Here is a 144179-nt window from a genome sequence, read left to right on the forward strand (position 1 = left end):
TCTCCTTCAGGCAAAGCTACATTAACTTTTTTGGATGCAATAAATCTGCTGACCTTGAACTTCTAAAAAATCTCCAAATAAATATGCATGGGGAAGCTGAGAAATATTGCTACCAGTTGAGATTTAATGCTTGCAATTAACCTAGGATTATCTTATAGCCTGTGTCCTACTTTGCAGTGCATTGGAGCTTTCAATTTTTTATTTCATTTTAAATTCAAAGGCATATTTTCATTTCATAACCATATTTTACAAAATTGTATAAAAACTCATTGCACTCATTGATATGTTTGCTACAGTTTGCAGATAGAACTTGCCTTCCATATGGGATAGAAAAGGAGTTATGAGCATCTATCAATAGAGTCCCTAAGCGATTACATCATGTTGCCATGGCTCTAAAAAACTCGGTTCCAAACTAACTCGCATTTTGATCGAAATGGCCACGCTATCTATCGCATCGCTGCTATCTATCGCATCGCTGCTTTCTTTCCTCTGAGACGAAAAGAAGTCGATTAAAAAAGGAGAAAATCACTTTCACTCTGATCATGTGGAGGTGTTCAATTACCAGCAAAGAGTTTTACGACGAGAAGTCCACGCATGTATGAAAAAGGTTTATAAAGTCACAGTGGGTTAATGTTACGATTTATCAACGAAGGAAGCATACTGTGTTGTTTTGATCCGAAAATGTCGTTGTATTTAGTTCAGGTGGTCTAGGCATAAACGAACAATTCTGCGTATCTGTTGGTTTGTTCACAAAATTACCCCAAACAGTTTGAGTTTAGCCAATTCAAACATCTTTCTAATGATCTATTGTAATTTATCTTTTATACCTTTAATATTGAAAACTTCAGAATTACTTGGATGACCAACAAAAAATAAAATCGACCAAATGCGAATGTCTGAGAAGAGCCTTTAAATGTAGCCATGCAGCTGCACTTTTTATTCACGGCATCCACAATCTTAGCCGAACAGACGTCAAATGCCAGTGGAGAAAAAGGAAGGTCACAACTACGCTGTCAAATCAAGTGGTTTCAGAGCTATTTCCTCAACCAAAAAGGTACTGTGCTCTGTCGAGAAACCCTACGCAAGCCGATCGCTTCGCACTGTATGAGGATCTAAAAGAATAAAGAAAGTTTACAGGACTCTGCTGGCTGCTCAGCCCTGAGCCACCTGTTGCTACCGAGCTGCCCATGCCTTCCATCGAAGAAATTATTGCATTTTCTCTGACGAGTTTCTTCGAGCAAAAGGGAGTCAAGAACAGCTGGATTGCTTGATTCGTCATTCCAACTAGATGTACATCTACATAAAATTGCAAGGATAAGCTAGTTAACTGTGGACAAAGAGAGAATCCTGTTTGGCATTTGGCCAGAAGAGGCTGACTTACTGCCAGTAACTTTGGCTCTGTCCTCAAAGCTACAAAAGTCACTCCTTCACTAGTAAAACGTCTCCTTGGGGAGTATGATTTATCAAGAGCCAAAGCAGTCCAGTGGAGAGTTATCAATGAAAAAGAAGCCATTACAGAGTTCACTTTAAAAACAGGGAAAATTGTTCAGGATACTGTTTGATTCATCTGGGATTCTTGGGGCTTCACCTGATGGCATTGTCGACGACGAAACTGCCCTGGAGGCAAAGTGTCCATATACTGAACGAAACCTAACAATAGCAGAGGCTTTGAATTCAACATCATTCTGCCTTGAAAAAATTGAAGGTGGGCAGGGTTCCACCTTGAGGAAAGACCATGTGTCCTGGGATCAATCCATGGACAAATGTCTTTGTCTCGCAAAAAGTTTTGTTTTTTCATTGTCTAGACTACAAAAGATGTAGCAGTTATAAAATAACTGGCAGCTACATACCCTGGAGTATTTGTTGGGCATTTTATCTTCTCATCTACGAATGGAGCAAACAGAAACTACTCTATCAGATGTAATAACATTCATAAAATAGTAAACATGACCCACAAACTAAGGCGAAGGGAAATATCAAGCGAATTAGCTCAAAATCGACATAATTTATTATTACAATTTAATAATTTGTTAGTTACAACCGTTTTATTAAAAGGACTCTTATGAATATTTTTACCGACCTTATCGGACGAATCCATCGTTTGTGTTCGTTTGTTGCCTTTTCAGGACTTAGAAATGTAAAGAACTGGCAAGTTTTGGCAGCTCTCCGACGCATGGTTACACATCGGAGCAAAGCAGTAGACCATTTATGACCTTTTCACCCTTTTTGTTACACAAAAGCGTCTAATGTGGCAGCTTAATTAATTGTCGACTCAGAGATCTTTTTCTTGAGTGATTTTAAACAAAAGAGCAAGAATTTAAGTGCTTTGGCCTTCCAACGAAGAAAAGCGTGACCTACGCACTGTTTATCATCTGCATTGTTTAGAACTGCGTTTTTTAGCGCCATGGCAACGCGATGTCACACTTTAGGACTCTATTGTAAGCCGAATTAGGATAAACACATGCATGCTATTAAATAATATGCTATAAACCTGCAAATTTATTAGTTATATAGCGATAATCTATTAAATGTTGCAGAAATATATTCAAGAACATGTGACATAAATGAACCATACTTATAATACAAGCAGAAACAAAAATTAACAATTTTGAAATGAAAATATTTGCATCATTTGCTCGGCCAGTTCTGTTCTGATTGTTGCAGTCGATGGAACAAACATCTGGCTGTTCAATACCTTCCACAATGTTTTCCGACCTCAACTCTTATTTAGCACTGCTGAAGTAGTCAATATTGATATCCAAACTAATTTTTAGCAAAGCAAAACTTTTATGCGTTGCGTTTCAAACCAACAAGGATAAGCTTTAAGCTGGGCGCTAAGCACAACTTTTAGCCTAAAACTAGTCGTTCGTGTACAATTGTCAATGCTTTCCGCTTTTCACATACGTCGAAGTATCAAGACTGCGTTAAACAAGGAACTACTATTAGCCTGAAACAGTTATTAAGTATTTCTATGATGTTGCTTTCAAAGTTTTAATGAAAAAAAGAAAAGTTTTGAAGTTGGAAAACGGACCTCAATATGAACAGAAACACTGAAATAATTAGTAGTTATTGATGTAACCAAGTCATTAATAGTATGATTTTGTGGACACTTCAACTGATCAATTGCTATAATGGGTTAGCGAATATAAAGAATGTCAAATGGTGGCGGTCAAATAGAAGTGGCGTTCAAATAGAAATGGCTTTCAATGAAAGGGTGGGACTATTTTTCAACTCTTCTATTGTGGCAGCCAAATAGAGGCGGCGTTCAAATAAAGGTGGCGTTCAATTAGAGGTTTTACGGTATGCCAACAAAACACAGGATGCTAGTGTTAAAAATCACTAGAAGGCACAGTGAGATTCGTGGTATTCAAAGTTTTAATGGATATATTCAGCTACAACAGTAACCTTGTTATACAAAAACACTTCTACAAAAAGGGTGCAAGTACTTGGAGATTATGCAAAGCAACACCAACCATGAAGCCAAAGTACGTCACAAAGCCATTACCGAATACAAGAAACGCATTCGGCAGGTCCTACGAAGCCAGCTGAATGACAGGAATCAAGTCATGACAATAAACACCTACGCACTGCCAGTAATAAGATACCCAGCAGGCATAATAAAGTAGACTGAAGAGGCCATCAAGGTAACAGATATAGCAACTCGTAAGCTGCTAACCATACGTGGAACATTCTACCCAAAATCTGATACTACTAGATTGTATCTTGATAGGAAAGATGGAGGTAGGGAACTCAAAAGTGTACAACAAACAGTGAAAGAGGAAGAACAAAGCATTAAAGCCTATGCAGCTTTCATGGCCACCTCAGATCAGTTGCTAGCTGAATTTCAATCGGCTGCTCTGACAATGGAGCTTCACATTGATGATGAGGAACTTGACTGGCACATGATACCTCTTCATGGTGCTCACCACCGACAAATATCTAAGGTTGGGGATCTCCACCAGACATATATGTGGCTGAACAAAGGAAACCTAATGGCCAATACAGAGTCGCTACTCATGGTAGCCCAGGAGCAAGTGCTTCCAACAAGGCAACTCTAAACAAAAATCTATCACACTAGAATTGACCCTAGATGCAGACTGTGCAAAAATGCACCTGATACCATCCAACACAGGCATGGGCAAACTACGGCCCGGGGGACACATGCGGCCCGTTAAACTTTTTAATCCGGCCCGCCGAACTTGAAGAAATTAAATAAATAAACTTTGTTAAACCATAACTGTCACGAACAACTTTTATCGTATTTACTAGGTAAATCAAACACGCTGATTCCGATTTTTTACTCAAAATAAAGATTAGTTTACTTACTTTCAGAGTAGTGAAGGCTTTTTTTACAGCGTTTTAATATCGGTCTCGAAAACAACACGATCGCCATAACAAGCTCCGCCCATAAATAGGTGACGTAACCTAGCTTTTTAGGAACAGAAGTTACGTAGGGATGTTTAGACCGATTTAGAATAATAGAGATGGGTGTTTTAAAATCCATTAATATCTAAATTCAGCGTTAAAAATAATATCAGTCTGTTCTGAAAGGTAGATAAGCTATTTAGCATTGCATATTTTAAAAAACGCGATAACAACGCTAGCTTGTGATAAAACCGCGCTTTTTGAGCTCATTTTTCTTGGCGTTCGACCCATTTAAACGTCATGTAACAATGCTACAAGCAATTTTAAATAGTTTATATAACTTTCATAAAAAAATGAAATTATTTTACAGGCTGGATTTAGATGATAATGGGTTTTAAGACACCCATCTCTATTATTCTAAATCGGACTTGTAATTCTAAATGGGCGGAGCTTGTAATCCCGATTGTGTTGTTTTCGAAATGAATATTGAAACGCTATAAAAAAGCCTAAATGACTTTGAAGGTTAATCTTTATTTTGAGTACAAAATCGGAATCAGCGTGTCTGATTTACCTAGTAAATACGATAAAAGTTGTTCGTGACAGTTATGGTTTAATGCTTTATTTTCCCTGCAATTCTAATGTGTTCCCACTAGATGGCGCACTCTAGATACATTGACTTTGTTGAGGTTCCGCATATTACGGTACTCCACGTTTGCTTTTTGACCCCTCAGTCCTTCTGTAAAGATGAGCGGACCTAAGAAAAGGAAAGTGGACAGAGAATGTCGAGTCTTCAATAAGGAGTGGACAACTAAATATTTTTTCACTGAACACCGATCGTCTGCTGTATGCCTGATATGTCAGGAAACTGTGGCGGTTTTTAAAGAATATAATATTAGCCGTCACTTTACTACAAAGCATGCTAACTATGCTAGCAAGCTATCAACGAAAGAACGGGAAGCTACTGCTCAGAAGTTGGCGGCTAATTTACAGGCTCAACAAAACTTTTTTCACCGCCAAACTGCCATTCAGGAGTCAAGTACCAAGGCCAGTTTTATGCTTTCATTCAAACTGGCAAAGGCCAGCAAGCCTCTGTCTGAAGGCGAGTTTTTAAAAGAATGTATGGTGGAGACAGCAAGTGTCTTGTGCCCAGAGAGCAAAGACAAATTTAAAAAAATCAGTTTATCGCGCAGGACAGTGATTCGTCGTGTGGAACTAATAGATGAAGATATCACCAGCAACTTAAATAAAAAGGCGAAGTCATTCACGTTATATTCATTAGCACTGGATGAAAGCAACGATGTCAAAGACACTGCTCAGCTCCTCATTTTTATCCGAGGGATTAACAACACTTTTGAAATAACGGAGGAGTTTTTGACAATGGAGTCTCTGAAAGGACAAACATGGGGAGAAGACTTGTATGACCGGGTGTCTGCTGTCATCGAAAATATGAAGCTCCCTTGGAGTAAACTTATCAACGTCACCACAGATGGATCTCCGAATTTAACGGGGAAAAACGTTGGCCTGCTGAGGAGAATCCAGAATAAAGTCAAAGATGAAAATCTTGACCAGGATGTTATTTTTCTCCACTGCATCATCCACCAGGAATCTCTATGTAAATCGGTATTACAACTGAATCATGTTGTGAATCTTGTCGTGAAACTCGTCAACTTTATTCGCGCAAGGGGACTTCAGCACCGTCAGTTCATTACGTTTCTGGAGGAAACTGATGCGGATTACCAAGACCTGCTTTATCACTCCCGAGTCCGCTGGTTAAGTTTGGGCAAAGTGTTTCAACGAGTGTGGGAGCTCAAAGAGGAGATTGGTGCATTTTTGGAGTTACAGGGAAGGGCTGACGAATTTCCTGAGCTGAGCAACAAGAGCTGGCTGTGTGACTTTGCGTTTGCTGCGGATGTATTTTCACACATGAATGAGCTCAACATGAAACTACAGGGGAAGGATCAGTTTGTGCAGGACATGTACACAAATGTGAAAGCCTTCAAATCCAAGCTGGTTTTATTCTCCAGGCAAATTTTAAAATTCGTTCACACATTTTCCCACACTAGCCACGCTGAAAGAGGCCAGCGCAAAAGTGAAGAAATACAGCGAGTCACTAGATGTGCTGCACGGAGAATTCTGCCGTCGGTTTTCTGATTTTGAAAAAATCGACAAGTCACTTCAGTTGGTGGCCTGTCCCCTGTCACAAGACCCCGAAACAGCTCCAGAGAAGCTGCAGCTCAAACTGATCGACCTTCAGTCCGACCCAGTCTTAAAAGAGAAGTTCAACTCTCTGAAACTGAATGACTTTTATGCTTCACTCAATGAAGCCGCATTTCCAAATCTCCGGAGGACAGCGCAGAAGATGCTGGCGTTGTTCGGCTCGACCTTCGTGTGTGAACAGACGTTCAGCATCATGAACATCAACAAGGCCAGCCACAGGTCCCAATTAACAGACCAACACCTCAGATCCATCCGAAGAATTGCTACAACTAAACTCACTCCAGACTTTGATGCGCTGGCTAAAAAGGGGGACCAACAGCACTGTTCCCACTGAAAGTAAAAGTTTCTCCTTTGTATTATGTAAAAAATGCTTTGAAAATAATTAGTTCAGTAAGCCTTATATGTTACATGTCATTTCTGTTAAGGAGCGCACAAAAGTGGTGTGCAAATGAACGCACATTCTCAAAACAAACAATGTGCACCAGATCAAATATAACGCGCTCCGCAGTGGTGCGTTATCGATGTTCCGTCCTTGCGCTGATCGTTGTTGACTTTTGGCACTGGAGACACAAACTGAATAGAAGGAGCAGGATAAGTACATCTGAATCTCTTACTGTTTTTGAAATAAATACAGTCAGGAGGAGAGTGATGATGATATCCAGAAAGTAACAGAACTTGCAGTGCTTTAAAATAGAAATTGTTAGTAATAAAAAAATTATTTTTTATTCATTTAATTTTCAGTGTTTTAAGACTCATTTCAATAAATAGCTAAATACTGTGGGGCTTTAAAGACAGATCTTTTGTTGTAATGCTTTTGTTCATTTTCATTTGAAACTAAAGCACATGTTTTCTCCATATCCCATGATATATATTTTTTTCTCCTGTGAGGTGGGGTTACCAAAACACTCCATCCATCTGCTCCTGGTCCGGCCCCTCTGTCAAAATTTAGAACCCATTGTGGCCCACGAATCAAAAAGTTTGCCCACCCCTGATCCAACAAATAATTAGTGGACGCAAGCAGCTAGCAGGGAACGCATACACTGAGCGGCATAATTATTTTGCAGGTGTTGTGTATAGAAGTCTATGTGATAAGTATGGCCTTAATAAACCATAACACAGGTGGGAAGCTCCTGGTAAAGCCAAGGAAAATGACCGTGCTAAGATCCTCTGGGACTTCTACATCCGGACTGACAAGCATGTCCTAGCAAACCAACCAGATATAGTGGTGGTGGACAAGGAGAACAAGAGGGCTACTATAATAGATATCTTGCAATACCTAATGACTACAATATAGCCAGCAAAGAAAAACTAGAGAAATATCTCCTTCTTGGAGAAGAGATTGAAAAATGCGAGAACGTAAGAACAACTGTAATTCCAGTAGTCATTGGGGCACTGGGCGCAATGACACCTGCGGATAAAATGTGGCTTGCCCATATACCAACAGTAATCAACGCAAGTGAGTTGCAGAAAAGTGCACTACTGGGAACAGCTAAGATCTTGAGGCGAGTGCTCAAACTCCAAGGTCTCTAGTAGGAGACCCGATTTAGAGCAGATATTACCACCGATACGGGTTAACCGGGGTGAGGAAACCATTTATATATGTATATAATTATATTTCAAATTCCAAATTCAAAACAAAAATTTGGCTGATGGACGGATGAATTATCGATGGGTTAAGAGAAAGGAGGTTTAGTTATCTAATAAGTAATTTTCAACATTGGTTTAGCATGCGTTTGTACATGAACAAGTACTTAGGAGTTAGACGAGCTTTACTATAACAAGAGCATGTCTGTCCACCTGCCTGAAGCCATGCTTAGAAGCAAGAAAAGCAATGCATCACACAAGAATTGAACTCATCAAGCTTAGCAGCCAGGGACACTACCAACAAGGTGGTCTTGTGCGCACTCCAAACAAGGTGATCTTGTGCGAACAATCAACTTAGCAGCCATGGTGGTCTTAGCAGCCATAGGGGTCTTAGCAGCCATAGTGGTCTTAGCAGTCATAGTGGTTTTAGCAGCCATAGTGGTCTTAGCAGCCATAGTGGTCTTAGCAGCCATAGGGGTCTTAGCAACCATAGTGGTCTTAGCAGCCATAGTGGTCTTAGCAGCCATAGTGGTCTTAGCAGCCATGGTGGTCTTAGCTGCCATAGTGGTCTTAGCAGCCATAGGGGTCTTAGCAGCCATGGTGGTCTTAGCAACCATAGTGGTCTTAGCAGCCATAGTGGTCTTAGCAGCCATAGTGGTCTTAGCAGCCATAGTGGTCTTAGCAGCCATAGTGGTCTTAGCAGCCATAGGGGTCTTAGCAACCATAGTGGTCTTAGCAGCCATAGTGGTCTTAGCAGCCATAGTGGTCTTAGCAGCCATGGTGGTCTTAGCTGCCATAGTGGTCTTAGCAGCCATAGGGGTCTTAGCAGCCATGGTGGTCTTAGCAACCATAGTGGTCTTAGTAGCCATAGTGGTCTTAGCAGCCATAGTGGTCTTAGCAGCCATAGTGGTCTTAGCAGCCATAGTGGTCTTAGCAGCCATAGGGGTCTTAGCAACCATAGTGGTTTTAGCAGCCATAGTGGTCTTAGCAGCCATAGTGGTCTTAGCAACCATGGTGGTCTTAGCTGCCATAGTGGTCTTAGCAGCCATAGGGGTCTTAGCAGCCATGGTGGTCTTAGCAACCATAGTGGTCTTAGCAGCCATAGTGGTCTTAGCAGCCATAGTGGTCTTAGCAGCCATAGTGGTCTTAGCAGCCATAGTGGTCTTAGCAGCCATAGGGGTCTTAGCAACCATAGTGGTCTTAGCAGCCATAATGGTCTTAGCAACCATGGTGGTCTTAGCAGCCATAGTGGTCTTAGCAGCCATAGTGGTCTTAGCAGCCATAGTGGTCTTAGCAGCCATGGTGGTCTTAGCAGCCATAGTGGTCTTAGCAGCCATAGTGGTCTTAGCAGCCATAGTGGTCTTAGCAGCCATAGTGGTCTTAATAGCCATAGTGGTCTTAGCAGCCATAGTGGTCTTAATAGCCAAGTCTTGTGCGCACAATCAACTGCGCACAAGACCACTTTGCAGCATCATGAAATAATTCTACAGATACGCAATACACATGAGATTCTCTCATGACACCCCCAGAGTACTAGCAGTTACAATGAAAGACTGAAAACAGCCGATTGTTATTGTTCACAGAAAATTTAAACTTAGATTCATAGCTAAGTATGTCTCTTTGTTTTTCTAGATTTGCTGGATTTATCAGCTTCGAAGTGAGAGTTAATTTCATGCATTGTTTTGGATGGTAGAAAAATCTTTAATGTTCAAGAGTGGGTGTCTTTGACAATGTTTAAATGCATGAAGACTGCTGAAAATTAAAAATCCTTCAAAATATTTCAGTTTCACGACCGAGTTTGCTAGGCTATTCATTTTTCTGACGCACATTGTGAAAAAGTACCGAAAGGTCTTGAAAAACATTTGTGATTGATCACAAGCTGCAGTTGTAAAAATATTTTATAGAAGCTTTAAAAAGGCTGAGAAATAGGCTCATTTTTAGAATAACCATTTCGTCATAATACAGGCTACATAATACATAATACAGGCTATTTTGTCATCAAGTAAAGTTTAATTTTATTTTTGCGTTTAACATTTGAGCTAATACTCAGCAATCAGTAAAAGGAACATGTATGAAAAATGGCATGCAGGTGTCATTGATTGCATGAAACTCAGAGACTGCAATAGCTGCTCCAACAGATGGGGTGTACTGTATTATTCAGAGTGCACCAAACAAAGGTGAACAATTACATTAGAACAAGTTTTTTTTAGTGTTTTATGAAAACAATTTGCTTAACTGTTTTGACATTATTGCTGCTGCTCAATAGACAATTATTGAACAATTCTTCACTTAATGCATCTGTTGAAGCTAATCAATTGGACATTCGACCAACCAATAGCCTGCGCAGCTACAATAGTTTATCGTAAGACGCTATGAAGTATTAGTATTTAATGTGAGTATGTCGTTTCCATAAGAAGGGACTTAGTGCAGAAATACTTTATTTGAATGTTCAGTTGTTTTGAAAAAAGGTCTTGTATAATGATCAAACATTGGTAGCTAGTCTTTTTAGAAATGCTGTAGAAGACTAACAAAATTTATACACCATAAAATTGGGCATTCCGCAATGCTTTGTGTCTGAATATTCAACGTTATATTTTAACGTATTTGGTAAGACGTGTAAAAGTGTGTAGACAAATATTAACTGAATGAAAAATTTACAACCTGGTCACGAAACTACCAATGGACCATCAGTTTTAACAAAATATAATTTATCGAGTTGTCTGCACTTTTTCAGCTTTAAGAATACACAAGAAGATAACTCTTAATCTTATGTTTTATCCTGCAGTTGATTGTGATCATCAAACCTCAACTTAATTAATTTTTTATTTTAAACAATAAGCAAGAAAAAATAACAAAAATTGCCTCTATTTGCATACCTGATATTACATATGGTTTATAAAATAAATTTATATTTACACTCACATATATGCATATACATGTACATGTATTATTTCATTCGTATATTTGTGTAGCACCATATAATTGTATTGTCTTTACCCAAAGGAGTTTTAATAGTATAGGCATTCTGTTTTGTCGATGAATTTAATAACAGTGTCCCATTTCAAAGTGTTAGGATGTATCTGTTGTCGAGGAGTATTATAGTCTGAGCATTGGTAGAGGTAGTGTATACTAATTTCGTCTTCCAACAAACATGGGCATGTAGGTGTATAGGTTGCTCCAATGGCATATTGGAATAGTTGCAGCTTGCTATGACCAGTTAGCAGATCACACAGTGCAGCAAGTGCTTTCCTTTCTGTCTCTAGAGGTATTGGGTTATTGAATAAATGGTCTACTGAGAGAATTGCAATTAGGCCTACTGAGCAATTCCCATTAATTAGTTGCATCTTCCATCGTCTCAGCCATTCTGATTTTGTAAGATTGTTAATGTTTGTTTTACTGAGTTTTTTAGAGTCAATATTATCAACTTCTACATTTCTGGAGATTATCTGCCTGATATCAGCTTTCAATGCTTTTATCAGTGAGCTGTGAGGAGAAGCGGTAATGATGTGCAACATATCTAATTTAATCAGACACCACATTATTTGTAGCCTTTCTCTTGTCATTTGAATAATTATCGGGAGTACACCCAGGCCTGCCAGCCCAAGAGTGGGGCAATGCTTGAGATTTGGTATTGGGGCAATTGATGTATCAATGATAGTATATATAAAATTGTAGAAATTGGGGCAAAAATCTCACGCATTTCTCACTCATTTTCATTTTTTCTTTGGTGTGATTGCGTGAGTCTCACGCCCAATGTGTGAGAGTTGGCTGGCCTGGTCATCAGTAATAACGTGTAATGATTTTAAAGATGGCTTTAAATGACTTCCAAGAGGAGTTTGAGGTGAGGATGCAGTGAGACTTTTTCAGTCAAGATCCAAAGAAAACATGTGTGTAGAGCCTTGGGAACAATTGCATGAGTGAGAATATTTCCGTTTGACAGCTTATTCCTAAACACAGAAACGGCTTAAACATGTTATTTTTGTATTCAACGACTTAACACTGGTGCCAATCTGTTTCTTTAACCTCAACTTGCTAAAAAATGTTTTGAGTGAGCATTTAATGACTACGTCACAAATCTTTCTAACAAAACTAATGCCCTATCATTAAAAAATTCATCTCTGCTTATTATTTGAAATATTCAGTTTATTTAAAAGTGGTTGTATCAATGAATTATGACTAAATACCGCGTTGACTTGAAAAATAGTGATTCTATTTAGGATATAAGCTGTATAATACTTGCATACCATACTTAGGTTTTATCTGTTGTAGCATTTACAACGCAAATAATTTTGGTTTTCTATTTGCCAAATAATCGATCAAATACATGTATATTTCTAACGAGTCTTTACCAAAGACTCTTTAGTGCCTGTTTATGTCTATGTAGAACGAGAAACAGAAAAATTTATACATGTACTGTATTTGGTTTCTGCTTGGTTCAACGACAGTTGTAGTTGTCCTCTCGTGTCTTAGTTGCCCTCCAACATTTATTGCTACGCCCATATCGGGAACTCGCATTTACAGATTATGTTTACGTTGTTAAGAAATTGGTTTATTTGCTGCGAGCCACTTCTGCAATATATCCCACCGCACCAACCGGTCGCTCAGTGCTACAATTCGTTAATGAATTGCAGTCATAACAATTGAACGTATAACAAGCTGGTTGCTTTCATAGCCGTGCAACATGGGTGGTACTATGTCCAATATGTGGGAAACTTGGACAAATCGTGAAAACCAACCTAATTACGCGATGCCGCCAACCTTTGACCCGTTGTTAGGTTTTGAAAATGGTAGAAAGCCAAGAGGTGAGTGCATGAAATTCACATGCATATGCTCTCTAAGCATATTTTTAAAACAATAATTATGTAATAGTAAATGTTTAAAACGTGAGGTCAAACAGAATCGCAGTGTCTATAGACAAAGTTATTGAACTACAAATGTAAACACGATACAAATTTGTTACAGAAATGGTTGCTACTCATGAAGAAATGGAAGCTGCAAATGTACCCCACAGATATCGAGATTATTGTGCGCACCTTTACATAGACATTCTCAAATGCCGTAAGCAAAATGCTCCTTGGTTTAGAGCCTGTAACCATGAGAAGCACGCCTACGACAAATGCGAATACGAAGAGTAAGTTTTACGGCGTCTTCAAGCTTGTCAGCGTTTTCATACTCTCAAAAAATTTTTGGTCATGATTCACTGAAAGCACTCATCAAATTGCGGGTAATAACTTTGTTACTGTGTCCTCCAACTCCAGTAAGGATAGGATCAGATATTTTGTGAGCATGGACTCATTCAATACCTATAAACCAGACGATCTTTTAGTAAACTATGCATCGTATAATTGCAAACAGATACATCAAATTAAATGTTTGCTAAATTTTTGTTATTCCATACCTAGTTCATAGCTTTTGTCTCTATAATGAACTACAATCATGTGCAAAAGAAAGGGCCCACCTCTGATTCTCATTGTCAATATACATTATGTACATGTAGACCAAATTTCAAATGCTCATAAAATTGTGCCAACTTGTTGAAATCTACCTAAATTATATATCAATAGACTCAGCATTTACCCAGCTTTCTTTTGATGTGAGTAATTCCAGTGTAAATGGATGAGCAAGTACTAATTAGCTTCCTTTAATCCTACTTTATTTTCGCTAATCTCGTCAAACAATAGCCAATTTTTAATTGGCTCTAGCTTCTGATTGAAGTGAGATATTCACTCACTTTGAAGTTTGTCTGACACTTCAACTCATTCGTGAGATGATATTAAAATTTTAGCATTCTGTAAAATTTAGAATTTGTGTATATAAGGCAGCGAAAACGGGACTTCAGGCATTCGCAATTTTGTCATCGACTAAGCATCATGACCAAGCATCTGACTACTGAGGAAAAAGCTGTCATTGTTCACCTCCACAAGAGTAACAAATCACAGAGAGAGATTGTTAAAGAGACAGGGCACTCCAGGAAAAGGGTCAGGACAACCATTGCTAACTGGAAGGAAAATGGGAGCCTTGCTGAGAAGCCAAGATCGGGGAGACCAAGAAAGTCTACTGAGAGAAGTGAGAGAACCCTTGTCCGCATGTCCTTACACGAGACCGTCACCTCACCAACCAACAACTGACTAAGGAATGGAAAAATTCTGCTGGTGTTCAGGTTCATCCATCTACTGTGAGACGGATATTGATCAAGTATGGGCTGAGAGGCTGCAAGGCCAGACGCAAACCCCTGCTCACGGAAAATCACCGAAAGAAGAGACTCGAATGGGCTAAAGAACACAGATACTGGACCCGTGCTCAGTGGCAAAGAGTGATGTTCAGTGATGAATCAACCTTTATTATACAAAATCATGCTGGAAACAACTTTGTTCGGAGAAGGGTAGGTGAAGAATGGAAACCACAATGCATCGTACCAACAATAAAACATTCGACTTCCGTAATGGTATGGGGATGCATGGCTGCGTCAGGTGTCGGAAGGTTGGAGGTTGTTTCTGGCATGATGAATGCTGCGAAATATGTTGAGGTGTTAAAGAAAAAGATGCTGCCTAGTGCAGAAAAGCTATTTCTTGAAAGAAGGCTGCCTTGGTATTTCCAAGACGACAATGCCCCATGCCATCAAGCAAGAATTGTGAAGAGTTGGATCACAGATAACAACGTCAAAACGATACTTTGGCCAGCCCAATCACCTGATCTCAACTCAATAGAAAACTTGTGGCAGAGGATTGGCTTAATAGTGAGCAAAGACAAGCACCATGTCGTTACCAAAGAAGAACTGCTCAAACTTGTAAACAGCATGCCTAAACGCTGTCAGATGGTCATTCACAACAAAGGATGGCCAACAAAGTACTAATGACCTTCCAAAATCAACCCCAACGACCCTTTTCAGGGCCACCAACACTTCCAAGAGAGTGAATTGTTCGACAAAAAGAGTTTCCCAATGATACTTTGTGTAATACTGATGAAATTAAATTATGCCATATTAGGCATTTTCGGAAGTTGCAATGGAAATTCCATCCCAGACATTACATTTTGCAGGATAGATCAAAAATGACATCAGGTTCTGATTCTCCAGAAGCTGCTGATTCCAAACATATATACATTATTATACTTGGAGCGAACACCTTTGCTTCAGCACAGGTTTACTGTCTGAAATACACAATAATTTAGGGTGGGCCCTTTCTTTTGCACATCACTGTAGATCTATTCTTTTGTGACTCTTTTTAGCTTAAATTATGCTTCAATTTAATCATGCTGAAATGAAATGGTAGGACTACAGAAGACTAATGAGTTGTCAATAGTATAAGCTAACAACATTCAGGCAAAGTGCTTATTCATTAGGTGTAAACTATTGCTCCAATCAATAAGGGAAATACCTTATTAATCTAAGAACACGACCCTTACAAACTTATCTAGCTTGTAGTGTTTTAACCTGCTTCAACCTGATTATCATGCATTTTACAAATAGTAGTACATAGTGTATATAATATATTAAAACATCAAGCCACTAATATTCATGATATGATGATGTTAGCTAAAAGGATAGCATACAAATATCTTTTACCAAATGAACTAAAGTTCATAGCATAATGGAACCTGCAGCTTCAACGGGACCACATCTCAGGGTTGAAAAGAACCTACAGTCTCTGTAGTTCTGTAGATTGGTCTTCTAGAAAGCCTCTGTAGATTGGTCTTCTAGAAAGCCTCTGTAGATTGGTTTTGTGTTTGCCAAAACGTTTGTTTGCCCAATAACATTACAACGTTACCATTCTAATGTCATTGGGCTCATGAGTTTCATCAAAAGATGGTTATTTGTTGCCAGTAATCAGCATATACAGTCACATTCAGTTCTGCAGTATGTAATTCTAGTTTTTGCTAATTTTTAATTCTGGTTTTATCTGTAGTGGAGCAGCCTTGATCAACTCTTCCTATCACAAATCACGCTGAAGGTTTCATTCTGAATCTATTTCAAAAATAAAAGAAATAAATGATTTTATAAGTAGTGTTTTTAAATTACCCCCGATTACCACATTTCAAAACATGTTGAAATTATCTCTTATTGAATGGAAACAGCGTAATTACAGTATTTCTATGCTTCGAATGGCTTCAAATTGCCTGCTACCGACGATTTCGTGCCCTACCGTTTCAACGATTCGAATTGGCACTAAATCGATTTTTCCAAGATTGGTTATGTATCCCATAAAACCAAATTGTGAAAAGTAGACTTGTTTTAGGGTCATGGTTACTTTTTAATTTATATGTAGTCAATTACCTAAAACAGTAATTATTTCGTCCTCATACTCAGCATGTAAATGGTAATGTAAAGACAAAAAGCCAAGCTGTAGTGAGTAGCGGTAGAAAGTTTTTTACCTTCACTGGGGAGAGCTAGCCGAGTATTATCTTTGGATCCATCAGTATTGATCCAACTTAATTCAAAGCATGGAAACGCATTGAATGAGCAATCGTTGTGGCCTACAATTGTCCGTAAATTTGAAACTTCTCTACACACAATTTTCCATGAAATGCAATCGACATTGTAATTACTCTATTGATTCGAGAATCTAATCAGAACTAAGAAAACTTAGCATTCATCAAACATAGGTGTTAAATAGCAAGGGTTGTCATGGTATCCTACAAACATTAACTATTCTCAAAGATCTCATGCCGCTGTTTTATTGGCTGACCTATTGGCAGTGAAGCCTTTTCGACACAATTTTTGTGCTCCTTAATACAAGTTTGCGAAACAAAAACACGATAGATTCTTTGTGGAGAATAACCTCATATCCATATTTATCCATGTATTCATTAACCTCATACATATCATAGCCATACTTAAAAAAATTTAAAAGTAGGCCAACAATTACACAACAGTTTTACTGTATCTGTGTCATCAGTCATTCACTCCATAAACAAAACTTTTGTTTTGTTGGATATATCTACACATATATATATGTATGTATACTAGATGAATGTCCGATGTTGCGCGGGTAATAAAAAAGTCTTTGGACAGAAAATTTATTTGTTTTTCACATATAACAACATTTGCTATTTTAACTTTCAAACTTCATATTATGAGAAAAGTGTTTTGTGTAGTTGACATAAATTAGGAGAGAAAATAAAAACAACTGTAAAGGTTTTCAAACTTTGTCAAACAACTGTAACCTTCAAACTTCATATCATGAGGAAAATGTTTTGTGCAGTTCAAATAAATTAAAAAAACAAAACAACTATAAAAGGGTGTAAATGTGAAATAATTAGCAAGTAATAGCTAAATTAAATCTGTTTTGCTACGAGTACAATAAAAGATGATCCGGTAATGATACAATTAATGTGGACTGAGAAAACAAAATAAAAATCCTGAATATGTTGAATTAATAATAAAAATTCTTACACAGAAGTGGGTGTGTATAAAAAATGTTCTTGTTCCACCAGAAGCTATCTATCAAAACTTTGAATACGATGATACTGGTACCTCTCGATACTGGTACAAATGTAAAAATGAGATATCGTACTGTCTTGATCTGACCGAATGGAGAAAGAATGACGAGGCTCTTCCTACGGAGATAATACAATTGTTCGTGTGAAAAGAATTGGCCTTGACCACGATTTTAGCAAATGAACTTTACGAAAAACCGAAAATGGAAGTTCAAGAAAATACGAAAAAGCATCAAGTTTTATAGAGTTAATAGAATTCATAGTTTCGAATAATACGTCATTTAACGTGTGCATACTCTATACGGTATATATGATAACATCTTTGATCAATACGTCGTGTATACCTTAGTGGTAGAGCGCGTGGATTTACAACTTGCGGTTGCAATCTTCGTGAATTCAAATCAATCAGAATGTGAAATTTTAATTTGAAGATTTTAATAGCGATAACTGGACTTACCAAAGGACAGACAGATGACCAACATTGAGAAATATATATATATAGATATATACTCATGCTACAGACAGTACTGTTTCGGCTATTGAAGCCTCATCAGTGCGGCTCAGAGCCGGCAAGGGAGACAAGACCCATTGCCAATGAAAGTTGACTTCCTGTCATGAAACAACTAAGTTGTCTCACAGACTTTAAGAAAGTTAATCTGCTGACACCAGAGTGCTCAAATCACAAATGTGATGAGCTTTGCATCAAGGCTAATAGTGTCACACATCTCACAGAGTGCTCAACCAAACCGAAGTCAGGGAACAAATATATATAATCTTTTTTGCTGTATCATTTAAAATAAAACTGGAATTTTTGAGCAAAATATGGTTCAACTACAATTTATAGTTTTAATCCCCTTTTAATGTATAAAGTGTATAATTGTTAAGTGTTGTAGTTGGCTCATTTCCAAGGTCAAAATGCTTCTGAAAGTATGATATGCTAGGCACTCAGCTCAACATCTATTATAGCTATTATCTATTATTATATTATTGTATCTTTAAGAAATTTAGCAACAGATCATCTCTAATTAAATTCGATATTCAAAACATACAAGTTGTGGTGGTCTGTGGTTTTAAGACAATACATGACACTTTACTTACAGTTGGGTGTTGAGAATGAAGGAATACGAACGGGAGAAGCGGCTCATACGGAAACGCAACGCTGCTTTGAAGGAAATGTTATAATGTAATGACTGCATTTTAAACTTATGTTATTCTATCAAAAGTATAATGTAGAGTTAACATACTTTTATTGGCTATTCGAATGCGACACTTGGAGCAATTTTTGCTGTCTTGCAAGTTTGCACATATTTGCTGTTTTGGAATGCATCTGCTGTCATGTTATGCGAATGTGTGATGTCATAACCACAGTTCGATAAGTGTGATGTGAGATATTTTACGATTTTGACTAAAAAATACATTTAATAACAAACTTTCATCATTCCATTATTCAAATTCTGGGATTTGATGCATAAATAATTAAACATAGGCAATCTTCCATGCAAATACATGTACATATCTTGAATTCCTCAAAACGAGTTGGAATCTTTGGTTCACAACTTCTCAGCATCCTGCTAAGGTGGCTGGTGATGTTGCAGTCTAAATATTATTGCGATGCAGTGCTCCTTGTTACTAGTTTTTTAGTTACTAGATTTAACTTACCTGCCAGCCCAGTAGTGATTTGTGCAGCAGCATAGCCTGCCGCGGTCTAAAGACAATCGATATGAGCTTTATCAATAACTAGGTGAATGACCAGCGTTGCCCGGGTTATAAAAGTCTGTGCACAGAAAATTTATTTTTATTTAACATATAACAACATTTACCATTCAAACTTCATATCATGAGAAAAGTGTTTTGCGCAGTTTAAAAAAATTAAGAGAAAAGATAAAACAACTGTAAAGGTTTTTAAACTTTGTCAAAAACTGTAACTTTCAAACTTCATATCATAAAGAAAATGTTTTGTGCAAGTCAAATAAATTAAAAAAAATAAAACAACTATAAAAGGGTTTAGATGTAAATCTGAAATAATTAGCAAGTAATAGCTAAATTATTAAGTCTGTTTTGCTACGATTACAATAAAATATGATTCAGTAATGATACAATTAATAAGAACTGAAAAAACAAAGTAAAATTCCTGAATATGTTGAATTAATAATAACAATCCGTGCATAGAAGTGTGCGCGTATAAAAAAGGTTACTGTTCCAGCAGATATCCATCAAAACTTTGAATACGACGATACTGGTACAAATGTAAAAATGAGACATCGGACTGTCTTTGTCTGACTGAACGGAGAGAGAATGTTGAGGCTATTCCTACTGGAAATAATACAATTATCCGAGCGAGAAGTATTAGCCTTGACAGCAATTTCGCAATTGAACCTTACGAAAAACTGGAAATAGAAGTTCACGAAAAAGCATCATGTTTGATAGTTTCAATTATTACGTGAATTTACATTATTTAGTGCATAAAATAGGGAAAAGGGTGTATACAAAGTATATAGTAAGGGCTTTGAATCGTGAGAGCTTACGCGGACTGGTGGTTGGCCGATTGGATTGTAAACCTGCGGTTGCAATAATCGTGAGTTCAAATCCAGCAAGATGCAAGATTTTAATAGCTATAGCCAGACAGACAAAGACAGACGATAAACTTTGAAAAATATATATATATAACCTTGACATATACAGGCTGAACTCTCAGATGCTTCATCACTCATCATTGCATGCAGCAGTATTGGTGCGGATGTAAATTTTTATCAAATATCTGTTGGAATGTTTTCAAACCTCATAATTGAGGCAAGGCAGCCTTGGTCTGCTATATGATAAGTCACAGTGCAAATGTGAAAAAAACCTCTTCATAGCTGTAATCTCTTTCCTACTTCTATAATGCAAGAAATAGAATTTTCAAAGAAATGATGTGAGCAAAACACTACCTAGCCAACAATCAAATATGAGAGCAGAGACAAATACCATAAAAATAGAATTTATTAACGAAAGGTAACAGCTAAATAGGTAACAACAGATAGCGCAAGGTTTTTGTACAGAATAGTTTTTTATAAATTTTTTGTTAAAAATCCTACACATCTTGCTTGCGATCGCACATTCATACTAGTAAAAACTTCACAGTACAATCACTCATTACCCGAACATATTTTTTGTTTAGGTGACAAAAGCTCAAACATGATTTGTTATACAAAATGACAATTATTAGACAAAATCAAGTAATCTAAAATCAAGCTTGCACATTGCTAATTTTAGCATACTTGGCAAACTGATAAGAATTCATGACCTTGACATAGTAGTGCGCAAATATTAAAACTAGAACGAACAAGGGTGACTCAGTTAAACACAAAGACCATGAGTGCCCATAATTGGCTGGCATTAAATACCTGTACAATTGCCAGTAAGGCATCAACACACAAAATCAACTGACAAGAATGTTTAAGTAGGATACAATGGAAACGCCCATATTTACATATTGCTACATGACTGTACATTTCACGGTGAAGGAAGTTTTCTATGAGACAGACATATATAAGATAGCTTCAGTGCTCAACATCTTCCAGTTTTAGCATGTTAGCGTGCTTGGGTAAAGGAACTTGCTGTTGACTAGCCAGCTCTGCTCCACAAAACCATTTTGTGATGTGGTCAGCGCCCGCACGCTCAGAGCTCATCCCCGCCATTTGCTGAGACTGCTGCTGCTGGAGAAAGGCCAACTGTTGCATTGATTGGAGGGACGAGTCGGTGCCTGTGGAATATACCAGAAGGTTAACAGTCTAAGTCATCACTTCCTTCACTTACAATGTAGTAATATTCTAAACAGATCATATCATGCTGTCCTAGAAAAATACATTTCCACAGAGATTTATTACCAAAGATATAAAATCTTTTATGACCAATATAAACACAATAATCATATCATGCGACATATGTTATATTCTTTCAACAAAAGCAAGTTAAAAGGAATCAATTGAAAAACTAACTTAGTTCAATAAGAGGGCGATTCTGAGAAGAGCTACTATGCTGGAAGAGCTGGTTGCATGGCATTGCTTGCTGAAATCCAATTACTCCAGTGCTAATAGGAGGAAAGACAGGGCCTGACTGAGCGAGGTGCTGCAGAGTAATTGGCTGAGAAAATTGTGGAGGCGCTACTGCCTGCCCAATTTGCGCCTGCCTCTGCTCCTCCACGAGGCGTCGCATCTGCTCAGCTACTGATGTCTGACTGCTATCTACAACACACGTGACTTCTAGGTTATTCACGCAACACTATCACTAGTGTTACACGCTACAAAGTTTTGAACTTCGAAGTTGTGGTTTTGATCGTAGGATTCATGAGGATGAATTTACATGATACGCAGGAGTGGTCGCACAACTCCCAATTGTTTGTAGCTGATGAGTTTACATGCTACGAAGAAATTGTCGTACAACTCGGCATCTTCTATATTAATCTGTTGCGCTATTATCTACAACGGGGCGCATATTTTGTATCGCGACTGACACTCCTAAAATACGTCTAAGGTCAAATGTCAATGCGTGTAAGAAATTTTTCTTTTAAATTCGGAGTTAATATTTTTTATTTCGAACATAATATATTTAAAACATGTGCATTAAAAACAGAGCTGCGTAGGGATGCTGTAAGGACATCACTAATGAAGACGATGAAAATCCAACCTTTGATCGCAAAGATTTGTGCAATAATATGAATATTGATGTTTACATCATACGCAGTACTTCGTTGTTGATACGATGTTTTCAAAAATACCCCCTTTGAAACGGAGGTTTGAATGGCTTCGAAAATTTAAAGATTCAACGTTTTAAACCATTTACATGCTACGAAGATGAAAAACACAACAAAACTTGGTAGCATGTAACATTAGTGTTTGTCTGCTACATATCTCATACAACCAATTCACAAGGTATATCACATAATCAAATGCAAAACTAATGATAGTGGTAGCCCCAATGATTCAAATATCACTGCTGAAAGTAATTACGCTAATTTAAAATTCATTATTTAAAAATGAACGTGGAACAGAAATTAGTAGATCATTATTAGCTATTTAATATTAAAGTGCAAACAAAAGTATCAAATTTGCAAAACAAAACATTCATGCGAACAAGTTAAAAGTATGGCACTTTTAGCATTTATTTTAAAAGGATTTGACAGCTTAATTCTATTTGTAAATCACTTAATATAAATATGACTGCGCAAGAGAATGAGACTTGCACCTGGTGTAAAGCTACCTTCAGCAAATCATGCCTGTGTGAGACCTGGTGTAAACCGGGCTCAGCAAACCGAACCAGTCTTAAGCCTAAGATAAACCACCCGCAACAATGGTAGTAATTTCTAAAGCAAACCCACTACAGCCAGCTGTGGGGAGTTGCTTACTTTTAACAATGGGTCTCAGTGGTTGTGGTGAAGCCTGCTTGTTTAGACCAGTAGGGTAAGGCTGGTTAAAAGGACCTGCCTCACCCTGCTTCTGTCTCTCTTCCACCTTGTCATTCACCCTTTTGCGAATGACAGAGGTCGGTGTGAAGGCCATAGCGGCTGTGGCAGCTGTCTGCAGAGGCTACATAAACAAACAGAAAAGCGGTTAAGTATATGCACTCCTTAGCGAACCCTTAGTGGCCCATAATATGCGCTGACACATAGAAAGTAGCACAGTTTTAGTTGAAACTATGTATAATGGTTGATAACATGCAAATGTCATTTTACGCTGCCTATTCATATCACTAACAGCACCAAACAGTGACAGTTACAGCAAATACTTCCCTAGCCAAGTAAATACCGACCTTGACAGAAGCCCCAGCAGACATTTGTTCAAACTGTTGATTGACAGAGGTGATATTATGCGTATAAACAGACTGCTGCTGTGACATAAGAGGAACTTGCGTTGGTCCTGCTATAGGATGAATTGGAGCAGGCGCTACTATATGTACAGGTGGCTGGGCTCCGAACACTGCATAACAGAAGGGTACAAGCATGAGCACCTGGGACTGGTGCAACACAAGGGTACAAATATGAGCACTTGGGACTGGTGCAACACAAGGGTATGACACTTAATGACACTATAAAAACAGTAGCAGAACTTTCAAACAGCTCCCATTGAACAAAGCACAGGTGTATAATAGGCTTGATAAACGCTAGTGTTACACGCTACGAATTTTTGAGCTTTGAAGTTGAGGTTTTTTTTCGTAGGAATGAGGAGGACGTATTTTCATGATATGCATGAATGGTTGCACAACTCCAAATTGTTCCTAGCTGACGAATTTACGTGCTACGAAGAAAGTGTCGCAGAACTCGGCGTTTTCTATATTAGCCTGTTGCGCTTTTATCTACAACGAGGCGCATATTTTATATCGCGGCTGACACTCCTAAAATGCGTCTAAGGTCAAATGTCAAAGCGTGTGGGAAATTTTTCTTTCAATTTCAGAGTTAATATTTTTTATTTCGGAGATTATCTTTTTAAAAGACGTGCGTTAAAACATAGCTGTGTAGGGATGATGAAAGGACATCATTAATGAAGACGATAAAAATCCAACCTCCGATCGCAAAGATTTGTGCAATAATACGAATATTGATGTTTACATGATGCGCAGTACTTCGTTGTTGATACGATGTTTCCAAACATACTCCCTTGAAACGGAGGTTTGAATTGCTTCGAAGAATTAAATATGCGACGGTTGAAACCATTTACATGCTACGAAGATGAAAAATATGACAAAAAATTTGTAGCACGTAACACTAGTGAAATATTTAGTGTAAAATATATAATGCGTGACGAGAGGCAAGCATACATATCCATTTAGGAGGTTTGTTTATATCTACCAAATAGAAAGAGAAACATTTATAGCTGTTTTAAAGAGATTTTCAGCCAGATGATAGTCAACCTCTCTTCTCACTGCTCTTTATATCAGTAAAGAAATGCCAATTAAATATTTCCAATATAATCAAACCAAGTGCTAGCTAACAATTGGTTATAAATAAATAATTGAAACGAATCAAAATTCAAATTTCCAAGCTTGAATATACCATTGACATCATGTTAAGGGAACCCATCAAACTAGGCTTCCTATCGTATATATTGTGAGAACAATAGCCATGACTGATGAAATAAATTACAATAAGCCTCCTAGTAGGCTGTAGAGCTCAACATAAAATCATGACTAACTTATAGGAGATGAGAGTTTCTGGCCGTGTCCGTGATGCATGGTTTGCTGAAGTATGGGATTGACAGGTGCCTGGTAAACAGCTGGAGGCCGCATTGCTGCCATAGTTGTAGGAATGGCCGCCATAGGCATATCGACTGGCCCACCATTGCCAAACGCAGAATGAAGCACAGCTGTGCTGCTGTACACTGAATTATTCATACTGGCTGCGGCGACAGCAACAGGCGAGTTACTCCTCATCTGGTGAAATGCCACCATCCTAGGAGCTGTCAGGACTGAATGAGGAGCCACTGACTGTCGTGGGAAGGCTGTCTGGATGAGAGGAGAATTATCATCTACGTCCTTCATGGTCGTTAACTGCAGATAATGAGAAAGACAAAATAAAAACCATAGTCCCCTTGCTAAGAACATCAGTATCCTTGAGGGAATTCTTTTTTATATATATTCATAGCAGCAAAGGAAAATTGTATATCAGAAAGTGTCATAAAATCATTCTCAATTTCAACATACAGTGCAAGATAGCATGACAGTAGCGGGAATTATTGAAAGCTATACAGCTATAGTTGCCAGTTCCAACATGTCTTCTCAACCTACCTACATCGACAAAACGGTCCATGTGCATAGACAACAACTATTGTCATCAACGCTGTACAAAGCCTAACAATGCCACTGATAGAGCAAGGCTTCAAATGCTTTTTACCCTTTGAATTTAAAGCCTAGTACAGGTATTGTGTCAAAATCTATGAGCAAAATACAATAATTTAGTTCCTGGTGAAGTATGACTCACTTAATGACTCGTTAACAGTAGATATATATATAACTATAAGTAGACATTGAAATCTATCTTTTTAGTCCGAGCGATATGTGGTGCAGCTCTTTGTATTTGCCCTTGACCTCCAAAAAAGATCATGGCAGACAACACAAATAATGGAACTAAATTAATGGTTCATCTGTAAAAAGACATTTGCATCTGTGATGTTGATTAGCTCCGAGTACAAAGCCGCAAACATCTGCCAATAGAAGTGTGTTATGTGTTATGCATGCGTGTGCTATAATAGCAAATTATATGTACAGTGGACCTATGCCATACAACCTCTGCCATTCGTTCTGCTGATGGGATTGTAAGGCATAAGTATTGTATGGAGGGGTATAGGAACCTACAGCAATTATTTAATAAAAATCCTCCCGGTACAAACATCAAAATTTTAAATACGTACTGTACATATTGGTAATAAAATAGTATAGTAAGCTTTGTAACTATAGTTACATATTTAGTGGTTATGATCTGCAATAAAATGTAACATTACCATGTACAGTTCTTTAGAGTTGCCCCGATTTTAGTATCAGAATCGGTATCGGTGCCGATATGGGTGTTAGCTATCTGAATCGGTGCCGATATGGGTGTTAAGTATCTGAATCGGTGCCGATATGGGTGTTAAGTATCTGAATCGGTATCGGTGCCGCTGTTTTTTAAAAAAATCTGAAACTTCACATAGTTTTTACAGAACAGCTATTTAGCAGAAAACAATATTTTAGCCTGCTACACTAATCAAAATCATCAGCGGCAAGTTCCTTACTTTTACCTTAATTTTTTAATGCTGTATGATGGGGAAAATGATTCAGTGAACAATAATGGTCGAAAAGTGATTCGCTAAAATTGCCACGGATTCCTAAATGCGTATAGGAGGTCCACGTTTATGATTATTTCAGTGTAAAAAAATTGAGCAGGACTATGTTCTCTCAATCTAAGGAATACTAAAATATTAACTTTTATACCTTATATTGAAAGTCGTTGTGCTGAATACGCTAGAGTCATGGGGATGCCGATACACTATATACCGATGAATTGAAGCTGATACGATATGCTATTTGTGAAAAATCCCTCCTACAACACCTGAAAGAAATACGATGCTCATTCTCTTAGTTCAACATTTTTTGTTTCTTCGTTGACATCCTTCATTTAGTAAAGGCTTGATTTTGTGTGAATGAAACGATACCGAATTTATTGTACATTTTAGTGTTTAATATAATATTTACTATGAACTTTAATTCCTTATAAATAATTATATAACTTTAACCGTGGGATTGATAATGATGCTAAAGGGAGAAGTAAGAAAACTAGATAGGGCTTGGATTAGATAATTACCATAGGTTTTTATACACAATACTAACAGACAATAATATTGGGTATTGGATGTGCAATACTAACGGACAATTACATAGACCACTAGCTGTGCCACCCGGCGTTGCCCATGTAATAGACGAGTCTTTGGACAGAAAATTGATTTGTATTTAACATATAACAACATTTGCCATTATAACTTTCAAAGTACATATTATGAGAGAAGTATGTCGTGTAGTTGAAATAAATTAAGAGAAAAATAAAAACAACTGTAAAGATTTTAAAACTTTGTCAAACAACTGTACCTTTCAAGCTAGTAGCCTGGCATATTGCCAATGGAAAACTCCACTTGGCTAGTTAATAAGGTTAGGCTTCCAATGACGGTAAACCATGACTTTGAGTCTGCATTGTTGTCCAGCTCAGCTGTTCTAATAATAGCTAGAGCCGGATTTCCAAAAGATATATGACATACAGATGGACTTTGAGAAATATATATATCGATAAGCCAGTGCTTGAGAAACACTTTTTCTTGTATACAATGAACTTTTCAGGATAGATAATATTTTTACTAGTGTATAAGAAAACATGACTGCCATTTCTATGTCAATTGTGGAGTTTTGGCTAAAATTTCTCTCCTAGATTAGAGAAAAATGAAATGATATATCTGTGTATAGAGTAAATGTATTGCGATTTTTCTCACATTTTTCTCGGCGAATGACAAGATTATATAGGCGATCATTTACCACAAGTCATTAAAATATTGTTGCACTTTGTTCAGGTAAATAAGGGTATTAGGAGAGCAGGTACAAGCGCAATAAATTTGCATTTAGTCAGTTAATAAACTGTTTGTAATGAACTCTCAGCAATTAAACAAATATTAAAGGTGAAAACACTTTTTTTCACATATTACTCGGGAAAGTGACCACGTTTTCACAGTCGAATCTCGACGCACTCTTTGACTTTCACTACCAAACAGAGTTTCCTAATGGAATGAAGTTGGGCTCTTTCAAGGAGTTTGAGAGCTATCATACCTTATATCAGCAGCCCTAAGTATAAATGTACAATGATGCTAGTCCAGACCTAACTCTCCAGTTAAGTAACAAAGTTCGAGCCTTCACAAATAAGTTGACAAAAGCAACAGTGAAATGATGAAAAATGCGAACCTTTTCCTCAAACAGTTTTTTCAGCTGGTTGGGCGTCTCCTTGTTAGTTACTTCAGGCATTTTTGGTACAGGTTCATTCAGTTGGCCAGTGTCCTTTTATGAAAAAGACAAGTTACCAATTAGAGACAGCTAGTACCTCGGTAAAAGATGAGTGACAAAAAATGTATATCGAGTGTCACAAGAACAATCAATTTTTTCTCCTATTAACATTAAATTCAAAACATTCAGGTTGGGACTTATCAGTCCGCCTTTTAGGTGATGATAGATTCAACATCTGTTGCTGAACAACTTGTTGAGTGGAAGAACAATGAATACAAAAGTGTAAGACTATCTAATGTTTCAGGACGCGTTATGATTGGATGAACAAGTGGTAAAGTGAATTCATATGCTTTAATAACATAACTCTTGAGAGCTACAGTGGTCAAACATCCAAACAGACCCTCCTTGACATGTAGGAGAAAGAGAGCATCATGTAGCTTTACATGATGAATCAGTCGTTTACATGAGTTTTTTACAACCTCGTATTATTTTCATACCAGGCGATGGTTTGAATTGGATCATGTCTAAGGAGATAATGTATAAGGAGATAATGTTTAAGGAGATAATGTCTAAGGAGATAACGTCTAAGGAGATAACGACTAAGGAGATAATGTTTAAGGAGATAATGGCTAAGGAGATACTATCTAAGGGGATAATGTCTGAGGAGATAATGTCTAAGGAGATAATGTCTAAGGAGATAATGTTTAAGGAGATAATGTTTAAGGAGATTATGTTTAAGGAGATAATGTCTAAGGAGATAATGTTTAAGGAGATAATGTCTAAGGAGATAATGTTTAAGGAGATAATGTATAAGGGGATAATGTATAAGGAGATAATGTATAAGGAGATAATGTTTAAGGAGATAATGTTTAAGGAGATAATGGCTAAGGAGATACTATCTAAGGGGATAATGTCTAAGGAGATAATGTCTAAGGAGATAATGTCTAAGGAGATAATGTTTAAGGAGATAATGTTTAAGGAGATTATGTCTAAGGAGATAATGTATAAGGAGATAATGTTTAAGGAGATAATGTTTAAGGAGATAATGGCTAAGGAGATACTATCTAAGGAGATAATGTCTAAGGAGATAATGTCCAAGGAGATAATGTCCAAAGAGATAATGTCCAAGGAGATAATGTCCAAGGAGATAATTCCAAGGAGATAATGTTTAAGGAGATAATGTCTAAGGAGATAATGTTTAAGGAGATAATGTTTAAGGAGATAATGTTTAAGGAGACAATGTCTAAGGAGATAACGTCTAAGGAGATAATGTATAAGGAGATAACGACTAAGGAGATAACGACTAAGGAGATAACGACTAAGGAGATAATGTTTAAGGAGATAATGTATAAGGAGATAATGTATAAGGAGATAATGTATAAGGAGATAATGTTTAAGGAGATAATGTTTAAGGAGATAATGGCTAAGGAGATAATGTCTAAGGAGATAATGTCCAAGGAGATAATGTCCAAAGAGATAATGTCCAAGGAGATAATGTCCAAGGAGATAATGTCCAAGGAGATAATGTTCAAGGAGATAATGTTTAAGGAGATAATGTTTAAGGAGATAATGTTTAAGGAGACAATGTCTAAGGAGATAACGTCTAAGGAGATAATGTATAAGGAGATAACGACTAAGGAAATAACGACTAAGGAGATAACGACTAAGGAGATAATGTTTAAAGAGATAATGTATAAGGAGATAATGTATAAGGAGATAATGTTTAAGGAGATAATGTTTAAGGAGATAATGTTTAAGGAGATAATGTTCAAGGAGATAATGTTCAAGGAGATAATGTCTAAGGAGATAACGTCTAAGGAGATAACGACTAAGGAGATAATGTTTAAGGAGATAATGGCTAAGGAGATACTATCTAAGGGGATAATGTCTAAGGGGATAATGTCTAAGGAGATAATGTCTAAGGAGATAATGTCTAAGGAGATAATGTTTAAGGAGATAATGTTTAAGGAGATAATGGCTAAGGAGATACTATCTAAGGGGATAATGTCTAAGGGGATACTATCTAAGGAGATAATGTCCAAGGAGATAATGTCCAAGGAGATAATGTCCAAGGAGATAACGTCCAAGGAGATAACGTCCAAGGAGATAACGTCCAAGGAGATAACGTCCAAGGAGATAACGTCTAAGGAGATAACGTCTAAGGAGATAACGACTAAGGAGATAACGACTAAGGAGATAACGACTAAGGAGATAACGACTAAGGAGATAACGACTAAGGAGATAACGACTAAGGAGATAACGACTAAGGAGATAACGACTAAGGAGATAACGACTAAGGAGATAACGACTAAGGAGATAACGACTAAGGAGATAACGACTAAGGAGATAACGACTAAGGAGATAACGACTAAGGAGATAACGACTAAGGAGATAACGACTAAGGAGATAACGACTAAGGAGATAACGACTAAGGAGATAACGACTAAGGAGATAACGACTAAGGAGATAACGACTAAGGAGATAACGACTAAGGAGATAACGGCTAAGGAGATAACGGCTAAGGAGATAACGGCTAAGGAGATAACGGCTAAGGAGATAACGGCTAAGGAGATAACGGCTAAGGAGATAACGGCTAAGGAGATAACGGCTAAGGAGATAACGGCTAAGGAGATAACGGCTAAGGAGATAACGGCTAAGGAGATAACGGCTAAAGGAGATAACGGCCAAGGAGAATTGTTGGCACTTTGCTGATCGGTTGATTTATTTGAATTTTCAATGTTACAAATTACTACATTGTTGCTGATATTTAAGTATGCAATAATTTACCATTGGTGCTAGTTTAATATGAAACAAACCTAGCAAAATACCTTTGGCTCTATTGACAACAATCAAATTTTAATGTTGTTCAATAAGACAGATATGAAACCTAAAAAGGTAAACCTCATTAAAGATATTAGATGAGTGAGAACGTGTAGATAACTTCAGTCTTATTTATTCAGAGATGCTCCCATTGTCCCTTTGCAATAACTAATGTATTTTCAGTATGATAAAGACCATGTTCAATGAGCTAAAAAAACTAAAGGCAAGGTAACATAACATAAGGCAAGGTAACGTAACATAAGGCAAGGTATCATAACATGTACAACACTAATTTCTCCACCACTCTATGTTTCCGTGATAGGAAGTCAAGCAAGTTGCCGTAAAACCTGTATGCGAATGCCACCTCTTTTTGAATGTAAAATGAAAAATAGAGCGCCATTGTGGGAGTAGGGTTAAAAAATCGAGCGCCACTGTGGGAGTTGGGTTGAAAGATCGAGCACCCCACTTTAATTGAACGCCACTTCCATTTGACATTCTTGATTTTTATGGACCAATAATAGCGAGTGATCAGTAGAAGTTTCTAAATAACTGTACTAATAATGACTCAATTACATCAATAACAATTAATTCGTTTGCTGTTTCTGTTCGTATTGAAATCCGCTTTCCAACTTTAGGTCTTTACAGTCTTTTGTTAAAACTTTGAATGCAACATCATAAAAATAATTAGTAACTTTATCAGGCAAATAATAGTTCCTTTTTTAACCCGGTCTTGATACTTCGATGTATCTGAAAAAAGTTTCCGCATTTACGATGGAATCTGTGTTACTACGTATTTTGAGGCAACAATTTTTTAGGCTATTTTGATTACACGTGATTCGCTCTTTATTTGTGCCAGAAGTGTATACTAAAGTGCATTGCATAAGTTAGGCTCTGCTAAAAAATTGGTTGGACACTAATGTCGACTAGCTCAGCTGTGCAGAAAATGAGTTGAAGTCAGAAAACATTGTGGAAGTTATTGAACAACCACAAGAATACGGAGTGGTTCCAAAAAAAACAACAACAATCAGAACGCAATTGGCCGAGCAAATGATGCTAATACTTTGGTTCTGAAAATGTTAATTTTGATTTTAATATGTTAATTTTTGTTTCTGAATGTATTATAAAGATGGTTTCTTCATGTTACTTGTTCTTGAATATACAGTTGTAGCATTTGATAGATTATTATTATTATTATGTAACCTATAAATTTGCAGATTAATAGCGCATTATTTGATAGCATCATTGCGACAATATGAACTCGGCTTACAATGGGTCCACGCTTGTAACTCCTTCTTTTGCACATAAAAAGCCAGTTTTGGCTGCAAACTGTAGCTAACATATCAATAGTGCAATGAGCTTTTATGCAACCTTGTTACATATAGTTATAAAATGAAAACATGCCTTCAAATTTAGATTGAAATAAAATTGAAAGCTCCAACAAATTGCTATAACAAACAGGCTATAAGATCACCGTAGGTTAATAATTGCAAGCAATAGATATCAGCTGGTAGAGACAGGTATCAGCTTCCCAATGCATATGTATTTAGAGAGCTATGACCAGCTGGGGGTAAGTTAGCAGATTTCTTCTACCCAAAGGCTTAATGTCGCTCCGCATGAAGGAGAGTGCAGAATGTAGGCAACATTCGATTCGCCCATAAAAGGGTTAAATTTGTCTTCTCAATATTCTGACGAGGTGTTTGAAAAATACAACGCCAGCCTTTATTTAAACGCCACCTCCAATAAAGCCACACTCTAAGGAAAAGATTGACAAATATAACACCATGGCATTCAAATAAAGGTTTTATAGTAATTAGCCAATTACAAACCTTCAAAATTCCAACTAGTTTGTTGAAAGCTGACATGTCATGTCCAGCCTCATCTGCCTTAGCTTGATTCCGATGTTGCACAGCATTGTAGAGGTCGGGTTGCTCAGGTGTTACAGAGATCTTTGTTGGCTTTATATCTGCCTCCAGCTCCTCGAGGGTCTTGTACTCAGTGGGAAGACCTACATTCAAATTTGGACTAGTATTCCATGCCTGCAGTCCATGGTTTTCAATGCCTGCAGTCCATGGTTTTCAATGATGCAGTCCATGGTTTTCAATGGATGCAGATGGCATTAGAGGGCTGATAATCATAAGTGGCTAATCAAAAACTTGAGATTAGATACCTAGTTTGGTGGGAGTGTAAGTCACCTAGTTAGATACCTAGTTTGATGGGAGTGTAAGTCACCTAGTTAGATACCTAGTTTGGTGGGAGTGTAAGTCACCTAGTTAGATACCTAGTTTGATGGGAGTGTAAGTCACCTAGTTGGATACCTAGTTTGATGGGAGTGTAAGTCACCTAGTTGGATACCTAGTTTGATGGGAGTGTAAGTAACCTAGTTAGATACCTAATTTGATGGGAGTGTAAGTCACCTAGTTAGATACCTAGTTTGATGGGAGTGTAAGTCACCTAGTTAGATACCTAGTTTGATGGGAGTGCAAGTCACCTAGTTAGATACCTAGTTTGATGGAAGTTTAAGTCACCTAGTTGGATACCTAGTTTGATGGGAGTGTAAGTCACCTAGTTAGATACCTAGTTTGGTGGGAGTGTAAGTCACCTAGTTAAATACCTAGTTTGATGGGAGTGCAAGTCACCTAGTTAGATACCTAGTTTGATGGGAGTGTAAGTCACCTAGTTAAATACCTAATTTGATGGGAGTGTAAGTCACCTAAGTAGATACCTAGTTTGGTGGGAGTGTAAGTCACCTAGTTAGATACCTAGTTTGGTGGGAGTGTAAGTCACCTAGTTAGATACCTAGTTTGATGGGAGTGTAAGTCACCTAGTTAGATACCTAGTTTGATGGGAGTGTAAGTCACCTAGTTAGATACCTAGTTTGATGGGAGTGCAAGTCACCTAGTTAGATACCTAGTTTGATGGGAGTGTAAGTCACCTAGTTGGATACCTAGTTTGATGGGAGTGTAAGTGACCTAGTTAGATACCTAGTTTGGTGGGAGTGTAAGTCACCTAGTTAAATACCTAGTTTGATGGGAGTGCAAGTCACCTAGTTAGATACCTAGTTTGATGGGAGTGTAAGTCACCTAGTTAAATACCTAATTTGATGGGAGTGTAAGTCACCTAAGTAGATACCTAGTTTGGTGGGAGTGTAAGTCACCTAGTTAGATACCTAGTTTGGTGGGAGTGTAAGTCACCTAGTTAGATACCTAGTTTGATGGGAGTGTAAGTCACCTAGTTAGATACCTAATTTGATGGGAGTGTGAGTCACCTAAGTAGATACCTAGTTTGGTGGGAGTGTAAGTCACCTAGTTAGATACCTAGTTTGGTGGGAGTGTAAGTCACCTAGTTAGATACCTAGTTTGGTGGGAGTGTAAGTCACCTAGTTAGATACCTAGTTTGATGGGAGTGTAAGTCACCTAGTTAAATACCTAATTTGATGGGAGTGTAAGTCACCTAAGTAGATACCTAGTTTGGTGGGAGTGTAAGTCACCTAGTTAGATACCTAGTTTGGTGGGAGTGTAAGTCACCTAGTTAGATACCTAGTTTGATGGGAGTGTAAGTCACCTAGTTAGATACCTACATGTAGTTTGGTGGGAGTGTAAGTCACCGGGTAAGTAAACTTCAACCTGTCAAAGATCTTTGAACAATAACACTGCCAAACAAGCATCCACTTATATTGGGTATTAACACTCTGCCAGGCATAGAGACGTTTATGTCGTGTACATTTGCACTTTCCCACAGACAGAGCATCATGTATGTCACTCGCCTTAGCATTATTAAAAATCAGTACTTCTTGGACATCGAAGCATCTGACCGAGTCAAACAAACAACTATTTTGTGGAAAACATTTTTGACTGATAGAATTTTTACTCATCTCGATCGCGTTACTTTCAAAGTATTAAAAAAAGAATCGAGCAACTTGACAACTTAGGGCATAGTGATATTAATTTTGCCTGATTTAGTATTTTTTTAAATAAGTTTTTCATAGACGTCAAAACATGAGACCGAGCCAAACAAGGGACTATTTTGTCAAGCAGATATATGACCGTTGATATTCTTACCTATTTCAATTGTGTTACTATCAGTTTTGAGAAAAACTGAAACGCGTTGGAGCGTGAAAACAGATTTTGGCAAGCAAAATGGCTTCTCAAGGTATTAGTACTTCATATGCCGCTACTGAAGAGAATTCTAATTGCTCATCAAAACATTTTAGGGCTTCAGATCAGGTTGTGAACTAGCTTATGAAAGAAGTTGAAGCGAGTAGATCAGATTTACACCCTAGTAATCTCGATTCGAACTGCATTCATGATTATTATGATGATCGATATCCACAGACACGCTCTTCAAAATTATCATGGCAACCACAACAATTAGTAGGTGTAGCGGTAACACAACATCGCAGTAGTTAACAATCAATTATAATAATTTAAATACTGATATGCCTAAAGTTATTAATAATTTTTACAAGTGAACCTTAGCAAGATGCAGACAGGGCTGAGTAGCCACATATTCGACAACAATATAATCAACAACAAAACATTCGACAACAATATATTCGACAGCAATATATTCTACAACAATATATTCTACAGCAATATATTCGACAACAATATATTCAACAACAATATATTCGACACCAATATATTCGACAACAATATATTCTACAACAATATATTCTACAGCAATATATTCGACAACAATATATTCGACAACAATATATTCGACACCAATATATTCGACAACAATATATTCGACAACAATATATTCGACAACAATATAATTCGACAACGATATATTCAACAACAATATATTGGAAAATGTGGTGAAACCAACTGCATCCCTGAGAAGTCCATGCATATTTAAATGTTCTCTAGTCAATATTGGTATGATTTTGTAGAGAATTTCCCACTGAGCATTTTTTATCGTTAGTTTATGAAGATCAGACAAATGGTTTTTGAGTTATGTCCAAAATAGTGAGAGCAAAGAATTGACAATTATTTCAAAAAGCCTTTTTTCTGAAAACAAGTTGATTTATTTTGATGTAACCCAGTCATTATTCATATCATTTTGATGTAATCCAGCCATTATTCATATCATCTTGATGTAATCCAGCCATTATTCATATCATTTTGATGTAATCCAGCGATTATTCATATCATTTTGATGTAATCCAGCCATTATTCATATCATTTTGATGTAATCCAGCCATTATTCATATCATTTTGATGTAATCCAGCCATTATTCATATCATTTTGATGTAATCCAGCCATTATTCATATCATTTTGATGTAATCCAGCCATTATTCATATCATTTTGATGTAATCCAGCCATTATTCACATCATTTTGATGTAATCCAGCCATTATTCATATCAATTTGATGTAACCCAGCCATTATTCATATCATTTTGTAGATGATTTTGTACAGATCAGTGTTATGATTAGTTCCATGAGATCCAAGAAATGATATTTGAGTTATGACAAAAATAGTGAATGCAAAGTAAAACTAGGCACTACCACAATAACTAGACACTACCACACTAACTAGACACTACCACACTAACTAGACACTACCACCCTAACTAGACACTACCACATTAACTAGGCACTACCACACTAACTAGACACTACCACACTAACTAGACACTACCACACTAACTAGACACTACCACACTAACTAGACACTACCACACTAACTAGACACTACCACACTAACTAGACACTACCACCCTAACTAGACACTACCACATTAACTAGGCACTACCACACTAACTAGACACTACCACACTAACTAGACACTACCACACTAACTAGGCACTACCACACTAACTAGACACTACCACACTAACTAGACACTACACACTAACTAGACACTACCACATTAACTAGACGCTAACACACCAACTACACATTACCATACTAGCTAGACACTACCACCTCCATCAAAACAGTGAAAGGCAACCAATCAAATTAGCCCCCAGTCATTCACCTCAACTGTTTACAATGAACCTACTTGGCTTTGAGGTAGAAGGTGATGCGAGGAGCTTGCTTAGGACGTGAGGCAGCGCATTGGTTGGCTTTTCTTCATGTTTGGGTGGAGATGCCGACGATGTTACTGCGAAGAGGGCAGAATACATTACAGTACATCTTTGCTTTATAGCAACAAACATACCCTCAAACGGACAGATTGTTTAACAACTTACAGAATGAGGCGAGGTTGGAAGAGGCTAGGTGAGACACTAATAAAACTTCAAAGTAAATTAATAACCTTGATTGGATGAACACTTGGTGGACTGCTGCAGCAACTGCATAATCAAATTTCCACCAGAATTGGTCTCTGGTGACTCAACGCGTTCTACCGCATCTACAGGCAGGTCATCATCCAATTCTGTGGCTGAAAGTAAATCTTTCACAATAGCACCGAGGTGCGCTGGTGCCAGTTCATCATCCAGAGAAGCTGCAATACGCAAATTTTGCTAATTGATTGACAAAGATTGAAATATCTAAACATCTGAATGAGTGTTGCTTGTTTCTGAGCTTCCATTTGTTTAGTATGCATACGAGTGTTTCACATACGAGCGTTTCACATACAAGCGTTTTACACGCGAGCGTTTCACACGCGAGCGTTTCACACGCGAGCGTTTTACACGCGAGCGTTTCACACGCGAGCGTTTCACACGCGAGCGTTTCACACGCGAGCGTTTCACACGCGAGCGTTTTACACGCGAGCGTTTCACACGCGAGCGTTTCACACGCGAGCGTTTCACACGCGAGCGTTTCACATACGAGCGTTTCACACGCGAGCGTTTCACCCACGAGTGTTTCACACACGAGTGTTAGGCACATGAGTGTTTCACACACGAGTGTTTCACACACGAGTGTTTCACATACGAGTGTTTTACATATGAGTGTTTCACACACGAGTGTTTCACATACGAGTGTTTCACATTGAATTCTAAATCCTAAAATGGCAAAACATTTTTGACATTTTCTGGTAAACTACAAATTTACTTACCAATAATGCGATTAACTAATAAAACTGAAATGAAAAACGGAGATAGCAGTGTCTGATTTAAATCTTCCTTGGTTGTTCACCGCCGATTGACATCATAAGTAGGTATGCCCTACTTTTCACATCTAGAATGTTTGGCCATAACCCTTTCGCTGCCAAAGACACATTTATGCGTTTTCTGGGGTTGAGTGTCAAAGACATATTTATGCGACTTTCCCAGCAATTGCGTAGTAACATTATTTTCTTATTCCTTGACAACATAACCCACGATCTTTAAAACTTTTACGATATTGACAGTCAGTCCATAAATTTTTCTAAAAAATTAGCCTAAATTAACGAGGCAATTTCAAATTTTTGTTTGGGAATTTCTAATATGAAAACGAACATTTTTTCTTGCCGACGTCCGATTTATTTAGTATTATTATGGCTTTCACCAGTACATCGCGAGTTAAAAAATGAATAATTACTTATGCTGATGACATAGCTGATTCAGAATTTAGTGACTACACAGAAAATGAAAGTGACAGCTCTGATGATGAAATTAATAATAGTGTTGCACTAATAACAAACATTTCGGATGATGGTAACAGAAACTCGAGCTGGCAACCACAAGATGGAAAATACATTCAATACTCTAAAAATACCTCAATACTCTAAAAAAAAGGTATGCTTTTTAGCCTTGTAGAAAAACACCCTGTACAGTATTTCTATCAATTATTCTCTGAGGAAGCCTTTGAAATGATAGCCAACCACACAAACAATTATGCTCTGCAGTTTCTTGATGGCCCAATGGACTTTGGTTAACATTCACGATATAACAAATGGCAAGGCACCACTGCTGAAGAAATCACAGCTTATGTGGGCTTGCAAATCCTAATGGGTCTAATCTCAAAACCAAAAATTAAAGATGACTGGGCTTTTGGTGATTTTTTAGATGAATCTCCAGGTTGTCATTCAGTAATGCCAAGAAACAGATTTCAACTTCTGAACACATTCATACATTTCTCCGACAATGAAGAGCGAATAACTAAAGAGCAAGCAGAACATGATCCGTTATACAAGATATCTCTCTTAATTGCTTTGCTGAATCCTCATGCAAGACAGTCTTACATACCTCATCGTGAACTAAGCATAGATGAAACGATGAAAAAGTTCAAGGAGAGGACTTTCTTTCGAAAATATATGCCAAATAAGCCAATACGTTGGGGCATAAAAATATGGTTACTCTGCGAAAGTAAGACAGGATACTTACTGGACTATAAGGTTTACACTGGGAAGGAGCAAAACCCTGTGGACAAAAACAAAGGCCTTGGCCACAATGTTGCAATCGGATTGTTAGGAAATGATTTTTGAAATTGTGGGCAGCATGTTTACATGGATAATTTTTATTCAAGTTGAGATCTGTTTGATGCACTGCAACAGCTGAACACTGGGGCCTGTGGGACAGTAAGAACTACCAAAAAGCACATGCCAAGCTCCCTAAAACCAGCTAACCTAAAGTTGACAAAGGGTGACAATCCAGTATTTATGAGGAAAGATGATTTACTTGCATGCACATGGCAAGACACTGCCAGACTTAATTTTTTATCAAATATTGATGAAGCGGGGTGTAGTGAAAAAGGAAGACGACATCCGCATAGCCCCAAATGTTTCAGAATTATTCAAAAACCTAATGTAGCAATAAATTACAATGATTTAATGGGTGGTGTTGACGTATTCAACTAAAAATGCTTTACCCACCAATACCGGACCAAGTAAAGAAATGGTACCAAGCAATTTATCATCTCCTAAAAGAAGCTGCACTGGTAAATGCATTAATTCTTTACCAAATAGATAATCCGCATTCACTTCTGGATGCGGATTATCTAGAAAGCTTTTAGAAAGAAGGTCACAAAAGCTTTATGCAGCTTTTAGCCAACTAACTACTTCACGTTACCATCTAACTACTTCACGTTACCATCTCACTACTTCACGCTACCATCTCACTACTTCATGCTACCATCTAACTACTTCACGCTACCATCTCACTACTTCACGCTACCATCTAACTACTTCACGCTACCATCTAACTACTTCACGCTACCATCTAACTACTTCACGCTACCATCTCACTACTTCATGCTACCATCTAACTACTCCATGCTACCATCTAACTACTTCACGCTACCATCTAACTACTTCACGCTACCATCTAACTACTTCACGCTACCATCTAACTACTTCACGCTACCATCTAACTACTTCACGCTACCATCTAACTACTTCACGTTACCATCTCACTACTTCACGCTGCCATCTAACTACTTCACGCTACCATCTAACTACTTCACGCTACCATCTAACTACTTCACGCTACCATCTAACTACTTCACGCTACCATCTAACTACTTAACGCTACCATCTAACTACTTCACGCTACCATCTCACTACTTCACGCTACCATCTAACTACTTCACGCTACCATCTAACTACTTCACGCTTCCATCGAACTACTTCATGCTACCATCTCACTACTTCACGCTACCATCTGACTACTTCACGCTACCATCTCACTACTTCACGCTACCATCTAACTACTTCTCGCTTCCATCTCACTACTTCACGCTTCCATCTAACTACTTCACGTTACCATCTCACTACTTCATGCTACCATCAAACTACTTCACGCTACCATCTAACTACTTCACGCTACCATCTCACTACTTCATGCTACCATCTCACAGCTACCATCACGCTACGCTTTATGCAGCACGCTACCATCTAACATCTACCATCTAACCCGAATGCCTACAAAGGTTGTGGCAGTATAGATAATTCAATCACGTTCAACTTGCAAGCTCGCCTCACTGAGCACCACTTCATGACTAGACATGTCGAGAAAATTTTTAGACCAAAATGCTTTGTGTGTAGTTCTTCCCGTACTGGACCCAAGAGACGACAAACCAGCTTTGGATGTGGACAATGTAAAGATGGTAAAGGCGTAACCATTGCCCTATGCCCAGTGCCCCGATTCCAGAAATACCACACTCAAAAAGACTTTACTCGCTGACGTAGTGAAATAGCATTACGTTCATGTAAAGAGCTGTTTCCGTTGATATTCATTTTGTAACTAAGTTGTTTCAGTAACATATAAGTTGCAAAATTCATTTGTAAAGTGTGTAATCATTTACAGTTAAGTGCATTGAAAAGTGTCAAATTTTGAAAGTGTCCTTTGCTCAATATAGCTAAAAGTAACTTTAGCACTATCCAAAACAAAACTAAATTATTTTTTATTGCTTATACTTTGAAAATGCTAGCTAAATAAATTACACATGAAATAAACAAGCCTGTAACAAATTCAAATCATTGACATTTGACTTATGTACCAAACATCTGGTCGTATTTAAAATTATAGCTTCACATAGCTATAGCAAGCCATATAATATAGCTAAATAGCAATTTTTTGCTAGTTATGTCCGTAAACATGTTAGCAACATAAAATATGTAACAATCCTAAACTAAATGAGGCATAGAATTGAAAAAATTGTGAATATGTATCATGCTACAAAATCAGATATTTTCAGGAAAATGCCTGGCACCAGGCCAATACCTGAATTCGTACATGCTTGGCAGTGAAAGGGTTGAGAACGCCTACCCATATTACTCACCAGGTAAGAAACTCGTAGAAGAGTCAGAAAGTCCAAGATCATCTATAGAAGTGTTGGAACATGGAGGTTGTTTATTAAACCACTGGCTAAATCGACTAGAGGACGTATCAGCTGAACTCACGGCATTGACAATGGGCTGACGAAGGTGCTATGTTAATGAGAGAAACAGTTGAACATACTAACTAGTCAAGATACTATTTGATTATCACGGTTTACAAGTCCATAGGACATTCTTTGACACAAATGCAATACAGCTTTACTAGTATTATACACTGAGAAGAATGGATGAGACCATGGCTTACAATTAAAATAGTGGAACATCATTTTAGAAGGCAAAACTCAGGAATGGTAATAGGAAGAAACTAAAAAAAACAATTAAAGTTGTTGTAAATTTTATAGTATAAAGACTTTGCTAGGCGTGCTCAGTCAGCTCAACATTTGCCTTAATTGAGCACTGTCAAATCTCAGCAGACTAACGACAAGCATTATATTCCTTTGACAACGCTTAATGAGTTTAAAGAGATATTAATTCCATTTGTTTTTTTAATAAATAAAAATGCTGGATTTGTCTACAAATAACCAGAACTTGGTAATTGCCATATTTATATAAAAGCAAATTATTATAACTAAATTAATTAAAACACATTTGCTATTTTAATGCGTCTTCCTAGCTAGCGATTCCATTATAGTAATAGACGGTATGCTTGCTTTGTTTTACTTATTTTAATCAGAACACAGGTAGCAGCTTCATATACATGTATGTTCATATATGATTTACCACAATTATGTGCAATTATGCCGAATCTCACATATCTACTGTGAAACCTCTAATTGAACGCCATGGCGCTCTATTTTTCAACCTTTCCTCTATAATAGTGGCGGTCAATTAAAGGTGGCATTCAAATGGAAGCTGGTGTTGTATATTTCTAATGGCTCGTCAGAATTTTCTATCTATCTAAATATTCTAACTATGTATTGCTTGCAATCAACCCGTGATGATATTATTGCCAGTGTCCTGCTTTGCAATTTGTTCACTTATTTAATTTTCATTTCATTCTAAATTTGAAGACACATTTTTATCTTATATCTATATTTAACAGTGTTGCATAAAAGCTCATTGCACCCATTGATATGTTTCCGACAGTTTGCAGCCAAAACTAGCCTTTTATGTACAATAGAAGATGAGTTACGAGCAGATTACCGCGATGATGGTATTAAATAATACGCTATAAATCTGCAAGCTTATAGATTATATAACGATAATCTATCAAATGTTACAAATATATATTGATGAACAAGTGAAATAAAAGCGCCATACTTATATTACATGCAGAAACAAAATTAACGTCTTTAAAAGAAAAAATATTTGCATCATTTGCTCGAATAGCTGCGTTCTGAATGTTGCTTCCGATGGAATAAAAATTTCTGGTGGTTCATTACCTTCCACAATGTCTTCTGACTTTGACTTTTTTTGCATTGCTGAACTAGTTAATACTAGCTAACTAACAATTTTTAGCAGAGCAAATTTCAAGCAGTGCGTTTCGAACGGTAAAAGTTTTGCTCGCTAAACACAACCTTTACTCTAAAACTTGTCGTTTATCTACCATTGTAAATGTAAACCATTTTTATATACTGCACTTCCAAGTATCAAGACCGTGGTAAACAAGGAACTTCCATTAGCCTGAGACAGGTATTAATTATTTCTATAGTGTTGCTTTTAAACTTGTAACAAAAAAATGAAAAGCTTTGGAATTCAACAACAATAGAATTAATTGTTACTGATGTAAACAATTCATTATTAATACAATTTTGTGGAGACTTTTCTACTGATCACTTAATATTATGGGTTGGTAAAAATCAAATATTGTCAAAGTGGCGGTCAAATAGAGGTGGCATTCAATTAGAGAGTGGCGCTCCATTCTTTAATTCTCCTCTCACAGCAGCGGTCAAATAAGAGTGACGGTCAAATAAGGGTGACAGTCAAATAGGGGTGACGATCAAATAGAGGTGACGGTCAAATAGAGGTGACGGTCAAATAGAGGTGACGGTCAAATAGAAGGGATGCTCAAATAGAAGTGATGCTCAAATAGGGGTTTTACGGTATGTTTTATAAATGCCTATGTGTAGGGAATTCTGATTTGGTGGTTAGTACCATGATGAACAACTCCACACACTGTTCTCTCCACACACTGTTTATACCAGATGGTTACTTTTTCAGACAAAAAAGAGATGTTGTTAACAGCTTCTAAATACCATAATAGCATGCATCCAAAAATGGCTAGCATGCCACAAGGTACCGTTATAAAATAATTGATATAAAATCGCATGACAACACACCATATATTCAAAGTGCCTGAGACTTTGGACTGGTGTTCCTAAATGCTAAACCACCTTATTTTAAGATCAGATGACTATTCTGTTAAGTTCACTTTTGTTCTTTTAAATCTAACACAAATGTTAAGTCCTAAGTGGGTTGCCTTAGCATGAGAGGACAACTCACATCAGAAGAGCCACCCATTTCCTTCATCATGAATGCATCGAAATCAAAGATGTCCTCTGTCTTGCCTGCCTCTGTAATGGCAGCAGACTCGGAGTCATCAAAAGCTATTGGCTTGACCATTTGAACTTGCTCAACTTTAGTGACACCATCTTTCTGCTTCTCTGCATTCTATTACACAGAAAACAAAGAGCGAAAACGGCATAAGAGCTTGCACGGTGTCATTGCTATTTGATGCACCAACTTTACCTAGTACAGCATATACATGTATATTACACACTATAAGGCTTACAACCAGGGTGGTTGACAGACCCAAACTCGCATGCATGATACAATGTCCATTGCAAAGTATCATTCTTACGAAACAGTATAAGAAATCAACAAACGTCATTTACTAAAACAAAACCAATACAGAGCTTAAATGACTCTAGAAAAGATAGTTGCTTTTGATTAAAAACTAAGCATATCAAGAAACTGAGATAGAAGATAATACGATAAACATTAATATATTTTGCTGTTTCCATTATCAAGTTAGAAGAGTATGTAATTAGTAAAATGTATGTGAGGCGTCACAGAAAGAACACTACCTACCTAATATGACTACCTAATATGACTAATCTAAAATGACTACCTACATTCTTACAACATCAAACAAAGACTGACTTACTTTTGCCTCCCTTTTCTTCTTTCGCTCTTTTTCTCTTTTCTCTCTTTTTTCAATTTTCTCCTGGTGTCCTTCAAATCCCATCAGCTCAATTGTATCTGTCTGTGCAACCTCCTCGTCAAACCACTCGGGATTAGGATCTAAATAAGCAACTCTTCATTGGAAGTTGTTCTCTCTCATTGTGTTATAATTCTTAGTAAGACGCAGTCGATCAAACACTAGCAAATGCTAAAAAGTAGTGGTTCTCTTATCAAGTGTAATTCTCTCTTAAGTTGATAGTAAAACAATGCATAAATGAAACTATTCTTCCATAATATCTACCTTAAGCTACCAGGCTTCTGAAATTAACCTCAAAATTCTAAACACACAGATGTTCGCCACATTACAAATTCATTGCAGTCGACCTGGATATACATAAATTTATGTAAAATGCTCTCACCATTATATCGCTTATGGTAGCTGAAAGCTGTAGATCGCTGCTCCCTTGAGCGTCCATCTTCCTTTACTTCTCCATGACTGTTAACTATCCGACTTTCCTCTTCACTCTTCCGCTGTCGCCAATTGTTCAACTTGTCAGCGCCATTTGGATGTCGTATCGATTTCTCCCGACCGGATGTACCTACAAATACAGACAGAATTAGTTACTATTTTAGCAAACAACACAGGTGAAATGTTTTATTCCTCAATGGCCAAAGACATGATATTCTCGGAGTGAAGGTAAGTACCACTGGTACACCCTTCATTACAACTCATCACAAATACTAAAATTCTGGATAGCATCTGTCCCCCAACTACTTGTTGATGGATATGTATATGATATGTTGTCTTGAGACTGGTGACACGTATGCCCCCCAATTACTTGTTGATGGATATACATATTATATGTTGTCTTGAGACTGGTGACACTTATGCCCCTCAATTACTTGTTGATGGGTATACATATTATATGTTGTCTTGAGACCAGTGACACTTATGCCCCCCAATTACTTGTTGATGCGTATACATATAATATGTTGTCTTGAGACTGGTGACACTTATGCCCCCCAATGCTTGTTGATGGGTATACATATTATATGTTGTCTTGAGACTGGTGACACTTATGCCCCCAATACTTGTTGATGGGTATACCTATTATATGTTGTCTTGAGACCCGCGACACTTATGTCCCCCAATGCTTGTCGATGGGTATACATATTATATGTTGTCTTGAGACTGGTGACCCTTATGCCCCCCAATACTTGTTGATCGGTATACCATAATTATATGTTGTCTTGAGACTGGTGACCCTTATGCCCCCCAATACTTGTTGATGGGTATACCATAATTATATGTTGTCTTGAGACTGGTGACACTTATGCCCCCCAATACTTGTTGATGGGTATACATATAATATGTTGTCTTGAGAATGGTGAGATTCAATTAATTTTATGACTGTTGATAGTGAACTGATGCATGATGAATCCACTGATGACAAGCCGGTACATGGCCGAAGACAGCAATTAACACATGTTTGTTGGCATTGAGCTATTATGAATGTTGATATAGTCCAAACGTGACCGAGTAATAATACAGAATTACAACACATCACAAGAGGCACTGAAATCATCCATTCTTGTCATTAGAGATAGAATTTATCTAACATGAAAATAATGTGCCAGATTAAACTGACTGAGTATGCTGAGCTGGCAGGTGAAACTAACAAGAAAGCTGAGCTGGCAGGTGAAACTAACAAAAATGCTGAGCTGGCAGGTGAAACTAACAAGAATGTTGAGATGGCAGGTGAAACGAACAAGAATGCTGAGCTGGCAGGTGAAACTAACAAGAATGTTGAGATGGCAGGTGAAACGAACAAGAATGCTGAGCTGGGAGGTGAAACTGACGAGTATGCTGAGCTGGCAAGTGAAACTGACGAGTATGCTGAGCTGGCAGGTGAAACTAACAAGAATGCTGAGATGGCAGGTGAAACGAACAAGAATGCTGAGCTGGGAGGTGAAACTGACGAGTATGCTGAGCTGGCAAGTGAAACTGACGAGTATGCTGAGCTGGCAGGTGAAACTAACAAGAATGCTGAGATGGCAGGTGAAACTAACAAGAATGCCGAGCTGGCAGGTGAAACAGACAAGGATGCTGAGCTGGCAGATGAAACTGACGAGTATGCTGAGCTGGCAGGTGAAACCGACCAGTATGGTGAGCTGGCAGGTGAAACTGATGAGTATGCTGAGCTGGCAGGCGAAACTGACAAGAATGCTGAGCTGGCAGGAGAAACTGACGAGTATCCTGAGCTGGCAGGTGAAACTGACGAGTATGCTGGGCTGGCAGGTGAAACTGACCAGTATGGTGAGCTGGCAGGTGAAACTGATGAGTATGCTGAGCTGGCAGGTGAAACTGACAAGAATGCTGAGCTGGCAGGAGAAACTGACGAGTATGCTGAGCTGGCAGGCGAAACCGACCAGTATGCTGAGCTTTTACCTTTCTCGCTAGAGCCTCGGCTATCAGATCTCTCTAATGCTATTCGTCCACTGCCTATTTTGCGCTCCCCAGTTGGAACTGAACGAGGCCTGCAATCGCAAATAAACTGTTAGTAATTGAATGACCCTCAAGAGCCTTTTCGGTAGAACTTACATGTAGATATTGTGTAATTGACATTTGTTTAATCAAACCTATGGAATAATTGCCAATGTATCAAGGAACACTACGATGTGTTAAATGCAGTATAGTAAATAACTCTATATAGACAATATACGTATTTGCAATGGTTATATGTAGCTAGCAGATGACCTCAAGAATTATTGAGAACTGTTGAATATAACATTAGAACGAATAACAGCATCGATGTAGATGGTCAAAAAGCAAATATGATCAATGAAATTTAAACCTAGATTGTTATTTTAGCAAGCTAATAAGAACTGGCCGATAATATATTTTCAGCCAGAAGACTCACTCTTAGGGGTGAAGGACCTCTCAACAATCAAATAGTTCACTCTGATAAGCAGTATGGACAGTGACAAATTTTTACAACTAAAACCTGGTTTCCATATCGACTGCGAGACCGAGGCAGTAATCTTGGACAGCAAAACGCTTGCGACGCTAGGCGGCTTCGGTTCACATAAAGCTGCATAGCTAATAACAGCATAAAAAAGGTTCGCTCGCCACGCCGTTTCGATAATGGTGACCTTCACCTGTAAATTGCACTTCGAAAAAGTTTTGCCTGCGACTCCTCGCGAAATTTGAACAGCGCAAAACTCTTGCGTTGTTCATCGGCAACTACCGGTGGTACTCGGCGGTACCTGGCGTATAAGTTCACATTTCACCGCTGATAGCCTGCAGTGCTGTCGCCGGTGCTTTGCGGCGTATATGAAAGCCACACTCAATGGAGCAAATATTATTAAGAGAGAGAATAATAACTTGAAACTTTTTTATGTAAGGAGTTCTCAGATGGGAACGTTGGGTAGATTTACATTAATCTTTAGTAACCCATTTAAAGGCTTCAACAGTTGAGAACATAAAACGCTTGAACGGTATAGGAAGTACAACCAAACAAATACATACCATGTGCCATCGCATCTACTACAACGTTCAACTTTAACAATGCTAATACTGATTGCCCAGAGAGAAATGTAGTCTCTTGGCCACAATGACCCTAAAGAAAAGCTTTTATACTACAAAAGCTGAGAGCTGACAAATGAAGACCACAAACATTTACCACAAATCTACCATTTGCCCTTATATTTCCTATTAATACAAACACTAATGGGCACATATGCGCACACGTCTGATAGCCAATACCTGCCCGATAGCCAATACCTGCCCGATAGCCAATACCTGCCCGATAGCCAATACCTGCCCGATAGCCAATACCTGCCCGATAGCCAATACCTGCCCGATAGCCAATACCTGCCCGATAGCCAATACCTGCCCGATAGCCAATACCTGCCCGATAGCCAATACCTGCCCGATAGCCAATACCTGCCCGATAGCCAATACCTGCCCGATAGCCAATACCTGCCCGATAGCCAATACCTGCCCGATAGCCAATACCTGCCCGATAGCCCATACCGGCCCGATAGCCCATACCGGCCCGATAGCCCATACCGGCCCGATAGCCCATACCGGCCCGATAGCCCATACCGGCCCGATAGCCCATACCGGCCCGATAGCCATATCGGCCCGATAGCCCATATCGGCCCGATAGCCCATATCGGCCCGATAGCCCATACCTGCCTGATAGCCCATACCTGCCTGATAGCCCATACCTGCCTGATAGCCCATACCTGTCTGATAGCCCATACCTGTCTGATAGCCCATACCTGTCTGATAGCCCATACCTGTCTGATAGCCCATACCTGTCTGATAGCACATACCTGTCTGATAGCACATACCTGTCTGATTGCACATACCTGTCAAGGTTTTCATTGCTACGTTTCTGATTGGATACATTGGACCTTCCGCTGCCAGCATTCTTGTCACCAGATTCTGAGACAGCAACATTTTTCATCTGACATCCAGACACGAAACTCTTGCGCTGAGGGCGAAGCACATCAGCACTTGACTCAGCCATGACCTTGAAACACTCCGTCTTCAGCTCTACAAATATTTGCAACATTTGACGACTAGGCATGGCAAGACCTAAGCACTGCAAACTATCCAAATCTGAACTAGTGTAACGATTACTATAAAGATTATCATTGAAACTGTTACCTGTTCTGAACCATCTAACTAAGGGCTAGTAAAGTCTGCAGCAGCATTTCTCAAAAACTTTGCCATGTTGCTATAGCGCTAAGACACTAATAAATCGGTAATTCAAAAATTTCTCTGCACTAGTGAAAGATGATCTACTATATAAACGGCAATCGTTGTCTATCTATCTGTGTATCTGTCTGTCCGCCTTATAGAGCGGTCTTTTCTTTTATCGTCGTACGAATTTCGGTCGTACGAAGCGAACTGAATTAATATGTGTAGTAACGGTAAATAAATTATAGAGCGGTCTTTCTTTTTCCATTCGGTCGAACGAAGCCAACCGAATTAATTAATAGTACTAATTATCGTAATTTCGTAATATGGACTATTAGCCGCTACTTTTCTCTGACGATTTGAGCCAAGCGGCTTATATAAAGGTGTGGCGATTCTGTTGTTTTTCTTTCACCGCTCGAGCGCATTAACCGAAATCCCCGGTTAGCACGCTTTTTAAACGGCAAATTTTCTGTCGTGTTAAAAACACCTTTCCTGAGTTCTGCAGCCTATACAAAGGTGTCTATACAGCTATACAAATGTACTATTCATTAAATAAAATAAATTAACGAGTAGTTATTTACATGCAATTAATATTTACTGCCAACGTGTACCGAGAAGGTCACGTAAACGTTTGTTTCTTGGAGCCACTGGAAAAACGCATTTCTCACCTACTAAATTTCCACATCAAAAAGGTAAGCGTTTCTTATACGACGTTGTATTGTCTATGAATTGCCACATCTCCACTACTTAATAACGTTGGATTTGCCGCTGTTCATGATAGTGGGTCATGTTTATTTCCTTCAGCAGCCGAGTTATTAATTTTTTTCCAGCTACGAGTAAGCCTACTGTAACTTACTATTACAGAACTTTCACGAGTACTCCGAGGGTTGCGATACGCTATTGTGAAAAGAAAGAGAGCAGCTGCTATCGACTTACTGTCACCCTGCATCAGCCATGACCAGCTATACGTCGCCTGCTCAAAAGTAGGCACACGCCGAAAACTGTTTCTTCATACGCCCGACAGAAAAACCAAAAATGTTGTCTATCCGCATGTGTTGCGTTGAACTAAGGGAGAGAGAGAGAGGGAGAGAGAGGGAGAGAGAAAGGGAGAGAGAGAGAGGGAGGAGGAGAGGGGGGGGGGAGAAAGAGAGGGAGAGGAGGAGAGGGGGAGAGAGAGAGAGGGAGGGGAAGAGGGAGGGAGAGAGGGGAAAGAGGGAGAGAAGGAGAGAGAGAGCGAGGAGGAGAGGGGGGAGAGAGAGAGGGAGAGAAAGAGGGAGGGAGAGAGAGAGGGGAGGGAGAGAAGGGGAGAGAGAGGGAGAGCGAGGAGGAGAGGGGGGGGGGGGAGAGAGAGAAAGGGGGAAGAGGGAGGGAGAGAGGGGAGAGAGAGAAGGGGAGAGAGAGGGAGAGCGAGGGGGAAAGAGGAGGGAGAGGGAGGGAGAGAGAAAGAGGAGCGAGGAGAAAGAGGGAGGGAGAGAGAGGGGGAAAAGGGAGGGAGAGAGAGGGGAGAGACGGAGAGAGGGAGAGAAGGAGAGAGAGAGCGAGGAGGAGAGGGGGGGAGAGAGAGGGAGAGAAAGAGGGAGGGAGAGAGAGGAGAGAGAGGGGAGAGACGGAGAGAGGGGAAAGAGGGAGAGAGAGATGGAGAGAGGGGGAGAGAGGGAGAGAGAGGAAAGAGGGAGAGATGGAGAGAGGGAAATGTAACTGCATATTTGGAGTTGTTTTACGGTATGAAAGCCAACTCTCAATAAACCTTATGCTGCCCATGAATCTGCTCCTGTAGACGGGTAATGCAGCTAGTAAATTATAAAATACTGCTCTTACCATTGTAACTTAACGCCAAGACGCAAATTTGAAAATACACTGATGGTTTTCGATACAATGACGACCAGACTGTGTACGAACACCCTACACTACTCAAAACCTAACAAAATGAAACCAGACTGTGTACGAACACCCTACAATACTCACAACCTAACAAAATGACAACCATACTGTGTACGAACACTCTACAATACTCACAACCTAACAAAATGACAACCAGACTGTGTACAAACATCCTACAATACTCACAACCTAACAAAATAGAGCTTAACAGCCTAACCCTTTCGATTCAACATGGAGTCAGGTTCAGTCTTTTGGTAATAGCATTTATCAGCATGAAAAATGCCATAGCCCCCGCCATTATATTCAATATAGGCAGGTGAGAGCACATCCTCAGCCTTTGGACGGAGCGATAGAGGGGTAAACTGCAGGCTCAACAGGAAGTCCTAAAACAGGAGTGGATGAAATACATACAGATGAATAACTGAGGCTGTAGGTATGGTAACCGATATGACCAACCTGAGCTCATCTCTTCTCTGTACTGGTGAAGATAGTCATAAGAACGTCTGCTGTCATTGAGGCTTAACTAAGCATCTGGAAGCCTGAGCAACTTCTTTTATTTTGGAGTCACTTTGACGATGACACAAATAAGTACACACTTATAAGATTGAATGGTGCTCAATATCATAGGAAAACATATACAGGGGACCCCGCATTACAACGCCCGTCTTGCGTTTTTTCGCCTTTCAATGTGAAACATGAAATTTTCCTGATACCCTTGATACGGCCTTTTACTCGCCATACGACATCAATAAAAATATCGCTCCGAATTCAAATTTGATGGTCGGTGTGGTGCATATGTTGGAGTCATGAAGATGCCGATATGTTGTTCGCCAATATGTTATTCGCCATGTGAAACAACAGATATGTAACCTAATAAATAGCTTGTTAAACTTATACTCTTTTTGTCTTTTCACCAATCACAAATTCAGATGGTCGAACACACACACACATGTCACTAGATATATCCATGTCTACCCTAAATAGACAGGATAAATGGGGAAAATATCAAAAGTTGAAATAGAGCAATAAATTCAAACTACTCTGCTTCTTGCTGTCTCTCTGTGGCCTAACTAAACTATTTCCACTGAAACTAAGAGCGCTGAAAGCATTATTAGATATTAATTTGAAGTTATTGTCTGTTTTTAGCAATTTTACGATTAAAAAATTGTCACTTTATTACACATCATGACTAGACAACCTGCGAGCATTAAATTGTAGGAGTCTCCTTTTGAGCAAATTTTTTGCAACCAATATTTAAATTCATTGAAATATTTTATCAATAACAGGTTAATTGTAACAATAAATTCAATTCTTATTATTTAAGTAGATGGAATGAGCTAAACTTCCGAGTGCAGTATGAGTTTAGGTTTTTTGGTTATTAAATTGTAAAACCTGTGTGATAGAACTGACATAAGGTCATTAACTGGTACTGGTTCAGTGTTTACAGTTTTATTTCCTGAAAAGTTGATGAACACAATCATATGTTTCTCTGTTACATTTTTGAAATTTGTCTTTTTTTCTTACAAAACGCAGTTTACTACTTTTTTCCATTTTTTCATGGTATTCACCGATAAATACCAATTTTTCCCAACTGTCTGAGATAAATTCAATAATTCCCGAAAAAAATTCAACCCTGATTTAAAAAAATTCTGTAATATTCTCTCAAAACTCTAGCTATTAACTTTTACTCTTTGCAGAAGTAAGCAAATACATTTAACTTACATTATGTTGTATTGTACTTCTTAGCAAATTACTTGTAGGATTTGCAGCAAAATAACTTGAAGCTAATTTTTTAAAAACCAGCAAAAGTGTAACTAGTGTGAGAGAACTCACAAGAAGTTGCAAATACAATAGGTAGAACAGTGTGAAGGCTTGTTAAACGAGTAGATTTGGATTGCAGTACAGTCATACCTGGACATATGAGTATGACAACGTACAGGAAATTTGGAAAACAAGGAAAATTCCGAGCAAACTTTTACCTTGAGATGTGAGACAAATTTGAGATATTATTATACAAGTTGGTTCTCGATACAACTGGAGGCGAGTCAAGTATGCAAAAGGCCACTTATGAGAACAGCATCTTTCCTGTCGGACCAGTTTGAAAAGGACCGAATAGAATTGAAGATGAAAGTGGGTCAAACAGTAGGTCAAACAATGGGGCAAACAGTGGGGCAAACAGTGGGGCAAAAAGAGCCAAGAGGGAAGAAAAGTAAAAAACTGAAAATAGACCAAGTTAGAATTAAGTTTAAAGTAATGTAATATTAAAACTTGTTTCTAAGTGTGCGCAGAGTAAGCTAAGTTCATTAAGTTAAGTTAAAGGTAGACTTGCAATAAAATTCACATTACAGTTATTTGGTATCATAAGATTCACCATGTCTTACTCTGTTGTGTTGTAGGTGCAAAATATATGGGAATGTGATTACAATCTCTTAAAAGCTAAAAAACGAACAATTAATCGCAACCACACGAGACCGCCGTAGTTTGGATTCGCTTTCCAAAACGGCTCAAATGTGACGTAGTTGTTACAGGATGGTTTCTGTTTACACTTTCATGCAACCTCATTCGTCGAAATATTTTCACAAATATACTTCACGCATTCAATAAAACTATGTCTATTGTTCTTACGCGTCTGTTTTATCGTCATTGTAATGCTGTCACTTTTAGCACTGATATCTTATAACTTACCGTAAAAATCTGTCAAACTTTTTAACCTTAGCTTGAAGGAGTACATATCATTGTCTGATAATCATGACAAGCCTGTTGGTCACCTGTGATAATCGAAAAGTGCTGCAGAAAATATTTGCGAAGTATTGGGTCACATGATCAGATTACGACTTTACAATTAGATAATGCCGAAACAAGACTGTAAAGTAGCGAGCATCTATATTTGATACGGGGTCTTCGGTAAAACCCGAAGTGTGTGTCAGAAACTAGTGCTACAATAAGTTTTATATTGAGCTTTTTATTGGCCTTTCAATTCACGTGAGAACATTACGTGACAAGACGATACCAGAATGTAATGACTACGTCAGAGAAATAAAGAGATTCCAATCTACGGCGGCTTTTCGTTTTTGAGCTTTTAAGAGCTTGTAATCACATTCCCACATATTTGGCTCCTATAACACAACAGAGTAAACCATGGTGAATCTTTTGATACCAAATAACTGTAATGTGAATTTTGTTGCAAGTCAACCTTTAAAGTCATGTAGTGTCACAAAAGTGTAGCGTACTGAACGTGTTGCTATAAAGTCTCTCACTCTCACCACATTAGCCACTACCATCTGTCTGGAAGGTAAGAACTCCATGCAGTACTGTTCATAATAATGCTACATTTTATTGCAGACTTGGCTAGATATGTATTTGTTACTTGGTGAGTTTAGGTGTTGATTTAAAACAATTAAAAACACATTTTTCTACGGCAATATCTTGTTTTGAGGTATTTTTACAAAATATGGGAATGGATTAATTTGTATTTAGTTATTTTTATATAAAAAATTGATTTGAGATATGAGAGAATGGACATATGAGCTCGGCTCCGAAACGCATCAAGCTCGCATGTTGAGGTATGACTGTACTTGCGATGACTGGTGGCATTTTTGCGAAATGCGCAGTAACTGACATGCTTGATCATCAACATGATGATCCCACTTAAAAAACATGCTGGCAAAGAATACAGAAATTGTTCGATATGATTTACTAACTCGAGTGTATGTGATGACGGACGAGCTCTCCAACTCACACAGGCTGGTGGCCGGTGGTGTGGGTGGACTCCTGCCACACCCCGAATCATGCTCATCCTCACTGGCAACATTTCCGATACTTCCACTTGCCTTGCAGTCCTCCCCCTCCATCAGCACCCTGACATACAAACCAGCAGCAGAAGCTATCAGCAGTTCAGCACTACAATACACTTGAAAAACATTCTTATTAGATATGGCATCTAACCGAAAAGGGAGCAGCTGACAAAATAAGATAATACAAAGTTATTTTTTATTTAACACTAGTAGTTGCCATCTTGGATATGCAACGAAAATTTAAGAACAATGCCACAAGTTGCCAATTTTTGTTCTGATAATTTTTTACTGTTTGATAACTCAAGCAGAGAAGTGTAGATTTTAAACATGTTAAACATACCTCTTCAATTACCTAGCTGTCAATAAAATACTAAAACCACCAAGCTTTCATAACAGTACTTATTAAAGAGTGGATTAACAAGGATTTAAATAACACAGTGTTCATTAAAGATTTACTCATCACGAACACGCCATCCTCACCGTACACGGGAAGTTTCCCTTCACAATGGATGTTGATGAGACCTTCACTGTCTATTTACAGCTTTGACTTGAATGAAATCTAAAAAAAGATGCGGTCAGTTCAATTGCAATGAGTGATTGTAATACATCTGTATAACACAACTGTCCACAAGGTGCTTACACACAATTCTTTCCAGCAAGTAAGCCAAATCAACAGGCTCAATTGCACTTATCTTACCGACTTTTTCATCTGGTATATTGGTCTACACCAGGGGTTCTCAATGGGAGCCACAGCAGATTTTCAGAGGGCCAATATCATATTTTCAGGGGGGCCACAAGATGTGGTATATATTTTATGTTAGTAGTTGTTTTGTGCTCAAAAGCTCTTATCTGCCAGTGGAAAATAGACTATGTAGAAGGCTTGGAAGCGAAATAGCTGACTAAAATCACACGTGACAGGTTGAGCATGTTCTGAGTCAGACGAATTACCACCATTACTATAGATTACGGCATTATTATTACTGTTAAAAAATAAATACTCAGTTTCCTACTACTATAGCCAAATAGATAACCATCAGAAGTTCATCGATTGACAATTTGTGAAACCTATGTAGCTTTAATGCGTCTTATCATCGCGAAGAAGAAATAGCAATAAAAAATGTTTTTGCAAACCGAAACTAAGCTCAGCATGACATGCAAACATGTTTTCCATTGGCTCAATGCAATCAGATAGTTGTTTCTTTTTGATTAATTGGAAGTATGGTAGACTAACTATACAGCTACTCACAATCAAAAACGTTTTGCACTAAGCTTACAAAAGTCACTCCATGTCAGCAATTTTTTGCTTTGATAGGTATGTAAGGCGTGTTACGATTTATAGGGTCGGCTAATTTGCGAATTTTTATAAATTCCCTAATTTTGGAGGTTTTCTAGAGCTGGCTTGTATGCGACATAAGCTTACCTATAAATGGGGATATACAGTACAAACTCATTTTTATTAAAGGTTCACTTGCAACAAAATTCACATTACAGTTATTTGGTATCAAAAGATTCACTATATCTTACTTTGCTGTGTTGTAGGTGCAAAATATGTGGAAATGCGATTACAAGCTCTTAAAAGCTCAAAAACGAACAGTTAATCGCTGCCATCACGAGACCGTCGTAGATTAGAATCTCTTTCCAAAACGGCTCAAATGGGACGTATTTGTACAAGATGGCTTCTGTTTACACTTTTCATGCAACCTCATTCGTTGAAATACTTTCACAAATATACTTCACGCATTCAATAAAACCATGTTTATTGTTCTTACGCGTCTATTTCATCATCATTGTAATGCTGCCATTTTGAGCACTGATATCTCAAAACCTACCGTGAAAATTCGATTAATTTTCTAACCTTAGCTCGAAGGAGTACATATCATTCTCTGATAAAAATGATGAGCCTGTTGGTCACCTGTGATAATCGGAAAATGAAGCAGAAATTATTCGTGCTGTTTGGCAGGAAGTATGGGTCACATGATCAGATTATGACTAGACGATTAAACCAAGCCGAAACAAAACTGTAAACTAGCGAGCGTCTATATTTGATAAGGGCTCTTCGGTAAAACCTGAAGTGTTTGTCATAAACTAGTGCTAGGAGAAATTTTATATTGAGCCTTTTATTGGCCTTTCAATTTACATGAAAACATCACGTGACAAAACAATAACCAAATGTAATGACTACGTCAAAGAAATAAACTGATTCTGATCTAAGGCGGTTTCGTGATGGCTGCGATTAACTGTTCGTTTTTGAGCTTTTAAGAGCTTGTAATCACATTTACACATACTTTGCACTTACAGCACAGCAGAGTAAGACATGGTGAATCTTTTGATACCAAATAACTGTAATGTAAATTTTGTTGCAAGTAAACCTTTAAATAACTGTATCCAAGATAATTGAAACAAAGGGACATATCTTTGATCCAGATTACATCAAGTTCAGATTCACAGTTTCACTCACTAGATTAGGACCAAGCTCAATACAGTGCACCCTCGAGATACGATGTTAATTCGTTCCAGGGTTGGCATCGTATGGTGAAAAATTCGTATATCGGGGTATAGAGGCCATTGTAATTAAACAATGCAAACACCCCCTGGTCAAAATCGTCAATTTTTTTTACAAAAATGAGTACATATTGACAATTAGCAACAAAATAGTATGCTAACTTTAGTAATTATAGTTACCTACAGTAACTGTATTGTATTTAGTGTATTTTAATAGTTATGATCTGCAATAAAACGCAAAATTATAATGTGTGTACCAAATGCAGTACATACGGTAAGGAGTTCTTGCCTTCAAAAGGTACGCATAACATAAACTTTGAATTCACTTCAAGTAAGTTTAGCTTGCTAAACTTAAAACTAAGTTTTAGAATGTATCAACTTTTTATCACGAAATTTTATCCTTCAGCAGTTCTTATTTTCACTTTCACTATAAACTTTAGCCTATCTGTTTGAAATCTTTTTGAACCTAAATCAATAGGACGGGTATAACTGGAGTATCTCAGAACCTGGTTGCAACCTCAGAACCTCTATGTATGCATGCATACATGCATGTATGCATGCATACATGCATGCATGGAACCTCTATGCATGCATGCATGGAACCTCTATCCATGCATGGAACCTCTATGCATGCATGTATGCATGCATACATAGAGGTTCTGAGGTTGCAACCAGGTTCTGAGATACTCCAGTTATACCCGTCCACCTCGCACACTTGACCATTTAATGGCTACCGAAAGGAAAAAGAAAATTTTATTTTCTACACAGGACATACATACCTTTGGAGTAACGTGGCTTTGGCTGGTACATGTAGCGAGTAAAAGAGATGAGGCAAAAGCGTATCAATGCTAATTATGGTGCTGCACACTTGAAAATAAATTTAAAACGTAATGAATTGGAAGTTTTTAACAGGCTAAAGGAAGTTGTCCATTCCTGTCCAATTCTTCTACCTTTTCAACGAGAAAATTGCTAGCTAGCGCTTGTAAAAGGATCTAGAGAATGTGGTACAGTAGTTTGTCTTGTATGAAATGTGCACAAAAATCAATGTAACCATACATACAAAGTTTGTACGTATTTATACCCTATGGGGGGACAAGGCTTTAGCAAGTTTCAGAAAGTAATGTGGATGCGTCAACTATCCTGAGCAGCTAGTTATATGCGTTACATACATACATACGATGAATTGTATTCACGTAGAAGATAACAAGCCCATATGCAAAGACATGGTTAAACAAGAGAATAAAACATAAAATCAAAAGGAAACAAATAAAATATGAAAAACATGCCACACAAGAGATAAATAATATATATTATACATGCATTGTTTTAATGTACCAGTCCACATCAGTAAATTAAACATAAAATATTTCTGCGAATGCGGGTTTCCTGTATTTTCTACATCCTCGCCTTTACTAAATGGTTGCTCCTTTTGTATGCTGATCGCGTGCATGACCTAGCTCATTCAAATCTTCAGTCGAAAGCTCTTTCTTGTGCTTGCTTTAATGGAGTTCTTGTTTTAATAATAATTGCAAATGCTGATTGGTTGTGATCATATTCCTTGACAATGTTGATAATACGGGTCCCTTCTTATTTACGACATCCAACTTTGTTGACATAGAAATCAATTTTCCTTCGTTTTGTAACGTTTGTATCGGTCTCAGATTCCATAGATAACGAATTAAATGTAGATACTTGTAGTTATATACGTATGCTGACTTAAAACTTTAGAGTAAAAGGTATAATAACGCTACAAATGAATATTTGCTCTCGCTTGTGCATTTTACACGAAATTTTCCACGCGGATATGAGAGAAGTCGATCATCGTGTCTCTTCTAAATGTTCTAAGAATTTTTTCGGGAACCATATTTCGGTGTCTTTTTTATTTCGACGTGTGTTATGAGCAAACCGACGGCCAAATTTTAACTCGGGCGAAACTTTTCTCAAATTCGTATAGTGAAATAAAATTCGTATAGCGAGGTGAAGATATCACAATGTTTGACTTCGTAAGGTGAAAAAATCGTATATCAGGGTAATCGTATCTCGAGGGTGCACTGTATATAGTTTGCTACAAAGTCCTGAGTAAACCTTCTTTACGACCATCAAAATTGAAGTATGACCTGGATCACTTTCATACAAATCTCGTTGGGAAGAGCCGGGATTGCTTTCAAAGAACCAATCACAGCAACAGCAAAATTTGATTTCAATTTCTTACGAAGCATGCTCATTGCAAAAGCCAAAAAGCATCACACTATTGGTGTAGAATTAGTGAAACTAGGTGCTCTCCTAATGGTCAGAAGGATTCTGAGTGAGGAGGCAGAGAAGAAACTCGCTCAAGTGCCTTTATCAAACAGTACAATACAGAGAAGGATAACAGGGATATCAGGAGACATTGAAGAACAGTTCATCAATGAAGTCAAAGGTGCTTTATTTGGGTTATTTGCAATCCAGCTTGACAAGTCCACCCATGTTGCGTGAACCTCAAACCTAAGCTGCTTTGTTAGATATGCAACCAGCAAGGAAATCAAGGAAGGTATGGTTTTCTGTAAGTCTCTTGAGACAACTACAAAAGCGGCAGATGTGAAAAAAAAGTCTGATGTTTTTTAGACTAAAGGTATGTTGTGAGGCTAGCTTTGTGGTGTTTGCACAGATGGTGCTCCGGCAATGCTCAAGTCCAGGAGTCGCTTTCAGTATCCGGTTCAAAGGGAAGTGCTCAAGCGCATTGTGCTTCACCGGATAGTATACCGACAAGCACTGACATCTAAGATGTTTTGGATTATGTTATTAAGGCTGTAAACTATGTAATGGGAAGGTATTTGAACAGCAGGTTATTCAAACAACTCTGTGTCAGTACGAACACAGAGCACACAGCTCTGCTATTTTATACAAAAGTATGTTGATTTTCTAAGAGTAGTGTAGTAGCCAGAGTGTTTGAACTAAGGGAGAAACTGCTTTTATTTATCAAGGAGAGTAAGAAGATTGATGACAAGTTCAGAAACAAGTACTTCCTGCAGCAACTGGCCTATCCAATGGATGTCTTTGAGCATCTGAATTTGTTGAATTTGAAACTCTAATACCCAGAGTACTATTATTCAGCAGACAAATGTAATAAAATCATTTACCCGATAAACTGAATAATTCTAAGTGCAAAATAGTAAATGGGGTTTTCCATTTCCGCCGGAAGCTGTTTTAGACAGTGGGCGCCCAACCAGTAAACTATAAGCTAATGCTGAACAGCATCGCACATCTCAAAGCACTGAAAGACGTTTGATTGATATTTCCCTAACCTGAAACCTACATCTCTTAACCTGTCAAGAAATCCATTCAAAGCACAAGTAGAAAACATTTAAGATTACCTCCAATATGTACTTATAGAGCTAAAAAAATGGATCCTGGACTAATGATTTATTTGTCGATGTACACCTCAGCCAGTTTTGGACCAAAAAGGCATCCAGCTATCCTTCAGTAGCCAGTGTTTAGCGATGTTACAGCCTTTCACAAATACATATCTCTGTGAGTCAGGTTTCTCTACAACCGTGCAGTTGAAAATTAAATCAAGGAACCCCTCTGATGCAGCTCATGACATCAAGTGTGCTTTATCTTAAGTAGAACCACGGTGTAAAAAACCTAGAGGTGAACACCAGTGTCAGACTCGCATTAACTTTTATGTTGTTTTCTTTCGTTACTCTGTATAAATATGGGAATATTTTTCAATAATCTTTTATCAGTAATTGTTACTCATATATTAAAAATCGCCAATGGTTCGTGACTTTCTTGGGCCATAGGTATTTGAGGTTGGGCGACATGAGCATTTTGGATGGTGCAAAGCGGCTTATGGTATGAAGTAGGTTGAGAACCACTGATCTGAACTTTTTCAAACCAAATGCTAAACATGGCTACTGTAAAACCTGTATTTGAACGACACCTTTATTTGAACGTCACTTCTATTTGAAGACTAACTCCATTTGACTGCCACTATTTGACATTCTAGATTTTTACGAACCCATAACAGTAAGTGATCAATAAAAAAGTATCCACAAAACCCTACTAATAGATAACACCAACTATTCATTGTTTCTGTTCGTATGAAGTCCGTCTTTCAACTTAGTCTTTACGGTTTTTTTCGCTCAAACTTTGAATGCAACACCAAAGAAATGTGTAATAACTGTCTTAGGCTAATAGTACAGTGCACCCTCAGGATATGATTTTAATCCATTCCAGGGTTGGCATCGTATGGTGAAAATTGCGTATGGAGGGGTATAGTAACCAATCATTATATAATGTAAACATCCCCAAACAAAAATGATCAAAATTTTATACAATATACATATTAAAAATTAGTAACAAAATGGTATGTTAACCTTAGTAACTACAGTTACCCACAATAACTTTAGTATATTTAGTGTATTTATTTTTTATTTAGTGTAAGAGCCAGTGCGGTTACTTTCATTATCCGGGTATTCAACAATTTCTGAAGCTGAATTGGCTATAATGCCATCAACAACAGCAATTTTTTTTAACACAGGAGGTGCTTGCGGAAACCATATTACAACGAACAAATGTGAGCGTCTGAAAAAAATGTACTTTTTGACTGGGATTTTGACTGGGAATTTTTGATCAAAGATTATACTTTGCTTCGCGAATATTGGCTACTTTTTGTAAGAAATATTCAGACATTACCATCAATTCCATAGAAGTACCAAAAATCGTTGATTGTGTTGTCATGGACCAATAGTATTTAGTTGCTATACAGCCAAGGTAAATTTCGCAAAAAGCATCGACAGCAGTCAATCATAGATTTTGCATAAATTTGCTGGGGCAGTGAAAGGGCTAGTCTTCAGGTATAATTGTAAACCACATTATGGATGAATCTGAAAATAATGGATATGATTTAGACCAGAGTCTAGTTCTGATGATCGTGACGATCGATCTTCCAAGTACACCGCAATTAAAATCATGGCAACCACTACAGCAACAATGAAAGAATTAATTATTATTGATGTAACCGAGTCATTACTAGTACTATTTTGTGAAAACTTTTTTACTGATCCCTTTCTATTATGGATTGGTAAGGCTCAAAGAATGTCAATATGGTGGGCAAACTGAGGTGCTATTCAATAAAATGGTGGTGTACTGTATTTTTTAACCCTTGTTCAAAAAGATGTTTTATGGTATATGTTGACTGACAATAAATACGTGAATTGTTTGTTTTTTTTTCATGTAGGTCAGTCAAAAAGTAGTGGGAACATCGTTATATATGTTGTTTTGCCACTTCATGAAACTTTTCAACTTTTCGCACCCTTTTCAAAAATTGGAGTTGTTCTTTCATACCGAATTTAAGAAGGATGCATGCAAACTGCACAAAATGTTTAGAGAAAATACTATTGATGAATTACGCAATAGTAAACTCAAAGTAAATAGTAAACTCAAGAAAAAAATGAAGCGCCAAACTGATGAAATCCAAGAAACTTACTATAAACAAAACTTGGGTGTGTAATTATAAACCTGAGTTGAATTGCCAGTAAGTAAAGAGAGGAATGCAGAGTCTCCTATTAAATAACGTAACTGTTCAAAAAGGGCCCTCCAATTGTTGATTTTAAGAAAAAGGAAACACACTAAATTTTTCAAACTAGACTGAGAATTCGAGTGTGGTAACAATATTTATAATGCAGAAAAGGGCCTCCAAACGAACGATGTTGAGCATCAAAACAATGCCCAACCAAAAACTGCTGCTCACACTATGGCTTAGATTGAAGAATTAGGGTAGGAGGTATAAGCACACCCTCTTTAGATTCTAGATTTTGCTTTAAGCAATTTTTTCGGGTGACGAAAAAGTCACATAAAAAAACAGATGCAGCAGATGGTTCAAAATGCAGTCACCGAAATTTTACACCAAAATAATTCAGAATTTCAAAAAAAGGAACAAATGTGCAGAAAAAATTGAGAACCATGTTGAAAAATAGAATATAATTTTCCATGTTATTGCTGTCAAATTTTATGGCAAAACTCCTACAAATTACTGCCTGACCCATGAACAATACAATTTTTCTACCTTGCAATAGAGCACACAGTTGCTATCTCACTACCTTCTTTTCAGATCGGCAATCATTTATGATTTTTCATTAATAATCACTATATAGACAGCTATTAACAAACTGCGTTTCGAAACTTTTTACTAGATTACTTATTTGATGTGTTTTACAAAGTGCTGCATATAAAATACCCAAGAGTAGCTTAGAAAATTTTGCGTGTGACATCTATAAACATAGGTTAAGCCGCAAGCTATTTCACCACCAGTGTCTCATTGACCAATTAAATGTGATATTTGTTATAATAATACAAAATTAAAATAGCTTTTACAAAACGATCTATTACAATATATCAGTGAAGCAGCTACTATTTACTAAACGTTGCGTTCAGCTATTCTCAATGTGTTGACTATATAGATAACAATTCACGCCAAACCAATAAGCTGTGAACTGTTAAACTGTTTATGTTTTGACAATCTAAACCGAGAACAATTACCGAGCAATTAACGAAAGAGTAGACTTTATTTGGTAGACTTAATTTAGCGCTATATAATGTAAATACGCTCATTGGTTTAGTACGCCATGAATCAAACACATTTCTTGGTGACACGATATTTGCACAATTGATAAACTAACATACTAAAACTAACAACACCGTTTCATCCATAGCAGAGAGATGCACAGCCAGTTACGGATACAATTTATGCAACAACGCGTATTATTTATAGGGTAGGTTATTAGTACACATAGCTTATACTAGGGTGGCAAAATCATTCTACGAACAACGTAACTTACAACGCTGTCGCTTGAACGTTGGACAATGCTGACGACCAGAAAACAAGTTTGACTCAGATGCAGCTATGATCTGAAACGCTTGATCGCAAGCATACCAGATAACACTTAACCATGGGATGCTACCAACCAAGGAAAGAAGTTGCAAGTCCGATAATAATAAATATCGTTTCTACATGCCCGGATGAGTACATTTTTATACCTTTCTCAATATGAGATATATACTAGCCTTAGTATTGCACCAAAGTTGTAGCAAAACAATACACGTATAGACGAAGGAACAAGACAAAATCTTAGTCCAATCTGTAAAAGCGGATACAACGAATCGGATGAAAGGCTAAATATCCAAAACGTATTTTGGTTCTGAGTCTCTGCGGACTACCTCCGTACCCTACACGCTCGCGCAAGAAGTGTTCTTTTTGCGCCAACGTACACATCCAGTCTGCATATATATTAGGAGGAATGTAACCAGCCGGGCTGGTGTTTATTAACAACGGTTTCGCTCCCTTGCTTTCGAAATGGGAGTATTAGAAAGGATAGCGGACATTGAAGCCGAGGTACTGGATTAGTCATGTAACAGCTAATTCTCAAGTTATAGCAGGCTATACTTTTTGATAGATTATGGAGCTGGTGATACCGTTGGACGATTTTGTGCGAGCATTATTAGCCAGGTCGAACAAAAGCTGCATTTCTAATGCTTATACATGCCCTTTACTCATCTGACCGACTAATTTTGTCACATCACTCTAAATATAAGTCACCATTAAACTGAATGCTATTGAGGCCTTTGTTTTGTAAAATGATAACAAGAAATGAACACTGTTGGCTAACACAAGTTAAATTTAAAATACGTGTGAGCTTTAATAAGCTACGTTACAACTTTAGAGTAATCGTATATAGGGTTCATAAGAGCTTTTATTTCTCGCCCGGCTAAAAGATATTGACAATGACCTAAAATTAATAGGAATAAACTTTGAACAAGTAAAGAAAATTAGCAAGGATAGAAAGAAGTTGCGTATTAGAATATGAAAAAATTACTGAGCTGGTAAAAGCAGCCATGCGATGAGATCACTAGAGAGATCAATCAGATCACACAATGATGATCTCTGCTATGCTTTTACCCAGTAAGCTCTCAAGCATTTTGCTAAAACCATCATGGATACACCTTTAAATTCATAAGTACAGTTTTTGTCAATATTCAAGTTCAGACTTGAACAATCCAATTTAAGCACCTATCTTGCACCTAGCCACTTGTGCATCATACTGAAACCGAACCATTTTGACTCATTAGCGAAAAGCGACTCAACCTAAACATTAGCGTTTGTAATATAACACTAGTATAGAATGTGGTGTAAGTTTCAATTAAGTTTCAACTTTTCAAGATAAATTTTTTTCTAAATGTCTTTTCTTCTAAATTTTGACTTGCTTTCTTTTACTTGTTATTTTCTACAATGATAGGTTCTTTCTCTGCTTTTTCACAGCTGCCTATGAAATAAGCGTATATAGATTAGAAACATTTCATGTTTCTTGTTTAGCTAAAATATATTTTATATTTATATTATTAACTTAATTATTAATAATTAGTAAATCAATCGAATTAAATAATTATTAATAAAAATTTATATTATATAAAATTTGTCATAATATTCACGGGGGTTTCATAAAAAGTTTGAGGGTGAAAAATCCTTAAACTTAGTCAATATTGCAAATGTTACACTAATGATATGGTCATGGTATTCAATGATTGTGGCAGGCCCAAAATGGACAAAAATTCTTTAGGAACATTAAAGTTAATACATGTGTTACGGTTTGGCAACAATGCATCCATATTCGAAAAAGTAAAGTGTGTTACTTCACTAATATTGAGAAAATATTTAGTCGTAGATAAGTTTCGCGAAGATATATGTGAACAACAGCGTGACTCAAAATTGCTTTATTTTTAATGTTCAAGAAAACTGCTTCTTGCTCTATTCTCTATTTATGCCTAATAAAGAGATTAGAGTTAATCCTGAAGATCTAGTCTCTGAGAGCTAATTTCGAAGATTCCAACTCACTCGGCAACTTCGCTCTTTCAACTCAACCAATTATACCTCTCAACAAACTCCAATGCTTCAAGAAACAATTTGTGTGTGCATTTATTAGCATTCAAAGTTGTCAGATAAAATTCGATTGGTTTTGTCTTACTATGTTAATTTCTTGGAACATTTTAATGTGTTATGATAATCCTAATTTTGTTGCTTCAAACTCACACAAAATGATTTTTTATATGAATAAGATATATAAATTGTAGATGGCACGCACACAGAAGAACAAAGCTACCATGTCTCATCTGTGTATGCTGAAATCTCGATTGGCGAAACTAAAAAGAGAGTTACTCGAACCTTCAGGCGGAGGGGGCGGTGGAACAGGAGAGGGTTTTGATGTTGCCAAAACTGGAGATGCCAGGATTGGTTTTGTTGGTTAGTACCAGCAGAGAGTGATACATATAATTTCAACAGCATTTCAGTCTTGAGATTCATCTGATGTGTGTCACAACACAGACTTTGAAACCTACAAATGTAAAGGAAACAACTATAACACCTCATGTTTGTTCTATGTGATCGTCGATTGCCTATGACTAAGAGCCTTACTAACTTAGTCTAACTTACTCTAACTCCTCTACTTCTTATTACATTTGGATGTACATTTATATTCGTTTTACTTTTTCTCTATTTCATTTATTTTGTGCCAAAATTTTGAAGCATTTGGTAACTAAAATTGCAAATCTATTGTTAGAATATTATTTAAATTTTAGTAATCACAAAATTCACAATGCTCCCTGCAGTGTGTAGCGCGCCGAATTTCACAATGCTCCCTGCAGTGTGTAGCGCGCCGAATTTCACAATGCTCCCTGCAGTGTGTAGCGCGCCGAATTTTGAGCAAAGTTTGTCACTTTCTATCCCAACAATAACTGTCTACATTTATGCTTTTAAATAATTGCCTAGGCAAGGGTGAGTTCATTCTGACAAGGTCCTTATGGCATAGTTTTATAGTTAACCAGCAGCTGTGCAAGACCAAAATGTAAACAAATTAACCTTCCTGAAGTGTAATTGGTGGTTAGTCCATGACAATTCACAAGGTTGACTCATTCGAATCAGCTTCGTCAATGCTCTCTGTGTATTGATGAATGTTGAAGTAATAATTGGAACAGTTGATCGCGTGGTGCCAAAGTTATTCGCATGCATTGCAGCATTACGAAAATGTACTATTTAATATCGCTCTTTTATCATTTAGTTACACATAGGATAAATACATTTTCCTATATTAAATTTATTTGTTTGTATATTTTTAGGTTGTAACATTTTGAGTTGCATTTTCTTAAATCAAGTTTTTAATCACTTCTATCACTTTGTGACGCTGTTGCTATTTTATGACGGTTAGCAGATCAATATTTCAGGTCTGGGTTTTTTCTATGAGCAACATGTTTTTGACAGAATTAGGCTTTAAGATTGTATTGCAACTACCTTTTTATCGGTTCAGTTAGTGCTACTCTTTGCTGGTGCATTCAATAGTTGAATTTATACTTTTTAGTGTACAGATCTTTGTGTATGAACTATAAATTGTACTCCTTTTGTTTATCACTCTGTTTACATGTTGATTGTTAAATACAAAACCATAAATCATGGGCTATGTGCTGTTGATATGGATAGCATATGATCAGTCATTCACAAAATCTACTCTCACTGTTATACTCGCATGCTTATGGTCTTATTGCATATGGACAAGATGTCTGCTTTGCATCATAACCTCCAAATATCTGTTGACTACAGCGATTATTTCCTTACAGCGTCAGGAGATTATCTGTTCAGGTACATTGATGCTCCATACAACATATATAATATGCACATCCATACCTGCTGAACACCTAATTGTCACTGCAGGTTTCCCTTCTGTTGGTAAATCGACATTGCTAACTAACCTGGCAGGAGTGTATTCAGAGGTCGCTGCCTATGAGTTTACTACGCTCACGACTGTGCCTGGTGTAATAAGATTCAAAGGTGCTAAAATTCAGGTTGGTGCTATACATTCATTTTTATTTAACTTTCCTAGCTTTTTGGGTTTTCAAATTGCTATGCTGACAAAAATACAGCCTAGTCTTTTTATTTTAAACCTGGGTGTATTGCTATAATTTTGCAATTGAGTCTGCATGCTATAGTTATGTTCAGGTTTCGGGACAATAATTCTGCTTCTGTTGGTTCCGTAGTTGAATATTTGGATATTTTAAAGTTAGAATTGCAATAAGGTTTCGGAATATTCCTATCTCTTAATATACATATACAACAACATACAGGCAACATATACGTGTACCTCAAGGGTATGTTATAGTCTAAGAGCATAATATAGCCTGAGAACTTTTGCAAATACCGATTGAATATCTATCTTTAGAGCTTTATCCCTGAATCTATATTGAAGTGGTGAAATAGCTCAATATTACTTTTGGTCGCGTGTTATTCTAGCCATTTATCTCAAAAGCTGTTAGGTTATTCAATATGGTTGTGCATGCAACACAAGCAGATAATGAATGAGCACAAACGGATTACCAGCTTTCTATTTGGTCTTTCGCCAAGAAAACTCATAATCTTATTAGATGTCAGAACTAAAACAGTAAATTAAAAATAAATCTGATGTTAAAATGAATATTAGACAACAAAGGTGAGCGTTTGCTAAATCGAATTTGGTAGTTGCCTTCTCGTTAGCATGTACTAGGATGAGCAGACAATCTGTTATTATAATGTTGGCCCGTGTTACACTGCATTTTCGATAACAGTTTTGTTAGATTGGTAAGTTTTCTAATCTGTTTGTTACTGATTTTTCTAGCTGTTAGACTTGCCGGGTATTATTGAAGGAGCAAAGGACGGCAAGGGTCGTGGGAAGCAGGTAATTGCTGTTGCTCGCACCTGTAACATCATATTCATCTGTCTCGACGTCCTTAAACCCCTCGGGCATAAAAGAATTCTAGAGCATGAGCTGGAAGGTTTTGGCATCAGACTCAACAAAAAGCCACCGAATATCTCTTTCAGAAAAAAAGAAAAAGGTGGCATCAACCTTAACATTATGGTGTGTATCCAAAGTGTATGCTTTGTTATGCCTTTGTTGTGCTATTGATATTTCAAGCTGAATATGGAAAAATAGCTGCACTTCCTATCTTGAAGTAGGAAAAACATTAAAGGCAAGTTGAATGCTCTTTTCCTTTACTGGAGGACAGAGGATCAGCATTTACGTCTGTGAGTGACTCCAAACACTCCCTTCAGAGTGGTCATTAACACTGTCAGTAGCGTGTAACTAGGCAGGTACCAATTTCATCATAAGCACCATTTCTCCGCTGCTGATATGGTATGTCAGTAACAGTGATGAGATAATAGATAATTGATCAAACATGCTCTCATCTTACAATAAGTCAAAAATTTTCCATAGTAATATCTAATTTCCAATTCTATTCCTTAGAAATATCTAATTTCAAATTCTATTCCTTGGAAATATCTTAGTAACATTTTGACCACATTTTCATATCAAACTTGTCAAAAAACATTTAGGTGTGGCAAGACCCAAATAAATATAAAATTGAACAGGAAATACTAATATTTCATTCCTAAGAAGCATTTGAACTGTCTTTGATTTTTGTGTGATTTAATTCCCTGCACCTGAGCTTAACACACTCACTGCTCTTGTTTGTTACCATAGTAACCATCTTGTGTGTGTTCATTCTGCAGTGTAACCAATCTGAATTAGACTTGGATTTGGTAAGAACCATTCTGGGAGAGTCTAAGATACACAATGCTGATATAACGCTCAAGGAAGACGTGACAGCTGAGGATTTGATAGACGTTGTTGAGGGTAACCGTGTCTACATACCCGCCATTTATGTTCTCAACAAGATTGACCAAATATGCATCCCGGTTTGTTTTGGATTTCTTGTACCTCTTGTACCCCTGATTTCTGTATAAGAGTAAAGTTACAGAGTAGTTGGAAGTCAAGCAGATTTAGTGGTAGGGTTGTAATAGTACTGGTCGTACTAGTACTGGTTGTAATAGTACTGGTCGTAATAGTACTGGTCATAATAGTACTGGGAAATAAACGTAGCACCATCAAATATTACCACAATTAACCCGTGTGATGTCAACTTAAGCAAAAATATTATACAGTTATACTTCAATTTATGATCACCTCTACTAACGAATGATTCATCACATGATGTAAATTTGGAGCAAATATTTATCCCGAAATACAAAGTAATTTTCAACATTACATCCATAGTTTCTCAAAGAACTAGTTTCTCAAAGAACTAGTTTCTCAAAGAACTAGTTTCTCAAAGAACTAGTTTCTCAAAGAACTAGTTTCTCAAAGAACTAGTTTCTCAAAGAACTAGTTTCTCAAAGAACTAGTTTCTCAAGGAACTAGTTTCTCAAGGAACTAGTTTCTCAAGGAACTAGTTTCTCAAAGAACTAGTTTTGTAAGTAGAAGGGATAAAAGAAACAAAGTTTGTAAAAATTAAAAATAAAATCTACAAATAGCGACTAGAAATTCCCCTATCATACAGCCCACGACCAAAGTGATATTGGAAAAAAGAAAGGGTACTGCCGGTTGGGAAATGCAATATTAGCAGTCAAATGGCACTGCAGTGCAATAGGATAACTGCAATGGTAGCTCTAATGTACTGGGTGTTATTATGTACAACAAACAGCAATAACGAAAGGAAAAGATTATATGTGTATATCTTTTCCCTGTAATAAGAGAAATGCAATATTAGAAGTAAAATGGCAAGCTGCTGTGTAATATACACAGGCGGGGGGGGGGGGGGCTGTATATCATTGGTGATAACAATTAATATCAAGAAGTTGTGATATTTATCTAGATTTCTGTATTTATATGCAAAAAATTATGCTGAATTTAAAAATCTAAACAGATTTTAGCTGGTAGTCATAGAAATAGATGTGTATTTGTAAGAAAATGTAGGTTTTTTACATAATTTTGCAGATATTAAAAATGGCTTGGCAGTACCGCGATATTGGGCAAAGCTGCAGTATCATCAACAAAATCTTTAGAAAAATAATAACAGTAACATCTTGCATTGTCACTATATACTTCGATCTTGTAAATTCGGATGATTATTCTTATAACTAAATATTATAATAATCTCATAAAATCGAATAATTATTCTTACAATTAAATATTGTAATAATCTTATAAAATCGTTAAAAAAATATCATCATCATTTCCTTTACTTTCACTGCTTTGGACATCAGTTGGAATACCAAAGTACTCATTATAAGTGTACAAAATGTCAGAGTCCGGTAGAATCGGCAAAAAAAGAAACGATTACTTTTCAGTACATCTACTTTAATTACAGAAACCTTTGGCAATTGGACAATGGCATAGACTGGTGAAATGTGCACGTTTTTCTCGTGAAATGCGCACGACTTAATGGTTCTACTCTCTGTCACACGGCCTTATCGGCGTTCCGTTGGCCGGTTTTAATTTTAATTAAAAAACGCTAGTCAAGTTGTAATGGCGATTTTAGGCCAAATTAATCTGTCTAGTTATGTATAATCCGATCATATGGGTAAGTTTTAGGATATTGCAGTAACTTTTCATAGACTTAGTAACATATTTAAATAGATTTATATGTGTTTTGTATCATTATTATACTTAAACGACTCTACACAAAAATGGTTAAATTTTTTGATTGGATTTCGGTACAAGGGTTTGGTAACGGCTGTTAACGGATAATTTTTCGGCAGTTGTGTGCGCACATGCATTTATCATAAAGCTCCCAAACATTCGCTTCGCTCGTGTTTGGCCGTGGGATAAGTTTATAAATTAACCCTTTAGGACTCGGCGCACATGGCTCCGAAGGTGCTGCAAGGATGACACTATTTAGCAGCACAATTGGAACTTTGGATATTGCTGCCGGAAAGCTGCTATATCTTGTCTTCAGTTTCTAGCGCACCACTTGATAAACATGCATTGGAAGCTGAGAAGTTTCTTTACCAGCTGATATATTTTACAGTTTACCCTCGCCATACGATTTTTATTAGTTCCAGTTTTGGCATCATAAGGCGAACATGTGTAGAAGAGTATGGAAACCCATAGTAATTGTCTAATGCAAACACACCTTGGTAAAATCATCAACATTTTGTATATGTATTGTACGTAATAAATATTATTAACAACAATGTTAACCTTAGTAACTATAGTTACCTACAGTAACTTTAGTGTATTTAGTATGTTTAGTGGTTATGATCTGCAATAAAATGTAACATTACTATGTGCTGTAGGGAGTTCTTACCTTTGAGACAGACAAACATAAACGTTGAATTTAACTTAAATGAATTTAGCTTACTAAACACATACATGAAGCTAAGTTTTTGTATATCTTTTACTAAACTTCAACTTTGTCATCGGCTAGTTTTATCACCTATTTGTTTACGGGTTCGTTTACGCTATAACTTATAACACATAGCGCTGAACTGAGAGGGAGCGAGCATCATACCTCTTTCAGGCTTTGTGGGGCATGTTCATTATTTCGACGTATTCAACACACCGGCTGCCAAATTTGACTTTCGAGATAACTTTTTGTTGATATCGTATGGCGGAAAAATGTCGCATGGCGGGGACGACAAACATCATGTTCCACATGGTAAGGCGAAAATAATTATTTAATAGGAACATGGTAACCCGCGGACATTACTGTACTTGCGGTTAACATACGCAGATCTCATAAATTGAGTTGCAACTAGTTGAAGCTATGAGAAGTTATTTCTTATTATGCTTAAAGTTTTGAATGCATGTTGAATTTTATGAATATACTAGATGAATGCCCACTGTTGTAATAAAAGTGGGTAATAAAAGTCTTTAGGCAGAAAATTTATTTGTAAAAGCATACAACTTTTACCATTCTAACTTTTAAACTTCATATCGTGAAAAAAGTGGTTTTTGTGCAGTTCAAATGAATTGAGAGAAAAAATAAAACAACTAAAGGTTTTCAAACATCTTCAAACAACTAACTTTTAAATTTCATATCATGAAAGAAGTGTTTTGTTGAAATAAATTAAGAGGAAAATTAAACTGCAAGTAATGGTTAGGTAACTGCGAAGATAACAATGAAAAATTATTTGGCATACAATTATATGACTTGAATTCATTTCAGTGTTGGCATCATAAGTGCAAATATCATACAGAGTGGTATAGAAACCCATAGTAATTATCTAATGCAAACACCTGGTAAACATCATCAAAATATGTTAACTTTAGTAACTATAGTTACCTACAATAACTGTAGTGTATTTAGTGCTTATGGTCTGCAAGAATATGTAACATTACAATGTATGACATGCAGAATGTACCGTGGGGAGTTCTTACCTTCGAGACAGGCGTGTAACATAATCGCTGAATCTAACTTCGATGAATTTAGCTTATTAAACACATACTTGAAAGAAGTTTTTGTACGTTATGACGTAAATTTCAAGCGTTTAACTAAAATTTTATCACTTGTTTGTTTGCGAATCAATTTTTACCATAACGAATAACGCTGAACTGAGATAGCGAGCAATGTATATCTCTTTCCAGTGTTGTGGGAGGCATTTCGGCGAATAGCATAGGGAAATTTTTATTATTTCATTGTAATCAGTACAATAATCACTAAATTTTAATTTAGAGAGAAATTTTTGTTGATATTGGATGGCAGAAAACAAATTTGCCCTAGCATGGTGAGGACAAAAAAGCATCATGTTTCATAAAATTAGGCGAAATATATTTCATAACAGAGATATGGTAACCCATGGGCCCAATGTATCAATTAATATGTCATTCAGCGTGTGCAATCGGAAAAAAGGGCATACAGTATATGGTAAGAGCGATGGAATTGTAAGAACTGCGTAGCCTTGTTAGAATGCGCGTTTAGAAACTTGCGGTTGAAATCTTCGTGAGTTCAAATCCAGCATAAAGCGAGCTTTTCATTCCGACAGACCACGATGACAAGCTGAGATTTATATATATACTAGCTGTGCTACCCAGCGTTGCTCGGGTTATAAAAAGTCTGGACAGAAAGTTGATTTATATTTAATATATAACAATATTTGCCATTCTAACTTTCAAACTACATATTATGAAAGAAATATTTTGTGTAGTTAAAATAAATTAAGAGAGAAAATAAAAACAACTCTAAAGGTTTTCAAACTTTGTCAAACAACTGTAGCTTCCAAACTTCATATCATGGAGCAAAAGGTTTTGTGCAGGACAACTAAATTAAAAATAAATAAAGCAGCTGTAAAGGTTTTCAAACAACTTCACAACTTTCATAACTTGAAAGAAGTGTTTTATTGAAATAAATTAGAAGGAAAAATAAAAATGTAAAGGTGTTTAAATGTGAATGAGAACTCATTAGAAAGTAATGGCTAAATATAGTTTATATCGCTATGATTACAATAAAAAAAAAATTTGGTATACAATTATATGATTTTAGTTCGTTTCAGTGTTGGCATGCGAAAATTGGCCTGCGAAAATATCGTAGGCTATAGATGTACATAGAGTGGTATAGAAACCTATAGTCATTATTTGATGCAATCGCCTCCTGGTGAATATCATCATCACTAAAAATAGTACCAAATACTATGTTAACTTTGGCAACTATAGGTACCTACAAAGACTTTAGTGCCTTTTGTGGTTATGATATGCAAGATAAAACATTACAATGTACTACGTGGAGTACTTACCTTCAAGACAGATGTATAACATAATCGCTGAATTTAACTTAAATGAATTTAATTTACTAAACACATACTTGAAGTAAGTTTTAGTATGTATTTTAGTAAACTTCAAACTCTTAACAGAAATTTTATCATTTACGTTAGCAAATCGTGTTTATTATAACGGATACGGATAACTCACCATGGCAAGTTTAGGGACGTGTATCTTTTAATAACGTAAATAACGTATATAATCGGTACCCTAATCGTCAAATGTCAAGCTCGAGATAAATAATAGTTGATTTCGTGGGCCGAACAAATTTGCCCTACTGAAAAAAAGACCAAGAAACATTGTGTTGCATATACTTAGGTCCCAAAATATTTCAATATAACTGTCCGCGTGAGAATAATTGGCCTTGACCCCAAATATAGTAATTGAACCTTACGAAAAATATTTCTTAATAGGGCATCGTAACGCGTGGCCGCATAAGTAAAATAATCAGCGTGCGCTATAGCCGGAATGATAGACATACTTTGAGAAATTTATATATGGATAGGTTTAGCAATGTTACATTAGATTTATATGTTTGCTTCAGTTTGTAGCAAAAACTGACTTCTTATGCACCATAAAAGTTGAGTTATGAGCCTCTATTTACCGCAAGCTAAGTTTAGATAACAGCCTTGGGGTTATCAAACAGTATGTTATAAATCGGCAAGTTTACAAAATAAATGATAATAATCTATCAAGTGTTTAAAATAAATCTATAAAAGCAAGTGACATATACAATATTTGTAAACATTGCGGAAGTTAAAATATAAGCATTTAAATAAATTTATTTATAATTAGCATCATTAGCTGCCGCTACCAGTTTCTGTCTCACTGTCACTTTTGCTCACCTTACCTTCCTTTGAACCTCCAATTTCATCTTCATTGCTTTCTAACAAAATCTTCACAGCTGAACAGTTAATATCCGCATCGGAATGAATTTTTTTTTATTAAACAGATTTTCATGAAGCGCCATTTTAAATAGTTTTTATGGAAAGGAAGAATTTTTATAACCGAACACTGCTTGCACATGTGTGCTAAGCACAAAGAATGGCTTTATGCTCTTAGTCCAGACTATATAGAATTTATTATTATTAGAGTAGAATTATTTTATGTAATATAAGGTTGAGTAGGCTATGCTGCATTATTCTATGTAATATAAGGTCGAGTAGGCCATGTTGCATTATTCTATGTAATATAAGGTCGAGTAGGCCATGTTGCATTGTTCTATGTAATATAAGGTCGAGTAGGCCATGTTGCATTGTTCTATGTAATATAAGGTCGAGTAGGATATGTTGCATTGTTCTATGTAATATAAGGTCGAGTAGGCCATGTTGCATTATTCTATGTAATATAAGGTCGAGTAGGCTATGCTGCATTATTCTATGTAATATAAGGTCGAGTAGGCCATGCTGCATTATTCTATGTAATATAAGGTTGAGTAGGCCATGTTGCATTGTTCTATGTAATATAAGGTCGAGTAGGCCATGTTGCATTATTCTATGTAATATAAGGTCGAGTAGGCTATGCTGCATTATTCTATGTAATATAAGGTCGAGTAGGCCATGCTGCATTATTCTATGTAATATAAGGTCGAGTAGGCCATGTTGCATTATTCTATGTAATATAAGGTCAAGTAGGATATGCTGCATTATTCTATGTAATATAAGGTCGAGTAGGCTATGCTGCATTATTCTATGTAATATAAGGTCGAGTAGGCCATGTTGCATTATTCTATGTAATATAAGGTCAAGTAGGATATGCTGCATTATTCTATGTAATATAAGGTCGAGTAGGCTATGCTGCATTATTCTATGTAATATAAGGTCGAGTAGGCCATGCTGCATTATTCTATGTAATATAAGGTTGAGTAGGCCATGTTGCATTATTCTATGTAATATAAGGTCAAGTAGGATATGCTGCATTATTCTATGTAATATAAGGTTGAGTAGGCCATGTTGCATTATTCTATGTAATATAAGGTCAAGTAGGATATGCTGCATTATTCTATGTAATATAAGGTCGAGTAGGCTATGCTGCATTGTTCTATGTAATATAAGGTCGAGTAGGCTATGCTGCATTATTCTATGTAATATAAGGTCAAGTAGGATATGCTGCATTATTCTATGTAATATAAGGTTGAGTAGGCCATGTTGCATTATTCTATGTAATATAAGGTCGAGTAGGCCATGTTGCATTGTTCTATGTAATATAAGGTTGAGTAGGATATGCTGCATTATTCTATGTAATATAAGGTCGAGTAGGATATGTTGCATTGTTCTATGTAATATAAGGTCGAGTAGGCCATGTTGCATTATTCTATTACTCTGTTGCTGAACTTGCTAATTATTTAGCCAACACTGGCATTTATGTGTTGCTAAAGTTTTCTAACAACACAATATCTTTATAGATTCTGTTTTGCATATGCAGTCAAACATGGATAACTCGCCCTCGAATAGCTCGAACATATGGTTAACTCGAAGGGTTTTGTTTGGTCCGTTCCCACGTAATGATAAATTGCTTCAGATAACTCGACTTCAACTTCGTTAACTCGAACAGTCTTTTGCCCGACGGCTACCGAGACGGTTGTTATCGCTTTAGAATATCACTTTATTCCAAGCCAAAGAGATAAACCTCATCTTTTAGTAGTTCATAGGTGTCGTTATTACCATCATTGGCAAAATATTTTTGTCAAATACTTTTCAAAGGGTTTGGTAAAATTTGATTTTTACCAAACATCCGCTTAAGGTAAGGAAGTGGCAAGGCAAGGCAAGGCGCGATAAGGCAAGGAAAAGTGAGATAACCTTGGCATAAACTTCAAGAAAAATCGGCAAAATTGATCTTGGTTAAAATGCCCAAAAGAAAAAGATGTCTTTTCTTCTGAGCATTTCAACAGCGATCAAGTTTTGCCAATTTTAATCTGAAAAACGTTCTGGCAGTCACATCATCTAAAACAACAAACAAATCTCAAGTGAGAAAAATCTCTATACTTTCTGGTAAAAATTTTAAAACTTTACATTAGAAGCATTTAATTTGAAACAAGCTGTTTATGCTTTTAATTAATATTATAGTTTGTATATGTGCATGTATCTACTAATAAATACATGGACTTATGACAGTGCTCTGATAACTTGAACGCTCTGATAACTCAAAAACTTTTATTTACTCATTTATTTTTCAGTTATTTATGTTTGCCTGTACTTTGGTACTTATACACGATCTATTTGTTTTACTGCTATATGCAATTATTTGAAGTACTACCTAGTTAAATTGTTTTGGTTTTGGGGCTGTAAACCAAATTTAACAACAGACAATGAATTTGTATAATAATATTTGCTTCACTATTGGATAATTTTGACAAACGACGGCGATGTTAAAACTTGTTAACTTTGTGTGGTGTAGTCTGACTGCGCGGATAAATACTCACAATAATTGTGAATCGTCAAAAAATGGCTTACCATTCCTGTTTATATCTCTGCTAGAATTAATTTCTATTGCCATTAGTACATTGACACATATGGTTGAAAGCAGTCCATTCGCTTTAGTCGAAACATATTTATAGAAGCTCATTTGACTAGCCATAACAAACATGCTGCTGATTCAACTCTGAAACTCTCGACTTTTCTGTCAGCATTGCTAGTCATTACATATTGCTATCGTTAATAACCGAGTGCAAGAGACAGAAACAGAGTGAAACAGATGCATTTTAATAAATGATAGCCTAGTGAACATCAAAGGCTAAAATCCATTACCGTTCTATTCTACATTACTATTTTGCTACATTACTATTACTGTTCGCTATTTTGTTACTTCTGATTCTTTTGATTGTATAATTATGTTCATGACGGTCCTATTTTTAGTTTTGCTACAATCCAATATCCAATCCAAAGGTATTTTATATTTTCACCTCAAACATTCTCACAAAAAGTGCTTACCAATAGCCTAGTCATGTGTCTAATAAATATTCTTGACCTTTATATTGTGTTTTTTTAACACATGGAACTGATTTTTCACAGGAACTTGATATCATATCCCGGATTCCACATTGCGTGCCGATCTCGGCGCATCATAAATGGAATTTTGATGACCTGCTTGAGAAGATGTGGTCATACCTGAGCCTCACACGAATGTTAGTATTTAATGGACACTCATAAACTCGACTTTACTCATCTCATCTGTAATTGTGGCCAAAGTCTGCACAGCATTCTCTACAGGCAAATAAAGTACGATTATTCAACTGCACATTAGAGTTGAACTGTTAAGCGTTTTGGTGGAATTTTATTATCTAAAGTGAAACCAAAAATCTCAATGCATTCTGCAGGAATCCATTCAGTCATTTTCGGAAGAAGTATTTAGCCGATGGAAATACTGTCATGAATCAAATTGCCTGTTTTCAGCTATGTAATGTGTTCCAGACAATTAGCTATTTTGCAATGTTTTGCTGCACCAGCTGAGACCATTCCGATATATAGGCATTATGCTTGTCAATTTATGTATTCCCCTTGACAGCTACACAAAACCAAAAGGACAACTCCCCGACTACCAGTCGCCAGTAGTTCTTAAATCGCATGCAACTACTGTCGAGCATTTCTGTATGAAGATTCACAAGAACCTCCTCAAAGACTTCAAACAGTAAGGAAATCAAAATTATTACACATGGTTCCTGTCGAGTAATTCCTTCATATGTATCTCTTGTATAGTTCAAATTGATCTAATTGAAGTACTTCTGGTACAGTGTTAGGCTTGCATATTTCAGTTTCTCATTAACGTTTTCTAAAATACACTCAAGTTTTCTTTTAATGCCAATGCTGCCATTTTCCATTTTCAATTGAGATTTTGTGTGAAGATGTCACGCAGATCCTGTGAAACCCGACGAATCTTGAAAAAAACAGTGAAATTGAGGCAATTTTTATAATGTGTTTTTGATCAATTTCATTTTATTATCATCTTCTTGATCTAAAGCCTCTCAGCTTTTACATTACTGACAGCGCTCTCAGTTCTTACAACACTGACAGCACTCTCAGTTCTTACATCACTGACAGTACTCTTAGTTCTTACATCACTGACAGTACTCTCAGTTCTTACATCACTGACAATACTCTCAGCTCCTACATCACTGACAGTATTCTCAGTTCTTACATCACTGACAGTACTCTTAGTTCTTACATCACTGACAGTACTCTCAGTTCTTACATCACTGACAGTACTCTCAGTTCTTAAATCACTGACAGTACTCTCAATTCTTACATCACTGACAGTACTCTTAGTTCTTACATCACTGACAATACTCTCAGTTCTTGCATCACTGACAGTATTCTCAGTTCTCACATCACTGACAGCACTCTCAGTTCTTACATCACTGACAGTACTCTTAGTTCTTACATCACTGACAATACTCTCAGTTCTTACATCACTGACAGTATTCTCAGTTCTCACATCACTGACAGTACTCTTAGTTCTTACATCACTGACAATACTCTCAGCTCCTACATCACTGACAGTATTCTCAGTTCTTACATCACTGACAGTACTCTTAGTTCTTACATCACTGACAGTACTCTCAGTTCTTACATCACTGACAGTACTCTCAGTTCTTAAATCACTGACAGTACTCTCAATTCTTACATCACTAACAGTACTCTCAGTTCTTACATCACTGACAGTACTCTCAGTTCTTACATCACTGACAGTACTTTCAGTTCTCACATTACTGACAGTATTCTCAGTTCTTACATCACTGACAGTACTCTCAGTTCTTACATCACTGACAGTACTCTCAGTTCTTACATCACTGACAGTATTCTCAGTTCTTACATCACTGACAGCACTCTCAGCTCCTACATCACTGTCAGCACGCTTTGTTTTTACCAATTTATAACACACTTGACACATAATCATTGCTTTTTCCGGCAACGTAAGCATGTTTCAGGCAACGTACGTAGTTGTAGGTACTTGGTTATTCATATTTGTAGCGCGTTGGTATGGGGCTCTTCTGTGAAGCACCAGCCGCAAAGAGTGGGCAAGGAACATGTACTAAATGATGAAGACGTGGTGCAGATAGTTAAAAAGTAAGGAATATGGCAATATGGCTGTTGTTCTGTTAGTTGGCTGTATGACCAGTATGACCAGTATTAAAATTCAATCATGTTTTCTCATTAGATGTGTAAAAACTGGTATCTGTATTCATGCTATAGTTAAATGTTATAGTTGAATGCTATAGGTAAATGTTATAATTAAATGCTGTAGTCAAATGCTATAGGTAAATGCTGTAGTTAAAATCCACAGTATTTTTTGTTCTAACAAGTCTGCTTCCTCAACATGTACTTTTGTACTGTCTGTGTTCTTTAATATGGCTGGTTAATATTGCCGGTTAACGATGTTTTGAGCATTCTTTATGCATGATTTTCTGTTTTAGGGTGTGAACTGGAATTCTTTTTCTACTCAAGTGAGGGAAGACACATATTCTATGACGGATGGTTCTCAGTTATATATCAGTTCTTATATCATTCATTCTCTTATAATGACCAGCTTTTTTGGTATTATGTATCAATATAATGAGTGGTATTATGTATCAATATAATGAGTCTTCCGTCTTTTAATACAGCCGCCGTTGGCAAGCTCACGAGATCCTAGTTTCTGCTGCTTCATTTGGCTTTGTCCAGATTTTCTCTCGGTAGCATTATGGTTTTATCTATAGTGGAGTTGTCCGTCCATTGATTCCACTGACAAGTCATCACTTTGCATTAGCACACGATCAAATCTTAATGCAATGGATTACATGCATGGGACACCAACCTAAAATTTATGTGATGTCAGTTGACAATCTAAACTTAAGAAATCCTCACATGAAGAGATTTGTGTTCATACAAATGTTTTGTTGTTTTCTCTACAATTGCGCTTGGCTTTGATTAATTATACTGAAAGTGAGGGTTTGATGTACGAAAAAGTATTTGTGTACAAGAGTTTATACTATGGTCTATTAATGATGGCCGATTTTGTGACATCCTTATACTAGCAACAAATACAAAAATGCGGATCGCCCAATATCTGTTTCAGTTCAGAATACCCTTCGCATTACATAGAGGGGTGTTTGATTGCGAAACATACACATAAATGGCCGTCGATTCGACAAAGCTACAATTTATAGTATTAAGATCTGCTTGGAATTGTCTACATCCACGAAAGCTACGGATTGGCTAGCGTTGTGACATGTTACGCGGCATGGCACACATTTTGCAATAGAATGATACTTTGCTTTAAAAGAACTGCTATCCATTAGTAGCTGCTCGTATAAACTACTGACCAATTATGACGAAGCTTACAAACTCCGGATGCAGCTTTATTAGCTTTTGTTCTTCGCAAAAACTTCTCCGTTTGCAAATTAATTAATCGTAAATGATTAATCTGTCTTGCCATATCTGAGTATTTTACTTATAGCTATTGTTGTTGTTAAAGAATTACGATGGCGTAAAGCTATAACAGTAATATATTAATGTAAAGTGTCTGTAACGGTTTGCCAAACATGCTTTTGCGCTCCGTCTTGTCTTTTTAATCATTTTTTATGATCTACAAAGTTTGTCTGTTCTTCTATAGCAACTGCTAAAATATATAAGCTCCGTGTTTCTCATTTGTCTTATGAAGTGTGAAAATTATAATATGCGTTGATGTAAGCTTTGCTGCGTTTTATGCCGAGCATAACACACTAGGAGGGAGTGGTCGAGTTAGGCAGAATGTTGCGCTTAAGATCCTTCTGTCATGTCTGATGCATTTTGCGATCTTCTCACTTGTCAGAAATGTTATCACAGTGCTTGGCTATTCTTGCCAGATGTTTTCCTACATTCTGTATAATATAAAATGTGCTTTATCAATTTAGAAATATGGCATTGCGAGGAACCCTAGGTAGCTTACAATCAAAATTTTCATTCTACTTCTGGCCAAGCATTGATCTAAAAATAGATTTTTTATTACGCACTTGTAAGGATGCAACTATCATTTTTTGGAAGTGAATGGGTATAAGTTGTTAATAACTCGTCATAGATGAAATTGTGATGATGTAGAAATGTAGATCATAGAATAATTCTTTCTTTGTTATATAGATCAGAACTATGTGACATAAGAAGTAGCATTTTTTGTTACAGCACTAATTTGTAAGGATTAAAACCTATTAAACATTTATTCAAGGGTAAGAAAGGGATAATAAAGTCATAAAAATGATAACATGCACTTGGTTAAGCAGCACAAAGTTGGGGAAAGAACTCAGTTGTTATGATTATCTCTTCATGTGTGGGAACAGTTGTATGTTCTGCGAAGGATTTATGCCGTGGTAGAACTTCTCTTTTGTTTAAGAATGCTGATTTGGCCAGATTTAGCGTGTAGCGCTGTTGTAATAAGTTAGCGTCAACATTCTCCTTAATAACTTATAAAGAAAATGTATCGTAATGGTGACACAATGAATTGAGAACCTAAAAGATGAAAACTGCCAAAATGTGTCAATAAATTGTTTAAAAATGAGTATATCAATAAGCTTAATGATTCTATGCTTCGTCTAGGAAGAATAACCTAATTTATGGCTGTTATCAAAGTGGCTGATGGCTTGGCCAAGCAATGCCATAATACCTAATGCTATACTCGTGTGAGCACAGTTCACATCACTAAGAGCCCAAGATGGGTCAGTGCTTGGGCAAAGAGAAGAAGAGTCGGAACCAATCAACTACCCAGGCCAAATACCAGCCTAGCACAAGCGAGTCTCAGCAACCAATTGTAAATGGAGGAATCCTGTCTAGCCTATCTGCTAGTGCCTCACAGCGTAGCATTGACAAATCTATTCAGCATATTTCTGAAAGAGAAAATGCAGGTACCTTGATCTGTTTTCTTGGTTTGTTCATGAAGCATTAAAAGTAATTGAAACCCATTGTTGCTCGATATTGGAATTCCATAAGTTTTACTCAAAATTTGATATGATTTCAACATGTACTGGAACCATCAATGGTCATTTCTTGCCATTGTATAGGCACATTGAATGGCCACATATTGGTGCTGTATTGGAACCTTGGATGGTCATGTCTTAGTGCTGTAATGAAACATTGAATAGTTTTTAGCTATATGGGCATCTTGCATGGTCGTATCTCTGTGTTGTTCAGACACGCTAAGCAAGTATGTATCTGTTAAGCAAGCTTCTGAAGAACTGAACTTCAGCTTTTTGGAACTTGACTACTTTTCATCTGCGGATATTCAGATCATCAGAAGTCAGTTTTCATTTTGGTATCCTATATCTCTAGCCTGCTCTATTTCTTGCCATCTTTTGCCATTTTGGTATCCAATATCTCTAGCCTGCTCTATTTCTTGCCATCTTTTGCCATTTTGGTATCCAATGTCTCTAGCCTGCTCTATTTCTTGCCATCTTTTGCCATTTTGGTATCCAATATCTCTAGCCTGCTCTATTTCTTGCCATCTTTTGCCATTTTGGTATCCAATATCTCTAGCCTGCTTTATTTCTTGCCATCTTTTGCCATTTTGGTATCCAATATCTCTAGCCTGCTCTATTACTTGCCATCTTTTGCCATTTTGGTATCCAATATCTCTAGCCTGCTCTATTTCTTGCCATCTTTTGCCATTTTGGTATCCAATATCTCTAGCCTGCTTTATTTCTTGCCATCTTTTGCCATTTTGGTATCCAATATCTCTAGCCTGCTCTATTTCTTGCCATCTTTTGCCATTTTGGTATCCAATATCTCTAGCCTGCTCTATTTCTTGCCATCTTTTGCCATTTTGGTATCCAATATCTCTAGCCTGCTCTATTTCTTGCCATCTTTTGCCATTCATTACAGCCTTGCAATTAGTTGTTTATAGTTGGTAGAACTATCTGCAACGTTACCTAAGTCTTCACTTATACTAGTGCTCTTCATGGCATTCTTGGCCGAACACTAATGCATTCAGTTTTCCTTTTATGCATTTTGTTTTCTTTTAGATGTGAATCTCTCTGATCATCCAGCTGATGGTCCTGCAGGCCCCTCACTTTTTCTTAACAGTTCTCAACATGATCTGAGCTATAGTAAGTGCTCCATATTCCCCTGCACATTCTGGGTAACTTCCACCAACAGTTTAATGTCACACTTATATTAAAAAGGTATAAGGCGCATGTTTTAGTATAAACTAGCCGAATACCCGACATGCGTGGATAATAAAATTATTACCCAATGAATTTGAGTAACTTACCTGGTAAGCTAGTGGTCTACATCTTTACTAAAACAATAGCCGTGTTTGAAGCCAGCTTAATAATTGTTACGCGTAACGATCAACCATGCTAATTAATAACCTCAAGTGCTTTAAGCGCTATAATCAATGTCATCACAACCATTCATAGCAACCATCTGTCGAACTATGGTAGTGAAGTGGTTCAGATCGCTGGTCTTCAGAAACGAGGTTCTGAGATCAAATCCTCTGCGAACCTGATTTGTCATAGCTAGATTTTAATTGATATAACTGGATATATGGACGATAGATGAACAATGAGATCTATATATAGATATATCTACACTCACACGTATGCGCACACTCCTAGTTTGTCAAAGTTTTCTTTTTAATCACAGGTTTTAATTAACACTCAAAGTGTCTAAGCTAATCATGAATGTCAGTTGGCACATCGTCGGCCAACTGACATGTCGTGCTGTCAGCTAGCATGTCATGTTGTCCAACTGTCATGCTAGGTGTCAGTTGGCCTTCGACACTTAGTGTATCTGCCTAGTGCATTGGTGTACTATGTTAATTGCATATGTTATTAGAATAAAATGCACAACTTATTTTCCACACTTTTATTTTCCACAAAAAATTTGAAGAAATCATGCTAATGTACGGGCTGTTACAGATAAGGCAGTACACTCCTCAGCCCAGCTTGATCTCTCATAGTGTTGTTGTACTATAACTATGAGGTCTCCCTCTGTAGTGTTTTACACTATAACTATGAGGTCTTCCTCCATAGTGTTATTATACTAAAACTATGAGGTCTTCCTCCATAGTGTTGTTATAATAAATATGAGGTCTCCCCCATACTGTTGTTATACTAAAACTATGAGGTCTTCCTCCATACTGTTGTTATACTAAAACTGTATGAGGTCTTCCTCCATAGTGTTGTTATACTAAAACTATGAGGTCTCCCTCCATACTGTTGTTATACTAAAATATATGTTGTGTCAAGGTCACAAGGAAAACTTTTATTGTGCTATTAATGCAATTGGTGGATAAATTAACATATGTGAGATACACGCAACTCTGATCTGCTATTGTAATGGCTCACTGAAAACTAGTTAGCCTCTCGATCAGTTTTTGTGTTTGCAATCACTCCATGGCAGAGTCATATTAGAAGTAAATATTGTGCCTTCAGGTGTACAGTCATTAACTGTCTACAGATGCTATTATAAAATTTTATTTTATAAAATTAATTTATGAGTTAATCTGTTGTAAAAAATATGAATACAGTTGAAATATGACTGCAAGAGTGTTGATAAAAAAATAATATTCAGGTACATAGCTACCTTAATCTTCTATATAGCAAAGGTTTTAGAAATAAATGTAGGCAAAACTCATCATGATGCCTTAAAAGTTTTTTTATACATGACTAGTCTTGATTTTTTTAGTGGTTTACAAAGCACTCAAAATAACATTATTCATCTTAGTAAGTTCGAACAGCTTTTAATACTTCAATGGATAACACTGAAATGTTGCTTGTTAATACTTCAATGGATAACACTGAAATGTTGCTTGTTAATACTTCAACGGATAACAGTGAAATGTTGCTTGTTGATACTTCAATGGATAACACTGAAATGTTGCTTGTTAATACTTCAATGGATAACACTGAAATGTTGCTTGTTGATACTTCAATGGATAACACTGAAATGCTGCTTGTTAATACTTCAATAGATAACAGGGAAATGTTGCTTGTTAATACTTCAACGGATAACAGTGAAATGTTGCTTGTTGATACTTCAATGGATAACACTGAAATGTTGCTTGTTAATACTTCAATAGATAACAGGGAAATGTTGCTTGTTAATACTTCAACGGATAACAGTGAAATGTTGCTTGTTGATACTTCAATGGATAACACTGAAATGTTGCTTGTTAATACTTCAATGGATAACACTGAAATGTTGCTTGTTGATACTTCAATAGATAACAGGGAAATTTTGCTTGTTAATACTTCAACGGATAACAGTGAAATGTTGCTTGTTGATACTTCAATGGATAACACTGAAATGTTGCTTGTTAATACTTCAATGGATAACACTAAAATGTTGCTTGTTGATACTTCAATGGATAACACTGAAATGCTGCTTGTTAATACTTCAATAGATAACAGGGAAATGTTGCTTGTTAATACTTCAACGGATAACAGTGAAATGTTGCTTGTTGATACTTCAATGGATAACACTGAAATGTTGCTTGTTAATACTTCAATGGATAACACTGAAATGTTGCTTGTTGATACTTCAATAGATAACAGGGAAATTTTGCTTGTTAATACTTCAACGGATAACAGTGAAATGTTGCTTGTTGATACTTCAATGGTTAACAGCTAAGTTTTGCTTTTGAAAATGGATTTTACAAACGATTTGTTTTACTCAGCAACAAAAATTTACATAATAACCATATAGTGAAAAAAAAATTTATCACGGATTCTGATTGCGAACAAATCAGTAAAAATGAAGTTTTAGCAGTTCTAGCGATTTATGAATAGTTTTTATTTAGCGCTCACTTGGACAACTCCTAACTTGTTATATGATATTTATGGTGCAATAGCTGTGCTACCCAGCGTTGCCCAGGTATTAAAAATACCCGTAGGGTCTGAGAGCAAATCTTCTGCGATACGGATTCATTATTCCAAGATTTCAATAGCTGTAGGGATACACTTACATATACACAAACTTTGAGAGCTATAGAAGATAGATACGCCGTAGTTTACTCTACTATTTCCCTTGATCCATATCTCTATCCTGTTTTCTATATTGTTACTGCAGTTACTTTTAAGTGAAGTTTGAATCCTTTGATTGAAATCTTCTAATCAATTATTGGGTATTAATTACTGACCCAGTGATTGATGTCATTTGAATGATAGATCTAAACTTCATGTACACCAGCTCACAATCAAGTAGATTTCGTGAAAACCTCGATTAGCTGAAATTTATATTTTTCATAAACTAAACATGTACCGCTAAGTGTGCCGATTTGCAGTTTAGACTTATTTAATTTGCAGATGATCGTTTCATCATGATAACCAATAAAAGCAGGTTCAGCACACAATTACATGTTTTTGCGCAAAGCAATCCCAGTTTTATCTGGCAAATGTAAACATCACTTCTTTTATTTTTTGTAGTGCACTGCTAACAAATATCAATAACGGATATGTTTGCAAGCATAATATCATTCAGCCGTGTAGGTCTGTAGAAGTACTCTTTTGGCACACAAATTGGTTGTCCAAAAATCAGGCAAGAACTGATAACAGGTCTTCAACTAGTGCACTCACAGCTTTACGGGATTGTTTTGAGCCAATTCTTACTCAGTTATCTCATGAGTCGTCTGTGGTACACGTACGCACACTTGTTAATCCGCTAGTAGATTTCAGCCTATTGCCCTAACAGCTAATTCCAAAGTAAGTGATCACTTGAACTGATAATCGAGGCGATTTGTTTTTCTGCATTCTTAATGCTTCTAAGGAAGCTGAGGATGAACAGGTTTCCATAGATGTTGTCCGGTGACACTGTGTTGCTACAATAGAGAAATGATGATCTAATAAACATTACTGGCTATTTGGGCTGCTACGAGTTTATTACGTTTCTATCATTCTTGAGAATATTTCTTATATTTCAAAGGTTGACTTGCAACAAAATTCACATTACAGTTATTTGGTATCAAAATGTTCACCATGTCTTACTCTGCTGTGTTGTAGGTACAAAATATGTGGAAATGCGATTACAAGCTCTTAAAAGCTCAAAAACAAACAGTTAATCGCAGCCATCACAAAAACGCAGTAGTTTGGAATCTCTCTCCAAAACGGCTCAAATGGGACGTAGTGGAACACGATGGCTTCTGTTTACACTTTCATGCAACCTCATTCGTCAAAATATTTTCACAAATATACTTCACGCATTCAATAAAACCATGTCTATTGTCCTTACGCATCTATTTCATCATCATTGTAATTATGTCCTTTTGAGCACTGATATCTCAAAACCTAGCCTAAAAATTAGTTTAATTTTTTAACGTTAGCTCAAAAGAGTGCATATCATCCTCTGATAAACATGAGGAGCCTGTTTGTCACCTGTGATAGTCGAAAAATGCTGCAGAAATTGTTCGCGCCATTTAGCAGGAAGTATGGGTCACATGATCAGATTACGACTAGATGATTAGACCAAGCTGAAACGAAACTAAATTAGCATGCATATATATTTGATACGGGGTCTTCGGTAGAACCCGAAGTGTTTGTCATAAACTAGTGCTACGAAACGTTTTATATTGAACTTTTTTATTGGCCTTTTATTTCACGTGATAACATCACGTTTCAAAGTGATAACCACGTTGAGGTATTCCAACCTACAGCATTTTCGTGATGGCTGCGATTAACTGTTCGCTTTTGAGCTTTTAAGAACTTGTAATCACATTTCTACATATTTTGCACCTACAACACAACAAAGTAAGACATGGTGATTCTTTTGATAGCAAGTAACTGTAATGTGAATTTTGTTGCAAGTCAACCATTAATCTTAAGCCTGGTTCCCATATACGTCGCAAAGCACCGGCGACAGCACCGCAGCCTATTACGGTGAAATGTGAACCTACATGCTGGGTACTGCCGGTAGTTGCCGGCGGTCAACACAAGAGTTTAACGCTGTTCAAATTTCGTGAAAAGCCGCGGGCAAAACCTTCACCGAATGCACTGTACAGGTGAAGGTCACCATTATCGAAGCGGCATGGCGAGCGAACATTTAATGCGATTATTAGCGATGCTGCTTTATATGTGAACAGAAGCCGCCGAGCCTATTGTCCCAAGCATTTTGCTGCTCAAGTCACCGCCGGGGTCTCGCAATCGATATGGGAACCAGGCTTTAGCCTGTTATAAGCAGTTTAAGGATTTTAAAGGCGGTGCAAATGACAGCTTTGTACAAGTGACTATTTCTATTGACAGCCATGCACTATGTTTCCATGCGCATCATACTCAAATTTGAGCCAATCTGCAAGTTAGCCGCATCATGAAAAGGCATAAATCCGCAAGCTAAGCGAGTTTTGCGATTCACAAAACTATGGAATCCATCATGCTTGTGAATGATGGAAACAGCACTTGCGAATGATGTGCATTAAAATACCACGCTAGTATTCAATTTTAAACATTTTCAATACTTCCATTCGTCCTTTTGCGATCGAGTTTCACGTGTTTGCGTTACTAACACGTGCGTCGCTAATTATTAACTTGTAGCATACAATTCCTTACCATTTTTCAACAAGGCGCTGGAGTCAATCTGCATAATGCAAATGTCCATAGAAACACTTAATTCACGCGGCATTTGTTAGCACAACTTGCGCGCAACTCCATAGTTGCATGATGCCCGTCATGGAAACATAATGATACATGCTACGATTTCTATTGATAGAAATTATGATAGTTGCTTGCAACAACAGAAACATAATATTCTTCATCGTTAAGCGGCTGTACTACTATATGTGTAAACTGGCGCCGGTGATTGCTGGTAAGACTTTGCAGCATCTGCCTGATGATTACACGGAACTTTCTGTTGGGAGGACTGGGTAATCCATGGTGTTTTGGTTGGTTTATTGCAATGTTGAGAATTTGAGCCTGCGTTTTACTGAGCTATTTCCTTTTACAACCTTTTCTTTTTACTCACAGATATTGTTACAATGCTTTAGGTAAAAGAGAGCGGCGTCGAAGCCATTACGACCATGTAAGTATTATTTTCTTGCTAGAGATAGTCTCGCTAGCCAAATTTTGCTTCCTTAATTGTGATGTAGACCAAGTAATTGCCATGAGTGAGGTTGTTATCTATAATTCTGTTGTAAACCATAATTGAACCCCTGTTCTGTTTGGTTTAACACTGATACGTGGAGTCTGTCATTTTAACCATGATTATTTTATGAGAGAAATATTAAGATTGTTAATGCTTGTCTCAAATATTTAAAAAACATTAGTGATCTGGTATTTGGGCTAACAAAATTGATTTGTGACTACGCAAAGTTTTGCTGGTTTTTGAATCATGTCATGTTTCTACCCGTCAGACAACCAATCAGAGCCCAATAAATGCACTACGGCGGAATAACTCTACTTCAACAATATATCTTCATGAAACAGTCAGCCAGCCAAACATGAAGAGTACTATCAAGGCTGTTTCACTCGCAATCTACTTTCTTATTAAGAATAGAAAAGGTCGAGGTTTGCAATCGCAAACATCTCAACTCTCATCGACCAGCTTCGACGAATACGATCAACAAATGCTGCAGAATCTGGAAATTTTTGATGAGATGGCCCATCCACTGACGGTAAGCCCGTTTTTGCTGTTCATGTCTGAGTGAATTAGTTTTCACCCGTTCTGTTTTCATACATCGACCTGCATGAACAGTTCGTTTAATTTAGCCTTAAAATGCCTGGAAATGGATAAGTCATATCCTAAGGGTGACTTATCACTCCGCAGTTGCTACAATTGGACAAGTCACATCCTAAGGGTGACTTATCACTCCGCAGTTGCTACCATTGATATTCAGACCTTTAGACTGTTCATGTAGTTTTATAGCAGAATTTGTAAAGAATTGTGGCTCATTATCAAAAATAAATAGGTGGGTGCTGCCATTAATTCATTCACACTGTGTGTTGCTGCTTGCATTCTGATTACATGAGACAATGGAATTGATAAGATAGTTTTTGCCCTTTGAAAATGAAGTGAAAGATGGAAGTTGCTCAGTGTTACCTTTAATGTGTTGAGCAAAGAACTATAGTCTGCCATGGTTGTCTGTCGTGATTGTCTGTCATGGTTGTCTGCTGTGATAGTCTGCCGTGGTTGTCTGCCATGATAGTCTGCCGTGGTTGTCTGCCGTGGTAGTCTGCAGTGGTAGTCTGCCGTGGTAGTCTGCCGTGGTTGTCTGCCGTGATAGTCTGCCGTGGTAGTCTGCCTTGATAGTCTCTGCCGTGATAGAGCAACAGCTTTTGTTACCTACAGTGTAATTCCTTTGACAATTTCAATAGTTACACTGAGTAAAAATCAGTTTCAGGTGCCTCATTAAAAAACCTCTTAAAATTGTTGTATTATTATTGAAGATTTCCAATGATTATCATTGAACAACATCATTAGATCATACATCGGATGAACCAATCTGATGTATGATCGAAATGAAATTGCTGATGAAATTCTTCAAATCATGTTACTTCTATGGAATGCAAGTTTTATGGTTACAGTGTTTAGGGTTTCTACATACACTTTCTACATATACATACATAATGTTTCTACTTACAGTGTTACTGTTTTTAATCATGCAATTACATATAACTATGAACTGATGCTCGGCAATTCTTATTATAGTACATGTAAATTGAAATTTCTCTGAAATCGCATAATAGCTGTAAAGGAATTTCAAGATGTAAAACATTGTCACTTTTGCTACTGAATGAATCCATGGTTTTTACTTGCTAGACCCTCATTAACCCAGGTTCGTAGATAAAATGTTAATAAACCTCGCAATGTAAACACTGGTGTAATTTTGTGGATTAAATTGATAACGGAGTTGGTAACTGCTCCATAGCAACCTTGAAGTCATGATAAACCAATAGAAGCGCAGAAGGAATCTATTTCTAACAAGGCTTCTTTTGATACAGACCATCGTTGACTGATACAACCTTTCATTTCTCAGGGTTCTGGCTTTTTATCTAGTTGTTACGATGTAAAGCAGAGGCTTATGTTCATAAGATTTTTTAATAATTCGGTTAAAATTGTTATCTGTTGGAGGAATTTTCAGTATACAACATGGGACAAAGGGGAGATGACCAAGAAATTAATGATTGTAAAAGGATTACCGATAGAGATGATCTTACACTGACTTGATTTCTTTTCCTGGATTGCTTCAGTGAATGAGGGTTCTATTTCTACTGCCTAAATGATCATTGAGCTATTCTAAGGCAAAACGCATTTGGCAGCTATTTTGGCTGCAGGGCTTTCAAGTTTATCGTTCCAGTGTATCTCTCCCAGCGGGCACCTATCTGATATCAGATAAAAATATTCCTAGTGCTACTAATTATTTGTACTGTTGTATGTTATTGATTTTTGCTACGAATCTTTAAGCTGCCATTTGTTCTGCATTTAACCATTCTAACTCTGCAGTTACTGCAACTCCGCAGTTACTGCAACTCCGCAGTTACTGCAACTCCGCAGTTACTGCAACTCCGCAGTTACTGCAACTCCGCAGTTACTGCAACTCCGCAGTTACTGCAACTCCGCAGTTACTGCAACTCCGCAGTTACTGCAACTCCGTAGTTACTGCAACTCCGTAGTTACTGCAACTCCGCAGTTACTGCAACTCCGCAGTTACTGCAACTCCGCAGTTACTGCAACTCCGCAGTTACTGCAACTCCGCAGTTACTGCAACTCCGCAGTTACTACAACTCCGCAGTTACTGCAACTCCGCAGTTACTGCAACTCCGCAGTTACTGCAATTCCGTAGTTACTGCAATTCCGCAGTTACTGAAACTCCGCAGTTACTGCAACTCCGCAGTTACTGCCACTCCGCAGTTACTGCAACTCCGCAGTTACTGCAACTCCGCAGTTACTGCCACTCCGCAGTTACTGCTACTCCACAGTTACTGCAACTCCGCAGTTACTACATCTCCGCTGTTACTGCAACTCTGCAGGTCACATTCTACATTACCTCAGCAACTTCCCTCATTTTTAAGCTGAATTTTGAGTTATGGGAAGTGTTCTGGCTAGCTATGCTAGTGTTTTATCAATTTGTCATAATCTTCATGCTGACTCATTCGCCTGACAGTCTGCTGCTGACTTTGGTGTTAGTAGTGTCAGTCTGCTGCTGACTTTGGTGTTAGTAGTGTCAGTCTGCTGCTGACTTTGGTGTTAGTAGTGTCAGTCTGCTGCTGACTTTGGTGTTAGTAGTGTCAGTCTGCTGCTGACTTTGGTGTTAGTAGTGTCAGTCTGCTGCTGACTTTGGTGTTAGTAGTGTCAGCGTGTAATTCGATTAACTAATTTATTATCTCCACTCGAGTCTATTTGCAGTTGTTTGCTCAATAATTCCTCTACATCATCCTCTGAGACAGTCTCGCACAACAACTAGGAAACCTTAGTAAACTTGGCATGATTTTGGCTCTGCAGAAGGCTTTTTATCTCTAACATTATCCCTTATGATTAACTTGGACACTTTGAGAGTGTTAATTAAAACCTCTGATTAAAAAGAAGAAAACATTGACAAACTAGGAATGTGTGCATACGTGTGGGTGTAGATATATCTATATATAGATCTCATTGTTCATCTATCGTCCATATATCCAGTTATATCAATTAAAATCTAGCTATGACAAATCAGATTCGCAGAGGATTTGATCTCAGAACCTCGTTTCTGAAGACCAGCGATCTGAACCACTTCACTACCATAGTTCGACAGATGGTTGCTATGAATGATTGTGATGACATGCGTTACATCAGTTCAAGCACTTGGAGTTATTAACTAGGGCAGTTGATCGTTGGGCGTGTTGATTATTATACTGGTTTAAAACACTGCTATTTGGTAAAGATGTAGACGACTAGCTTACAGGCAAGTTACTTAAATTCATTTGATTATTATTATTTAATTACCTGTGCAACACCAGGCATTCGGCTAGCATATATGACTATCTGGGCTGTGTGACTATCTGAACCGTGTGACTATCTGAGCTGCGTGACTATCTGAGCTGTGTGACTATCTGAACCGTGTGACTATCTGAGCTGCGTGACTATTTAAGCTGTGTGACTATCTCAGCAGTGTGACTCTCTCAGCAGTGTGACTCTCTCAGCAGTGTGACTCTCTCAGCAGTGTGACTCTCTCAGCAGTGTGACTCTCTCAGCAGTGTGACTCTCTCAGCTGGTTGTTGCTCGTACCAACTTTCTCTTCTAGTCAGCTCGCTTACCTGCACACACTTATCAGACCTTTTTCCACTTGTCTTGACCTTTAAAACTGCTCATTAAATGTCACCGTTGCTCTTTGTTGATAATGCTATCAATAGAAAGGTTTGAGGTACCCTAAAAGCAATCCAGAAGCTCCAAAGCTGGACACTAATGGTCTACTGTACAAGCACACTTTGTCATAGTTGCACACATCAGCCACCTTAGCATACGATTTGTGTCTACGGAGTAAGGAGTCTTTACACTCAACTCATTTATTGCAAATTTGTGCCATCCTTGCACAAATGTAGCTATTTGTATTTGCGTTATGACCCTGACCTCTATCGTTAATGCTGTCATATTTTTCCCTTTTGCTATTTGTCAGTGGTTTGTTCTGATAACATTAGATTTTACTAAGCTTGCAAGTTTTGTGGCAAATTTACTGATTCTGTGATGTCTATGATACTCCCTTTTCATAAATGGCTTTGTTCGTTCATTCTGTTAAACGCACCCATTCTGCTCCCAGGGCTGTTGTTACATGGCGAGCAAATGATTGACGACACACCATTGTTTAGCTGTTATTTTTATTTATTTACTCTTAACAGGCTAGTCAACTGGCATTTGCTATTTCACTGACAGCAGAAGGCTGCTGTCGTCTTTACTTTTTGCACTTGTTGATGTAATGCTGTTGGTATTTGGCGATACTACTCTTGTTTGACCAGGATTAGCAGAAAAGCGTGAATCTCTAATTAACGCTTTTGTTAATAATGGGTATTGGATGGGTGCAGAATTCATTGCCTTGTTACTTTAGTTATGTCCTAATGCTTTTGCGACTGTTTGCTTTTGCTAGCTATAAAGAAGCCTGGAAACAAAAGCTTTCTGATGTTAATGTTATGGGAGTTGGCAGTTTCAACTAATCTAGTACAAACCTTATAACATTACAAATGAGAAAATATTGTTCTATGTAAATGCTGGCTATATTTTAGGTCATGACAATTATTGAGCGCTTCAAAAGGTGCTCATTCTTTCTACTCTTTTGTTTAGCAGGAGTCTGTAGCTAGGGATTACGCTACAAGAAACCCTGAGCAGAGGACTGTCTACAGATTCATAAGAACACTGTTCAGCCAGGCGCAGCTGAACGTAGAGTGTGCCATTGTAACACTGGTGAGTTGTAATCGAGAATATTTCTATTATGTATTATGAATAATGCTAGCTAAAGTTTAACTTTGGTAATATTTAACCTTTCCTTAAAGTCCTTTACATAACATAATATTTAGATAATGACATTTGCATAATAGAAGTTTTAGGTTTGTGTGGTAATAATGTAGGGTATTCATTTAGCTACGGAACCCAGTAAAAAGTGACATTCAAATTCTCATTTTTTACAAGAGCACGAGGTTTTTTTGATTTGTTATTTACATTAATATTTAAAACCTTTGACACTGGTTCTAATTGCCTAAAAATGGTTTATCAAAATTATGATAATGCGAGGTCGTTTTTGGAGTTGTCATTACTATCATTGTGTGAATTATTCGCCAATGTGTTTTATAGGATCTATTATAAAGATGTCCACATACAGTATATGTTGCGCGATGTGTTGTCATGAAAGTGTCTGTATATGTGTCGACTCATGGCCTTGTCCATATATGTGTCGACTCATGGCCTTGTCCATATATGTGTCGAGTCATCGCCTTGTCCATATATGTGTCGAGTCATTGCCTTGTCCATATATGTTTCATACTCTTGTGTTTTCAACATACATGTACATAACATGTTCTGGGTGCTTTCACATGAGTCTCACGTTTCATAAGGCTCCTATTCCTACTGATCATGACAAGTTAAAGATGTCAAGTGTTATGTTCAGTTTTATAGGTTTACCCATGAATTTATTATCTTCTTTCTCATAGTCCTGTATATACTCACACATACACATCTTATGGTAGATGACAATCCTTCACTGACCACTTTTCTTTGCGTTTGAAGGCAATTTTTTAAAAATGTTTGCCATAGGTTAGCCTAAGTATTTCGTAGTTTATCCGCCAGTTGAATAGAATGCACCATGGCTGATTCTCACTCACTTTCAACGAATGGATATATAAGTGTACATGTATATTTATGCCTTCATCTAGTGACATTTTAATCAGGGTTTAATTCTGCTGAAATGGCGACTTACGTTTGTTGCTTGACATCTGTACCACTGAGTGTTTATTACATGAGACATCTGGGCATGTACCGCTGAGTGTTTATTACATGCGCTGAGTGTTTATTACATGCGACACCTGGTCATGTATCACTGAGTGTTTATTATGTGAAGGATTTTCCCTAATACCTACGTATTAATACACCTTCAAAAACTCTCAGGCTATAGTTTAAATGCTGTCAGACTAATATTAACCCTAATATTTAAATAGTCCTAGATAGCTACACTAAACTGTGATGAACAGTGTTAGCGTAGCCACATAACCCTGAAAGGATGACTTCCTGGTTATTGATAATGCCCACAGCTCCACTAAACTGTGATGAACAGTATTAATGTAACCCCATAACCCCGAAAGGATGACTTTCGTGTTATAATTGCCACTTCAATAACGTAGTCCTATGTAATTGAGACAATCAATTGACATAGGATAATCAACTTGACATAGTGATATGATGACTATGGAAAGTTGTACAGACTCAAACAATATCTGAGATAATCAGATATTGATAGACCAACGCTGTTCGGTGATAAGCCGTTACAGCCTAGAATAGCATAGCATGCGACTAAAATCTCTTATCCACAAGTTAGATTGATAGATATAACAACAAGCTTAATTTCACAGGTTATAATTACTTTTATTTACTAATTCAGACTAAGACATACCTTGAATATAGAATAAAACTTAGAATGATATTCAGATAAGAGCAGGAAAAAGACTGAGTAAAAAATAAGGTAACACCTTGTTATATACCTTCTAAACATAAATGGTAGACCAATAAACTTAAAGTCTCTATATACTTGGCCCAATCATTATCCTTTCACGTGTAGGCTGTAGTTCCAGAGTCAGCAGAAATACCAAGCTGACCACCGTTCTTAGCAAACAACATGATTCATCATTTTGTAATTTCAGTTTACCGGTTGTTTGTCATGAAGAAGGCAAAATGCTCAGCCAAACAAAAATGGCCAACATATCGCAGAGATAATGTACCCTAGGACACTTATATTTCGCTAGTATTTAGTTTCGTGAGTAGCACACAGAGTAAAATTTCGATGCAACTTAATTTCGCGGCTCTGATGAGTGCGAAAATATAGTGGTGTGAAAATAAATGCAGTGGAAAAAACATTACATTCCTCAGGTCCAGTTCACTAATAAGAAAAAAATTCAATTTGGGAATAGTTCATATTTGTAAACCACAGGTTGAAATGTGTGGGTGAGATCGACAATTCAATTTGATCACTTGCTGCCATTTGTTTCTTAGACTATCAATGACGTCTAGGTCCCTCCCGCCGTGACTTTCACACTCGAATCCCAAGAAGAAGAAAATAGATAGGTAACAACCAACTTCACAACCAAAACTGTATAACCCTTACGCTGCCATAAACGCATTTATGCGTTTTCTAGGGGCTACTGACATAAACGCATTTTCTGACTTTCTCAGCAATTGTCTGGTAACCTGATTTTATTATTTGTTGACCACATAACCCACAGTCTTTAAGTGTTTTATGAAATTGACTGTGTTGTCCGAAGATTTCTCTATAAAATCAGCCTAAAACAACGAAGCAATTTTAAACTTTTGTTTGAGAATTTCTAATCTAAAAACGAACATTTTTCTGCGAGTTCATTAACTACCCCGCGCGAGTCATAAAACAGGTAATTAGTTGTTGATGACATAATAGCCAGTTTAGATTTTCGTGATTATACAGATAATTAAAGTAGAACTTGAAAAATACTGTATACATATCATGAAGCAATATCGGCAATTTCGGTAAAATGGCTGGCACTAGGCCGGTAACGAATTTGTACATGATTGGCAGTGAAAGAGATAATGTGGTTGGACCTGATGAGGGTTGATATTGTTTTTGGATGGTAATAAAATTCATCACTGCAATAATTATTCTTCAATTTTACGACTTCACCTACCAGACTTTCATCCTCATCAGTTACAAATTCGGCGACTAAACTGATATTGCTTTGCCATGCTGCTCAGTTGGTGTATTAGCTGTAATGAGTTTACCAGAAATTTCCTATTTATCCTAACCACAGACGAAAGTTGCCTGCATTTCTAATATTACGATTTTATTGTGGATATCAATGAACAAAGCTATTTAACTTCGCGTTTTCGCTCGTTCGTTATGATAGTTTAGTTTCGCTCATTAAATTTTCGCGAGAGGATTACACCGCGAAAACGCAAAAGTTAGATGCCGCGAATACATAAGTGTCCTAGGGTATGCTATAAATCCATTACAATTACATGCGACGCCTGGTCATGTACCACTGAGGGTTTATTACATGCGACACCTGGGCATGTACCACTGAGTGTTTATTACATGAGACATCTGGGCATGTACCACTGAGTGTTTATTACATGAGACACCTGGTTATGTACCACTGAGTGTTTATTACATAAGACACCTATGCAAACATAAGATCGTGTCACTGTTTTGTCCATAACCATATGCCGTCTCACAATGGTGATCACACTTGAAATCGTCAAAAAATGGTACAGCTAATTGTGTTACAGCGCTACAGAGAAGAAGCAAATGGGTAGTGATTCCCAATGCCCAACCTTTGTAATAGGATCAGCCCATTTCATTAACCTTTGACATTTAAAATTTTAGTACTAGAGGAGTTGTGGTTCAGTGGCTAGAATGCCGTCCTATGATCACTACATCGACCTATGATCACTACATCGGTCAGTGGTTGGAGTTATTGGTTATTAGCTATTATATTAACTGGTGGTGGTAGGAAGGGCATCCTACCGTAATGGCTCCTGTGATACATATATTCCAAATTTATACACCCTCCCCCTTCGCTCAAAAAGAGCCCCAGGTGGCTATCTCACAGGGTATCAGACTGTAGTCAATCCGTAGTCAATCCGTCAGTCTGTGAGTTTAATACTTAAAGGGCTTTGTATTTCCTGATTGATGTATCAGGCCAAGATCTGTTCAGCGTAACAACATTATCTAAAGGCTTAAATAACAAGAGGAAAGGGGACTGGTTTACAGGCCCTTCACTTGGTCGCATACTTCAAAGTAATGATTTTCAAATCTATTCTAGACAAGTCTTTTCATTTTATTGTTATGTCAGCTACAACCTTGACCCACACCTTTCTCCATCACCTCAGTTCTTGCTTTTGTAAAACCTGAAAGAAATGAAAATTCAATCAGCGCATAATTAAGACGAATGAGTTGGAAGCATAATGAGTTGGAACCATAATGAGTTAGAAGCTCTCATAATGTAGAAAGCAATTTATTTCTGGAGTTTTAGCTGGAGGCGGGTGTACAATTCAATGACTGGACAAGAGTAGAGAATGCTCTGAGATATATCGGATAGTTTTGGCTATGATGAAGTATGTATTGAGGCAATTGCGTAGACGTGTTGGTTATTCACGTTGGGTTTAACCGATAAGAATGAAAAGTCATTCTATTCTCCTACCATTGATTAGGGCAAATTGAAAAATTCCGCATTAATTCTTAGGCTGGACAATGCTAGTTTCTATCTTGGTCATTGCTTTCAAAATTAAGGTTTTGTTGACAGCGGCTTGTGTGCTAAATGCTTTTCAAAAGCGACTGGCTTTATCCTAAGCACAGCATTGCTCAGGATTTTATTCATTGCAATCAGATAGTCTGTCATGGTTCATGTTGATTTTCAACACAAATAGATACACTGCTTTAAATGACAACAATACATGAATGCGTTCACTGATGGCAATTGTACTCGGACGGCTGATTAAGAGGGTCAATTCTACTCGGATGGCTGATTAAGAGGGTCAATTCTACTCGGATGGCTGATTAAGAAGGTCAATTCTACTCGGATGGCTGATTAAGAGGGTCAATTCTACTTGGATGGCTGATTAAGAGGGTCAATTCTACTCGGATGGCTGATTAAGAGAATCAATTCTACTCGGATGGCTGATTAAGAGGGTCAATTCTACTCGGATGGCTGATTAAGAGAATCAATTCTACTCGGATAGCTGATTAAGAGGGTCAATTCTACTCGGATGGCTGATTAAGAGGGTCAATTCTACTCCGATGGCTGATTAAGAGGGTCAATTCTACTCGGATGGCTGATTAAGAAGGTCAATTCTACTCGGATGGCTGATTAAGAGGGTCAATTCTACTCGGATGGCTGATTAAGAGGGTCAATTCTACTCGGATGGCTGATTAAGAGGGTCTCAGGAACCGAATAGAGTGTGTTGAAACGAAATATTTTTGGCAACCTGGTGGAAGGCAAGGCATGTGAAACTTGGATACAATCAGTCAAATATTTTAAAAACTATCAGCATTTAGGCAGACTAACAGACAGACACACAATGACAAAACGGGATTTATTAATATAGAGAAAAGGAAACGCCATTTATGTGATTCAATTATTAGATTGAGAGATAGATAATTAATAAGTATATATAATACTATATTCTAGATACATGTAGTTATTGTTGATTAACCAATTGCTTTGGTAAATAAGAAGAATAATGAAAATTGTTATAATGAATGTTAATGTTGTTAACTATCCCTCCGAAAACATGGGAAGGTGAAGATGTTTTTGCTTTACTTCCTTTAGGTACATGTATCTAGAATATGGTATTATAACTATGTTTACTTTAGGTACATGTATCTAGGATATAGTATTATAACTCTGTTTACTTTACGTACAAGTATCTAGGATATAGTATTATAACTCTATGTTTACTTTAGGTACATGTATCTAGAATATAGTGTTATAACTCTATGTTTACTTTAGGTACAAGTATCTAGAATATAGTATTATAACTCTGTTTACTTTAGGTACATGTATCTAGAATACAGTATTATAACTCTATGTTTACTTTAGGTACACGTATCTAGAATATAGTATTATAACTCTATGTTTACTTTAGGTACATGTATCTAGAATATAGTATTATAACTCTATGTTTACTTTAGGTACATGTATCTAGAATATAGTGTTATAACTCTATGTTTACTTTAGGTACACGTATCTAGAATATAGTATTATAACTCTATGTTCACTTTAGGTACACGCATCTAGAATATAGTGTTATAACTCTATGTTTACTTTAGGTACATGTATCTAGAATACAGTATTATAACTCTACATGTATGTTTACTTCAGGTACATCTAATTATACAATTTGCACTAAGGCTAGTCACTGCTCATCATGATGCTTTGTGTCGCGTGAACTTATCAAGATTGATGAAAGGAAGAGAAATTGTTGCTAATAAAAAACAAGGATTGTTGTTGTTTTAATACAGCCAAACATTACAAAAGTTGGAAACACCAGAAAGGAAGGTGAAAAGTTGGACAGATTTAAGTTTTCATTTCAATTTGACGTACATTCATTTAGGCCATGTCTATTGTTTTGTTCAGCAATAGTTTAATGCATGTAAATTGGTTTCTTCACGCTTTCATGTTTAAGTGACTTTTTTCCCAAAGCTCTTTTGCAGTGCATAAAGCTGTCAGCGGTACATCAAAATCAAACTAAATGTGTTTTATAATGACAAGAGTAGATAACTCTCAAGACTCATTAATTGTAATTACTCTCACCTTAACTCCTCAATTATCAGGTTTTGTATCCAAAATATGAACATGAAACAAGCCACCTTTTTTGCAACAGTAGCTCTTCACTTACAGGTGTATTTAGAGAGGTTGCTGACGTATGCCGACTTTGAGCTGACACCTGCCAACTGGAAGCGAGTGACTTTAGGTGCTATCATGCTTGCCTCTAAGGTTTGGGATGATCAAGCTGTTTGGACAGTTGATTACTGCCAGATATTCAAAGAAGTCTCTGTGGAGGATATGTAAGTGATGCGATTGTCTCCTTCCACTTTATATGAAATCATCCCACGACCAAACACGAGCGAAGCGAGTGTTTGGGAGCTTTATGATAAATGCATATGCGCACTCATCTCCCGAAAATTATTCATCAACGTCGTACTTAAACCCTTGTACCGAAATCTCATCAAAAAATTTAACCATTTTTGTGTGGAGTCGTTTAAGTATAATGACGATACAAAACACATATAAACCTATTTAAATATGTTACCAAGTCTTTGAAAAGTGTAGACAATATCCTAAAACTTACCCATCTGATCGGATAATACATAACTAGACAGATTAATTTGACCTAAAATCGCCATTAAAACCTGACAAGCCTTTTTTAATCAAAATTAAGATTGACCAACAAAACGCCCATAAAGCCGTGCGACAGAGAGTAGAACCACAAAGCCTTGCGCATTTCACGAGAAAAACATGCACATTTCACCAGTCTATGGCATTGTCCAATTGCCGAAGGTTTCTATAATTAACGAAGAAGTACTGAAAAGTAATCGTTTCTTTTTTGCCGATTTTAAAGATAACTCTGACATTTTGGACACTTATAATGAGTACTTTGGTATTCCAACTGATGTCCAAAGCAGTGAAAGTAAAGGAAATGATGATGATATTTTTCTAACAATTCTTATAAGATTATTACAATATTTAATTATAAGAATAATTACTCGATTTTATTAGATCATTATGAGATTTAATTATAAGAATAATCATTCGAATTTACAAGATTGAAGTATATAGTGACTGATGGTGTGCAATATGTTACTGTTATTATTTTTCTAAAGATTTTGTTGATGATACTACGGCTGTGCCCAATATCGCCGTACTGCCAAGCCGTTTTTAGTATCTGCAAAATTAAGTAATAGGCCTACATTTTCTTATAGATATAAAACTATTTCTATGACAACCAACTAAAATCTGTGTAGATTTTTAAATTCAGCATAATTTTTTGCATATAAATACAAAAATCTAGATAAATATCACAACTTCTTGATATTGGTTGCTATGACGTTTTGAAATTTAAACAAAATGGTGCATTGGTTTTCATTTCTCAAACTTTAACACCAGTTTTCTCATAACTATGTTTTCGCACTAATGGTAAACATGCATTCAGTTTATTGACCATAAAATCTGCTGTAATTAAGCTGGAATCAAATTTTTTTTTGCAAAATAACTGAGAATTTTTTTGTTGTGTTAGTGTAGATAACTCTAAATCTCACACACCCAACTTAACCATCGTTTCTGTGATCATGACCCATTCCTTCACTTTGGTTACAGATCGCTGTCAAAATCATTCTACATTCAACACAACCAACTTTCAAACTGTGTATATTACACAGCAGCTTGCCATTTTACTTCTAATATTGCATTTCTCTTATTGCAGGGAGAGATATAAACATATAATCTTTTCCTTTCATTATTGCTGTTTGTTGTACATAATAACACCCAGTACATTACAGCTACCATTACAGCTACCATTGCAGTTCCTCTATTGCACTGCAGTGCCATTTGACTGCTAATATTGCATTTCTCAACCAGTAGTATTCTTTCTTTTTTCCAATATCACTTTGGTCATGGGCTGTATGACGGAATTTCTAGTAATGATTAATACTTTTCTATTGTTGTTAAACTTAATTTCATTAATTCCCAGAAATTAAGTTAATCCACTCGCTGTACTTAAGAGTGTCGGCAGCCTTGATAAAGCATTGGTTCACAAATGCTGTATTTGGTCTAATGATGAAGATATCAACAGACATGCCAACATACATGCCAACAGACATGCCAACATACATGCCAACATACATGTATGATTAAAGATGTTTCTTTAATCATACATGTGTCTTTACTATGATATTTAACTAACCAATTGGTTGTTAGACTCACTTGAAAAAGAACATTTCAGGTTTTAGCAGCGCAGAGGCCAGTCGAAACACTTGTGGCTGGATTTGTTTTGTTTATTTAGATTTGCTATATATTTTGTTTTGTTTATTTAGATTTGCTATATATTTTGTTTTGTTTATTTAGATTTGCTATATATTTTGTTTTGTTTATTTAGATTTGCTATATATTTTGTTTTGTTTATTCAGATTTGCTATATATTTTGTTTTGTTTATTCAGATTTGCTATATATTTTGTTTTGTTTATTCAGATTTGCTATATATTTTGTTTTGTTCAGCTTGTCAAACAAATGCTAATATCATTAACACTTGCTTTAACAAGACCAGCATTATTACTGCTGGAACTGAAATAACTGAATGGCGATGGACTTCACTCTATTGCTCTTGTGTTGATTTTGGAAGAGGCAAATCCTGATTTGCACTTGCTGTATCGACACACGCAAAGCCTTCGAGCTAAAACCATCCTTTGTTTATAGTAGGACTTATATGCCAAACCTTAACATTTTTTTATTATTTTAACTTTTTAATATGTTAATTGACTTTCAATCTAAATGTAGTTTATCTTTCTTAGAGTGTCTTTTTCATGACATTACTCATATCATATCCTTCCTTATATAAACAAATATTTGAAAATCATTATTTTCAGATTAGCCAAAATGGGAGATTCTGCCTTTTTCTGCGTATTATACAAAGGGTAAACTGATATATAACTACATAAAAAATACTCACCATGTCTAGGTTTACTGAATTTCAAAATATTTATAATTGTGAGCCAAGACTACTTGCTTTCTAAAGGGTTTTACAAATATATCAGACGCAATACAAACTGGTCAAACTTTTATTATGCAGCTGTTATTATTATGTGTAACTACTGAAATATCTCACTGGTATATTACTCTTAATCAAAACAAAATTGATTGTTGCCACTGAATGACTTGACCGCCTCTGCATCCCTTCAGACAAGACAGTCATATATGCTCTACTATGTCTTCAGGAATGCACTTGAAAGACAGTTTCTCCAGATTCTCCAGTTCAACACCAATGTACCTTCCAGTGTTTATGCCAAGTACTACTTTGACCTAAGAGCTCTCGCCGACAAGAATGAGATGGATTTTAGCCTTGGGCCATTGAGTACGGAAAAAGCCGTAAAATTGGAGGTTTGTAAACCTACTGCAGTTCTAGTCGAGCGTCGTGATAAGGATATTCTGTTGATATTGCTAGTAGCTACTGTTGACTATACCCAAGGTGAATAATTACAGATAACAGCAAGTCTCAGCAAATGAGACCACTTATATATTCCGTGGTTTCGTGGTCCAAGAATTACTTCTTTACTATAATAAGAGTCGCATCCGTCCATCTGTGCCAAGTCACTCTAAGAGTGTCAGGGAAAAAGATTACACAGCATGGAATTGAACCCAGCTATTTGTATTTCGAGCCAAGCGCGCTACTTTTTACACCACTCAACCACCTTTCTACATCTAGGAATAATTGTACACATAGTTATTACGCCAGTGTACTAATGCTAATAGAAAGTAGTGTTGAGAGTGGAGGAGATGCTAGGTGAAGTTGTCTTTCTTACCCAACATTCACATAATCAACCTCAAACTAGTTACGATGCCCATATTACATTTCTATATTGGTTGGCCAGTCCGTCAGTCTTTGCGAAATCAGTCTCACCGGGTCGCTTGATTTTGGTAGTGCCAAATGTCGCTCAACAATTTCTATTTTGTGCTAAATATCTTAAAGGAAAAAGCTTAGTAATTTCTACTAAGTTTATAGGTTAGTTAGAAGGATGCTTGAAATTATAAACTAATAAAAATAGGTAATCACGAGGAGACAATATCGCATCTGTTAGTATCAGTGGAGATACTAGTGAGAGTTGCAGAATGATGAAGCGACAGCGATAAAACTTGACAGACAGTGCGTGATGTGTGGTGGTTAAAGATGTGATTGCGTCAAATTTTAGTGGATTTTAACAGAAAGTATCAATTTTTTTCTATCAGTTGATATGTTGTTTGTTGTTTTAGGTGATCACATTGTCAAGATGTTTGAAGATTAAAATCGACAAAAATTGATTGTGGTAAAAACACTTAGAAAAAAAGATGTGCCCAAAATGACGTATATAGTGAAACAGCCTGTCGCTATCTCTCGTATTCACATCGGCTATTGCGATACAAGTCTATTCCTACGCGGCTCTATTGGCATATATTTTATTTTGTATTTGCTCATAATTGCTAGAATAAAATTTTTAATTAAGCTACAAATGCATTATTATGAATGTCTCAAACTCCTCAAATAAGGGAAATTAAAACTTTGTCATAGTAGTTTCCTCTAAATGCTGTGTAAACATTTGAGTACCTACTATGATTCTGCCAGTTTACGGTAATTAGGTCGTCGAGTTAACTTATTTCGTCGCGGCCATTGTATCAGCGAAGTTCTCAGTTGCTACCCACACCGGAAACTAGTTACTAAATAAAATAAGCAAGCCGCATCCTTGAAAGAATATGTTCGACTATATGGCGAAACCAACTGTATCCCTAAAAAAGTCATGTACAGTGGAACCTCGGGTCTTGAACATAATCCTTTCCGGAAGGTTGTTCGAAAACTGAGTTGGAGATCCGAAACAATTATTCCCATTAAAATTAATATATGTAAATTTTAATCCGTTCCAAGCCGAGAAAACAACTTCAGTAAAGTATTTTTTTAACATTTTACACTATAAACTGTACTGTATACTACATACTATAAATAAAAACGGGTAGATATAGATCCTGTTTATTTTTAATAAAAGATTTTCTATCTATGTTATGAAAATACTAGAAAAAAGGTTCTAGATACTAGAACTAGATAAAATAGATTTAGTTACAGCCAACAATGATGAAAAAAAGAAAACCAAAAGTAAAAATATTGTATGTTTTGCTCTTAAGACATCAAAAACATTCTAGGTTAAGATGCAATACCAAAAATTGCAAAAATTGATAATAAAACAGCAAAAAATGCAACAGATCAGTTACAACAGAAATCGTGTGAAAAAGAAAATATAAACAGCAATAGCACGTTTTCTTCACATCTTTGAAGGAGAATCTTCCTCCAAAACAATTTAGGGTAACTCGAATGGAGGAGTTGTCTCCCCAGCAAATCTCTTCGGTAGAGGAACGTCGTCCCAGACGGTTCCTTCCTTTTTGTGAAGAATTTATGAAGCGTAACTTGCTTCTCCCTCTGTTAACGCATGTTTTCATGCTGTTTCCGGAACTGTTCCGAACGTGTCATTCTAATGCGCATGCTCGAGTTTGGTCGAGAATCGAATTTATTTTCGAGATCCGAGACAAACAAATCTCAATTTGTTTGGTTGAAAACTGAATTGGTCGAGAACCGAGGTTCCACTGTATAGTCAACGTTATCTAGTCATTATTAGTATCAATTTGTAGAAGAAAAATTACTGGTCACATTTGATTAGTTGATTCAAGTACAAAACAAATGGGTTTATCAGTTGACCAAAATAGTGAACGCAAAACAACGTCAATTTCTTTGAAACCAATTAACCCACCGATTCTGGCAAAGGGTTAATAAAGCCATTCTTCCACCTGGTTGGTGGTAGTTTGTGGACTCACCTGTTCTCACTTAATAATATTTTTTGAGCTCTTAATATTTGGTCCGTTGGAATTGAGTCGAGCTATGCAAAAGTACCTATCAATACAGCTCTAATTACACTTCATAAATCCATCTATCAGACAAGATTTTAGCACAGATGGCAACTGAGCTATGTTGCATTCAATATGTTCTGCAAATCATGTTTTGCATTATCTTCAACAATATTATTTTATTATATAATTTTTACAAACCATAAAATTCTCATCTAGGCATAAAGTTTGTATTAAAAACATCCATCCGAGTCGTGGCCACTCACATAGTTTCAGCTCATATAATAGGACAAATTACTCTACTGCAGCAAACTCAAACAAAACATCATGGTTTGTGCAGCACACATTCAAGTCTCTCTTTCACATTTATGGCAGTTTCCAGACTAACACAACTGCTGCGCTGGTGACATCACATAAACATCCTGTAATCAATAAAACTAATGTAATAAATATATGTTATTCATAGATATGTTGTTCTAACATGTATCTACTAAAAGCTTTCAAATTGGAAGTTAGATAGATTGTTAGTGTAATTTTCAAAATGAATAAATGTTTAACAAAAGCATAAGTATGCCAAGCCAACAATTCGAAGCTTCGTTTCTGGGAGTTAAAGATGAGCATTGATCAATCCATTTTCCTCACTTTCTACAAGTGTGAACGTAAATTCTAATCATAAATCTAATTTACTAGCTAAAACTGCCAAAGAAAATTTGAAGCAAATATTATAGCGAGGTGAAACGATAAAAATGTTATGAAGTGATGATTGATGATAGCAAAAAAGTTGTAATTTTATTAATTAGTAACTCTATTCATAAGTACTAAAACTATTACCTTTAGTATATATATAGGAAACTCAAAGTTAAAGATAAATTTATTTCCATTCTATCTTCCATTGTACCGTCTTCTGCTGCTGACGCCAATCAGTTCTAACCATAAGCTGTCTGCCCCAATATTTAGCCACCTGATGCTCAGAAAACTCTGAGTCACCTTCGCTGGAACTGGAAGCATTGCTACAATTCTGTTGTTCGTCAATTAAACTAATTCAGTAATTCAGATGCAGTAATTCAGTAAATTAACTACGTCAATTAATTCAGTAAATTAAATAACGATGTCCATGCTCGAACTAGTAATTGAGTAAAATCCCTAATGACCAGAATCTTCGAGACCACAGGCAAGGCATTTTACAAGCGATAACATTTATTATGACCTATATAAAATTTTCGTGCTGATGATTGGCTAAAGAAGAGATCTTATATTTATCACTTGTGGACTCTTTTCATATGTATCACTATACACGTCACAATTAAAGCGCCCGCTTGAATCTGAGCATTTCAAAAAATGATCTCATTCAAACGTTTATATCTCTGGACAGGGTTAGTCTACAAAGACAAAAATGGCATCAAATTGTAGCTGATGCTTTAGCCTTTTATTGGGTATAATTTCATTTGATCGATTTTTTTGATGCAATCATGTCTTCAAGTATTGTGATCACTTGCAGGCCATGTCAGCGCATTACAAGGATAGACTAGAGTCCGGATCAGAGCTAAGAAAGGCATCAAGTTTGGATGGAGTGAACACTTTACACAGGTCCAGTATTGCCATCATATCCTGAAACACTGCCCTCTTACAACTTGCCTTGATCTCACACACTCCCTTGCTGTATCACACGGTTGAAAAGGCTACATTTGTAGAAAGTAGCGTGTATGGATTTATGCCCCCTTTTCATCTATTGTACTACACAGGGCAGATAATTGTTATACCTAACAGATGGTGCTATTGGGATTATTATGGCCTAATTGAGCATGTTTTGGGAGTTTTGAAGGCCTCTCATTTAATCCGCTCGTGCGTATCAAGATTCTGTAAATTTTCAGTAAATTTGAATGTCTTCATTGTATATTTTGTAGCGATTAGTTGGCTCCCCTTGATGCATATACTTCATCAATTTGTGAGACTATTTTGTGATGAATTGTTGCTATTAGTACACAACTATTGTTATTACACACAACTTTGTACAGTCTTTTGAAGCATTTGATATTTTTTGTATTGTCATGTAAATCTGTTTACTGTAACTTTGATATTTGAAGAACTTATTACTCTCTATTTATTGTTATGTCCAACTCGCCAAGCACTGCTTCAATAAAACCTCATTGCGCGTTGGCTTATGGCCAGTTTTTATTTACTGCTTACTGCTGTCTATCACTTGGCCATCACATCTTCACAATCTCTGTTATCAGGCCTGATGCTTGATATTGAGCCCAAAAACATCAGATGTAATATCTAACACTATTTCGTTTAAACATCAGGTGAGTACTGCACGCGTATGTCTTGCCTGTTAACTGCGTGATGCAATATGACAGCACTATTACACCTGTTAACTGCGTGATGCAATATGACAGTGCTATTACACCTTATTGATGCCAGCAAAAGTAACAAGATGATATATATGCCAATGATACTTGTTTATTAGAGCTCCTCAGTGGGAGTGTTCCTGATTGCACTGGGTCTTACAGACATAGGCTCTTGCTACATAGTCTTCTCACATACATAGTTGTTAAATGTGGTGCATGTGTCATCATCAAACCTGAACCAGACGCCTCCAATGTTCATGTCTTGGCGCTCTCCGAACATCGATAGGCAGTTCTGATTACCTGCGTTGTTATCAGGCTGTCCTGCTGCCCAGTCAAATACTTTGATTGGGTAGGTTCCATCTGGTCTCACCCAACTCCAAATTCCACTGCTCTTCTGACCTCCAAGCCAGTAGCTAGTAGCTCTTAGGGTCTTGTGGTAGCTTCTGTAGCCGTGCATCCATATTATTTCTTCCTCAGATTCTAGGGTGGCGAGGTAACCGTCCATACCGTTGCACATTGCTTGGGCGGTTTTCCACGAAGCTTTTGGAGTAGTCACAAACTTGTAGCAAGAATCAGAGGCGGGTCTAGCTACCCACCCTTTTTCACAAGCAGCTGTAGCATAGTTCAATTCTGTAAGAAATATTATTTATTTACAAACAAACTCGACATCCTGTAAAACATGGAAATTGTTTGAACAGTTTTTTGTTGCTAGCATCAGTAAATTCTACTTACAAGACTTCCGCTACCTGTCGCTATTTTATGGCGTTGTATGAGTAATAAAAAAGTTTGCATAGGAAGTTTAATTTTAATTGGCTAAGTTTCTTTACCCAATGGATTTGAGTAACTTAAGCTAGTCTAAATCTTCTATATGCATAAATGTGAGTGTCATTCGTATATCCAGTTATAGCGATAAAGTTTTAAGAATGAAAAACCACTCCTCACTAAAATTGAACACAAAACTTCGGTTCTGCAGACAGGCGTGTTTATCCACTACACCATACAGCCTATTTTCCATACTATGGATTAATTGTGCACATATTTATTACATCAGTTGAAGTCGCACGCTCAAAGCGCTTGCGAAAATTCTATTGGTTACTACTAGCTCGCTTGAAGATCATGATTGCATGAGTGATCATGACACATAATGTAGGCTCTTATTATAGTGAAGATTTAGATTAGCATAAGTTACTCAAATCTATTGGGTAAAGAAACTTAGCCAGTTAAAGCAGGTTTAAAGTGCAAAGTTTCTATAATTTTATCACTAGAACTAGACATGTGAATGGCAGACAGCCACACATTTAGATATATATGTTGGTTTGTTGGTCTGTTCATATGTCCAGTTATAGTGTTAAAATACACACGTTTGCAGCACTTGCTATCGTTGGGAATGAAAAAAAAACCACTTTGCACTGAAATTGAACTCACGAAAACCGTGTAGCAAACAGGCTTGCTAAGCACTACACCATGCGCCACCTCGCTGTATTATGCAATAATTGCATACTTATTACACCTGCCAATCTTTAATGACTCACTGGACTGCCGGTATACTGGAAGAAAAATACATGCCCTGACTTTCCCAAAATTCATAAAATATATGTATATGTAACATAAACTTAATTAAACTTATAACACACACAGAAATGAACAAAACGCCTTCATTTAAAAATAGGATGGTAAATGAATATGTTGATTAAAAATCAATTTTTGTGCAAAAACCTTTTTATTACCCGCAACGCTTGGCATTCACTAGTTATTTTTAAATGGAGAAAGGTGGTTGGGTGGCCCAAATGGTAGCGTGCTTGACTAAAAGCTGAATATGTAAGTTCAACTGCTGTGCAGTGCAAACTTTTAATTCGCACCATTCTTAACTTCACGCTCGGACTCAACGTACAGACATTCGGACAGACGAACGAACACGGCTCTTATTATAATAAATGTTGATCAGCTACTAAAGAGAAGACACATGAACTTGAGAATTCTCTGGAGGTTACTGTTCAACAATTAAAAACATTTGACCAATCAAATGACATATCCTGCGGGGTAATAAAATGTGATTGGTTAAACACCTTTCAAATATGGGCCAAAATTTTATCCAGGTATATATTTTATATAGTTGCGGGCAGGTTTAATAATTTGGTATACTTCTGTATTTTGCAATAAATTTTACTTGTACATAAGATATTTACATGTACTTTTCAAAATACACATCAAATATCCATCAGTAGAATAATGATAAATTTATATTTTTGTTATGGTGTCAAAAAATTGAGAATAATTGCTAAGCAAAAACATCCTATTGGTACCAACTAATGAGTAGATTAAATATCTAAAAATACATGTAGAGTTGAAACTGTAGAGTAGCTGGTGTTTAATCTGCCAACAATGTGTGATTTTTTCTGTTTTACAAAAAGTCTCAAAACCAGACCTAGATTGAAAATTTGCTGCTCATAGTTTTGGTTTGTAAACTTTGTTGACGAAAGGTTAGTCATTCTCTTGATGTACTTGAATGAAAAAAGGTACTAGAATTTGGAGTTGCTTCCACATAACTAAACCTTGAATAGGTGTTGAAGTATATGATTAGAGTAACGCACTGAACAAATAACACATTGAAAAGAAGAAAGCTGCAGTCAGTTCAGACACTATGCCTAGTTTCTAACACAATGGTAGAAATGCAGTTGTTGAGAGTGTCTAAGGTCCAATATTTTAGTCTAATCAAAATGGCTCGCAGCCCCCAACAATCCAAGTTTTAATTTAAAGAAATTAACATAAAGTTTTTGCATTAAAACTCCTTCTTTTAACTTTACATTTTCAATGCTTCAAGTTGTAATTTATAGAACATCTAAGCGTGTGACTAACCTGTAAAACCTAGCAGAACCAGCAAAAGTTTTGTTACTTTTTGAGTTGCCATTTTGTTGATAAATGAACTCTCGATCTCTCAGGCCATCAGTCGTGGGTACAACCAGCTGTTTTTGGCAAGTGACTTTCTATGACGTAAGATGAAAAAATGAGTCTACGCATGCAGGCCATAATGCGACTATATGACTTGAGGCTATAAAACTTTGTGATGAGATATAGAACTCTATGTGATGAAGATGCTTTTGTAGATCTGAAGCTATATTTATTAAGGGCTAAATTGCATATTATGGCGTTCGTTCATTTACCTGCGTTAAACGAGGAAAAGAGATGCAGCTTCTAAAGCTGACACAGCAGATATCACTCGCTTATGTTTTACTTCAATCCCACCACTTTTTATGAAATCAGCTGAATTCGGTTTTTTGGTGCTAAATAGAATCTCTACATCGAACCTATAAAAGTAGCTCAACCAACCATAAACTAAATGGGTCACATCGATATCCAATCATATCCAATTGGTTTCTTACAAGCTGGCAATCTGCCGCCTCCGGTGTAAATGGTGAAAAAAGCAAATTTAAAGCGTAGAAAATCTGACGGTGTCGCATGTTCTACACTCGATGTAAAATGTAGAGTGCAGTTCATATGTTTGTTTGTTTTATTTTACAATAAATCATAACATAACAAGATGCTAGAAGAAGTGAGGCGCAATGAGGGCAAATATGCGCAGTAATATGGCTATTCGAGGTCCAAAGCCTGAGTTAACATGTGAGATTGTTAATGAAGAAAACGTGGATAGTCTAAGCAAAAGAAATCAGAACAAATCTATTCAAGAGAGTCCAGCAAGTACTGCTTCAAAGCAGCCCTAAAACGATCATAACTATCAATTTCCCTTAGCCAAATGGGCAAGGATTTCCATGCTGATGACGCACCATGGGCAACCCGTCTCTACCAGTAAAGGAGGAGGGTGGAATGGGTAATGAAAATAAGGAATGACGAGTGTTGAAATGTGTTGACAAGTTAGTTTGAGATTTAAATTGTGTGAAGACTAAAGACATATTCTTAGTTGATATAGTTGATGTATAGGCAAAGCACGAGATCTTTTAAACAAAGGAGTTGAGGGAAAATAAGAGCTTTTATGATATATTATTCTAAGCAACCGCTTTTGGATGACCAAAATGTTGTTCAAGTAGCTCATTGGAGCATTTCTCCATGCTTCCAAGCAAAAACTATTTGACTGTTAATTAGAGTATTACCGTATATAAAAGCAAAAGAGGCATTTCCGGTAAGATCAATGAGGCCTGGTAACTAAGTCCCAAGCTTTGTCGCTTTTTTTTTCATTAGTTCTAAATATGTGTCTTGACCAGTTTAGTGTACTATTTATTGTAACGCCAGAAAATCTTATGTTATCCATCATTTGTATGTTTTGGCCATTCATGGAAATGTTTTTTGCTAATCGAAATTTATTTTGTGGATTTTAAATAACTATAAAATTAGTCTTGTCAACATTCAATGTTAGTTTGTTTTGATTACACCAATTTTTCATCACGTCTAATTCTTTGTTTATTATAGCTATATTTTTATTCAAGTTTGTAACGGTATAAAATAAATGTTTGTGAGTAGTGTACATGTATATGCTATAAAGTACTCATAAGTCTGTGTTTCTGAATTTAGTTTATGCAGAACTTCAACCTCTGTATATAACTGTCAATTGTCTTTTAATATTTCCTGTTAATGTTATTCAGTTGCCTTTAGGATCGAAGGCAGTGTTGTCAAACCATCTGTCATGGATCTGTTTATTATGAATCTGTCTATTACAGTTGAACTAAATTCTTTGAAAGTCTTAGATACAAAAAATGCAGCAGTAGTAAAAGAGTTGCCAAGAGCATTAGACATGGCTATAAAACAAGACTACTTATTTGCCATTGACCTGCGTTACTGCTAGAGCGCAGAGCATTGAATGATTGTAAATTGTTTCACAGATAAGTTACTGTTAAACTAAAGTAGAAATGTCTGCTTCTAACCACACTGGCAAAACGTTTCGACTGAAAGAAAAACCAGAGCAGTTAAACTTGGTGAAAGAACAACGTGTGCCATGGTAGTAGGGGAAGAACAACGGTGTGCCATGATGGCCTATTGTAGCTAAAATGCTTAGTTGATTCAAAACTTAAAAATCCTGTCAATTAGGGTTTCTCTCTAAATCCGCACTTGTTGAGGTATGTGCATCGAGTAGAGAGCAGACATACTCAACTGAGAGGTTGCTCAGACAAAAAGAGTAGATATTCCTTCATGATTACATAATAATAATAATAATAATAATAGAGCTTTAAATGATGATATACTATACGCTATATACTATACGCTATATGCTATACGCTATATACTATACGCTATATACTATACACTATATACTATACACGACTGCTTGACCGAATCAAGTAAGGCTTGCTGGCCGTGATACATTATAAACTGTACCCTGAGACCTTTGTAACAAGCTAATATTTGGGCCCTCTTTTTGTTAAAATATTAGTATAAAAAAAGCACTTGTAAGATGCTACCAGCGCAGATTTGCCACTCATAAAGCTCAGGTGAAATTGAAAAGCTTTATGTATGTCACAATTCTGCTGAGTTTATCAGAAAGTACTATCTAATTGGAGTATGTTTAGGCGAGCTGTGGTGGCTGAGCATTTTACAAAGTTTGAACCGTGAACAACAAGTTTGAGTCTTGTTATCAGAAAGACCCTGATGCAAGCTGGATGATCATCAGACATTTAATTGCTTTATCTGCTAAACTCACCAGACATATTAGTCTGGCGTACCTATCTTAAAAAAAAATCTGCAGAAAGTGGAGAAGTGAGGATGATGGAAGCAAGGGCTTACAGAGCATCTACTAACCAGTCAATCCCCTATTGCTGACATCAGCTAGTACCTTGTACAGCTTGCGAAGCATATGGTAAGGAGGTCAACTGTACCAGATGATCATCTACGTAAGCAACCAAAGTTGTTCTCTTGATGTATGAGAGTAGATAACTCCTACAAAAGTGTCAAGTAGTTACACAGGCATTGGTTGAATTTTTTTTATACTTGGCTATGTACTTTACACAAAGTGTCTGTTAAGTCACCTTTATTAACATAATCAGCTACTGAAGTGTTGAGCTGGAAGTTGTCTCCTTTTTGAAAACAATCGCTAAATACATGTAACTGGAATCATAACATTGAGTGTCGAATACAAGATTTTTAATGTTAATACATGCTACATGATGCCACAGATAACAAGAAAAACCCACACTACAGCAAGAAACCTAGATTGTTAGTTAACTAATATGCATCCATGTTTGTCCTTGTAACCTTAATGCCTCTGAAAGAGGCAAACAACGTCAAGCAATTGATTGATATCATTGATGAAGTTATTTATAGAGCATAAACTCCTGCTACCAACCAGTAAACTATAAAATAGCTGATAACCAAAGCTGGGAGGTGATAACCATAGCTGAGAGGTGATAGCCATAGCTGAGAGGTGATAGCCATAGCTGAGAGGTGATAACCATAGCTGAGAGGTGATAACCATAGCTGAGAGGTGATAACCATAGCTGAGAGGTGATAGCCATAGCTGAGAGGTGATAGCCATAGCTGAGAGGTGATAACCATAGCTGAGAGGTGATAACCATAGCTGAGAGGTGATAACCATAGCTGAGAGGTGATAACCATAGCTGAGAGGTGATAACCATAGCTAAGAGGTGATAACCATAGCTAAGAGGTGATAGTCATAGCTGAGAGGTGATAGCCATAGCTGAGAGGTGATAGCCATAGCTGAGAGGTGATAACCATAGCTAAGAGGTGATAACCATAGCTAAGAGGTGATAGTCATAGCTGAGAGGTGATAGCCATAGCTGAGAGGTGATAACCATAGCTGAGAGGTGATAACCATAGCTGAGAGGTGATAACCATAGCTGAGAGGTGATAACCATAGCTAAGAGGTGATAACCATAGCTAAGAGGTGATAGTCATAGCTGAGAGGTGATAGCCATAGCTGAGAGGTGATAGCCATAGCTGAGAGGTGATAACCATAGCTGAGAGGTGATAACCATAGCTGAGAGGTGATAACCATAGCTGAGAGGTGATAACCATAGCTAAGAGGTGATAGTCATAGCTGAGAGGTGATAACCATAATTGAGAGGTGATAGCCATAACTCATCATATACAACGAGTTCATTAACAAGACAAGGTTTTCATTAGTGCTACGTATATATAAGCTAACCATCCATCAGTCACCGACATCCCTTCATCAATAACAGACATAGAAGTTACTCTAGGTGAACATAAGTTTCTTGCTTCCACTACCATTTTTGTATCTGCTGCTGTTATGCATAGATGCAACAACAAATCAGCCGTACAACTGGAGAGATGAAATCAGCTGTCCAGCAAATAATCAGTCTGCAGGTAAAGCATATTCATCATTATGATAATTACTTGTTGCTAGTGTGCTGACAGCCCTGTGCGTCGTGAAAGATCATCATGTGCAATAACTATGTGCACAATTATTTTCCGCTGCTACAATGTGGTAGACTGACGCGGATAGTAGTGCGCTTGGCTGAGAATTTAAACATTTGAGTCCGATTCTGGTGCTGTGTGATCTTTTTCCCTAAAGCTCTTAGCACAGCTACCGACGGACAGATGGACAGACAGACAGATGGACAGACGGACAGATGAACAGACGAACAGATGGACAGATGGAAAGACGGACAAATGGACAGACGGACAGATGGACAGACGGACAAATGGACAGACGGACAGATGGACAGACGGACAGACGGACAGACGGACAGACGGACAGATGGACAGACGGACAGACGGACAGATGGACAGACGGACAGATGGACAGACGGACAGATGGACAGACGGACAGATGGACAGACGGACAGATGGACAGATGGACAGACGGACAGATGGACAGACGGACAGATGGACAGATGGACAGATGGACAGACGGACATGGCTCTTATAGTAAAGACTAGCTGAATGCCCGGCATTGCATGGGCAGTAAAATAATTACCTAATGAATTTGAGTAATTTACTTGGAAGCTAGATCTTTACTAAAATCTTTACTAAAATCTACTATATAAACGACAATCGTTGTCTGTCTATCTGTCTATCTGTCTATCTGTCTATCTGTCTATCTGTCTATCTGTCTATCTGTCTATCTGTCTATCTGTCTATCTGTCTATCTGTCTATCTGTCTATCTGTCTATCTGTCTATCTGTCTATCTGTCTATCTGTCTATCTGTCTATCTGTCTATCTGTCTATCTGTCTATCTGTCTATCTGCCTATCTGCCTATCTGTCTATCTGTCTATCTGTCTGTCCGCTTTATAGAGTACCGTACTTTTCGGACTATTAGCCGCTACTAGGTATCTAGGGCGCATTAACGGGAATCTCCGGTTAGTACATGCCTCTATACATAGTAACCTATTCATTTTTTTTACACAAAAATCACGTCATCTCTGGTTAGCGCGCGCCTCTTTACGGTGCCTAACGACACTGGTGCGTTTGAAACAGCAAAGTTGCTGCCGTGTTAAAAAGCACCGTCCTGAGTTCTGCGGCCTATACAAAGGTGCCTATACAGCTATACAAATGTACTAATCATTAAATTAATGAATAGTAATTTACATGTGATTAATATTTACTGTCGGCGTGTACCGAGAAGGTCACACGAACGTTGGTTTCTTGCGGTCACTGAAAAAAACGCAGTTCTCACCTACTACATTTCTACATAAAAAAGGTAGGTATTTCTTAATCAACGTTGTATTGTCTATGAATTGCCACACTTGCGTCCGTGTACAAATTTAGCTATATTTTAGCTATTGCCTACTGCCAGCCATTTTGCCGATACTGCTTAATATGTATACAATATTTTTCAATTTCAAACTCCATCTAGAAAGTTTGTTTTGGTTATATATTTCATTTTGCCAACATGTTAACAAGCACTGCTATACAAAAAATTTGTTGTATCTATACTTGGTGCATTGATAAAGCGATGTGAAGCTACAAAGCAAAACGATCCTCTACAATGTTCCTTATTTTTACAAAACCATTACTTTCATCGCCTTCAGAGTCAGTGCTGCTATTGCTAATTTGCTATTTTTATTATCTGTGTAATTACAAAAATCTGAATCGGCTATAATGTCATCAACATAAGTAGTTATTTGTTTTCTAATTCGGACGCCTTTGATGAACTTACACAAAAATGTTCGTTTTTGTTTTTAGTTGGAAATCTCCAAACAAAGATTAAAATATTAAACTTTAGGCTAATTTTATAGAGAAATCTTAGGACAACACTGTCACTACCATAAAAGTTCTAAAGATCGTTGGTTATGTTATCAACAAATAATAAAATTCAGTTACTAGCAATTGCTGGGAAAGTCGCAAAAATGTGTCTACGGCGGTCAACCATAGAAAACGCATAAATGAGTCTACTTCGGTGAAAGGGTTGAAAACGTTGGATTTGCCACTGTTTGTGATAGTAAACATGTTCATTTTCTTCTTAGTTACTTTTGCTTTTTCCAGCTACGAGTACTACAGAACTACAGCTACTACAGAACTTGCACGGGTACTGCTACTGCGTTTTACCTACTAAATTTCTACATCGAAAAGGTTAGTACGTTTTATTCAATGTTGTATTGCCTATGAATTGCCACACCTCAACTACTTAATAACGTTGGATTTGCCACTGTTTGTGATGGTTGTAGCTGGAAAAAAAATTAGTAACTCAGCTGCTGAAGGAAATGAACTTGTCCAACTACCACTGAGTAGGCCTACTGTAACTTACTGCTACAGAACTTGCACGAGTACTTCGAGGGTTGCGATAGGCAATGGTGAAAAGAAAGAGAGCAGCCGGCATCGACTTACTGTCACCCTGCTTTAGCCATGACCAGCTGTACGTCGCCTGCTAAAAAGTAGGCACCAGCCGAAAACAGTTTGTTCATATACCCGACAGTAAAACAAAAAATGTTGTCTATCCGCAAGTGTTGCGTTGAACTAACATTGTGTTATTGTTATGTCATGCTATGTTCTTCATGTTCTGCTATAACACATGCAGCATTTTCTAACATATTTTTCAGTATACGTATATATTTTCATGCATTCGTTATCCTTATTGTATCTCATAAAAAAGGCTATCATGTTGGCATTATGTTTTATTATTGTAAGGTGCTAATGCTGTATTTGCCTTGACATCATACTGTCTGTGCTGTTATACATATAAATTTTATCGACACAACCTCATTACTGTTTGCATATACCATGTCAAAACACAGGCTATAGACAAAAAACTGGTGAGCTATGATTAGTGTTTTAAGCATGTAGTCTCCATTCAATAAATGCTGGCGATAGCAAAATATTTTGTATATTTTTTTAGAAGATGCAAAACCTTTCAATACTGACAGTTTGAAGACCTTCAGTTTGCCTAGCAATGTCAATTTCATTAGCAGTTCTCTGTACACAAATAGGGCAATGCCGATTTGAGTGGTTTGAGACTGATGCATTTTAGACTAGCTGTAAAACGTATTGCAGATTTCCATTGTTCTCCCAATATTATTGACATATATGACTGCATATGTGTATGCGTAGTGTGATCGGGGCAAAAAATTTCAGTAGACTGCATATTTGGAGGTGTTTTACAGTATGAAAGACAACTCTCAATAAACCTCTTGCTGTACATGAATCTGTTCCTGTGAACGGGTAATGCAGCTAGCGGTTTGGGGCTGTGTCGTCACTCGGGGATGCGCGAGAGACCTTTTTCGCCCCGAGTGCAGCGAGAGTATCCAGGCGCGGCTTTCCGGATGAATGAGTTGGCGAGTGCAAAGCGATTGAGTGCTAGGCGATTGATTGCGAGGTGATTGGTTGCAAGTGCGAGGCGATTGGTTGCGAGTGCGAGGCGATTGGTTGCGAGGCGATCGATTGCGAGGCAATTGATTGCAAGGCGGGTGCGGGCCGATTGATTGCGAGTGCGAAACGATTGATTGCGAGGCGAGTGCAAGAGCGCGATTGTCAACTGCGAGGCGGGTAAAGACTGGTCAGCCAAGGCGGGGGCTCAGCGGCAGAAGTGGGCGATCGTCAACTGCAAATATAGACGGGTATGGACGAACGCATGAATCTAGACACGTGAATCTAGAATATTTACTAGATTTTACATGCATGTAGCTGTAAAACACATTGCAGATTTCCATTATTCTCCCAACATTATTGACATGTAATATGTGTATGCATATTCAGGGCAACAATTTCAGTAGACAACTTACATAATAATACATCAGGGCAACAATTTCAGTAGAATGCATATTTGGAGTTGTTATACAGTGTGAAAGACAACTCTCAATAAACCTTATGCTGCGCGTGAATCTGTTCCTGTAGACGGGTAATGCAGCTAGTATTTACTAAAACGATACACACATTTTGGACCAGCTTAACAATTGTTCCGCGTAATGGTCAACAGTTCTAGTTATTAACCCCAAGCAAGCTCTCTAAGCATGAGTATCTTAACCGATGTAATAAATATTTGTCCCTCAATTCGAATATCTATGTAGCTTAATGATTAAGTTCGCCACCTCTAGATCTAAAGGTCCTGAGATCAAATTCAGTGCTATGCAGATTTTTCATTGCTAGATTTTAATTGCTTTAACTGGACACGGGTTTTAACACTGAGATTCATACATATAGTTGGATTAGATGCTATAATAAAGATATGTTAGTAGCCAGGTTATAACTGAGGAACAGGCAATGTTGTTAGAGCTCTCCACACAACTAGTAGCCGTGCTGAAATACATTTATGCCTTAACGACAAATGTAGAGCGGCTTTTAAGGATAGTTTAAGGGGACAGAGATTGATAAAGTAATTTAGAGCTGCCATGAATGTTTAAAAGCAACTAAAATTAGCCTTATTATTATAGAAAAAGCAAAAAGTGAATGTTGTCAATAATCACTGGTATGAGTTATTTGAGTTCAACTTTATTAGTTGTAATGGTGGGCAAATTAAAGTACAAGAGGTTATTCACTCGAGTCCGTAGCAGGGTGAGAGAGCAGGGTGAGATGATATCAACTATGGCAGGATAATTGAGATAAATGGCTTACCTGGCTATATATCACTGGGGGCTGTATATCATTGGTTAAAACGCTCAAGAAAGATGTCTTTTCTTCTGAGCATTTCAACAGCGATCAAGTTTGGCTAATTTTAATCTGAAAACGTCCTGGCAATCACATCACTTCAAACAACAAACCAATCTCAAGTGATAGAAAAGTCTCTATACTTTCTGATGAAATTTTTTTTAAACTTTACACTAGAAGCCTTTTAATTTGCAACAAGCCATCTATGCGTTTGATTTATATATAGTTTGTATATGTACATTTATCTACTAATAAATTCATGGACTTGTGACAGTGCTCTGATAACTTGAACGCTCTGATAACTCGAACACCTTTTCCTATTCCTTCCCACAATCCTCGATCTTTTCAGGCATGATAATTCGATAGTTTTACCAGCTGCCAAGTCACTTGATAACTATCGATGAACTCTGTCTGCTCATTGATAATTCGATACTATTGCTATCGGTGGGATAACTCCATCGATAGTCGATAACACCCTTTCAAACAACAAATGCCATCCCTAGCCTACTGCCGGCCCCCTAGTCAAACTTGGAACACAAGGGAACTCAACACTCATGGCGGCACAGATGACATCCGGGGAGCAGAACCCTAAGGGTGAGCTAGCAATGCTACAGGTCACTAGAAACAGGCCAGTGACTGTCATGTATTAGGCCGTCGCCATCGGGAATGAAGTGCCGACTGAACACCTAAAAGTAGGGAGCAGAGAACTGGATACCCTGGATACCGCATGCGAGGCTCTCTCCGCATTCGACAGGACGGTGTGTTGGATGAACGTGTGGCCCCTCAGAACGACGCCAGATGGTGCGCCGTCTGTCCGCCAGCCATGAGAGAGACCGTTGTGTAGCAAACACAAGTTCTGGCCCACTCTGGGGTGGGAAGAACAACGAGCCGTTTTCAGTTAACCTGGTACTAGCCGGGCCTGATCTCTACTGTCAGATGACTAGTAAAGAGTTGTGAGGTGCGCCAGGCTGCAAAGAACGAGAGAACCAGGACAGCCGAGAGGAGGCAGAGACTGTACGCGGGCAGGCCTTGGAAAAAGGTAGCCGTCAACCTAGTCGGTCCACTCCCTACCACGCTGAGAGAAAAAAAATGGGTACTGGTCTTCACAGATCATTTTATCCCATTTTACCCGAAAAAGTACCGACTGAAATAGTCCCATCAGAACCTGGCACAACCCTAGGCCGGCCCGAGTCACTAAGAGGTCAGATCGGTACGAAGATAGAATATGCTATTCAGTAGAGTCACCAGAAAACGGTTTGGTGGTCGGAAAGGAAAGCAGTAAAACGGCTCTTACAGCTGCTACCAAAGCTTTTCTATTAAAACACTCGCTCACTCCGGACAACATCAGTTTACTAGAAAATATGGATGATGCCTGCGACATATCTCTACAAGAATTATTGACTTCTGTCCCCAAAAGCTTGCAATAAGCTGGGGAGGCACTGAACGGACCAAGGCCAGCAGATGTTATAACATATAAAGGAAGAAGAGGGGAAGGAGAAACCATGTACAAGGACGATTTAGGCCACTCTGAATTGGCCGTGCTAGAGATCAATGATGAGGGAGAGGAGGCGTTGTTGGAAGAAATGTTGACAGAGGAAATAGACAAGGTCTGTCGAGTGGCTGCCATGAGCACTGAAAGGAAAAGGATAGAGCCACCCTCACCGGATCACCTCATCCTGCCAGAGCGCTCCACCCCAGCACACCCGTTAGAGAAGTACAACAAATGAAAAGCTCTCCTTGAGGAAGCCTATTGTTAGAACAATGAAGTATATATCTACTTGTACTTTGGCACGGGTAGAGGAGCAAGTCCAGGGAGAAAGCTGCTGGATCTGCTGGTTTGTTACCAGCCACCGGCAGATCAACTTCCATGTGCTCCAACACCACGCCATACTCATGTGTCCCTGTGACTGGCAGCACATGTCTCGGGATCAGGTATTCATCACCACGCAACTCACCAGGCAGGGGAAGTCGACCCCGTAGTATACTTAGTCGACAAAGAAATGTGGGAACAGTTCTGTCAAGAGCACACATGAGGCTCCCTAGTCTCTACAGAAGATTGAATGTACCCCTACTAATAGGAGGAAAACGCCACAATGCAGCCCACACAGAGAAATGCAACATTCTATGCCAAAAGCCACTAGCCACTATCTATCCACTATTCTATTCACTAGCCAGAACATGCCTTACCCTACCGGTAACAAGCCAAGTACCTCAAGACCGACCAGGCACTCGCACATTGGCCTAGGTGATAGGGCGCATGCCCGCTAGCCAGGCACTACTACAAACTCAATGTAGCAGAGCACGGATGCTGGCGCAAGATGCCAAAAACTGAGAAAAAGCAGCCGAGGTCACCCTGCTACGGAGAGAGAGACTGGAAGACCAGGAGCAACAACTCCTCCGCAAGGAAATAGAGCACTTCTGCTACAGCACCCGCCAACATGAGGCTCTGGCCCGGTTGGCTCTCCCCCAGGACGTTAATTGGAGAGTGTAGTCGCCAATGGGGGGAGTGTGTGGTGGACTGTGCAAGCCGAGCCGAGCTGAGTCCAGCCAAGTGGAACAAGAGGCGGGGCCTCTTACAATATAAGAGCAGGCACTCAGATGAGAAAGCAGAGCTGTTCTGCGCCTGTTCTACACTTGTTGCATGTCATTCCTTGTAACTATTTATGAACAAAGCAAATCAAATATATGTATAAACTCTTGCCCTGAGTCTTGTACTTTGGAGCAGTAAAGGTAGTGCGCAAAACCTTTACAATATCTCTACATGTGAGATGAATCTATTCATGAGCCGTACTCGTATCTACATTATTGCAAACCATTAATCTACTCCTAGACACCCCAAATCATTTAAGTTAACCCTAAATAACTGTTGATACAGTTTCTGTTACTGGAAACCTGCCTCCTTGAAAATTGTGTATAAAACAGAAATTAGATAAACTCGACAAATATCAGAAAAGTGTGTGTGAGGGAGAGAAGTCGAAGGGAGGAATAGAGAAGTGGCATGAGTGAGAGGGTTTAAGGGAACGATGTGGGGTGAGGGAGAGAAGGGGCTTAAGGAACGATGTGGGGTGAGGAAGAGAAGAGGGTTAAGGGAACGATGTGGCGTGAGAGAGAGGGGTGATTGAGAGAAGTAAGGATGAGAGAACGAGATGGGAAGGAGCAATAGGAGCGAGGGAATAAAATGGCGTGAGAGAGAAAGGGGAGTGAGGAAGGAGAGAGAGCAGGGAAAATAGAAGTGAAGGGAGAGATGAGGGAGAGACTTATAAATCTGGTACTATAAATAATATAAGTAATATAAGTAATACAGTAATTATTATTAAGTGTTATCAGGAGAAGTATAAAAGTTGAGCACGCTATATTAGTCTTCTACTCAAGACTAAAAGATAAAGTAATGTTTTGTTTACAGATCTAGAATTTGTGCTGCCAACAGACAGCGACATCCTACAGAGTGTCTTGCATATTTACTTAGGACAACCGTTTCTCATGCAGTACTGTGCTACTGGCTACTCTCATATTACATGGTTAGTCATTAATCTGCTAGGAGTTGCGCCAACTTGGCTGATGAATACACCACTTTTCATTAGATTGCAACTCTATGAAGTATAATGTATCGGTCGGCACTATAGTTATTAAACACTAGCACTCTGGCAGTCTCGTGCCTCATCCGAGATAGCCATGTGTAATAAGTATTTGCACAATTGTTCCCAAATACAGCAAGGCAGTTGATTGGTACAGTTAGTAGGTGCTTAGCTGGAAAGCTGAATATCTGGGTTCAATTCCAGTACGATGTAATCTTTTTTCTAGCGCTCTTGGCATTGGCTTCGAACAGAACGACACAATTTTTATTATAGTAAAGACTAGCTGAATGTCCTGCATGCATGGGTAATAAACAACAGCTTATAAACATTACTTACATTACCTCACCTACTACATTACCTCTACACTATATTACCTGCAACAGTTTATAAGCTGTTTTTATCACTAGTGCAATGCCGGGCATTCAACCATTCAACCAGCTGGTATTTTTTAGATGCGACGCCATGTTGCCATGCATATTTTAACTGATGCGATGAATATTTTCACTATTATTAAGTCGTGCACAGTTGAACGCGTAGTCTAGTGGATGAGTTTGCTGCCTCCAGAACTGGAGGTACTGAGTTCAAATCCAGTACAAAGTGCATTTTTGTTCATAAAACTTTACCGCTATAACTCGACATAGCGACGACAGATATACAAAAGACAAACTTTGAGATTTATATATATAGATTAATTTTGCTAAGAGCCAACGCATATTGAATCAAATTGTACTAAAACATTCCAGCTTATAAACTATTAATATTGTCAAAGAAACCTGTTTCTTTGACAGTTAGTTAAAGCTGTTAGTTTTATTTTTTATAAAGCTATGTATATGCTGTGGAATAGAGTATAAACAACTATATAGAGAAGTGCTGACTGAGGAAAGATTCTAACAGATTGCTGCTACATACTTTGATCACAACACAAGAGCCTCAGACATTTGCAAATGTATAGAGTTCTTACACTAATTATATATTTACTAAACACAATCAGTTAGGAGTTGTCTTCCCATACATAACAAAAATATTGACATCATAATCACCAGATTGAACAATATGTACTAGTCTATGTAAATATATCATTTTAGTAGTGCTGCTAAGTGTAGATAAATGAAATTATTCATATCAATACCTAAGTACCAACACGTATCTATACATGTCGAATACATATTAATACATAAGTACCAACACGTATCTATACATGTCGAATACATATTAATACAACTCAAATACATATCAAATATGCCGACAAGTAAGGGGTAGTGCCATAAGTTAAGGGGTGGTGCCTTTCTTTAACAACATTTAGCTGCATTTACTCAGCCTATAACCTATTGTGAAAACTTGTTCAAAGTCTTTCAAAAAGTCAAAAAGCTCAAAGTAATAAGATAAATTGCAGTACATCATCGGGTGGCTCATCAGAGGCTCTTTAAATATGACAAGAAAAGCTTTAAATAATACAGCCCTTAAACAGATTTTCAGTTGTTTCAAAGGCCAGCAAGAGTTTTCCTTATTGTCTCCAGGGTTAAGATTCTTATCAAGGCAATTATTCATATTTGGTGATCAGATGTGTAGTAGCTGTCAAATAGCTGTCAAATAGCTGTCAAATAGCTGTCAAATAGCTGTCAAATAGCTGTCAAATAGCTGTCAAATAGCTGTCAAATAGCTGTCAAATAGCTGTCAAATAGCTGTCAAATAGCTGTCAAAAATAGAACAAGCTTAAATAAAAGTTATTCCTTGATCTGTTTTTATAACACCTGCTAAGAGCTAATCAGATAACCATGATGAAATCACCTTTTCATTTGATAGATAAATTATAACTTCAGATCTATTTCGACTCTTCAGTTTCTCTTTTCTGAACTTAAATATAAGAGACTGAGATTGACTGGAATAGCAACAGCTTCAGACGGCTATTCATGCTGGGCAGGCAGTTGAACCAAGCCACACTTTCGTAGCGCTGTTCCGTAAAAATCAGGAAGGCCTATGCAGTCCGGTGGAATCAGGGAAACCTATGCAGCCCTGTAGAATCAAGGAGGCCCATGCAGCCCTGTGCAATCAGGGAGGCCCATACAGCCCTGTAAAATTAGGGAGACCTATGCAGCCCTGAGGAATCAGGAAGGCCTATGCAGCCTGGTAGAATCAGGGAGGCTTATGCAGCCCTGCAGAATCAGGGAGACCTATGCAGCCTGGTAGAATCAGGGAGGCTTATGCAGCCCTGCAGAATCAGGGAGACCTATGCAGCCTTGTAAAATCAGGGAGGCCCATGCAGCCCTGTAGAATCAGGGAGGCCTATGCAGCTCTGTAGAATCAGGGGGCCTATGCAGCCCTGTGGAAACAGGGAGGCCTATGCAGCCTGGTAGAATTAGAAGAACCTATGCAGCCCTGTGGAATCAGGGAGGTCCATACAGCCCTGTGGAATCAGGATGGCCCATGCAGCCCCGTGGAATCAGAGAGGCTTATGCAGCCTGGTAGAATCAGGAGGGCCCATGTAGCCTGGTAGAATTAAAGAGACCCATGCAGCCCTTTGGAATCAGGGAGGCCTATGCAGCCCTGTGAAATCAGGGGGCCTATGCAGCCCTGTGGAATCAGAGAGGCCCATGCAGCCTGGTAGAATTAGGGAGACCCATGCAGCCCTTTGGAATGAGGGAGGCCTATGCAGCCTGGTAGAATCAAGGTCTATGCAGCCTGTAGACTCAAGAAAGCCTATGCAGTCAGGTAGAATCAGGGAGGACTATGGTGGCAGGCTTTCCATTCTAAGCCGCCTTCTGGTTGGTGACCTATTTAGGTTGTGTAATCTTGCTTCTTTCCAGACATGAAATTCTAGAGATCAGAATCAGTTAACAGTAACTACCCTAAAATAGGTATAACTGAAAACCTATAAATTCTGTTCAAAATCCTCCTATTTCCTTGGCTCTGCTAAAATTATTTTGTACCAAAAGACTCTTGAAATCTTTGTTTATCTCTTATAAATATTGAAATATTTTTTAAAGAAAAGCAACTATAACAGAATTTCTATACATGTAAACCATAAAATTTTATTGTTTAAAAGAAAACAGAAACTGTCTACAGGACTGTCCAAACCCCAGACTGCAATTCCGCTATACAAGCATTCACTATCCCATATCATATCTCTCTGGTATATAGACAGCTCATTGCAATAGTCATAGTTAAACTATCTCATATCTCTCTGATATATAGACAGCTCATTGCCATAGTCATAGTTAAACTATCTCATATCTCTCTGGTATATAGACAGCTCATTGCCATAGTCATAGTTAAACTATCTCATATCTCTCTGGTAGTGGTAAAATATATTACTGCTATATAGACAGCTCATTTCAATAGTCATAGTTAAACTATCCCATATCTCTCTGGTAGTGGTAAAATATATTACTGCTATATAGACAGCTCATTGCAATAGTCATAGTTAAACTATCCCATATCTCTCTGGTAGTGGTAAAATATATTACTGCAATATAGACAGCTCATTGCAATAGTCATAGTTAAACTATCCCATATCTCTCTGGTAGTGGTAAAATATATTACTGCTATTTAGACAGCTCATTGTCATAGTCATAGTTAAACTATGTTTTTACAAACAAACTATGTGCTAATTTTTATTTATGTAGAATTAACACACCGCATTTGTAACAGTGAGTTAAAAACAAGCTTTAATTTTTTAAATAATCTCCGCATTCAATTTATTTATTTGCAATGATCAGACAACACTCACAGGACAACTAGCCACCCTTACACATACTTAAACTACAAATAGACATTACTCACAGTTTTTTACCAACTAAAAAACTTATAAAAAATCTCATTTTATGGTGACTAAAAGCTGTAGTTGTTTTCTCATGCGCTATGTGGTACAGCAAAAAAGGCAACTCCAAAATTATAAAGCGCTTACAAGATTGTAATCTCTGAATGTAGTAGCATAGTTTCTGCTTTTGATTAATTACTCTTTTGAAAAGTTAATAATCAGTTATATGCACTACTTAATGCAGAACATTCCAAACCAATCATTTTGAGAACATGAAAGTTTTCTTTTGCTGTTTGAGCAAACAGCTCCACAATTGCAATATTTATTTTATGCAATTAAACAGTTGGGCAGAGGACGCTTCTATACGCTTCAATAAGTCACCATTAGCATTTTGCATTTCAGCAAAATTAGGGTTTGTGTAAACTTATAAATAGCATTAGCATGTTGATATAAAAATGCAAATTTTCATTTGTATTTAACCCGATACAACTGTGATCAGAGTATCAAGCGTGGAAACAAAAAGATTGTCAAGTTTTTATACATATTTATTAGAAAACTCAAGTACAATTTAGCCATTATGCAAAACCACAAAGATAACTGTGTATTTCGCTTACTTGGAATAATTATGTGGCATCAATGGATACTATTGGCTACTATATAAATATACATAAAAGATATACAGATGAGACTCAAATATTGTAGATTTTTGCTGTCTCATCTCTCTATCATATATTTTTGATGGCTTTTTGACTACTTTTGCCTTTTACTGTCACATTCACCTAGTATTGAAATTTTATGAAAGGAATGTAAAAAGTTATTTGTAAAAAACATCCTCTATTACTGGATCATCATCATCCAACCAAACCTGTAATATAGAGTTAATAATTTATGTAGTCTAGTTAATTCTAGTGATCCATGGACATCAACAGCACAATCCTTTTTGATCTCCTCTTACTTTTTTAGCAAAGCTTGTAGCATCTGTTAACCAAAACTATTGAACTTCAAAATTAAAAACTTTCCATTCCAAATGCAGGACGATTGAAATGCAGGACGAATGGCCCATAGAATGAAAACTCATACACAAATTTGAATGTTAAATAAAGGCTGCAATATTTGACTAGCAACCAAAGTATGCAAGTAATTAGCAAATGAAACGTCTTAGAATTTATCTATTTATAATAGAATAGAAAAGATTCTACAAATAATTTAGTATATGAAGGCTGCAACTAGATTTCATAGCAATTTTTAAAACTGCTAGAAAGAGGACAACTCCTGATTGCAGATTACAGACTAATTGAGCGATATAAACAGGTCAGAGATTTTAAAGCGTCAGCATTTATATGTAGACTTGTTTGCTGACGTAGTTCTGTTTAGAGGTTTGCAGAGGTTCACGTAGGTCGATTTCTCGACTCTCTACTGACACCGGGTGACTCGAGTTACTGTATTGAGAATCACTGGATGCTTTTATATCTTCCTGGTCAGAATATGGTTCCTCGCACATACAGCGATGTGGCACTGTTGGACTCAAACTGTTAGGCTCGGGTGATCTCTCATTGTAGGCCACCCCTATTTGAATGTTACGAGCAGGGTTTATCGGCTGAAATGTCCTTCGAGGATAATTGGCTGTGAAGCTAGTGTCTGCTGAGCCTAGACCACTGTCGCTGCGGTCATGGTGAGGACATGCGCTGCTCATCATTGGAGACATTGGTGGTTGATGATTGGGTAAAGGCGGTGCTCTTAATGAACCTCCATGCTGCCAGTGTTTTCCTCCAATCTGAAACAAGAGATTGGTTGATTATCTACCTCCATAGGCTGGAATAATTTACTAATAGCGGTTAAAAGCGTGGAAGCTAAAAAAAGAAAATTATATAACAGATATTTTGCAACTAAGCTCTATTTTCTGTTAATTAAATATTTATAGCATACTATATACTTAAGTAAATTATATCAGCATGCAATAGTTGCAAGTTTTTTACCTATAATTTATCTAAAACACATGAAAGATACAGGGTAGTAGTATTCGAGAATACAGCCACTGTCATTTCAGTAATACGTCTGATATTAATGCTCCTATTATGTAGGATAAAAAACTTGGCTACCCAGGGTGACGTGTCATCGCAGTTATCACTACAGCTATAGTCGCAACTATCGACTCAACTACACTCGAATCGAAACTTACCCTTGTTTGTATCGATTGAGTCAGTTGCTTATTCAAGATCATTTTTTAACTTTCTCTTTTTATCATATTAATTAATATGAGTTTATTATGACCAATAGCCTTTAAAACACAAGTTTCCTTGACACTTGAAAAAAAGAATTTGAACACATCAAAGAGATGAGAGAAAATGCCACGCCGAGGAGCCTTGGGGTTTATATAGTTCAACAATGTGGTAACTGTTACATTTTATTTATTAAATAAAGTCTTTCAGTATTTAAATCTTTGAAAATATATAAATGAGAAAACAATCATTGGCATTTTTTCTGTTTACACTATATCAGATGACCAGGTGCTGAGCATCTCTACCTAATGCTCACTGTTCCCATGACGTCTATCTAGTATATCAGATGACCAGATGCTGAGCATCTCTACCAGATGCTCACTGTTCCCGTGACGTCTAGTATATCAGATGACCAGGTGCTGAGCATCTCTACCTAATGCTCACTGTTCCCATGACGTCTAGTATATCAGATGACCAGGTGCTGAGCATCTCTACCTAATGCTCACTGTTCCCATGACGTCTATCTAGTATATCAGATGACCAGATGCTGAGCATCTCTACCTAATGCTCACTGTTCCCATGACGTCTAGTATATTAGATGACCAGATGCTGGGCATCTTTACCTAATGCTCACTGTTCCCATGACGTCTAGTATATCAGATGACCAGGTGCTGAGCATCTCTACCTAATGCTCACTGTTCCCATGACGTCTAGTATATCAGATGACCAGGTGCTGAGCATCTCTACCTAATGCTCACTGTTCCCATGACGTCTAGTATATCAGATGACCAGGTGCTGAGCATCTCTACCTAATGCTCACTTTTCCCATGACGTTTAGTATATCCGATGATCAGATGCTGAGCATCTCTACCTAATGCTCACTGTTCCCATGACGTCTAGTATATCAGATGACCAGATGCTGAGCATCTCTACCTAATGCTTTCCCAGATATGAGAGGCCCCGAGTCGCTTTACAGATAATACAATGTTATTCTGACGAAAAAGGTAGCGGCTTATCAGAACAGTAGATGAAGAGCAAACAGAAGAGAGGAGACGCATGAGCCTAGAAGATAAGTAGGAGATAAGCCAACGACGAGCAAAGCTGGGTAAACAAAACACAAGTGCATCAGAGATATGAGCTAATGATTGTCAGAAGGAATGAGCAAATTACTTGTCATATCTCTAAAATAAAAAGATAATTTGATTTTAGTACATGAATTAATCTCCGAGTTTGAAAATCAAAAACCTATTTTATAGTGTTTAAAGAATTCTAGCAAATATAATGATGAATGGAAGGGTGTCACACGACCAGCTTTTTTGATGTTCTGATAGAAGGGCACGAGTTGCAGAAGATTTTTTTTAGTTGTGAACAATTGCATTGCTTGCTTCTTATTAGCTAATTCTACTGCTTTGAAAAATTATTGAAAATGATAAGCTTTCCATTATGACACCACATTGTAGTTTTACACCGAATCAAGTTAGAAATAGGTCGCTCTCACCTATTTTAATCTTCACTTCTCAATATACAGCACTATTAAAACCTAAATATTTTGCACAAGTCTAAAATAGAGATCACGGATATGCCACATATGCACTGGTGTGACACCTTTGTTAATATTGGTGCCCGAACATGTAGGCCTGTGTGGCAGAACTGTAGATTACAGGTGTTAGGCCCACACATCCAAGAATTAACACCCAGCGGGTTTGCTAATGACAACCACTGATGGAATAGATACATTTCAGAGGCTATGAATGCTTTCCAGAATCCCTGGGCGGCATTACTGTATAATTATTCTATCACATGACAGGCGAAGGAAGAGGCCAGGTGTTGGATTAAGGATATCAAATGGTTTAACTTTATATAAAATTCTTCCATCAAATAGGCCTTTTATGAGAATGGCATCGAGTGAAAGCTTGCTGGTAAAGTGTGAAGGAGGTATTGAATAGAAGCTAGAGAAAACAAGAGTGGAAAGCGGGAGGATGAGAGGCTATGCCAAGAGTGATGAGAGGCGTACAGCTGAGCCTCAGACTGTTTACAGAAGATATTAGAAATGGTCTAATTGCTCTAAGTGGGGATAGAGTTAATGAAGGGATTGTTAGCTCTGTTAGCAGCCAGCTAGTGGCCGCTAGCAGAGGCCGTGATAAGGTTTCCTCTAGAAATGACTCAAAGAGACACCCATCTGCCAGCGAGTGCCTCCAACAGCCTATTGGACCGCGCTACTGCACCTTTGTTCCAAAATGTCATTTTGAGATAAAAAGAATTTCATCACGTTTTCACAGATATATTTAAGCATTTACCTTTAATGAAAAAAAGAGCGATTTACAGTGCAACACATTTTGGGTAAGCCGATAGGAGAATGTCGAAATCATGCGGTGAAAAAAATGATATCTACTTTGAACTTTTACATAAACTTGTTGTAAAAACTATTTTGCTTAAACTTCACTTATAGCCTACGTACATGTAGAAAATGAATGATGGCTTTTATAAACCACCCATTAAAACTGATAGTCCTTTTATGACTCTCAGTCTAACCCCTTGCAGAGATATAACTAAGAATATCATGAGTCAGTGCAACTTCATACTCATTCTGCTCTGTTCCATTAAGACTGTTTCTAGATTTCTAATTACTCGTTTCAAATTAAATAAAAAATTCTCTCAAACCTTATTTTATAGTGAGCTGCTACTGGGACAAGTTGCTACAAGTATTTTATAGTGAGCTGCTACTGGGACAAGTTGGTACAAGTATTTTTCATCTAATACATACAATACATCGAATACTTCTTTTTGCAAAGTGTTTGTCATCTTATCAACTAATGACCCTTTCATTTTAATGATATTTCATGCTTTTAAAAAAGCACCGAGAGCTGGCTCTTGAATATCCAGAAATACCCACCCACATTCTAACAACCAGCTTCAGAAGATAACAATGATGATTTGCTCAACTTAGTATTATTGAATGGTTCATTTACTTACCATTCTTTCATCTATCTCTGCGTACTCATGCCTCTCAGCAGCTATGGAATGTGAATAACCATCATGATGAAGAGTAGACAACTTCCTGTTAGTTATCCTTTCCCTACTAACAAAAATATCTTAATTTATCCAATCAGCATGTGGTTTGTGTCCAGCATGCTTTCCTACAACAATAATCACTCAGGTAAGAGCTAAGACAGACTTCATTAAAATTGCTTCAAAATAACAATAACCTTTTTGGGCAAAAAAAAACTGGGGAAACCATAATCAAATGTTTAGGTGTATTTCTGATCTAGCTAATTTTTAGCTAATAATTAGGCATAACTGCATGAAAATAGAGCTAATTTAAGAGCAGAATGATAGCAACTGAGGCCAAGTAGTGCAAGTCTTCTCATTCTACGCTCAAGTGAAAAGCTGTTTCCAGTTTCGAGAAGAGGGTTTTGTTATAGGACTATTCAAAAGAGGCTCTTCTCCAGTCTCAGGTGGTGCAGAGTGCAGAGATATATCTAATTATTCTCAAGCTGTTACCCAGCATCTCGAGAGCAATTCAAATTAATAAACGAATGGGTAATGTATGGCAGTAGCTCCCGCATGAATGATGTTGAGTTGGCCCTATCAATGACATCTCATAAACATTCGTAATTGAAAACTTACTCAAAACGTTTATTTTGCCAATATTACAAACAGCAGGGGTTTTGTAAATAATATATATAGCTGAGACTACTTTGTGAGCGGTTCCAATTTAGAAAGGGAAAGCAGCAATTGCTAAGAGACATTGCGATCAGCCAGCCTTTGCAAGCCATTTTACCTCATTCAGTCGAAATGCTTTCGTGTTAGTAAAATAATAATAATAATGGCATAAAATAAATAAAGATAAGGCAAATGAGCAAAAGACAGGTGAAGAGACAAACAAGCCAGAGATAGTAAGCTTTATTAACTAGTCTAAATTATTCATCCGCTGCATGTGGTTGTTCGACTTCACTAATCACCAGCTTGTATACTCACCTTTGTTGCTGAGCAGCGTGTCTCTTCTGCCAGCAGAAGACGCCCATCACTATAACCACGATAACGATAACTGTCAGCGAAATGATTCCAGCTATAATTATGACTTCTGTGCTGACTGGTGGGTTCTTCCTTCCAAGGTTGCCTACTATAGATAAATTGTTCGCTGTTGTAGTATGCATTGGTTTAATATTTATGGCGGTGAAGTCTGTAGGGTCTACCTTTACACCTGTGGTAGATGTGGGAGTTGCAGACATGGGTGCTGTAGTTGTTGTCGAACTACCAGGACATACGCAGGATGAACTTGTATTGTCACAGACTAGGCTGATAGGATTAAAGGTTTCGCCGTCGGGACAAGGACATTGTTCGACAGTCATGCCCCTAACTTTGTAGAAGTTGTCACAACGTCTTGGGTCTGTGAAATTTACTTGTTCCCAGTGTGGTAGAGACACAGAGATGCCGCAGGATTCTAAAAATAAAATTATTGCAATACATTCAATATGGATAGTTAAAAGCAGCGTCTAAATGTCGGTGAATGATGAGAAGCTGAAGGTTTTGGTAGATATTTGCTGTCTAGTATACTCGAATCGTATCTGCAATCTGTCTGACCATCCATCACATTACTACTTACCCATATAAACCACTAGACATTATACCAGACACCTAAGCCTTAGGATTTACATTATAGAGCAGAGTTATGCAAAAGAGTTTTTTCTTTCAAGACACATAATTTACTTTATTATTTGTCGTTTTTGTCTCATGGTATGATTTGTTTTAAATGGCCCTGACCGGTGTAAATAAGGTTAATATCTATCTATCTACATCAAAAACTATTTGCGAATTTTTATAGAAAATATTTTAAGTTCCCTCCTACTCCTGGTGTGGCCACAAATTTATGAGAAGCTTGATATCATCATCTTTATTTATAAAAACATAAGAATGAAACTACACTAAACTGCAGAGATGCATGGCTCTAAAAATGAAAGGTATAGGCACAGACAGACGATCCTACAAATTTAGCTAATGGGTTTCAGATTGAGTACAAGTTCTGTGGTCTTTTTTAACAATGCGGTCCACGAAATTGAAATAGTTTTAACTCGACATTCAGTGCTGGTCTCTCAAGTTACTTGCACTAGATTTATACTTCACAGGCTGTTTATTCAAGCATTGCAAATGGCAAGACGTTACCAAATCATTTCTTATCAATACAACACTTGCGCAGTAGCAGGGAATAAGGGCCTGTGTGCATGCCTAACCTTGTTAAAAGAGTAGGCAAGCTGTTTATTCTATGGCAAGTGTTTGATCAGATGCTGTATTATTTTGTATAAGCCTGTTTCAGTGCAGAATGGATTAGCATTTTTTACTTATAGCCTTGATATAGCGTGTAGAAATTCGCTACAGCAAAGTAAATTATAGTTTTGTTGGCTTGGTTCTATTGCGGCTATTGATAGGCAGCAACCCGCCCCTCTGCTGTCAAGATAAGGCATGAGCTAGTTATTATTTAGATATAAAAAACTAGATGATAGGTATAAGCCAGGGTTCGGCAACCTTTTCGACTCGAATAGCCATTTGGACCCGTTTTCTGAAGGAAAGAACGCAGTTGGAGCCGCAAACCCCTTTTTAAATTAAAAAAACAACTAGGCCTACATGTAACTTTGTTGTTTAGCTTTAACTGCTTCTATACCATGTTTACACCATAAAACGAAAGGTGGGCATGTATAAAACCAAAGGTGGGCATGTATAAAACGAAAGGTGGGCATGTATAAAACCAAAGGTGGGCATGTATAAAACCAAAGGTGGGCATGTATAAAACCAAAGGTGGGCATGTATAAAACCAAAGGTGGGCATGTATAAAACCAAAGGTGGGCATGTATAAAACGAAAGGTGGGCATGTATAAAACCAAAGGTGGGCATGTATAAAACCAAAGGTGGGCATGTATAAAACCAAAGGTGGGCATGTATAAAACCAAAGGTGGGCATGTATAATGATTTAATTGCTGAGAAAACAAAATTACACTTTTTCGAAAACCAATAAAATAATTTTGGCGGTTTTATTGGTGCATAAATTGTTATGATGTGTACTACCTGTATTAGTGTTGTTGTTTGTCATTAGTGTTGTTGTTTGTCATTAGTGTTGTTGACGGATATTATGGACCGAAGTGGCTGGTCAGCCATACTAAATTTCTAATTGTTTAATCATGTTCATTAACATAATGTATGAAGGTATCTCGTACCGATCTGGTCCTCCACACAAATTCGGTAGTATGTTTTTCTGTACTTTTATGTTAAAGTTAAAGCCATGTGACGATCATGTGATAAGGTACTACTAATAATATAACATAAATAATGACGCATAACCATCGACAATGTTTGATTTATCACCGTAATTATAATTTTTTTATACTATGTTACAAAACCTAGTGATAAAACCTATATTTTTATTAATTACTTGGCATCTAGTGAAAAAAGAAAGAAAATTCAAAGTCAGAGGGAGCCGCAGCGAGTGAATGAAAGAGTCACATGCGGCTCCCGAGCCACGGGTTGCCGACCTCTGGCATAGGGTGACTATATTCAAACAGTCAATGCTCATTCTAGATATTATTGAATCATCACTTTTCAGAGCAGATCTAGTTAGTAACTAAATAGGATTCTCAAATATAACAGCAGCTAAATCTAGAAGGCTTCAAAAGCCTCACACAGTGTTTCATTTCGCTTTTTGATCAGCTTTTCTTAGAGTTATGCAAACTCAAAACAGGAATCTTTCTATGCTGAACCATAAACATCCTTAAATCTAGGCCACATCATTAAAATTTAAACGATGAACAGCTTTCGTCTTGCTAGCAAAGTGACAAGAATGAGCAAGTGAGTGACAAGAATGAGCAAGTGAGTGGCAAGAATGAGCAAGTGAGTGAACCCATAGCATTAGTTTCTACTCACTGTATAAACTTCTCTATTGTTTAGATTCTAGTGGAAATTCTTGCACTCAAAACTAGATAATACTGCGCAAAGGTGCTGATGTTATCGCCAAACAAAAGTCGTCATTTGACAAAGAACAGGCAGTTTCAATACATACGCAATTAAATTATTAACTGTCACTCTTTTAGAGTATGTAGTTCGAGAAGACAATAAGAATCATGACAGCATCTCATGCATCTCATGCATCTCATGCATCTCATGCATCTCATGCATCTCATGCATCTCATGCGACTACGGAGGTTGCAAAATGTTTGAGCGTATAAATGTAGCTGATTGCCTCTTATCAATACAAGAGATGAACATACTGCAGACAGTAACCCCAGCAATGTTATTGCCAAGTATCGGTAACGCTTGCCATCATCCACGAGGAAAATATTAGTTTACTCGAGCTCTGTGTCGTTTGTCCAGTGCAGTTGCTTTAGAACTCATAGGTAGGCCTGTTTATCTCACAGCTGGCTCTACACGCATCTCAACTCAATAATCACCCTTTCCCTAGCTGTCAAGCAAAATCTTCTGCCAACTCACAATGTAGCACCTAAACTCCTGCACGCTACATCACATCTATTTTCAAATATTACACCAAACTGCCGCTAATTATGCTAGCTTGGAATTACCTATTAACACTTTCATAGCATGGACTTCTCTGCAGTTTTTAATGAAATGACATAAGAGCAAGAATTAACGTTCACACGTCTAAGATGTCACTAACGCTAAACTGATAGCAAATATCCTGAACAAAAGCATTTAGTTTCACACATTTATGCCAACTAGCAACCTTATCCTTATAGCAAACACTAGCTAGCTTTCTACACAAATCTAAACGACCCGTCAGAGAGTGAGAATCGATCGTAGGATGCATCCTGATAGATTAGATGTATTGTAACAGTTGTTATGTCTTGCCAGTGTTGTCTGATAGACTCACCAATTACATTTACAGCTATAAATGTCAGATATTTCGCCTGGCAGTATAAGTCAAGTGGGAACTATTTTAGTTACATAACGTAAGCTAGCTACTAACAGTAGCTAAGCTATCTAGTCTACTAACAGAGTTGGATTGCTGCCGAAAGTTGAATTGCTGCCGAGAGTTGGAATGCTGCCGAGAGTTGGATTGCTGCCGATAGTTGGATTGCTGCCGGAGAGTTGAATTGCTGCCGAGTAAAAATGACAAACAAGGAAACTCCAAACAAAATCTCCAAAACTCCATATTATATTAGAGGCGTTTGTTCTTTTACAATAAATAAAATTTAAATTATCTTTTCTAGCAAAAACACAGCCAGTTTCTAAATAATTGCTAACTACTGGTATTAAATTTCATGCTAGTCTCTAGAAAATGAAATAAAAGAGTTGAGGGGTTTGGTTAGACTCATGCTCAGTTTATACCACTTTAAAAGCCTTAAAGGTTTACTGAGGTTACTTTGGCAAAGCATTTGTTAAAATGTGGTCAAATACTCTTAAGCATTTCCAACCCTATTAATTTCACTATTTCGTTGAAAACTATTTAGAAAAACCTAATGCTATCACAGACAATGGCGGTTGAAGTTAATCCGATGAACTGTTGGCGTGATCTTGTCACAAACACAAAGGAATACGATAAACAAACAACTCAAAGTCAAGAAAATAGTCGACTGCAATTGTTTCGATCGGTTCTCTGGTAAGCCTATCGTTTACCGCCTTGAGATTCTATCTCTAACAATCATAGACAATCATAAATAATCATAGACGGTCATAGCTAATCATAGACAATAGACATAGATTATCTGATGCTGTTGCACTTTACATAGAGTTCAGAACTCATCAAAATATTAGTTTATTAAAATTTGCAACAAAAGTTGAGCTGCTGAAAATTTATTTGTGACTTGAGAATATCTCATGACTCCGATGATTCACTCTGAGGATAGTTCAACTATGAAAAATAAAAGCAAGCGTTAAGGGATCTTGGCAGTTTTTTCTAGAAACTTGGGTTGCACCATTAAACATTCTCCGGTGCCCAGGCGGGTTGTACCGTGTTAACATCCAACTCCAGTTTTTAACTGATCAAATAAATTGTGTAGAACTCCATTTGCAACGTATTGGTTTGTGGCTGGTATGTGACTAGTATGTGACTGGTTGCTAACACATGCAATTCAATCAGAATTTATGCGAAGCAATAATACGGCGTGAGAAAGACTGACACGAAGTCCAAGGCTGTTAAGCAGGCAATTTGAGCCAAGTGGATGCGTATAATTGTATAATGAAATCTACTCCCTACTTTGAGAAGAATTCAATAGCTTTATTCAATTTGTCACTGCAGAATGCTGTTATAGAATCGAGCGATATGTACTAGTGAATTAATTGTATGACCCTCCATCCCTTGTCTATTACATAGGGACGACTATAACCTTATCAGTTCCTCCCCAAGTGGCTTGCTATGCATAAGAAATGTTTCTCTCATAAAGTCCTAAGTATAAACAGCATAAAATCAAACGATTATCTTCAAGTTGTTGGAGTTTGTTTGAACGGCAGCTCTCCAGGACGTCTCTGCCTCCTAAGTTCAGGCATGCTGATAAAATAGTAATTTAGTATGAACACTTGCATACTGGTATGCGAGTTTACTGTTGCATACGGAGTAATGCTCACCTCCTGCAGGAAATATATAATCCATGGATTCACGAACTTTGTCGATAGTTCGACACGCTGCAAGCTTTGGTGGTAATTGACTCGACGCTGCTATGTTCATGGTGAACACTGTCAACACAAGCCCTAGCTGACACATCCTCATAGATGTGCTGCTACCGAGTAATGGCTTGAGGCTTCCACACAGCCAGGTAATCCTCGGCATACTGATGATGTCACACGAATTCGCCGACAACGATTAGTTTGGAATAACGGCTGATAACAATACCCAAAATGATAAACAAAAGAATACGCAGGTCACCTGGTAGCTGCGGTCTATTCTACACTGTCTCACATGCTCGTGCATTCGCTACACAAACGCCAAGAATTCTTGAAAGCTTATCATTGGTTGAACCTATTCCTAGGCTCCGCCTTCGAATATTCCATAGCTTGAGTAAGCCAACAGCCTACCAGTCTGTTATGGATCTGATAGGAAAGCTATTCGAGATACACGTTCTCATGGTAAAAGCTACAAAGTTCTGTCTAAAACCTATATATGCAATATAATTTCCATGCAATATAATTGTAAAATAATTGTAACTGCTGTTTAATCAAGAATATGTATCCACATATTAAAGGCAAAAGATTAAATCTGTGAAAACATAAATTATAACATTATTAAAGATATTCTTAGTTCATCTCAGATGCCTGTGGTTTGTGTGATAATATAGTTGATGAGAATGTAGAGTGGTTATTGTCCCAACACTTAGGACCACAGTGAAGTGATTAAACAAAAACCAATATGGTTAAATAGACATCAGATATGATGTTTTAAAAATTACAGAGATAATCTTTAAAATGATAGAAGTTCTTTGATGCGGAGATATCTCTATGACTACATGTTAGTGCACATAGCATCACATCCTACTCTACTTCCCTACTGAATGGCCTGCCATCAGCCCCAAGACCTATAATAATTGGCCATGGAATATGCCAACTCTGCATACCAGGTTTCAAACATTAAATAAATTTAGGAAAACAAGTGAAAACATGTGAATAAACGATATGTTGAGAAAGAATAACAAATACTGGAAGGTCTCCGTCTCGAGACGAAGAATGGAAGTTCAGTAGCCATACTTGAGTGCCAGAGTAGCGGCACCTGGAAAGTGGAGCTATATTTCACATCTTCTGCTAAACCGCAATTCATTTATAGTTATTTACTCGCATTGAAGGACCGTTGTTTTTTTACGATTCCAATGCGTCAATTGAGCATAAGCAGTATGCAAACTGACAGATGAATACGAGAGGAATACAAGCAAATAAGTAGCTAAACAAAGACTTCGATGCAAAATATTGTCTCGGCTTTATAATGAGTGTGAAAAGGTTTGCATTTTATTCATTAGCGATGGGAGAATTAGTTATCCCTCATGCACACTTCTTATATCAGTAATTATCCCTCATGCACACTTCTTATATCAGTAATTATCTCTCATGCATACTTCTTATATCAGTAATTATTCCTCATGCACACTTCTTCTATCAGTAGTTATCCCTCATGCACACTTATTCTATCAGTAGTTATCTCTCATGCACATTTCTTCTATCAGGAATACACCCTTTTTTCCATGGATAACTTTGCTTCACAAGGAACTTTCATAGCTCCATCAGTTAGCAGATACCTACCAATAAACATATTATACGACATTGACCTCTATTAAATTATAAATGAGTAGTGGTATGACATGGACATACCTTAACTTGCTTTCTTTGGCTACCAATATTTCAGTCTTTTCCTCG

General features: G+C 37.3%; 8 protein-coding genes across 13 annotated transcripts; 5 read left to right on the plus strand and 3 right to left on the minus strand.

Annotated features, from left to right (window-relative positions):
* Positions 1–5109: 5109 nt before the first annotated feature.
* On the plus strand, positions 5110–7876 carry LOC137388165 (general transcription factor II-I repeat domain-containing protein 2-like). Its single transcript, XM_068074669.1, has 3 exons — positions 5110–6375; positions 6545–6735; positions 7702–7876. The coding sequence occupies exons 1-3, from the start codon at positions 5110–5112 to the stop codon at positions 7874–7876; spliced, it is 1632 nt and encodes a 543-aa protein (XP_067930770.1).
* A 107-nt stretch (positions 7877–7983) lies between these two features.
* On the plus strand, positions 7984–9686 carry LOC137388166 (uro-adherence factor A-like). The gene is made up of 2 exons (XM_068074670.1): positions 7984–8111; positions 8546–9686. The coding sequence occupies exons 1-2, from the start codon at positions 7984–7986 to the stop codon at positions 9684–9686; spliced, it is 1269 nt and encodes a 422-aa protein (XP_067930771.1).
* A 3059-nt stretch (positions 9687–12745) lies between these two features.
* Positions 12746–19034, plus strand: LOC137387567 (NADH dehydrogenase [ubiquinone] 1 beta subcomplex subunit 7-like). The gene is made up of 3 exons (XM_068074028.1): positions 12746–12968; positions 13129–13297; positions 18702–19034. The coding sequence occupies exons 1-3, from the start codon at positions 12848–12850 to the stop codon at positions 18781–18783; spliced, it is 372 nt and encodes a 123-aa protein (XP_067930129.1). The 5' UTR covers positions 12746–12847; the 3' UTR covers positions 18784–19034.
* A 1528-nt stretch (positions 19035–20562) lies between these two features.
* On the minus strand, positions 20563–64622 carry LOC137387270 (uncharacterized). Of its 3 annotated transcripts, none has more exons than XM_068073617.1 (19): positions 64456–64622; positions 55613–55691; positions 55040–55196; positions 51556–51721; positions 49124–49310; positions 47196–47284; positions 45166–45345; positions 44730–44866; positions 44066–44233; positions 41566–41713; positions 37175–37363; positions 36920–37021; positions 32736–32914; positions 28051–28143; positions 24768–25122; positions 23389–23555; positions 22985–23165; positions 21579–21824; positions 20563–21343 (listed from the first exon to the last, which is right to left on the minus strand). In XM_068073617.1, exons 3-19 carry the CDS (start codon positions 55187–55189, stop codon positions 21141–21143), a joined length of 2940 nt encoding a protein of 979 aa, XP_067929718.1. In that variant the 5' UTR covers positions 55190–55196; positions 55613–55691; positions 64456–64622; the 3' UTR covers positions 20563–21140. The 3 variants fall into 3 exon arrangements, with proteins under 3 accessions (XP_067929718.1, XP_067929719.1, XP_067929720.1); XM_068073618.1 differs by lacking the exon at positions 64456–64622 and adding an exon at positions 57591–57610; XM_068073619.1 differs by lacking the exons at positions 55613–55691; positions 64456–64622 and adding an exon at positions 54024–54106 and having other exon boundaries at positions 55040–55057.
* A 206-nt stretch (positions 64623–64828) lies between these two features.
* LOC137388879 (developmentally-regulated GTP-binding protein 1-like) lies at positions 64829–81849 on the plus strand. Of its 2 annotated transcripts, XM_068075356.1 has the most exons (9): positions 64830–65009; positions 66743–66911; positions 68373–68503; positions 69310–69549; positions 70203–70388; positions 79239–79351; positions 79732–79854; positions 81195–81290; positions 81638–81849. In XM_068075356.1, exons 1-9 carry the CDS (start codon positions 64971–64973, stop codon positions 81642–81644), a joined length of 1104 nt encoding a protein of 367 aa, XP_067931457.1. In that variant the 5' UTR covers positions 64830–64970; the 3' UTR covers positions 81645–81849. The 2 variants fall into 2 exon arrangements, with proteins under 2 accessions (XP_067931458.1, XP_067931457.1); XM_068075357.1 differs by lacking the exon at positions 81638–81849 and having other exon boundaries at positions 64829–65009; positions 81195–81294.
* A 1140-nt stretch (positions 81850–82989) lies between these two features.
* On the plus strand, positions 82990–111109 carry LOC137388907 (cyclin-Y-like). Of its 2 annotated transcripts, none has more exons than XM_068075393.1 (8): positions 82990–84076; positions 85190–85273; positions 91141–91175; positions 91507–91767; positions 96408–96524; positions 103196–103362; positions 106286–106448; positions 110431–111109. In XM_068075393.1, the coding sequence occupies exons 1-8, from the start codon at positions 83887–83889 to the stop codon at positions 110542–110544; spliced, it is 1131 nt and encodes a 376-aa protein (XP_067931494.1). In that variant the 5' UTR covers positions 82990–83886; the 3' UTR covers positions 110545–111109. The 2 variants fall into 2 exon arrangements, with proteins under 2 accessions (XP_067931494.1, XP_067931493.1); XM_068075392.1 differs by having other exon boundaries at positions 82991–84076; positions 96405–96524.
* Positions 111110–111455: 346 nt separating this feature from the next.
* On the minus strand, positions 111456–111785 carry LOC137388167 (perlucin-like). The gene has a single exon (XM_068074671.1). The coding sequence runs from the start codon at positions 111783–111785 to the stop codon at positions 111456–111458; it is 330 nt and encodes a 109-aa protein (XP_067930772.1).
* Positions 111786–131769: 19984 nt separating this feature from the next.
* LOC137387435 (uncharacterized) lies at positions 131770–142688 on the minus strand. Of its 2 annotated transcripts, none has more exons than XM_068073859.1 (4): positions 142407–142688; positions 136818–137283; positions 135813–135915; positions 131770–132394 (listed from the first exon to the last, which is right to left on the minus strand). In XM_068073859.1, the coding sequence occupies exons 1-4, from the start codon at positions 142606–142608 to the stop codon at positions 131957–131959; spliced, it is 1209 nt and encodes a 402-aa protein (XP_067929960.1). In that variant the 5' UTR covers positions 142609–142688; the 3' UTR covers positions 131770–131956. The 2 variants fall into 2 exon arrangements, with proteins under 2 accessions (XP_067929960.1, XP_067929959.1); XM_068073858.1 differs by having other exon boundaries at positions 135813–135918; positions 142407–142687.
* Positions 142689–144179: the final 1491 nt, after the last annotated feature.

The sequence above is a fragment of the Watersipora subatra genome, chromosome 2 (genome assembly GCF_963576615.1).
Source record: "Watersipora subatra chromosome 2, tzWatSuba1.1, whole genome shotgun sequence".
In the NCBI taxonomy this organism is placed as follows: Eukaryota; Metazoa; Bryozoa; class Gymnolaemata; order Cheilostomatida; family Watersiporidae; genus Watersipora; species Watersipora subatra.

Bases quoted from the DNA above. Each gene is read 5' to 3' on its own strand.
- LOC137388165 (XM_068074669.1), top strand. From the start codon at position 5,110: ATGAGCGGACCTAAGAAAAGGAAAGTGGACAGAGAATGTCGAGTCTTC. The intron at 6,376-6,544 runs GTTTTATTCTCC...AAGTCACTTCAG, and splicing joins AAGCCTTCAAATCCAAGCTG to TTGGTGGCCTGTCCCCTGTC. The intron at 6,736-7,701 runs GTTCGGCTCGAC...ACCATAACACAG, and splicing joins GCGCAGAAGATGCTGGCGTT to GTGGGAAGCTCCTGGTAAAG.
- LOC137388166 (XM_068074670.1), top strand. From the start codon at position 7,984: ATGACACCTGCGGATAAAATGTGGCTTGCCCATATACCAACAGTAATC. The intron at 8,112-8,545 runs GTAGGAGACCCG...TGGTCTTAGCAG, and splicing joins CTCAAACTCCAAGGTCTCTA to CCATAGGGGTCTTAGCAGCC.
- LOC137387567 (XM_068074028.1), top strand. From the start codon at position 12,848: ATGGGTGGTACTATGTCCAATATGTGGGAAACTTGGACAAATCGTGAA. The intron at 12,969-13,128 runs GTGAGTGCATGA...AATTTGTTACAG, and splicing joins AAATGGTAGAAAGCCAAGAG to AAATGGTTGCTACTCATGAA. The intron at 13,298-18,701 runs GTAAGTTTTACG...CTTTACTTACAG, and splicing joins GACAAATGCGAATACGAAGA to TTGGGTGTTGAGAATGAAGG.
- LOC137387270 (XM_068073617.1), bottom strand. From the start codon at position 55,189: ATGGAGGGGGAGGACTGCAAGGCAAGTGGAAGTATCGGAAATGTTGCC. The intron at 49,311-51,555 runs GTTAGGCTGTTA...AAATATTTGTAG, and splicing joins CTCCATGTTGAATCGAAAGG to AGCTGAAGACGGAGTGTTTC. The intron at 45,346-47,195 runs GTAAAAGCTCAG...CTGTATTTGTAG, and splicing joins CCGAGGCTCTAGCGAGAAAG to GTACATCCGGTCGGGAGAAA.
- LOC137388879 (XM_068075356.1), top strand. From the start codon at position 64,971: ATGGGAGTATTAGAAAGGATAGCGGACATTGAAGCCGAG. The intron at 69,550-70,202 runs GTGTGTATCCAA...TTCATTCTGCAG, and splicing joins GCATCAACCTTAACATTATG to TGTAACCAATCTGAATTAGA. The intron at 79,352-79,731 runs GTTAGTATTTAA...TCCCCTTGACAG, and splicing joins TACCTGAGCCTCACACGAAT to CTACACAAAACCAAAAGGAC.
- LOC137388907 (XM_068075392.1), top strand. From the start codon at position 83,887: ATGGGTCAGTGCTTGGGCAAAGAGAAGAAGAGTCGGAACCAATCAACT. The intron at 91,176-91,506 runs GTAAGTATTATT...TCTACCCGTCAG, and splicing joins GTCGAAGCCATTACGACCAT to ACAACCAATCAGAGCCCAAT. The intron at 103,363-106,285 runs GTAAGTGATGCG...CTATGTCTTCAG, and splicing joins GAAGTCTCTGTGGAGGATAT to GAATGCACTTGAAAGACAGT.
- LOC137388167 (XM_068074671.1), bottom strand. From the start codon at position 111,785: ATGGACGGTTACCTCGCCACCCTAGAATCTGAGGAAGAAATAATATGG.
- LOC137387435 (XM_068073858.1), bottom strand. From the start codon at position 142,608: ATGCCGAGGATTACCTGGCTGTGTGGAAGCCTCAAGCCATTACTCGGT. The intron at 137,284-142,406 runs GTGAGCATTACT...TTTTATTTTTAG, and splicing joins TTATATATTTCCTGCAGGAG to AATCCTGCGGCATCTCTGTG. The intron at 135,919-136,817 runs GTGAGTATACAA...TATTTTTGTTAG, and splicing joins CACGCTGCTCAGCAACAAAG to TAGGGAAAGGATAACTAACA.